We start from the raw sequence: 144,179 nt of genomic DNA, 5'->3' as shown, positions 1-144,179 counted from the left end.
TAAGAATAATGGGTTAACATAAGTTATAAGAGCTAATACAAAGCCTGAGCTAATGGACCAATCAGTTTATAACCTAATATAGGCCTCTCTGTGTGATTTCTTTGGGGCTTGCTGGCTGTGGGACCTGATGGGAGGACAGAAACCCCCAACAAAGCATGCCCTCATGTTACACTTTGTCCCTTTGATATGATTTGGGACATTTTTCCCATAGTCCTCAGACATAGCTAATTGAATTAAGGATAGAATTCTGTATGACAGATGTTATATTCTCTTGATGGATAGTTGGCATTAGAATATGGAAAATGTAGTTAGTATGCAGGGGTGCTGGACCTGGGACACTAGGTAGGAAGTAGATGATTAGAGGCTGACGGTACCAATTTGTGGAAGCCATGATGGATCATGCGATAGCAGGGCTGAGGAAGACCCTCCAAGAGTGAAGTAATCAATTTCTTTGATTGTTCTGTGTTTCATCTGGTTGTTTTTCTACAACAGAATTCTGTATTCCCTTTCGCCTCTGCACACTGAGTACTTTCTCCATTACCACCATTACCCTGAGACAGATGACAGCATAAACTGGAAGTCCATGGGGATTTTGTCAAGTTTTGTAATAAAGGATTGTATAAGGGATGAAATGGATGATCCTTTTCAGGAAGCAATTCCCTGGGTATACACATAGTCTACAAATCAATCTGAGGGCCATCTTAGCTGTGTTTTCCAGGACCAGCACAGAATCTAGCTCACCATAGGCTTTTTCTGAAATATATGGTGAACTGAATTGCCCACGATTGCTACACATACTGTGGGGATATACAAAACAATGTAAATTATGGTTGCTTCACATAAACAGTCTGTAGTGTACTTGAGAAGATTCATGGAGAAGAAGAAGAAGAAGAAGAAGAAGAAGAAGAAGAAGAAGAAGAAGAAGAAGAAGAAGAAGAAGAAGAAGAAGAAGAAGAAGAGGATGAGGAGGAGGAGGAGGAGGAGGAGGAAGGAGAAGAAGAAGACAAGGCACATGGCGATTTGTAGTAGTTTCAAATAACTGAGGAGCAGTGGTCAGTCTTACCCAGAGAAACTTCCTGGAGGAACAGGAAGTCCATTGACATATTGGGAGTTGGGAGGGACTTGGAAAGGCAGAGGGAGGAGAGAAGAAGGAGAAAAAGGCTGAAGCAAAGGGTAGAAAAGTTTTATAGTGCTCATGAATTATAGTTCATGTAATCCGCAGAAAGGCATGGGAAGCCAGAATGATGGAGATTGGGAAGGCAGAATGATGGAGAATGGGAAGGCAGAATGATGGAGAATGGGAAGCCAGAATCACGGAGAATAGGAAGCCAGAATGATGGAGATTGTGAAGGCAGAATGATGGAGAATGGGAAGACAGAATGATGGAGAATGGAAAGACAGAATAATGGAGATTGGGAAGGCAGAATGATGGAGAATGGGAAGCCAGGATGATGGAGAATGGGAAGACAGATAAGACTGACTCTGGAGCTAGATTTTCAGGATTCCAACACTAGCCCCTACCCTCCATTTGCCTTACTAACTTTGTACTATTGATAACCTTTTTTGTGCCTTAGTTTCTGCATTTGTGCAATTGGGATTAATAATCCTGTTTACTTCTTTGGAGTATTGTAAGGATTAAAGAGAATTTAAAAAAATAGTATTTTGTAAGTTTTTGAGCATGTGCTTGATGTTAACTGTTGTCATGGAAACCTAGTGGTAAGATCCACTTAAAAGAGTCATACCATTAATTTTGAGTGGCCACATTGAAAGGGATATCCCTTCGTAGTTAAGAATTCCAGTTGCTGCTGAATTTGAGGAAACCTGGAAGGGATTGGCTTATGGTAGGAAAGAGTATTGAGTGTAGGATTCAGTGGAAGGTCCCAGTGATTGGAGTGGAGCTGGGATGGGGAAACAACTGCCGGGTATTGACGGTTGAACGTGAGAGGGAGAGATTTGCATGGTCTAACAAGGAAGGGGTTAGGTGATGGAATCCAAGATCAGGACTCTGGCTTTCATGGGGTAATGCCATAGAAAGTCAGTGAGAACCTTCAAGTAAAAGGTGTCTATCCTGGTCCAGGCTAACACCACCCATTCCTGGATTTGGCATTCTTCTCTTGACTTCTAGGCTTTACTACTATCATTATTTCAATGAGGTCACTTCTTGGTTCATACAGGCATAGCCTACTGACAGCTCTTAACCCCTCTGGCCACAAGCTGCTCGTTGCTGGATCCATAAGACCTATACAATTGGAACCCAAAGACTGATGGCTTCCTTTCTGACTGCACACCCACCTGTCCTTGCCATTCCATAAGGCTGTGGCTCAGATGGGTCAGACTTATCTCTGGAATGCCCTTATGCCTATTCCTCCTGTAAAACTCTGGCTAGGTAATTCCTTAATCTTTTTTGTCTCTTTGTTCAAATGTCGTCTTATTAATGCCCTCTTCCTCAAACATCTTGAAAAACCCCAACAGCCTCTCTCCATGTTAGCACTCCCTCTTGCCCTCATCCTGCCTGACCTTTACTCCATGGTCCAACCAACACATGACCTATTTGCTCACTGTCTGTTGTTCCCTCCAGCTTGTAAGCCTTAGGAACGCAGATATTTTATTTTGTTTTCTCATGATGTATCTCCAAGACCTAGAACAGTACCGGGCATAGAAAGTGATCAATAAATGTGTTGAATGGATATGTGACCAGAATAATCAGAATTATTGTGTCAAGTGCAGTGCTGTCTCCCTCGCTGTTTCATTTGTTCTTTCCAACAACCCTGTCACATGCCCATCCTTTTATAAACTATGCCACTGAGGTACAGGGACTGAAGTGGAGGAGACCACAGAGCTGGTGGCAGTCAACTGTGTCCGGTTTCTCATTTAGATGGTTATGATTATGAGGAGTCAGTAAGATGCCACAGCCTCTGGCTTCTGAGAATGGAGGAACAGGACACTTAATGACGGCAGGGGTGGGTAGTGTTCCAGGAAGGCTGGTGTTTCAGAGAAAAAAGTGGGGCCAGGAAATAGGAGAATACTCAGGGCAATGACTATCTGAGACTTCCCAAGAATGGGAGTGGACTCTATTCATTGTGAAGCTGGAGCCACAGGGATGTGTGGCCACTGTCCCAGCAGAAGGTGGCAGCTGAATGGTCAGCCTTCCTGCACATAGGGGCTGGAAGGTTGGTGACAAGCCCTGGCAGGAGATTTGCATGCCAGCTCTCTCTACATGTGCAGGGGTGCCATGGAACCGAGTCAGCCTGTGGTCAGGCAGAAGGAGCAAATGAGAAGGCTGACCTTGAGTCTGCATAGAAAGAGGAACTGCCAGAGGGGATAGAGTGGCAAAAGGAGGGGTCAGGAGAGAGGTGGACCTTGGGGGATATCAAGAGAGGCCACATTTTACTCAGCAACTTAAAGGTAGACCCCAGAAAGCTGGTAAGAGAGATTTGGGAGTCACTTGATTTTTCATTTCATAAGGAAACTCATTTATCTCAACAAAGCACTAAAAGGGATTTAATTAGAGGATATTAAAATTTTATTTGAGAATATTTTCTTCTGCTCTTCCCTTTCTTATATATTGAGACTCTTTGGGGAGTTCCCCAAGGCTGAGTCAGGAATCCAAGTGTGGTGTATTTCTGTCTGAGATTTTCTTTGCTTCTTTCATATGGCCCAAGGCATTGAGAGATCCTACACTGAGTGTCATTGACACAGGTAGAATCTGGGCCCTCTTCAGAGTACATGAAGCAAAGGGGAGTCATTAAAATGTGAGTTTCTGGGCCAACATGTAACAGCGATAGCAACTGGTTTTCCCTGCTGACAACAGATTTTAGTGATGTCATAGTAAATACAAGCAGGCATCTTTCTATGGTGTCTTCTTAGCTCCAAGAGGGAAGAAGGGTGGGTAGGAAGGGCAAGAGAGCAGGCCCTCCTCAAAACAGGAAATGTAAGTATATTGAGATACTGACATCCACCCCACAGAGCTGTTCATCAGCCTGAGTTCTCCCTTGGAATTACTGAGAGATGACCGCCAGGTAGGTTAGCTACATTTACATCCCTCTAGTCATGTTAGCCCCTGTGACTCGAGCCAGAGTGGGGCCATTTTCTGGCCTGGAGTTTGTGTGCATAATAGCACATGGCTTGTGTTCTCTTTAGACAATGAAGTGTCATGACCGGAGCCCTGGAGATGGAATCTCTCTCTCACGTTCCCTGTGATAAATCTCAGTTGTGTTGGGCAGCAATGTTGGGCAGAGGACAGGCTGCAGACCTTCCCACATTTTCTGTCACAGCAGAAACTTTACTGGGCTGAAGTTACATCCATGCAACAGATTCCTGGAAGCCAAAAAGGTTCACAGCTCAAAACTGCTGATGTTTGGTGAGATCTTCTAGTCTCTATCACGGTCTCGCCTTGGATCCAGGGGCTCCTCTGAGAGGGAGAATCTGCGACTTCAGGCTGCCCCCTGCCCTGGCGAGGGGCGCCTCAGGAGCAGTCCTCTGAAGCTGGCGCCATTCCCTTGGATCAAGCTGTGTCCTGAGTCACCAAGGCTGACCTTGAACAGAAAGAGGAAGCTTGCATTTGTGTTGGCACACCGTACTCCTCTGCCTTTCTCATTGTTCCCCAAACAGACTTCTTCAAACAGGTTTCCTGAAGGTTCCACATTTGGGATGACCGTGTACTACAGGCCATTTAGATGTCCACCAAGGTCAACACTCCCTTCCTTTCCTGTTTCTTGGCGTCTTCCCTCTTCCTCTTGATCCCGTCTGTTTCCATGGTTTTCTTTTCCTTTCTTCTTTTTTCATTTTACTTGAATGTTCTTTCTTTTGTTTCCCGACATAGGAAATGAGGGTCAGGGAAGAAAGGGAAAGGGAAGAGAGAGAGACTGAGAAAGAGAGTGAAATGTTGTAGTATGATGTTAAGCTCTTTGGACTCTTTTGGTGGGCCCGCCACCCAGCTCCCAAATGAATTACTCATGGAGGCTTATTCTTAGTTATAACAGCCTGGCCTTAGCTTGGCTTGTTGCCGGCCAGCTGTTAGTTAACTTATACTGTTCTGTCTACCCTTCGGCATCTGAGCTTTCCCATTCTCTTCAAATCTTACTCTATAGATTGCAGTGTAGCTAGATGGCTGGTGCCTGATGTCCTTCTTCTCAGGCTACTCCTCCTCCCCTTCTCCCAGTCCTCCCCTTCTATACAGTCTCTCTGTCTACCAGCCCCGCCTGTCCTTTCTCCTGCCTTGCTATTGTTAGGTGTCTAGACAGGCAAAGTACCACAGCTTCACAGAATTAAACAAATGCAATATAAACAAAAGTAACACACCTTAAAATAATATTTCCAACAGAGGAAGGAGGAAGAAAGGAGAGAAAAAGAGCCACCTGTGTTTTCTGGGGCTTCTAGATCTAGGTTTGTTGGTCTAGGGTTTTGTTGTATTGTTGATGTTTCTTCCCCTCCTGGAGCTGCTGGAAGGATCGATGGGGACTCTTTATCTCAGTGCCTGGCACACTGTAAGGGCTCAGTACCTACGAGTTCTTAGTAGTGAACAGTTTTCCCTGAGAATAAACAAGCTCAAATCTAGAATATTCCAGTTGAGTGACCTTCTCCCTGCTACAACCCTCTAAAAAAGTTCTGTTACCTGAGGTTCTTCCAGGATGATCACCTGAACGCAGACAAAACTCAGGGAAAGGCCAGGGCTTTGTGTTGGTATAGTGAGGTAGCTTCCAAATAGTGTTGACACCGTAACTGCCACCCACGCATACACCGATAGAAACGGAAAACAAACTTTCAATAAACAATACTTGCCCTCAAAATTGGGGATTTCCTGGGTGATGGTAGCACACACCTTTAATCCCAGCACTTGGGAGGCAGAGACAGGTGAATCTCTGTGAGTTTGAGGCCAGCCTGGTCTTTAGAGCTAGTTCCAGGACAGGCTCCAAAGGTACAGAGAAACCCTGTCTCAAAAATCAAACAAACAAAAACTTCAGATTTGTGTTGTGCTCCATTCTCTTTCATCAGAAAGGTGCTGATGCCATCCACTCAACTCATCCACGACCCCATGGGTTGTCACTTGCTTTTCCTCCACCCCGTGCTGTCTCCTTGGCTTCCACCCTGACTCCGAACACTTGCCATATTCTTTCTTCTTGTCCCCCAACTTAAAAGCAGAAAATTCAAAAGCACATCTTTCTGAATTTTTATACCCTTCTCCATTTCTTTTTATTTCAGATTTTTAATGTATTTTGATCATGTTTTTCCCTCCCCAACTCCTTACAGACTCCCCTTTATATATTTATTTTTTATTTTTATTCTTGGTGCCTTTGTAGTCAGAAAAGGGCATTGAATCGCTTGGAATCGAATTATAGATGTTTATGAACACCATGTAGTTCATTGAACCCAGGTCCCCTGGAAGAACAACAAATGCTTATTACCACCGAGCCATCTCTCTGGCCCCTTCTATTTCTTTTCTCTACTCCTATACTCTCTCTCCTTCTTTAGTAAGGTATGATCTTTCCTCAGTGCTGTTTCCTGAGTAGTAACAATGAGGATGTTAACAAAGGTCCCATTAATGATGGTAGCTGGGGGGTGGGAGAGATGACTCAATCGTTAAGAGCACTGCCTGCTCTTCCAGAAGACCATTGTTCAATTCCCAGCAACCACATGGCAACTCACAACTCTCTGTAGCTTCAGTTTCAGGAAATCCAACATCCTCACAGACATACATGCAGGCAAAACACCAATGTACGTAAAACAACAACAACGACAAAAAACCCAAAAACCAAAACAATAATACCTAGGTAACATCCTGTGGTGGCCTGAATGAAAATGGCCCTCATAGACTTATTGGAAGTGGCATCATTGGAGGTGTGGCCTTGTTGAGGAAGAGTGACACTGGGGGACAGGGGTGGGCTTTGAGGCTTCAGAAGCTCAAGTCAGGCCCAGTGGCTCACTCTCTCTTCCTGCTGCCTGTGGATCCAGCACCTTGATAGTGCACCAAACCTCTGAACTGTAAGCCAGCGCCAGTTAAATGTTGTCCTTCATAAGAGTTGCCATGGTAATGGTGTCTCTTCACAGCAATAGAAACGCCAACTAAAATGCACCTATTTTGTGTTTACTTTGTGCTCAGCACCTATCTAGAGTGCTTAGAAATGTTGTCGCCTCTCCTTGTTCCTTAGTCAACCATCCAATAAATTCTGGCCTAAACAATTAAGCAGAAATGATAATATTCTGGAGCAATCTGTCACCAATCCTGATGTTAGAACAAGACCTTGATAGTGACCAGGACTGGGCAAATGGAGGCTTTGCATACACTTTAGTTAGAACGCAGGCAGAACTCAAACTGGAAAATGTAAAAGTCTTAGCACAAATTAATGTCTACCCAGACACAATTCCTGGAACATATGCTGTTTGATCCTTATTTTAATGCCTTGTTCAGTTAATTCACCTTGAAATATTTAACACATGGCACCAGTGCTGTTTCCTGATTGGAGAAGCAACGGCGTGCTTGCTGTTAAAATTCTAGAACCTGAAGGCCAATGAAAGAGTGAAAATCAAAGCGAGCCTGAAGCCTGCAGCAGCCATCCACGTTCGGGACAGTTCTCCTCAGCCTACGGCCACTCTTGAAAGAGTAAGAGGATCTGAGAGTGTTGGGAAAGGCAACAGCTGTTAGGGCTGCGTAGCAGCTGCTTTTCCCAGACAGGGCGGGGCAGGGCGGGGCAGGGCGGGGCAGGGCGGGGCAGGGCAGGGCAGGGCGGTGTGTGATGTCTGCCCCAGGCCTCCCTCCACCCTTCTTCTTACACTTGGTCAACTTCATTTCATTGCTGTATTCAAGTCCTTGCGGGTGACTGAGTTTTCTCAGTTAGACACAGTCCTTTGTCCACCGCTTCAGAGGCCACCCTACTTTTTCCGGGTGGTGGTGACAAAGACGAGGGTCCCTCTGACTTTTTGGTGTCCAGCTCTTCATTCCTGCCTTCTAGTACTCCTTTCCTAGGCCACCTAGAATTTCAACAAGCTCTCTATGTTGAAGATTTATTTCTTGAACCTACCTACCCCTAACCTACCCTGTACATTATTTATTCAATGGTGGCCATGTTTCTATGAAGCAGTCAAACAGTTTATTCAGAAAATACCTTGTAGGAGAGATGGCTCAGTCCTTACAGGTGTTTGCTGCTTTTTTAGAAGACTAGGATTCTGCCCCCCAAAACCCATGTTGGATGGCCTACAAATGCCTGCACTCCAGCTCCAGAGATCTAATGCAGTCTTCTGGCCTCTGGGGGATACCGCACACACCCGTGCATGCAGCCTGTGGAGCCTGCATTACAGGACGATGGTTCGCAAGCTGGGAAAGGGGCTGGAGATTTAAACACGTGCGCACACAGAGACAGAGACCCGGGGACACAGGTCATTCTTCAACCAAGAACGCCAACTTTATTGTGCTCCAGGGAAGCTTACATAGGGATCCTTAACTGATATCCACGCTGCAGCTCTTGGGATTTCCAGCTATAGAATCCACCAGAACCCACTCCCCTGCCATCAGGAACTCCTGAGGGTTTCGTGCTCAGAGCAGCTGCAGGCACAGGAAAACAAGTTGTTTACTCTGTTCATTCCAGCAGAGGCAGGCAAAGAAAGTCAAGGGCCAGGGGTCTGCAGCCCCCAACAATGGCCCCCTGACACACAAATATTAAAAAAAGAAAAGAAAAGAACTCTTTCTCCTACTTTCATGATTGCTTAACAGTGAAGACAGCATTCTTGTCCCAGATCATTTCCTCTTGACCCCTTGGTTTCTTTGTAGGACTCTGCATTTGACCCAACCAGATCTGGTATAAATGTTTCCCCATCAAGATGAGATAGAATTTAGTGGCTGCAGAGTGTTTCTTTATTAGGAAAACTCTGAGTTTTCCGACCTTTCTCTGAGGTCAAAGTTCACTGGGGAGGGTTGAGCGCAGTAGGAAGACAAGTTCAGTGGTGGGAAGGAGGGAAGACAAGGAGGTAGTAGTTACAGGGCACCAATAAGAAGGTTCTAGAACTGGTTATTTTAAAAGGCAGAAGTCTAAGAAAACATTCCACACAGTGGTACAATTTTACGACTTTTATGACCTTCTGCAAAGAGTGAGCTTTTGCTGGACCTTTCAGCCAAATTAACAATCCACCTTGAGATCAATTAAGACTTAATCTGTTATCCTACTGTGTGGTCAGTCTGTGTTAAACCTGCCTTAAAGAGGAGACCATAACAACTAGCCTTGTTTGCCTTGGATTTCCCATGCAATCAGTTTTATAACCTAAATGGAATGTGTATCATTAGTCTTATGAGTTCTTCTGTGCCCTTGGCCCAGAGATACGGATCTGTGTGTGTTGTGGTAATCGCTTGCGGAAAGCTGCCAGCAGGCTGCCTCTTCCCTTGTGCAGCAGACAGCCACCGTAAACGCTGGAAGCAATCTGTGGATACGGCTTGATGATGTGTTTGTTACGGTACTGTTCTCTCAGTAAAGTTTCTTCTCTTGTAAAACTCATAAAGAATCCCCTTCCCATGCCATGTTTTCTGCAATATTTGATAAATGTAGAGCAAAGTCCTTTGTTGAGGGCAGACAGACATAGGGACAGTCAGACATGAGACTTTGTTCAGGCTGGCACAGATACATGCAATAGATTACAGATGGCTACTGCATTAAACCACTGCACTAACTTCTCATGCATCATTACTCTCAGTTTTTAAAACATCATTCCAGGACAGCTTCTGGTCAACAACTTGACTTCTTAGGTCTTCTATTTTTTTACTTTTTTTTTTTAACTCATTCAACTTGATGGCCTCTTTAAAATTTGCTTGTGTGCATTTGACCGTCAGCATCCTCCCATCTGGCTCCTGGCCCAACACGTTCAACTCCGTTTTCACTTGACAGGGATGCAACATTTGACACAGCATGGAAGTCGGCTTCATGCTGGACAGAGCCGAGGGCTATCAAGTAAAAAGGAAGACCTTGCTTTTTTTTTTTTTAATATTTATTCTTATTTTATGTACATTGGTGTTTTGCCTGCCTGTATGTCTATGTGAGGATGTCAGATCTCGGAGTTACAGACAGTTGTTTGTTGCCATGTGGGTGCTGGAAATTGAACCCCAGGGCTCTGGAAAGGCAGTCAATGTTCTTAACCACTGAGCCATCTCTCCAGCCCCCTTGCTATAAGCATTCCCAGGCAACACAGCCACAGGTGACTCCCTCACCCCCTTCAGTCTCTGCTTTCCCCAAATGGTCGCATCTCAAACAGAACTGTGTTCCCCTCCATTGGGTTGGACTCCTATTCTTATTTCTTACAGAGGATTTCCTACTTTGTTTGAGGTTATAGACTATAAAAGCCCAGGTGATTTAGAGAGCAGATATGATGTAGCTTGCTGTGGAATATTTCTTCTGTACACTGTGAATATGTATTACTCTCATTGGTTAATAAAAAGCTGACAGGCTAGTGGGCAAACAGGAAGTATGGGTGGGACAGCCAGACACAGAGGACTCTGGGAGGAGGAAGAGTGGAGACAGAAGAGAACCAGTCAGTCTCTGAGCAAACAGAATGTGTAGAAAATGAGGTAAAAAGCCATGAGCCACATGGCAAAGCCTAGATAAAAAATATGGGTTAAAGTGTAAGAGTTAGCTAGTAATAAGCCTAAGTTATCAGCTGAACATTTATAAGTAATATTAAGTTTCTACTTGGTAATTTGGGAAGCAGTTGTCTGTTCTTTGGGAGCAAAAGGTTGGGACAGGGAAATGACACCCACAGTTAACTCTTTAATTTTATAGGGAGAAATACACACCAAAGAGATAGGTAAATATTCCCTAGTGACCTACATAACAAAGTTAGATTAGAAACCAGATCCTGATGCTTATCTGTTCCTCATGGTTTGTGGTGCTGAACTCATCTATGCCTTTGTGATAGGCTTCTCAGAGGAACTGTGGTCATGATGCTATAGTGTGGTCACTTCCTGTGAAGTGAAATATTCTCTCCTTGTCTTAGGGTTTTATTGCTGTGAAGAGACACCATGACCATAGCAACTCTTATAAAGGAAAACATTTAATTGGGGCTGGCTTACAGTTCAGAGGTTTAGTCCATTTTCCTCCTGGGTAAGCATGGTAGTGTTTAGGCAGATAGGGTTCTGGACAGGATCTAAAGGCAGTGGGAAGAGAGAGTGACAGTGGGCTTGGCTTGAGCTTCTGAAACCTCAATGGCCATTCCTGTGACACACTTCCTCCAATGGGGTCACAGCTACTTCAACAAGATCACATCTCCAATTATGTCACTCCCTGTTGAGCCTGTGGGGGACATTTTCATTCAATCCACCTCACTCCTGGTGGGAGTCTCATGAGGATGAGGAAGCTCAGAAAGTTACAAGGCTTACAAGACCCCTTCCCAAGGTTATAATAACAGCAAACATTTGCTAGGAGTAAGGAGAGTTTGGTATAGCTGCCTGAAAGCTGGTCAGGAATCTCTAAAAATGCAACTTTGTGAGTTCTTACCCATGCAGCATGACTTTTGGTGATGCAGCAACCACCAAATCACCAATGCTCCTAACGAATAATCCCCCACTCCCATAAGAAACTCCCATAAGGCCTGATGTGGTGTCACAAGCCTTTAATCCCAGTACTAGGGCAAGAGTGTAGAGTAGATCTTTGTGAGTTTGAGGCAAGTCTGGTCTACAGAGAAAGTCCCAGGACAGTAAAGGCTACAAAGTGAGACCTTGTTTCAAAAGAACCAAAGACAAATAAATAAATAAAAATAAAAAATAAAAGAAATCCCAACTAAGCTCTTAGGGTTTCTATTGCTATGAAAGACACCATGACCATGGCAACTCTAAAAAATATTTAATTGAGGTGGTGGCTGACAGTTCAAAAGTTCAGTCCATTGTCATCCATGGCAGGGAGCACAGTGTGTGCAGGCAGACATGGTGCTGGTTACGTCTTGTTCAGGGGGCAACAGGAAGTGGACTGTAACTCTGGGTGGTTTCTTGAGCATAGATGAGACCTCGAAGCCCACCCCTTGTGACACCTCCTCCAACAAGGACACACCTCCTAAAAGTGCCACTCCCTGTGGGGACCGTTGTCTTTTTAACCACCCCAGTCATCGAACTAGACTTGGGTGGGATAGTTTCCTTGGTGTGTCATTAGTGCCATGTAGGGATAAGCCTCGCCCCTTAGGGGGCGTGTTCGCCTCGGGCTAATGTTTACCAATAAATCTGGCGAGCATGCTTGCAGCACTTCTTTTGCTTTCCTGGTCTCCGCTGAACGGTGGTTCTGTAAGTCTATTTCCCCACTAAAGCTGTATATATTTTTACAAAAAAAAAAAAGTTTGAAAGTTGCTTATTTCTTGTTTGCTTAGGTAATATTGTATCTTTCTGGAGTCTTTGATGGAGTTGAAGAATAGTTAGTTATAGTTATAGTTTTCCTTAGTTATAATAAAGATAAAATAGATTTAAATATTGTAACTGTAATTCTTACTTGATAACTGTTTTGCTATATGTAATTTTGCTATGTTAAAGTTAAAGCCTTCCTTTTTTGTTTAAACAGAAAAAGGGGAAATGATGGAGGAAGGTCATTGGTTAAATAATAAATAAACTGCTTGGCCCTCATAGGTTAGAACATAGGTGGGTGGAGTAAACAGAACAGAATGCTGGGAGGAAGAGGAAGTGAGCTCAGACTCGATACCTCTCCTCTCTGGGGCAGATGCGATGAAGCTCCAACCCAGGATGGACGTAGGCTAGAATCTTCCCAGTAAGCGCACCTTGAGGTGCTACATACATTAATAGAAATGGGCCAAGCAGTGTTTATATGAATACAGTTTGTGTGTTGTTATTTCGGGGCATAAGCTAGCCAGGCGACCAGGAACTGGGGCGGCAGGAACACAGCCAGCAGCTCCTACTACAGTGCCATATCTGGGTTAAACAGATGTTTATGCTTCCCCAGGGAAGGCCACACAACACAATTAGTGCCTGAGGAGGAAGAGAACCAAGAGTGAGGAGCAGTTGCATGCCCCCTATGATGGGTGATAAACATTCAAATAAGGCTGATGTAGCTGAGGGCAGAGCACACACGGAGGCCTATCCGGGATGGCTGCCTTTCCCTGTGTGGCATGGAATTGTGTACTTCTTTGCTATAGTGGAAGTCGTGTGCACTGTGATTTGGATGACAAGCCACGTGAGCCAGGTTGAGTCATCTGAGGGTGGAGCATCTTTGTGGGAATACCAGAGTGGCTGTCTTCCTCTGTGTGGCATGGCATGTCTCCTTGATGCATGTGGTCTGCTGTTTGGGTTTGGAGTTGTGCCCAGTGGCTGATGGACTGGAGAACACACTCCATTTGTTGGAAGCAGTATTGGATAGAGTGGAGTCAGAAGCAGCTGTGGTAGCAGTTGCATGGCCTTTGCTGTGGATACTAAGGCTTACAAGAATGTATAACCGAGGCTCGGCTGCTCAGAAAGAACATATTCTTATAAGTTCTTGTAAAAGGAAGTACAAGAAGAAGACAGATGGATGCCAATCTCTGGCTTATCCTTTTACTTATCAGGAAAAGCAGCAAGGAGAGAGGATAAGATGGAGACCCACATTTGGCTTTTCTTAGAGTTAGGGCTCAAGAGAGAAAGAGAATACAAACTAAGCATGTGCTAAAAGCCCTTTCTGGAACCCCTAAACGGTGATAAAAGCCCTTTCTGGAACCCCCAAACTGCTAAAAGCCTTTTCTGGAACCCCAAACTGGCAAAAGCCCTTTCTGGAACCCCAAAGTGTGCTAAAAGCCCTTTCTGGAACCCCAAACTTTTAGTCTATGAGAGCAATCAGAAAGCAAGGAGTAAGGGGGGGATGCACAGAAATGATAGACAATACCTACAAGCCTGACATTTATCACAGAGGAAGAGAAAAATCCCATGACTCAGCATGCAGGATGGAGGTTTAATAGTGACTCAATGCAGGAAACTGTAACTGGGGCATTGTCTGCCCTGAACTGCTTGAATCAGGAAAGACTTTTAAATAAGGAGTCCCTCAGAGCCTCGTTCACGGGGCAGTGAGGCATAGGAAGGGTGGGAGGAGGCCGAGTGCTGCAGCAGCAGAGAAATTTAGTAACACGACTCCTCCTCCATCCTTGGGACAAAGGCTGCACAACCTGAGGAATATGAGGGAAACAAGACGCCTGGGGACTGGCTCATACGCGTCATCCCGAATACTTGGTTATCACTGGCCGAGAATATCAGGGACTTGAAGACAATAGAGCATGGACTAGTATTGCTGAGGGAGACTGAGCATTTAAGGGAAAGTGTCTGAGGCCCAGTAAACCAGGCTGGACAGGACTTGGTTCACAGGGGAGTTAGGTTGATGCAGTTGGGCCCTTAGTATGTAATGTGATCTTCGTGAAGTAGGAGAGTCTGGGGGATCTGAATGACCAGATGGCTTACAAGTCAGGTTCATAAAGAGGGGATAAGAAGAAGAAAGAGCAGACAGGATTATCTGGGTCACTCAAGAGCGAACGTGAGATCTGTATGGAGCCCACAGATCTGGTGTGAACTGGACAGAAAGGCAAATTCAATGCTTGTGAGACTCTGAGTGACTTTAAACTGTAACAACAGCTTACCAAGGAGAACAGGAAGAGCAAATGACAGAGAAAGATGAAGACGCTAAGTCTGACTCATTGGTGTGTGTGAGCAGTGATCCCTAGAGTACGCTCTGCTCATCATTTACCTGGGGGTGGGGACTGTTCACGCAGCTTAGGGGGTTCCTTTGGGCAACCGGTGTGGCCAATGAAAAGACAGCAGCTGGGCCAGCTGCAGCGCTATCCCAGAGTGGTCAGATCTGGGGGACAGGGAGGTGAGAGTGGAGTCCCAGGTCTGGCAGAGGTGCACAAGCTTTGGGCTTTGGAGGGAAGCAGACGCAGTGTGGCTCAGAGGGGTGGAGAAGGCCGGTGGCCGATAGAGAATGACTGGACTGCAGGCAGGTAAAGTGGAAATCCCTTGTCCTTGGCACCCCTGCCACACACATGGTATCTGTGTCGCTGAACCCAAGATTCTTTGGGGGAAGCAACTGACACAAGTGATGGCATTGGCAAGCTCTCTCTCTCCCTCCCTCCTTCCCCTGTTGACTGAGGTTTCTGTCCTGCCCAGTTCCTCCTGAAGTTGTTGAGTCCCAAAGAAATCACACAGAGGTCTACATTAGTTATAAACTGGTTGGCCCATTAGCTCAGGCTTCTTCTTAACTCTTATATCTTATATTAGCCCATTATTCTTGTCTATGCTAGCCACGTGGCTTGGTCTTGCTTGCTCTGTAGCTGGGTCACGATTGCAGAAAAATGAGCTTTCCTCTTCCCAGAATTCTCTTGTTCTCATTGTCCCACCTCTGCTTCCTGCCTGGTGGTCCTGCTTATACTTTCTGCCTGGCTATTGGCCAATCAACATTTATTAAAATACAATTGACAGGGTACAGACCATTGTCCCATAGCACTCCCCCGCTTCCTCCCTCCCTCCCTCTCCCTCCCTCCTTCCCTCCCTCCCTCCCTCTCTCCCTCCCTCTCTCCCTCCCTCCCTCCCTCCCTCTCTCCCTCCCTCTCTCCCTCCCTCCCTCCCTTCCTCCCTCCTTTTTCCTGTTGACCTGGTTGGCTTTGTTTTTGTGGCGGCCCTCCTGCCTCTACCTCCCAAGTGCCGGAACTGTAGGCATGCACAGTGATATTCGGGTTTTCCACATTCACTTCTGGATCCCAAGTGCTGCCTAGATTCCAAACAAACAAAGCACTGGTGTTGAGTGGAAATTCCTGTTGTCATTTTTGGCAGCCCTCTATCTGCTCGGTATCTTTTGGCAGTGACAGGAATATTTTCCTTTTGGGGACGTGCTTGTCTCTCATTGGTGAACTCTGGTGGGACTATTAATGACTGGAGACGCCTTCTCAGCCCAGCCTCTCTGAAGACACGCTATAGGACTCACCCAAACAGATGCCACCCTGGAACCTGTTCCCACACGGTGACACAGAGACCGAAGAGAGTTCACTCACTCCAGTAGTAACGCCACATGGACTGTGACACTATCCTGTGACATGTGCCTCAGGGCGTCTTCCTTTTGTTCTGCCCTCCTGGCCCTGATTCTCTAGCCTTCTCTGATCTGAGTGAGTTCATAGTCTTCTAGGAAGGTTCTGATTCTTCACGTAAGTCAAAGTAGATTTCATTTCATTTTTTTTCTTTTATTTTTATGGTTTTCTGAGTCAGGTTTCTCTTTGGCTTTGGAGTCTCTTGTAGACCAGGCTGGCCTCAAACTCACATAGATCCACTTACTTTTGCCTCCTGAGTGCTGGGATTAAAGGTGTGCGCCACCACCACCCGGCTCAAAGTAGATTTCTAACGCTGACAGTCAGCAGCTATGCATTTGCTTCTCCCGTTGCTGTGACCAACACCCTGGTGAAACCTGAAGAAAGCAGCTCAGAAAAAGAGGGATTTAGTTACACTCACACATCTGGGAAAAGCACATTGTGGAGAGGAAGGAACCTGAGGCTGCTGGTCACATCGTGTCCACGTAGAGCTTCAATACTCTGGTCAATACTTCCCTGGTTTATCCAGTCTGGGATCCCAGTCATGGCCCCACGCCACCCACATTCAAGGACGGTCTTCTCGCTTCAATTAACCCAACTGAAGAAATGCTTCAGAGGCATGCTCAGTGGCTACCCCAATCCAGATGGTCTCTCACGGGCATGCCCAGTGTCTACCCTAGTCCACATGGTCTCTGACGGGCATGCTCAGTGGCTACCACAGTCCAGATGGTCTCTCACGGGCATGCTTAGTGGTTACCCCAATCCAGTTAATCTCTCATGGGCATGCCCAGTGGTTACCCCAATCCAGATAGTCTCTCACAGGCATGCCCAGTGGTTACCCTAATCCAGATAGTCTCTCACAGGCATGCCCAGTGGTTACCCCAATCCAGTTAATCTCTCATGGGCATGCCCAGTGGTTACCCCAGTCCAGATAGTCTCTCACGGGCATATTCAGTGGCTACCCCAGTCCAGATAGTCTCTCACAGGCATATTCAGTGGCTACCCTAGTCCAGATAGTCTCTCACGGGCATGCCCAGTGGTTACCCAAGCCCAGATGGTCTCTCACGGGCATGCCCAGTGGCTACCCCAGTTCAGATAGTCTCTCATGGGCATGCCCTGATATTTGTGTCTTAGTGATTCTAGATCTATTTAAATTGATAATATTAACAATTATAAACCTTAATTGGCTCGATGGGCAGTCTTACGCAGAGGATGTCAGATGTCAATCAATTCTTTTCATCAAAACTATAGTAAGGAACTTCCAGGAAACATTTACTCCTCACACGGTTCCAAATAAGATACCAGAAATTGTCGTGAGGGCTATTCACATCAACATGAGATAGGGACAGACAGCTGTTTCATTTTGGATGGAAAAGTCAGATGTTTCAGTCTCTCCTAGCAGCTATAACAGCATGTCATAGAGCAGGACACTTATGAATAACAACAATTCATTCCTCAGACTTCTGGAGGCTATAAGTCCCAAGATCAAGGAATTTCCAGACACTGATCTGGTATCTCCCCAGTCTCTGGTCATGGACTGCTATTTTCAGCTCTCTGGGATTGCATTTATCCAGTACCAACACATTCAGGATGGCTCTGTCTCACGAACTTATGCCCTTCCAGAGGTCTCACCTCCAAATCCCACTACACACTGGTGAGCAGGCTTTGATATGCAGGTTTTGACATCATTCTGCTGAGAGTGGTAAATTGACCAAGTTTGTGAAGTTTATCAATGGCAGAGATAGGATTTGCTTCCATGTGGTTTTTCAGTATGTCTATTAGTTCTTCCTAATCCCTTCACACTGTAATACTTCTGTTGGGAATCTAAAGGTATATAATAAGCTAAACATGTTCTTTAGAAAACAAACTACCTTCTATCCAGAAGATTTAGGATATATATGAATATATATGATACTTATATATCATATATATATTTATGATACTTTCAGTCAGTATCATAGGAAGTATATATCTGAGCCATTATAGAGTTCCGAAAGATTTATGGAATATGATGGTGCATGGAGACCATAGAGATTAATCAATTCAGCTTTCTTGTTGCATTGCTAAGAAAATGGAGGCCAACAGATGTCTATACTGCCGAGCAACACTGAAGCCACTATGTACAGATAATGAGGTTTAGATCCAAACCAATTTAACTTCATCACAAGACAGGTGGGGCTGGTAAATTTACACAGCTCAATTAAGCTCTTTGAGCTGAAGGGGGCCTCTAGGTTTCCTATAATAACATATCCATCTGCCTCTCTCAGGTCGAGTTTAGAGAGTTTCAGTGGCTTGTCTGTTTTTACAGTCCACAGAGAAGGAACTTCACCTTCTTTGAGAAACACTGAGCATCGTTCACACTTCAACCTAATGACACTTTTTCATGTAAATGTAGATCATGTAGATGTCTGTTTACAAACGAATCTACTTATAGGCGGATTTCATGTAGATGTCTGTTTACAAACGAATCTACTTACAGGTGGATTTCATGTAGATGTCTGTTTACAAACTAATCTACGTACAGGCGGATTTCATGTAGATGTCTACAAACGAATCTACTTACAGGCGGATTTCATGTAGATGTCTGTTTACAAACTAATCTACTTACAGGTGGATTTCATGTAGATGTCTGTTTACAAACGAAGCTACTTACAGGCGGATTTCATGTAGATGTCTGTTTACAAACTAATCTACTTACAGGCGGTTCAGACTGTTATTTGGAAACCTTACAAGCAAGCTGAAACATTGCAAGGCGAATGAGAAGGGTGCAATATATGACGCTGAACGTATTTTCACAATTAGAAATAATACAAGCCCTAGGCTTCAGAATAAAGAAATTGTGTGAAGATGCTTGGGCGACGGGAATGTTGTCTTTAACTGGGAGAGTTTCCACAACAGAGTGCAAACTTGTTAGGTTCAGCTTGGGTTCTTCCACAGTGGAACTAAACACAGCAAATTTTGTTTTTTTTTTTTTTTTTTTTGGTTTTTTCGAGACAGGGTTTCTCTGTGGTTTTGGAGCCTGTCCTGGAACTAGCTCTTGTAGACCAGGCTGGTCTCGAACTCACAGAGATCCTCCTGCCTCTGCCTCCCGAGTGCTGGGATTAAAGGCGTGCGCCACCACCGCCCGGCTTGTTTTTGTTTTTTAAGACAGGGTTTCTCTGTGTAGCCCTGGATGTTCTGGAACTCAGTCTGTAGACCAGACTGGTCTCGAACTCAGAGATCCTCCTGCTTCTGCCTTCGGAATGCTGGGATTAAAGGTGTGTGCCACTATGCCCTGAAAATATTTGTAGAGAATTTCTTGTGTATGACCTCCTGAGCTAAGACCGTGGAGAACGAAGTTTCCCTCCAGCACTTGTAAGATAGTAATTTCTGGACCCTTATGTGGTGTCTGTTTTTGTCTAGCCCTGGCTGCTGGAGACTTTCCCTATAGACTATGATCATGCCACAACCTTTGCAGTTTGCCTTTTGATTGGATCTGTTTCAACTGAGGGGGTGGAGCTCCAGCAGAAATGCTGAGAGTGGAAGGAACTGTGGTTTTAAGCTCCCCAGCCTGCCTAGGCACAGACTAGGTGACAGCCATGTTGTTTTTAGATATAGGATTCATTGTGAACAGAGGGTGGGGGGGCGCTCTCTTGGAAAACTGCAGTCCTCACAGTTTCTATTGATCAGCTCAGTCCTTGGCCTGAGGACATGGTCCCCAGAGCGCCTTCAGCCTCGTTTTTTCCTTTGCCTGGCACACATCTGGAAACAGCCCTTTCTTTTAACTTCCGTCCATTAAACTTTTCCAGTGTGCGTTCTGCTTCTACTCAGGACCCTTGACAAAGACAACCTGAATCTAATCAGGCCTGTCTTTTAACCAGACACCCACACTAGAAAAACAAATTAAAGAATGCCTTGGGATAAAAACCAGCAGGTCAAGAATTTGGGACATTTTTTCTTTTCTTTTTCTTTCTTTCTTTTTTAATCTTTTAAAGATCATCATCATTTAAAAAAAAAGAAAACTCTTCTAGATTAAAATAAGCTAAGGGGATAAGGACTGGACGCAGGATCTAGAGTCACTATGGAAGCACAGGAAGGTGTTTCCAGAAGGGTTTAACAAAGTGAGGAAGACTCATCCCAAATGAGGATGGCTCTGCCCCATGGGCTGGGGTCCCAGACTGAGTCAAAAGGAGAAAGCTAACGGAGAATCAGCATTCAGTTCTTTGCTTCCTGACTGGAGACACAGTGTGACAATGTGGCTTCATCCTCTGGCAGCTGTAACTTCCTCCTACTGTGGAATGTACCCCCAAACTATGAGGAAAAGGAAACCCCTCCTTTCTTAAGTTGCCTTTGGCAGGAATTTTATTACATCTGCCAGAAAAATAACCAACACACACACACCCACACACCCACACCCCCACCCCCACCCACCCACCCCCACCCACCCTTGTTTGGGAAAACCTAGTTCCTCTCTCTCTTTCTCTCTTTCTCCTCTCATCTCTTCAGCCCCACAATTTTTCTTAAAGACGTACTTATCAATGTCACTGAGGCCCAAGTGTGACTGTACCTTTCTTTGAGATGTCTGGCAAAAGGGCTGGAGAGACTCCTTAGCCACTGAGAGCACTGGCTGCTCTTGCAGAGGCCTGCATTTGAGTACTAGCACCCACATGGCAGCTTAGAACTGTAGCTCTAGTTTGAGGGGCTCCAACATCTTATTTGAGCCCCAAACCAATAAACGTACATGTGGGTAGAACACCCATAGACATAGGATAAAATAAAAACAAATAGCAAAAGATTTATAGTGCTATGTGGCAGAGTTAGCAGGTGTTTAACATAACCTACAGGGATATATCATTTATTGTGTGAGCCTTTCAACTTTTGTGTATTTTGAACATGCTCATACTAAAATCAAATGGTAGAAAACATTAATAAAGACAAGAAATTTCAGACATATCCGGGGATGATTTCTGTTTCCTGAATGTCTGTGGTTTTCCCGCAGACCCTGTTTATTTGTGCATCTCTGGACAGTGGTCACTCAAAACAGAGAAGTAGCCAAGGCCTGGGTTCTGAATTATCTTTTATGACCTATAAAAGCTTGCATGAGTTTTTTTTCATATATTTATGCTTAGCTCTTCATGTCAACCATAGGTATAAGTAACAAAAGGTTTGTTTTCACTAATAGAAGAGAAAGGTCCGTGTTGCTGGACAGGATACAGACAAGGGTGATTTAGCAGTCATCTTGAGTCGAGTTAAGGTTCCTTCCTGAGAGCAAGCCAGTGCAGACAACAGGCGGGTGTAGACAGACGGCAAGCGGTCCAACACTTCACAGTACCCTGCTAACTTTGCAACTTCAACTCAGCCTGCAGGCGGCTCTTCCAGAAAAAGCCCTAGGTACACTTGAGTTCACAGATCACATCCTTGATGGAGAGAAGAGCAGGTTAAGCCTGGATGGAGAAAAATTAATTCTGAGTCAACTGCTTCATGAGCACCAGACTTATATTTATTTAGCTCAATTTAAACAGTATCTGAGCACACAAAAATTAAAGTATTTCTCTTCCTGGATAACATTTAAGTCTTTTTTTTTAAATGCTTTATCATTTAATGGAAGGCAAGATAAAATCTGTTCATATTTCATAGACCTTATTTTTTCTGAATGTTTTTAAGTTGTAATTTTTGGAGAATTTTCATACATGAGTACTATATTACATAGTTTTCCCCTTTCTCTTTCCGTACCTCGGCTCCTCTTGCCATTTCTGTTGTCCTTTATTCTTCAGGTGAGGTTGGGTTACCTTACAGTGAGCAGGAAGGCTGTCTCCCACCTGTGTCTAGTTAGGGGAGCAGGGTAGTCAAACATGAGGTACCCATATATGTCAGGGAACTTGTCATTCCATCCAGTTGACAACCTTTGGCTAAAACATATCTGGGACACAATCAGGCCAAGATGGCAGGAATGGATGGGTAGTCTGTGATGCTTTTAGAAAAATCTTTTCTGGGGCTGGAGTTAAGAGCACTGGCTGCTCTTCTAGCGGGTCTGGGTTTGATTCCCAGCACACCCATGGCAACTCACAACTGTCTGCAACTCCATTTCCAGGGGATTTGACACCCTTACACAGACATGTGAAGAGGGACGCTTAAAAGAAATCCCACACTAGCTCAGAACTGAGCTTAATAGATGGTTATTTATTTAGGAGTAGACTCACAAGTCAGAATCCTCTGCTGGAACGGAGAACAGCAACTGAATCCTGTGGCCGGAAAAGAGGCCTGACGCGCGCTTTACATTGGCATAAACAGTATGAGAGGCCACGCCCCAGTGGGCGGGTAACTTAAAGGCTACTGGCTGTAGGATTTCCTGTGGCAGACACGTGCGCAAGCAAAACACCAGTGCATATAAAATAAAAGATGCGTTTGAGAAAATGTCTTTCTGTCTCTAGATGTTGTCATGCCAAGCTGCCAGTAAACATGCAAGTCAACAGTATAGCATGCTGCAAACCATTTTCCCCAAACCCCAAAGCCTTGACTGGCCTTGTCTATCTACAGTCCTGTGCTGTATATTCTCCCACTATGGCCAAGAACATGGGGTTGACCAGACTCCTGGGCTGAGCTCTTAGCGTCATCCCAGCCTGCCACGGATCAGTTCTGAAGGCAGCACAGCATGGCAGAGCAAGACAGGGAAAGCCAGGTCTCCTTCATCACAACACCTACAAGCTGCAGAACCAATCAAATCTGGAGTCTCTGTAGCTCCGGTTTTCTTGTTTTAAATAAATGCACTTATTTGTTGAAAGTGGGTGGAGTTTGCATGTGGCGAATCTGGACCTGATTTTGCTTATTAGATATCTGTGAGTTCCCGGATAGGGGAGGAGGGAAATCTAAACAAGGACCAACCGGAACCCTGGAAAATGGAAATAACCAACTGCTGGTCAGGAAGAGAAGAGTGGCAATGTGGGCTCCTGAGGTACTGTCTGGGCTGGAAAAGGAAAAGGACTCTGTCCTGTCACCGAGAGGAACAGGATGGTGGCTGAAGGCCAGCCAGGCTGCTGGTGCCCTTGCCAAGAAGGCTGAAGTTCAGGAAAGTGCTCCAGCAGGAACTGGCGCCTGCCTGAACACGGGTCAGGAAGCTAGGCAGAAGCCAAGGCGTGGGGTTATGAGAAGGAGCACAAAAGTTACAGAGAGGGGCTCACGGGAGGAAGAGAAGTGCAGAGCGAGGCAACAGTACATCTCTGGAGGCTTAGATTAGGTAGGGAGTAAGGGCATGGCTTCGGGGATCGTACAAAGCTGAGGTAGAATGGCCCCAGATGTGAGAACGTTGGAGGTTTCCAGCATCTGCCACGGATCCAGCTGAGAAACGGAGGAAGCATTCTTTTCTGGAGAAGCCTTAGCCCGTTTTCTTGGCAGTGTTTGTAGAATTGCTTAGTTTTCTGCTAAACTCTTAACAGAAGCATCATCCCCTCTGGCCACCACATCTGTATTGTAATCTCTGGTCCAGAAATCCCCTGATGCCTGATCCTCTGAGAAGGGTTTGCTCCCCCTTCATTTGAGAAAAGTTACTTGCCTATCCGAGGCTTATCAGTTTGGGTCCAGTGTGGGAGACCTTTCATTTGCAGGGTGACTGCTATTACTCATTTGTCCCGTCTTTATTTTCTTTTCTCAGTCACTTAGTAAGTCATCTGTAGGTCGAGTCTTTGGACTCCTATAATTGGACTGTCTGGAGTAGGTGGCTTCACAAAGAGGGAAAACTGGTGTGGCAGCTGCATTCTCTGGGGGGACCTCAAAGCATTCGTTTCTCTCTGATTCAGCCAGGAAGCCAACGGCAGGAAATCTGTCTTCCTTCAGACTCTGCGACTGCTGATGCTATGAAGAATGATTTCAGTTTGTTCAGTGGGCTGAGTTCTGTGGCAGTCTCAGCATCAGAGTGGTCAGTGATGATGTGAAATAGAAGAAGATATCTCTGAGAGTGAAGTGACCGAGCTTCATTCCTCCTAACAAGGTTCAGCTTGTTTCTCTCGCGCCTTGATTCAGTGTGATGCTCCAGAAAGCAGATGGAGGAAATCCTTTTCTGCAATGCAAAAAGCAACCCCGGGGCTGGAGAGATGAGGTTCTCTGTTCTGGCAGAGGGTTCTGCTTTGGTTCTCAGCATCCGCATCACAGCCACCTGACACTTCAGTTGCAGGGGATCTGACACCCTCTTCTGGCCTCTGTGGGCACTCACAGATATGCTCAGCTCATAAACATGCAAACACATACACACACACACACAATAAAGCACATCATTTTTTTAAAGTACCATCACAAAGTCATAAGATAAACACAAAATTAGAAAACATTCAGTTCACTTAATGAACAAGAGGAGACCTCTGTGTATAGAGTGTTCTCATAGATCAATAAGAAAAAGACCACCAGCCCAATGAAGAATGTGCGAAATAAAACTCATAGAAAAGAGGATGTATTTGTGAAGCATATTAAAAAATAGCTAGCTTTCTAATATTACAGGAATTGAGTTGATACAGGTAGCCATTTTTAATGTTCAACCTTCCTAACACTGCAACCCTTTACTACACTCATGTTGTGGTGACTACCCCAGCCATAAAATTATTTTCGTTGCTGCTTTTTAACTGTAAATTTGCTCCTGCTATGTATCGTAATGTAAATATCTGATATGTGGTCTCTGTGAAAGAGTTGGTTGACCCCCAAAGGGGTTGAGACCCATTATTGTTGGGTAATAAGGAAGTCAGGAGCGCACAAACATAACATTGGTCCCCTCACACATTGCTAGTGGAATAATAACTCTGTATAACTTTATGAAAGGTTATTTTTGGAATTAGCCATCAAAATTGCAAATAATCTTTAATGCTTCACCTTATGAAAGTCAGTGGCAGGAATTTATACTATAGGCTTATTTATATAGAGAGACTGAAATGCGCACAGCGTTACAGTAACAGCAGAGGATGGAAAGCGATGTAAACACTCGTCAACAGGATTAGTAGCTAAATTAGGGCACCCTATACAATGAAGTATGATAGAGTCATAAAATGACAAGACTCATTGAAATAGCATCAAGATATTTTTATTAAGTTAAACAAACAAACAAACAAAAACTAGGGTGCAGAAAATGAAGCAACAAAAGAGTGGAGTATTTCTTTTTCTTTTCTTTTTTTTGAAGTTGAAAAGTAGTGTAATTTTAGCATCCAAGAGAGTAAAACAAACAGCTAATGCATCAGGAGCCCATCAACTGTGAACACACTACAAAAGGTGTTGAGATAACTGTGGGCTTCACTGTGGAATGAGTGCTATTATTTATTGTAACCTATAGGAACCCCCAGAGGGGTGCAGACAGCCACATCTGCTCTCCTTCAGAGGACAGGCATACTATACTTGTCGTGTAAGTCAGCAGCATTGTCACTGGATCCAGCCATCCTCCCTTCCGTGGTAGAGGTTGACTGAACCTCCAGAGTACGCATCTCTGTAGGTGACTTGGTAGGTGGCTCGGCGGGCCAGATCATGAGTAGCCTCGATCCATGACTCCCTAAAAATACATAGAGCCAGAACCCACTGAGAAGGCATTTCCAGAGATCCGGGTCCCTTCACTGTCTACATAGTACAGACTGGGGCCTCTCTTATCCCAGCCACAGATCGTGGTGCCCACGGACAGCACCATGCTTTTGTACTGATACACCATGTTAGCAAGAAGCTTGGAGGCTGCGGCGACAGAGATGCGTTCCTTATTTCTATGCTCATAGATTCAACATTGCCAAGCCAACAACGGTCCCAGAAGCTGCAGTCGGCTGCACTCCCACCCAAGGTGTCCAGAAGGTAAGGGTTGATCACTTTCTTCACTGTCTGGGAGGCAATGTAAGCACCTGCTGTGACCTGGGAATCAGCTGCAACAATGACTCTGTGGCGAAACTTGAAGGCCAGGATGGTGGTTCCATGAAGCATTTCTATCCTTGGCTCCTCTGGGACACCCCAGCTGGGCGCGGCCAGGCTCAGCCCATCACCAGGACTCCCCGGACCCAGGTCCAGCAGATTTGCACCACCTCCAAGTCCAAAAAACCCTGGGCCGCTATAACACGCTAGCCAGTGGCATCTCTAGTAAGGGCAACAGGAAGTAAGAGTGGAATATTTCTATATGCGAACTATTCAAAGAAGATGGCCAAGGGGTTGATGGTGTCTGGATGTAGGGTAGCAGAGTGGGATCTGTGTGTTTCCCTTTACCTCCCCTCAAGAAGTGCATTGCTAATCCAAGTCAGTCAACAATTTTTTAAATAATAAAAATGTTTTGACACATTCTGTCTGAAAAGATACAAATTCATCCTCTCTATGCCCTTACTTGCCCTTTTTTTTCTGCCTGTTTTATTGTTGACTTTAGTGGCTACATTTCTTCTTCAGGCTGCATGTCTTTTTGCTTCTAATCTTGTTTTCCCTTTTGACCATTCTATAGGTGTGCAGTAGCAACCCTTCCGTCTTCATGTGGCCACCCAGATCTCTTCAATGTGTCAGGTTGGAGGTGTTCACCCTTTAATCCCTGACCCAGCACCTCATCCCTAGGAGGAGAAAAGGGTCATAGTTGACAGTTCAGCAGGTGGCTTGTTATCTATTTGTGGGGTATGAGCAGGCATCAGCAACCTATGTCATGCATGTTGACAATGGTGTCTGATGTCATTTTAGGAGCTGGAATTGTGAGGATGTGTGACACAGACATGGAGCAGCAAGAAGAATTGATGAGTTGGCTTCAAATCTTTACAACTTACTGGGCATATGATTTAGGTAAGTTTTCCTAGTGTAGCATCCCTATAAAATGGTGGGTATAATAATAGATGTGTCTTAGTTTCTTCTTGTGGAACTAGATATGGAGTTGGGCACATGGCCACTGACATTTCCTGGTCATTCTTGTTGCTGCGTGTTGGCAAAGGTGAGCAGAAGTCTTGTTTGTGTTACATTTGGCTCTGGGACATGAGACCCTTCCATGGCCCTTGCTTTGACGATGAGTTAGGGTTGAGAGCAGCACCTGCCCATGGAGATGAGAGCAAGATCACTGGTCTAACACAGTAATCCCTGGGAAGCAGCAGGGTCTAAATGACCAGAAAGAGCATAGTGACATGCCTGAGCATCCACCCTCAGGTCCACGAAAGAAGAATGAAGTCTGACCTTGTGTGATTATGGTTGGGTGTCACTGTTGTGGTTGTCCAGTCTTACCAGAGCCTAGAGGGCTTGGGTAATAAAGTATTACTGTGATTTAGATGCGATTCGCTCCCTCAGGGTGTTTGTGATGAGAGCTTGGTTTTCAGTGTGGTGATGTGCGACTCGGTGGAACCTTTAAGAGGTGGAGACTTCTGGAAGGTTACTAGGTCAATGAAGCATATATCCTTGGAAGAGATTAATTGTTCTCACGAAATCTCATGTTCCTCTTTAGCTTCCTGTTTCCCCATGTGATCTTTGCCTCATGCTTATGACAGTGTGATACCATCTGTCATGGGGATTCCCCAGAGCCGAGCCAATGCTAGAACTAAGCATGACATTGAACTTCCCAAGCAATGAGCTAGATAAAGCTTTATAAGCTGCCTAGCCGCAGGTATGCTGTTACAGTAACAGAAAATGGGCTTGCTGTATGCCAACCTTACAATCATTGGTAAACAATTGTAATGGGGGAAGGGTCGCTTGTTCATCCTGGCTACCCAGCCATGAAATAACCACTTAGAAAACCATATTATTTGCAATACTGTTTGGCCAATAGCTTAAGTGTATTTCTGGCTAAACTCATATCCTAAACTAACCTGTCCTGACCAGAGGGACACAAACAGGAGTATGAACCTTGAAGGGAGAGGAATGAAAGGAGCAAGAGACACGAGAAACAGACAGCAAGTCTGTATTCTGATCAAGCTGCCAACTTTATTTTTTCTCAGGAGCATTATATAGCAAAAAGGCAGGGGGAGGGTAGGATATTGGAATGTCAGGTCTGGAGACATCCCTAGCTTATAGGAAGAGATAAGGAAATGCTGAGTGTCTGTAAATGTTTACAAGGGAAGTGCTAATTACTTCTGAGTCCTGGGGCCTGTTAAGTCTGCTGGCATTCTTAACTCACAGGGGAAGATAAGGGTCCGGAACTTGCTCTACAGATGTGAATATCTTACTTAGTTTGTGGCTAAGTCTCTGTATGTCACCACGTGGCTGTGGCTTACAGCAAAAGTTCCCAGTGTCTGTCTCAGGTGGGAGATCCATGGCTTCTCCTAACTCTACCTTCCTCCCCCTGTGATATAGGCCAAGCCAGTTTTCTTTATTTATTAACCAATAAAATCAACACATAGACAGAAGGACCTCCCACACCAAACAATATTACTTTTAGCTCCCATGTAAGAGAAAATTTAAGGATCAAGAGTAAAACTCTAGGATCACTTGATTCAATGGTTAGCGACATCTTCAAAGAATCTGTTTCTCCTTATTCCTTTGCTTTGCTTTTCATGAAATTAGCTTCAACTTAGAGCTTATTCAACCCTAAAGGTGAAAAAATGGCTTGCCACACCTTCCAGGAGGGTGAGGGAGACTTACTTCCATTATCCCCAGAAGACTGATTGGTCTATTTTGTGATCATTGCTTCCTGTAATTACAATTGGAAAAGAGGATAATACTGAGCAGCATTTATCCTGACCCTCGCACAAAAATCAGTGTAGCTCTCACAGATTGTGTATGTGGGGGAGACTGTGATGTTTTAATAAAAATTGAAATTGATATCAGGAAAGCATACCCTATACAGGGGACGAGGGGATTGTTTGAAGGATTAAGTGGAATGAAATAACATAAACGGGCTCTGCACAATGCTGGTAAGTAGCAGGTAGTGATCATCACTCACTTGTTCTTCCTTGTTGGATTTAGTCAGCTGAGCTGTGTTATGGCTCTAGAGATCTCTCCTCTCGATGTCTCAAGGCTTTGCCTTTGCAGGATGAGTAAAACAGTGATGTGGGAGTGTCATATATCAATCTGTTGATTTCATTGGTTAATTAATAAAGAAACGGCTTGGCCTGATAGGTTAGAACATAGGTGGGTGGAGTAAACAGAACAGAATGCTGGGAAGAAGGGAAGTTAGGCAGACGCCATGCCTCCCCTCTCCAGAGCAGATGCAATGAAGCTCCGTCCCAAGACGGACGTAGGCTAGAATCTTCCTGGTAAGTCACCATCTCGTGGTGCTACACACATTAATAGAAATGGGCCAAGCAGTGTTTAAATGAATACAGTTTCTGTGTAATTATTTCGGAGGATAAGCTAGCTGGCGACCAGGAGCCGGGTGACAGGAATGCAGCCCGCAGCTCCTCTCTACAAAACAGGATTGAGATGTGAATACAGAAGTCACCTCTCAATTCAAGATTCGTCTCACCCACAGCAGTTGTTCATGTGTGTGACCCTTACTCTCAGCCTCCAGGAGATTGGATGAAAGAAGGCTGACCCCAGCTTTCCAAAAGCTCACTTCCTTAGTCATAGAGCTCCATGGGCCATTCGCTCTTTAATCATTCAAAGTTTAGTGGTCCAAAGGGGCTGCCTGCAAAGGATTTCATGTTTCCCAGGTAGCTTCACACATGATGTTTGTAGTCAAGAGATGAATTAGGGCTAGCACACTGGTGTTGCTGACTCCTTTCACTTGCTAGAAACTGTAGCAACCAATGAAAAGGCTTTGCACTTGAGCCTGAGCCCTCACGTTACTGTCATTATGATCTTACATAGATGATTTAATTCTTATACATGCAGTTGTGAATGTATGGCACATTTATGTGTTTATGTGTATGTGTGAATATGTGCACTCATGATGTGAGAGGTGATGTAATGGCTTAACAGAGTAAAGCCAAGCTAAAAGAGATATATATAGAAAGTAGGCAGAGTCAAAGAGAGGTCATGTAGCTGCCAAAGGAAAAAAACACGAGCTGCCAGTTAGAACATTGCCAGTAGGCCATGAATCTCGTGGTAAAATATAAAATAATAGAAATGGGTTAATTTAAGATTTAAGAGCTAATAAGCAAGCAATGATTTAAATAATATAATTTCTGTATGTTTATTGCAGGACCATGTGGGACAGATGCTTTCCCCCCAAAATTTGCACACTAATGTGGGCTGACTACAGCCACATAAAACCTGAGAATCTAGATATAAAAAACCCAAAGTTTATCCACATTTTTTATGGCTGGCAGTGTGCTGCAGCTCCCTTAAGAGAGATCTTCCTTAGGCCGGGCGGTGGTGGCGCACGCCTTTAATCCCAGCACTCGGGAGGCAGAGGCAGGCGGATCTCTGTGAGTTTGAGGCCAGCCTGGTCTACAAGAGCTAGTTCCAGGACAGGAACCAAAAGCTACAGAGAAACCCTGTCTCGAAAATCAAAAAAAAAAAGAAAGAGAGAGAGGTCTTCCTCAAGATCTCCTGAGTAAACTGGGAGCATGGGGACTATGGGAGAGGGCTGAAGGGGAAGGGAGAGGCAGGGAGGAAAGCAAAGAAAAATATATAGCTCAATAAAAATCAATTAAAAAAAGAAAAAAGAAAAAGAAAAGAAAAAAAGAGAGGTCTTCCTGATTCAGCGATAGCAGCTCTCCCCCTCCAGGGTTTTGAAACAGCTGCTTCCTGAGGTGAGCTGTCAGCAAACTCTGACTCTTTCGGTAGGTCCCAGTTATGAAGCATTTAAATGGGTTTTGTGAGCATAGTGCTACAACTTGCGATATGGCAGCATAAACCCCTTTGTGTGCCTGAAAATGGGGCAATGTACATGGCTCTCAGAGACAGTGAATATGTCTCCACCATGTTGGACTGGGTGGAACCAACAGGCAGTGCCATGGAGTTAGTCCTAGCCATGCCTACTTAGCATTAAAAAAAAAGAAAAGGTGCTTCTGGTCAGAAAATAATTACGGATACACAATAAAGACAGATTCAGATAAAAAAAAAGACCTCTAAATGCGTCACAGTGTTAAATAAATGTATATAGGCTTGGGAGAAAGAAGAAAAAAGTATAGAGAGTTATAAAAAGAAGTAAATTGTTTTTAAAAATAAAACAAAGTCTTTAAAGAAACAGAGTACAATCATAGATTAAAAGGAGTAAAGAAAAATAAGCCATGTAAAGATGTACTATATACAGAGAGTTTGGATTATGTATATTATTGTGTTTTCTTTGAATTTTTGACTGTAGAGAGATATTTGATTCTGGAGCTTGCTAAGATAAACCAATATAAAGGTATCTTGACTTCAAAATTTGGGTCTAAGAATTTGTTACTTTGTAAAAGAGGTTCTTCTTTTGTTTCTACAGAGGATGAGAACCTGTGGATTGCTTCTAGACTAATGTGGTTTGGTGGACCAAGACACTCCAAAAGGTTACTGTGAACACCCCCAAGATTACTTTGCCCAACAAAAAGCAGGAAGCAGTTTGGAGAGAACTATACCCAAATTCCCAAATATTGTTCATAAATGTTTGTTTACATTTAAATGGGAATATGGTATAGGGATCAACACTTTGCATTGGTGTGGCTCTCAGTCTACTGATACAAATTTTAGGTCAGTTTTGTTATATGTATATTTCTGCTCTTGATTAAGGTATTGTGTTTGTTCAGTTCATTTAAAAATGTAATGTATAATTAAGAAATATAGGTTAATAGATAGTCATCTATAATAGTCAAGCTTGTAATCATGTTAGTTAGGTTTTCTAGATATATAGAGATATATTTCAGTTAGATAGGTATTCTTCAAATCTTTCAAAGACTAACAGACTATGTCATCTAAAATGTTTTAAGAACTTAGGACTTTTCATGACAGTGAGACACATCTGCTCCTGGCAGCACCAATGTGCTTCAAGAGGATGATAGGCATCAAAGAGTCTACTTATGGAGTTTGTTAGCCATTTGAGCAAGAAACTGCTCTTGCCTGGACTGCTTGATGTTATACTGTATGAACTGGACATGTAGGACCCACAGAAAAATGACTGCTGAACTTGCCTAAAGCTGAGACCATCCTTTGGGGTTCCTGCTCATAAAAGAGTCTGCCAGACATTCTGTAGGACACAGAAGAAAACAACAGATGAACTTTATCATTACAAGGCAGAACAGATCTTCAAATTTCCTGCTTCATGGAAAAGTCTGCCAGATACTATTTGGTCTGTAGGCTGAAGATGGATGCCCCAATGATACAGAAGAGCTCTGGGTGACTCTCCAGGTAGTGGGATGTCTCTGTCAATTCTAAAATTTTGAAAGTTGCTTACAATGCACTTCCTGTTTACTTAGGTAATAGTATATCCTTCAACTCTTTGATGGAGTTGAAGACTAGATAGTTATAGTTTTCCTTAGTTGTGATAAAAGACAAAGTAGATATAAATATTTTAACTATAATTCTTGCTTTATATTTTGTATATTATATTTGTATTTTATATAATTTATATAATTATAACTCTTGATTGATATAATTCTGTTTTGTTATATGTAATTTTACTATATTAAAGTTAAAACCTTCCTTTTTATTTAGACAGAAAAGGGGAGATGATGTATGCTGTGAATATGTTTTAGTGTCATTGGTTAATAAAGAAGTTGCTTTCAGCCGATGGCTTAACAGAGTAAAGCCAAGCTGAAAGAGATTTATGGAGAGAGTAGGCAGAGTCAAAGAAATGCCATGTAGCTGCCAGAGGAGAAAGACGTGAACCTCCAGCTGGAACCTTACTGGTAGGTCACAAGCCTCATAGTAAAATATAAAATAATAGAAATAGATTAATTTAAGATGTAAGAGCTAGCCAATAAGAAGCTAGAGCTAATAGGCCAAGCAGTGACCTAAATAATATAGTTTCTGTGTGTTTATTGTGGGACCAGGTGGGACAGAAGCCTCCACCAACTCACAAAGATGTCCACAGGTGTACACGAGTGTGGAGGCCAGGGGTCAGCATCAGGTATTTCTCTTTATGACTTCCCACCTCACTTTTTGAGACAAGGTCTCTTGCTGAGGCCAGAGCACGCTGATTGGCTAGTCTGGATGGCTAGGGAGCTCTGGGGATCCACCTGTCACTGTTGCAACCCCTTCCCCATTACTAGACTTCTTGACCTGTGCAGCCATTTCTAGCTTTCTATGTAGGTGCTGGATATCTGAACTCCTATCCTCACCACTATTCTGTCTTCCCAGCCCCAGGAATTTAATTGTTTATGCATCAAGTTTCTCATCTGTAAATTTGTTCTTGAGTCTGCTACCAAGTGTTTATGGATCTTGTGAATTTCAAGGATATGATATCCTTGAGAGTGCTTTGGCAATGGAAAATAAATCTTAAGTAAAAGGGCTTAGCCAACAGAAGACTACAAGTGGATTGTGTTTCTTTGCATTTAACTTGGGGTGTATGAGAGAAGACTGACCAGGAGTGAACAGGTCACATGGGTGCTTCTTGCTTATGACAGCAGACATAACTGATTGCCCATGTTCACTAGTTACTGGTATTTTGAGGTAGCTAATTCGATCCTTTTAATAAGTCTATAAAAGTTATGGTGCTGGCTTTCCAAATGAAGAAGCTGAGCAGAATGGTTAAGCAGCTGGACCCATGCCATGCACTGGAGAAGTGACTGTCCAGGATTTGACCGTTCTATCCATTCACCCTCAAGGCAATGGAGACAGAAGAGCAGGAGGTTATTCAGTAAAATAGTGACCACCCAGGTTGGAGCGGTTCATGAATCAAGGAAACCTTCACCTGGGAGCTTGTCATCTCTCTCATTTGCCTAGTCATCCTTCTAATCCACACACATTCACGGGGAGCCTCCCGTGTAATGGGAGCTATGCTCGATGTAGAATAAACCAATAAATAAAGCCAAGTCCCCGAAGGGCTCAGGAAATAACTGTACGGCAGAGTGGCTTGTCAGACATCTCGTTTATCCTCAGCTCAGTCCTGTTAGGAAAATTGCTCCTATTGCCTGGCCGCTATTAAGGTTTTAAACATTATTGTTCTGCAGAAACGATCTGCTTACACAGCTTCCTGCTGGAGAATGGCACAGGTCCATAATAGCCAAAGATCGTCTACCCAATGATTTCATTTCAGTGCAACCACACAGTGGCTCTGAAATGGCAATAATTGCCAATGTTCTTGTTGTCTGACTGCCGCTATGGAGACAGTGGGGCTTTAAGAGGCCATTCAGTAAGAGTGCAGACGAACTAATTTTTAATTTTCTCTGAATGACTCTCAAAGTGAACATCAAATTCAGAGCTCATAAAGGACTGAAAGACCTTCTGTGATAAAATGTACATCTTTAACGACAAAGAGAGATGGAGCTATGGAACAATTCTGAAAGCCAAAGGTGGGGTGCCTTCTTAAGTGTTCTGAGTGTGTGTTTAGACAATGAGTGTCATGAGACCTAAAATGAAATCAGTCACTGAAATGATGCTTGCATCTGAATTTAAGCAAAGTGATACCTCTTTACCTTGCCAAGAATTGTGAGAATAACTATCTGAACATCACACTCCTCTATACCAGCGTTGTTTGATCTCAGTTTTTCCCGGGGGATAGGGGATAATGACACATGCTTTGTTAAGAACCTGCTAAAGATCAGACAAACTGTCTGCTTTGTTCGTTTAACACAAGCCAAGACCTTGCAAGTGAAGCTGCAAAGCGCCTCTCTCTCCTCACATACACATTCATCAACTGTTTTCAAAGGCACTGCTCCATACCAGGTGTGCTCCGAGTGCTGAGATACAGCAATGATCAAACATGCAAATCTTGTTGACCCATGGTTATTGCGTGCACTCATGCACACACGTGTGGGCATGCGTGTGCTGGCTAGTGCTGTTAATCTTGGCAGATTCTAGAATCACCATGGGACACGGGCCTTTGGGTATCCCTGTGAAAGGCTGTCTTCTCAGGATAATTAGTGTAGGAAGACCCATCTTAATTACAGGTGGGACCATTCCCGGGACAGGGGACCCCGGTCTGTATGAAAAGGCATTGGGAGCACTAACATGCCCCCATTTGCGGCTCTCTTTCCCCTGAAAATGGATGCAATGTTACCAGCTTCTTCTAGAGTTTGCTATGACTTCCTCATCATAAAGGTCTGTACCTTGAACGGTGGGGGCAAAATAAACATGCTTTTGTCAGGGTACTTTTTCACAGCAACAGGAAAGGGACCAAGTCAGGTGGGGGTGGAACTAAACTAACAGTCATGGCACGCAGTAGTTTGGGGATGGTGCCAGGGCGGGGGGCGGGGAGTAATGGGAATAAGAGGGGTGAGTATATGTTGGTACACATTTGATTATGAGATAGTTTTTTGGGCTAGGAATGTGGTGCGGGTTAATGTCTCTGCTTCAAGTTTTCTTAGGAAATCACATTTGATGTGGAAGAGTTGGTAGGATCCAGGTGGCTTGCTGATGGGCAAAGAGAACTCAGTGCCTTGCTGACTGTTGGCTGGGTGGCTTCCACCAGCGCTAGCCCTGGTGATCTCTATATGGTCACGTGGTGTGATAGCTGGTGTCCCTCAGAGTTAGAAAGTAAGGAAGAAAATGAAAGAATGTACTTAGGATGGAAAACAGGATTCTTGGGATCTCATTTGCAAAGTAGCACACCATTATGGTTGTCTCATTTACTAGAAGCAACCCGCTCCATCTCATATTCATGATGACGTGAGAACCACGAGGGAGGGACTGTTGGGGATCATCTGAGATGGAATCCTGCTATAGTCAGTAAGCTCTTTAATGAGATGACATTTGACCAGATGCCTAAAAGGAAAGAGGAAGTATGAATGTGGCTGCCTGGGAAAAGAGTGTGTGTGGTCAAGGATGCAGCCAGTTCAATGACTCTTAGGAGAGCAGCCCAAGAGTTGGTCAGAGGCAGCACTGGAGGAGTCTGGGTGCACGCAAGTCAGTGTGGGAAGTTTGGATATTTTCTTTCAGTGAGATGTGAGGGCCTTGGGGTGGGGGATTGTTAGTAGAAGCATGGCCCTACTTGGCTTTTGCTTTAAAAGGAGAAGGGATTAGAGGAGTGTAAGTTAGGAGAAGTGGGGGTCTCTTGCAGCAACCCATCTGAGAGATGATAAGGAAAGGTCATAGCTGGAGTAAAGAGGAGTGGGTGGATTTTGGAAATACTTCCTCCAACAGTTAACAGGATGTGTGACGGTTTCTGTGTGGGTCGTACAGATACCAATAAGTCGGCAATGATACTTAGGCTTTGGTCTTGGCAAGTAGAACAGCACAACTGCCCTTTGCTAGCCTGGGAGACCCTGCTGGAGGACAAGCGCCGAGAAGACACGAATGAGAGGTTTTATGTGGGAGTATCCTAATAGATGTTGTTGGCCATGAAGGTCTCCCAAACCTCCTGGCCCCTGGAGATGATAGGTCTGTTCTTTTCTGCCTGCTTCGGTGGCAGGTCATCTGGGTGTCCCTGGAGCACAGACCTCTGTTTAGGAGGATCTGGAGACTGCTCCTTTCCAGCCCCTGGCTTCAGTTCTTGGAACAAAAAATCAGTAGAGAGTGTGGGAGGAATAGAAGCATCAGAAATGTAAGCCTGCATATATGCAGAAGACAGACCTCACAGGGCTTAGGGGGCAGCTGCCCCCTCTCTTTTCTTTCATCTCTCTTATAATATGTAAGGATGGATGCCTATGTCTTCTCTGCTGAAATAGCTGGCATCAAACTATGACATCACCCTCTGGAGTTTTACTGTACCTTGTAACCTCTGGGATCCTGATGTCAATGGAGGTTCTCTCTGCTTAGGGATTTTGCTGTGAACACAGAGTGGGGTAGGGCGGGATCTAATCTCATTAACAATGTTACCAATTCCTATCTTCCCTGTATGAAGCCTGGCTACTGCTTCCTCCCTAGTATACATAAGTGACGAGAGAAATTGGCCATGCTTTTCTTGATGGACTAACAAAGACTGCTGTTGGCCAAGGGTGGCCAACAATAATGGACCAAAGCTATACTCCAGCTACTCTCATGTGTATATGTACATACCAGTTTTGACTAAGGATGTAAAGGATGGAAGAGGCTGAAGAGGATTGTGAAAATGTTGCCTTGTGAGTGTATGGCTAAATACAAATTCTCCAAAATGACTGCAATGGGCCAAAGCTCTATTTGTAACCAGATAATGAGTGAACAAAAATAAACATAAGCTGGAAAACCCAGAAGTTCCCAGACAAACATTAGCAATAGTTCACCATCCTATAATCGTGTCCAGGAAAAACAATGTAAACGAGAGAAAGACTGAAGGGGTTCTTTGTGTGCAGTGAAGACAGAAAGCACTAGAAGTTCCAGAAGTCTGAGGACATAAGCAAGTGCAGGCTGCCCCACAAAGATGTCTTCACGAGAGCTGCAAGCGGCCAGCTGAGCAGCCCCACTGAACTATCCACATTGGGTGTGAGCACTGGGGGCCCAAACATGTAGGCAATGGATGGTAACATCACATGGGAGTCACTGGCGGACAGGTGTGCATCATTGTTTAGAGAAGGTGTGGGTGTTGACTGAAAGTCACTCTGTAATTCACCGTCTTTCTATAACTTTGGGCCATTTTTTTCTCCTGAAACACCTATTCCATCTTTTGGGAAAATTTCCAGAACAATCTGTGATCTCTGAGGTTGATCTTAGTATACCATTTAACAGTATTTGGTGTGCTGTGGGACAATGGTCTTTTACCCTGTCACTTGTATTATTTTTAATAAAATGCTGATTGGCCAGTAGCCAGGCAGGAAGTATAGATGGAGTGACCAGGCAGGAAGTAGAGGCGGGGCAACCAGAACAGGAGAATTCTGGGAAGAGGAAAGGGTCATTCTGCAGTTGTCACCTAGATACATAGGAAGCAAGATGCGAACGTCTCACTGATGGAAGGTACCAAGCCACATGGCTAACACAGACAAGGATTATGGGTTAAGATGTTGAAATTAGTTAATAAGAAGCCTGAGCTAATAGGCCAACCAGTTTATAATTAATGTAGACATTTGTGTAATTCTTTGGATCTGAACAGCTGTGGGACCGGGTGGGACAGAAACCTCTGCCAATGGTAGATAGTTTATACATACACACACGCACACACATACACGCACTTCAAAGAACAGCAACAACGAGCTCTTGCCATATGGGCAAGGTTGTCCTTGAACTCATGATCCTCCTACTTCACTGTCTTGAGTGCTGGGATTATAGGTGACCATTTCAAGTTTTAGTTTGCAATATGAACTGCATGTTTGCTTTATGTTTTCCACAGTTTAGCTCTGAACTCTCTTACAAAGGTGTATGTATTAAAGACTCAGTTCTCAGCCTGTTGGTTTTGGTACATGGTGGGACCTTTAGGAGAGTTTTTCAAGTTGATGTGAGTGTGTACTTGAAGGGGATTGTGGAAATCCAGAACCCCGCCTCTCTTTCTCTTTGTCTATTTCAGAGCGTCTTGCTATGTGGTCCAGGCTGGCCCTAGAACTCTCATTCTTCCTGCCTCGATTTCCTCAGTGCTACAAGTGCCACGCTCAGCTTTTCTCTTCCTCCCGTTTGCTAGTGGGCTGAGACTTCTGCCATGTGCTCCTGCCATGATGGTCTGCTACCCCGTAGGCTGAGGAACAACAAGGCTAATCTGTCATGGACTGGGACATCCAAAACTATGAACCAAGACAAACCTTCTCTCTTTGTAAGTTGATCATCTTGGTCTTTGTTACAGTGAAGGGATGCTGACAGTGTTTGGACCAAGTGCCAGTTGGATGCAAAATGCAAATCCGTGCAAACAATACACCATTTAACATTACATGGGTACCTAACAACCACAGAAAGGCAGGGCTAGGATGCTGGTTCTAACCAGTGGAAAGCTCTGAGATCTTGGAGTGATTTCTTTGCTTGATAATTACTCAGTGTATTTTTATATCAAATGAGTTCAACTGGTTTCTTTTAATAAGCTGAGTAATTAAAAACCACCACCTTGGACAAGCTATGGCACAGAGGGTAAAGTGTAAGACTGACTGCTGCGTTCAGCTCCCAGAGCCTCCGATGGAAGGGAAGTCTGACCCCCTCCAATCTCTCTCTCTCTCTCTCTCTCTCTCTCTCTCTCTCTCTCTCTCTCTCTCTCTCTCTCTGTCTCACACACACACACACACACACACGTGCAGGCGTGCAACAGCAACAATAACAACAAATCCACAATAAAAATAAGGAATAAAAAATGCTTCACAAATTCAGCCAGATATGGTGAGTTACGTTTAATAATTGTGAAACCTAGTTCTTGAAACGCTGACGCAGGGGGAAAAATACAAATTGAAGGCCAACCTGCTCTACCTATCAAGTTCCAGGCTAGCCTGGGCTATGAGTGAGAACATGTCCCACAACTCCGCAAAATGGGCTGGAGAAATGGATTAAGGACACTTAATTGGTCTGACAGAGGCCCTGGGTTCAGTTCCCAGCACCCACACTAGGGCTCACAAGCATTGGTAACTCCAGTTCCAAGGGACCCAGCACCGTCTTCTGATTCTATGAACATTAGGCACACATGTGGTACAAAGATGCACGTGCAGGCAGATCACCCATACAAATGAAAAAAAAATAAAGTCACAAAAACATATACAACCAAACAAAGAAAACCACAAAGTTCTAAAGTTTTTTTGTTGTTGTTTTGTTTTTTGTTTTGTTTTGTTTGTTTGTTTGTTTTGAGTAAGGTTTGGCAGCTATTTCCCAAATGTACTCTGTTCTCTTAAAAGATGTAGTCTTGGCACTGAGCTGACAGCAACGGGTGTGATGAATTCACAGCAGGTAGACCTGCATTTCAGTTTGGCGTTCCTGCCTCTTAGTCCTCAACCGCCTCGCCTTGTCACACTCCCACCCACCACGTTTCCCACTGCCCAAGGAACACACACACACACACACACACACACATGCATACACGCACACACGCATGCCCACACACACGCCCACACGCACGTGTGCGCATGTGCACAAACACCTCTCTCAAATAACACAGTAGACATAAGTTGATTTGCTCTTGAGGGCAGCTCTTAAATATAAAAGGCATAAGCAAAATCCAGGCACTATCGGCTAAATGTATGTTGTCTTTTTTTGTTCTCCCCAAACCTCCTTTTTCAGCTTCTGACCTCTGTAGTCCAGCACTTTCTCTAGATTCTGCACCTACCCAACACCTGATGCTTATTTCCCTCACCTTTGTGCCAGTTTTCAAGCCAGTGAGGGCGCCCCAGTCAAAGGATAGGAACATCTTTTTCTTCTTGGACCCTGCCCTGGCACTAATCTCATATTTACCACATGTTTTCCAAGATACCAGTGGCTAGCCTTTGGTTAACTTCTCTGTGTATCTCCCAGGCCCAGAGTTTCCTTCATTTCCCAGGGACAATACCACAAGGTGGGGATGAGATGATAGGGGACGAGGAGCTTAAAGCAACCCTTCCTGCTTCTCAGGAAGACCCCTCACTCAGCTTGCTGATGCCCGCAGGGGTGTGGAAAGCAGCTGCCTTTCCCATCAAGTCACACCTCAGTTTGGAAGCCTTCATGGTAGTGTCCCAATTTCTTGTGTATTTTTCCATCTCATGCCATTTTTTTTTGGTTGCAAGTAAATTCTTTGCCTGTAACTAACTAAAAAACAGCTGCAAGGAGCCCACATTGTACACTAGCACTCTCTCTCTCTCTCTCTCTCTCTCTCTCTCTCTCTCTCTCTCTCTAATTTATTAGAGAGTTATATTATAGGGTCTCAGAACATAGCCCCAAACTCAACAACCTTCCCCTCTACTTCAGCCTCCTGAGTGCTGGGATTCTAGGCATGTACCAACACACCTGGCTCTAGATGAAATCAATGTTCATCTAGCACCGATGCTGCCTGGCAGAGGGAAGAGGTGAAATGGCTTGGAAGAAGGATCTGGGTGAACTCTGAGCGTTGTCCTCGCTGGTAGGCTGCTGACATGAGTGCCTACTCAAAAGGCTACTGACTACTGAGTGCCCACTTACACGTGGGCGTTCTGTCCATTGTTTCCATATGCATGGCTGTGTTGCCTTCCCAGAGCAGCTCCAGGAGTTAGACACTGGTTATTACTAAGCCCATTTTATAGGGGAAGATGGTAGCCCCAGGGACATTAGTATCTCTTAAAACACATAAGGTAATTGGAGCACCTGAACTTTGGCTTATATTCTTTTTTGAAATATTGTTTTTAGCTCATATTCTTAACTACTCTGCTGCCCTACTCCCCAGATCACTTGCTGTGAATTCTATAGCTGCCATTTTGGAACCAGAAAATGTGAGGTCTTTCTCTGCTCTGCTGTTTAGAGTCAAACTGTGTCATCCCTTTGAGCCTCAGTCTTCTTGTCTGCAAAGGGCTATCACCTCTCTGCCATAGTCAGAAAGTCTGTGTTCCTCTCAGAGCCATCTGGTTGGAGTGTTTATTTCCATGGCAATGGTAGGCCATAAACACCCAGCCCTAGTGAGCAGGATGAACACTCCTGTAACAGGGCCCTGAGAAACCCTCACCTCCTCCTCTGTGTGAAGTTAGACTGAGATGAGAATGTGGGTCTTTATCACAAACAACATCTGCTGGTGCCTCCGTCTTGTATGAGAAACACAGTTCTGTTATTTAGAAGTGACTCATGCTATGATATATTGCTATAGCAGCTCAAGCTGACTGAGAGAGTACTCAATAGTACTGCAGTGAAGACAAAATGTACAAGACAGTGGTCTGGTCCCATTCTGCTTGTGTCTCTGTGGCCATCACATCGACAGCACCAGCTCCAGGCACAGCCCCAACCCTAACCCCACCCCCACCCCCCAGCCCCACCCCCAGCCCCACCCCCAACTCCAACCCCAACCTCACCCTCAGTCTCAGCCCCAGCCCCAGCTCCACCCCCAGCCCCACACTCAACCCCACCCCAGCCCCACCCTCAGCTCTACCCCGGCCTCAGGCCCAGCCTCCACAGCCAGTCGGTTCTCTGAAAGAAAGGGTGTTAAAGACCTTTACTCAGAGCTATTCTGTACCAGCCCGCTCCAGCTGGTGGTAAAGTCTTGGTGGTCCTGAGTGGCCTGCTGCTCTAAATCAGACACCAGCGCCGTGCCATTTGGGTTTTAAACGAAGAGCTGCCCTTTTTGTTTTTTTCTTCAAGGTTTGATTGCTTATTTGTTGCTCTTAAGGACTCTTATTTTTGTCTGGACTCAGACTTGTAGAAGCTCCCAGCGAGGACAGCCTCCGTGTCTTGGCAATCTGTTCCTGGTGTTTTTCTTTGGCTTCCTTCATTTCTTGCCCAAGAGTTTAGCATATTGTGAAGCCTCCTCACTTTTCTTAGTGCGTTGTTTGTTCAGAGCAGCGTGATGGCATCTGCCTGGAGGGCAGAACTAAATCTTGATGCTTTGGTCCTGGGCTTCTTACCTTCGGTGGTTCTCAGCGTGTGGGTTACAACCCCCCTTGAAGGTCCAATGGCTGTTTCACAGGGGTCACCTAAGACCATTAGGAAAAACAGATATTTGCATTATGACTCATAACATTAGTAAAATTATAGTTATGAAGAAGCATGAAAAAATTTTATGGTTTTGGAGGCCACCACAACATGAGGAACCGTATGAGGGTCACAGCTTTTGGAAGGTTGGGAATCTTAAACTTCAAAGGCTTTCTGAATGCTTGCAAAGTTCCTAATCCTACTGGCTCTTTCAGACCCAAACCACTGAGGAACAGTAGTGCCTGTCAGCCCAGGAATAGCCTTCTCTATCTCCTTTTGTCTTTTAACAACCAGGTCGGGCAACCTTGAAGAGGCTTACACATCCCCTTTCCATTTCCCCATCTTCCACTCTTCATCCAGAGCATCAGCAGCTACTGCTGTGGCCATGCAACAACACAGAGATTATTATGAATTATGAAAGCTTGGCCTTTAACTTAGGCTTGCTTCCAACTAACTCTTATAACTTAATTAACTCATATTTTTAAGTCTGGGTTCCGTCACATGGGTTAGTTACCTCTTCTCAGTATGGTGTCTGACTTTCTCCAAGTCTGCTGGCCAAATCCGCACACCTAGATTTCTCCTTCCCTTCCTCTCTCTCCTGGAAATCCCGCCTATCCTCTCCTGCCTAGCTATTGGCCATCCTGCTCTTTGTTAAACCAATCAGAAGGCGCCTTAAGCAGAGACACATATTTACAGTGTACACAAATAATACACATCTCATAGAAAGTACAAAGTTTGCCTTCATGTCCACTCCAATGGGTTTCTGACAGCGGTTGTTGGGAAGGAGATTTGTATGATTTGTAAGGGACATAATTACATATGAATTATCCACACTAATCTCATCCTTGTGCAGTTGCTGTAGGTCCTTCTTAGCACTTGCCTTGTTTCTCTGCAGAGGCAGCCTTCATTGCAGTGATGCACTGGGCCTGGTACCCCTGCCACTGAGTCCCTCTCTGCCCAGGGAGAGCTTCACAGTGTGTGGAGGTCCTTTATGTTGGCCCCCTTACCGTCTCTGAATGACACTGACTATGATCTTCTTAAGAGGGTGCTGTGCTGGTGTGTGTCATTCTGAGGGGTGTAGAGTCCCTGCCTAGGCCACCGATCGTTCATCATCATGATGAACCTGTGTCTGCCCCTGTCCCCTGTATCTTTCACATTGCTTGTATCCTGGACTTGTTTACCGAGTTCTTAGCTGTCAAATGTGCATTTTTACAAGTGTCTGCCTTGGCATAATTTTAGAATAATGTTGTAAGCCTCTGGTAACACAAAGTGACCATGAATATTTGTACACTTCAGATGTGGCAGGAGCTAAAACTTTATTGAAATATAATTCCCATGCCATACATGCCACTCATATAGAAGGTAATTGCCTTACAAGGTTGTATAACCGCCACCATAGTCAGCTCTGGAATGTCACCATACCACCTTCCCCTTCAAATCTTTATTTTCCGCAGTCATCTCTCATTTCTCCTAGCCCCATTCCCCCAGAAATCCATGTTCTGCCTATGATTGCCTACCGAAGTCATCTTCTGCACAGGGATACTGTGTGGCCTTTTGTAACCAACATCTTTCATTTAGCATGAATTTAAGGTTCATCCATAGTCTAACCTGTGTCAGTATTTTATTTTTTCAATGCCAAGTGATTTTCACACTTTTCTACTTGTAACCAAATAATTGATTCAGCTTCTTGTGTTCCTACAAGCTGTCAAGAGACTCAACTTCAGTCTTTTTACTGCTCTGTATGTGTGTTGGGACTCCCAAGCAGAGCTGCAATTTCGGAGAGCCAGGAAGGCATTAGTCTATCCACATGGGATATGACATGCCTCTGTTCCCCTTTATGAGGTTCTTTAATTGTCAACCTTATGCTGTTTTTCTAACTGAAGCTTTAATTTAATTGATCTTAATCAATTAAAAAATCAGGAGTCAAATATTGGGGTAAGAATCTGAAAACTCAGAGAACTTGGAGCAGCCGCCAGTTGCTTCCTAGCTCCCTTCTTCCTCCATCCAAAAGGCTGAGATCCTCTCTCAGCCATCTTCCCACTTCCTGTCCTCTCTCTACAGTTCTCCAAACCTCTATGGTTAGACCTGCCCTCTGACTCCAAGCAAGCTTCATTTGTCACATCACAATCAAAATATCACACAACAGCTAATCTCTGGAATATGGGAACTACTGTGGTTGGGGTACCCAGGGCTAACATTCTACTGGGAATTTTTTTTTTTTTTAAGCTCAGGTATGGTGTCAAAGTCCTCTAATCCCAGCATTTGGAAGACAGAGGTAGGCAGATCTCTGAGTTAAAGGCCAGCCTGCTCTATGAGCAAGTTCCAGGACAGCCAGGGCTACACAGAAAAACTTTGTCTCGAAAACTAGGGTGTGGGGGGGGCAGTTGGGGGTGGGGGGGAGTATGGATGCATGCAAGTATGCATGCATACACTAGAACCTGCAACTTGCTGCCAGTGAGTCCAAGCTGGTTGGTCAGTGAGCCCCAGTAATCCTCCTGTCTTTGGGTCCCCATTACTGGGACTATGAACACACAATGTGTGTCACAATGCCAAGCTTTTATGTGACTGCTGGTGACTGAAGTCAGGTCCTTGGGCGTCTCTCCAGCTGCTAACATGTCACTGCCTGGTGCAGCAGCGGCAGCATCTCTGAGGTCCTGCTATGTCCTTGGGTCTATGAGAGAATACAGAAGACCCTGGATTCTGATTCTTCCATCAACTCAGAATTTATTGTAGAAAAGGGGTATTCCTCCCTCAAGTTGAACTGGAGTCTACTGTTATTTTAGTCTTCTGAAAATAAAAGACAGGGATTTCCATCCCAAATTCTCCAGAGTGAGAACACATTTCAAGAGGAAAAAACAGATGGGGAAATATGTTAATGCAAAAAAAATTATCTTGCCTTGGAGTTCATTTCTCATCATTCAGATCTTGGCCATAGTGTAGAACATTTTCTATCTATCTGTCTGTCTGTCTGTCTGTCTGTCTGTCTACCTATCTATCTATCTATCTATCTATCTATCTATCTATCTATCTATCTATCTATCTATCTATCTATCTACATATTTTAATTCTTTCCTGAATCACAGATATCTGTCACTCTTCTCTGGTGCCTTTAAAATTCTCATTAATGTGTGACTGAGAAGGCAAAATAAATTCTTGCAGACACATTTGCATTTGCTCTTGTGCAATATATTGGTTTTGTTGAAGTATACGGAGGGAATCTGGAGTCACAGGGGTGTTTTAGAAAGGGCATACTTGTTGACTGAGGTTTCTGTCATGCCTGGTTTCCTCAGCTTTTAAGTCCCAAAGAAATCACACAGAGGTCTACATTAATTATAAACTGATTGGCCTAGTATCTCAGGCTTCTTATAACTTATATTAGCCCATAATTCCTGTCTGTGTTAGCCACGTTGTTTGGTACCTTTTTCAGCGAGGCAGTCACATCTTGCTTGCTCTGTGTCTGGCTTCCTCTTTGTCTGGGTGCTACTGCAGACTGAAACTTGGCTCTTCCCAGAGTTCTTATTGCCCCACCTCTACTTCCTGCCTGGTTGCCCCACCTATTGCTTCCTGCCTGGCTACTGGCCAATCAGCATTTATTAAAAATACAAGTGACAGGGTACAAACCATTGTCCCACTCACATTCTGTGTTAATGACCCCATGGTGATTCTGTCTGCTATCCAGACCTCAGCCAGATGTAGTTTCACAAACACAGGTCTTTGTTTGTTTTGTAGTGACAAACTTACCCAGTTTATTTTCAAACCAATGCCTGATAAATTGGAACTAGATTTCTTTAAAACAAAAATAATATTTCATGCTGCGACGTAAATCACAACACAATTATTTTCCCCAGGAACAACTATAATACTTTTTTCTGCAGGAGAAGTTCTTTAGTCACACTTCCCAGATTGTCACACAAGGACGTGGTAAAGAGCCGTACTGGCATGTTGAGATTTAGTGAAATGGATGATTGAATGCTTCATCAGGAACATGCTTTAGTAAGTCTGTATGTAGGAAAATGCTCGGGTTGATGAATACAGTCCCCTTAAACCACTTTCCCTTCTCTGTCTCAGCAGGGTCTTGCTATATAGTCCAGGCAGACCTGAAGTTCATGATCTTCCTGCCTCAGCATCACAGAAGTGTGTTACAGCAGAAATGCTTTCTTTCGTCTTCTCCTTACTTCTCTCTTCCTTTCTGTCACTCACTTATCGTCAACACAACGGTGAAAAATACATTATCCTTCAGTTATAGTTTGGGGTCATTGCCGCTCCTTGAGTTAAGGAGTGGACATTTTGACCTAGTATTGCTTTTTGCTATCAGTAAATGTCCAATACAGTGAGAAAGGCAAATTATGTCTTTAATATTATTGTGAATAATTTTGTTTTCATAGACTTCCTAAAACTGTTCCCAGGACATTGTAGGCCGCCCGCAGGAAGGAAGACAGAGGAAATGAAAGACTCCAGGAGATGAGAGTGACATATTGATAAGACAATGTGTCCTACAAGTGTCCTGGCATGTGCCCATTGTCCTCCTCTTTTGTCCTGACCACCCATGGTGCAACTAGAAGCCTTTGGGAGCCCCTGACACTGAACAGGCATCTTCCTTTGCTCTGCCACCAGCTCCTGTAGATTGTTTCTGCCTTTCTTGCAACTGTAATGATTTGGTAATGAAAACACTAGCATCTGCTTCAGAATGCTGAATAAAGCCTCTAGAAATATGGCTGACCAGAAGTAGATGTGCTCCTGCTTATGGTCTGAAAGCATCTCTTGGTGGGGCTATATTAGTTACCTTGAACATCTTTCCTCTACTTTACTTTCTTTGACTTGAAACTGGAAAGTTGGGGGAAGTTCCTGATGTTTTAGGTTGGCCATGGGAACAGCCTGCAGGGCAGCCTGCCCTAAGCCCTGCCATGGGCAAACTTGTATGGAATCTTTAGAATGAGACTCCCTTCTAAACTCCTGAGGGCTTGTGTGTATAAAAGCATGGCACACGTCAGCCTGAACTGAGTGTCCAATTCATTGCCATGATCCTCCATTGAGGCCAAAGACTCTGTGGAGAGAAAAAACCACTTACTGGGAGAATGAGTAACCAGTGGGACTAAATGTATTTGGAGAGTTCTGAGTCAACCATGCTAGAATAAGCTTTTATTCACATATAAAATAGTTGGTGTTTTGTAGATTTTAGAGGAATTGTTTCAGAACCATAAGCTTTGACAGGCTCCTAATTGTGTCCAAGACTGGTTGTGGTCTTCAGAAGTTTATCTGCTTATTAAAAAACATTATTGACAAAGGGCCTTTAATGAGCCAATGTTGTTCTAGACCTGGGGATGGAGGAGTGAATAAAATAGATGCAGCCCGTGTATTCATGAAGATTCTAGTCTAAAAGAAAAAAATGACAAAATTGTAAGCAATAGCTAATTTTACATAGAAGAATGTGCGAAGGAAACAGCACAGCGTGCTGAGACCATGACAAACGAGAAGGAGCCAGGAGGCTGGGGAGCAGATGATCTGATTCAGAGATGCAGGAAGCCCAGGGACAAGGTGGAAACGCTTGCAGCACCGGTTTTGAAGAACAGAGTGAGGGTGACGTGGATGATTGCAGTGAACTGATGGTGAGATCGGAAGCTTTGGGACTTCGAAGCCATGTGCGGTATCTTTGTCTCATTGGGATACTGTGGCAAAATAATCATGAACGAGGTGGCTTAAGCTACAGGCTTTTATTTTTCTTAGTTCTCGAGGCTGGAGGCTCAAAAAGAGTCTCTGATGAGAACTTTCTTCCTGGCTTATAAATGGAGGCCACTGTATACACACATGGTAGACAGAGGGAGAGGTTAGGGGCCAGGTAGAGGGACAGGGAAGGGAGAGGGGAGGGGTGGAGGAGAGAAAAAATTAACATTTAATGATTTCTTTCTTCTACCTTCTTCTTCCTTCTTCCTCCTCCTACTCCTTCCTCTTTCTTCTTTTTTTTTCTTCTTTCCACTCCTCCTTTTTATTATTCTGTTTGAGATAGTGTTTCTTACAACCAATGCTGGCCTCAAATTCCCTGTGTAGTCAAGTGTGACCTTGAACTTCTAATCTTCTTGACTCTACATCTCAAGTGCCAGGATTACTTGTGCACACCACCACCCCTGGGTTTGGTGTCTCTTGGACTCTTCATTCATCCCCTAACTGAGACCTAATTAATTATTAACCCAAATGCCCATCTCCAAATAGGCCCATCCTGGAGTTTCAAATTCTGGGGACAAAACATTCAGTCTGTAGCAGCCGGACATCTGGATTATATCTTAAAGAAGACAGGAAACAACCGGAAGGGTTACAGCAGGGCATAACACAACATGGCGTGAGTTTTGACATGACTCTGCAAGTGTTGTGTGGGATTGGTTGGAGGGGGAAATGACAGCAACGAGGTACAATTGAGAGGCAATGGCAGTGGGCTGGGATAGGAGGACAGATATGAAGAGAAGAAACATTTGAAGGTGTAGTTTAGCGGTACAATAAAAATTAAGGCATTGGAGATGAGACTCATCTCGCCTCTGTTCCAGAATGAACAACAAAAGCAGAGGCTAAATTATCTATGATGAGAGAGGGATACATGTGATATGGATGGAGGGCAGGCAGTCATCAGACACTCTTCAACCGAGAAAATCAAAACTGTTGTTTTGTATGTTGTGCCATGAGCAACGGTGTTCAGCTGTGAAGAACCAGAACCTAGCAAACCATATCATGAGCAAGCAAGCTATTTGATTAATCATTTTCTGCTCAAAAATCTTTCCAAAGGTAGTCCTAGCTAGGATGGCAGCCTATGGATGGCGCCGAGATCCCAAGAGTTTCACTTCTCCTTGGCTCTTCTTCCTGTGTCTTTCACTTTCTTTAATGTGATATGAATGCAACCTCAACAGCATCAGCACTCAAGGTTAAAGATGGGATAGGAGAAGAAGGGAAGGGAAATGTATGTGTCAGGAAAGTAGAAGCTTTGCCAGAAACTCTAAAAGCACATGGACCAGAATTACGTGTGTACAATGCTGGAACCAAGGAGGCTTGGGTTTTGGTTGGACACATTGGCCCACTAGACAAAGCTGGGGAAGAGTTGAGTGGACATTGTGGATCCAGGCAACCAGCAGTGTCTTCAAGGAAGCATTCAGTTTCCTGGTGAACATCCCAATAGCAAGTCATTCGAGGTTAGAAAGACAGGCATCAAGTTTGGAGGAAGAGTAGAAGCAAGACCAGAGCTTGGCTGTGCTCATCACTGCCGCAGAACGCCTGGCAAGAACAGTGTAAAGAAGTGTGGTGGCTCATCTTCACTGTCAACTCGACAGGATTCAGAATCGCCATGGAAACAAACCTCTGGGCATAGACAGCAAGGAGTAGGTTAACTCAGGCGAAATGTAGGCAGCACAGTTCCACAGGTGGAGGTCCTGGACTGAGTAAAGGGTGCGGCCAAGTCAAGCATGAGCATGTGCCACTCTCTGCTTCCTGACTGTGACTGCAATGTGCCCTGCAGCTTCCTGCTCCTGCCGCTGTGCCATCCCCAGTGTTATAGACTGTACCTTCCAATTCTGGGCCCAAATAAACCCTTGCTTTCTTAAGTTGCGTCTGCAGTGACAAGAACCACATTAACCAATTAACCCAGCCTAGGAACTCCTTTACACACATACCAAGTGGTACGTCTTCCAGGTCATTCTAGATCCTGTCAAGTAGACTATATTAACCATCATAAAAAGTTATTAGCATGTAGCTACATTAAAATCCAAGAGAAAACATGATGTAAATTAGGGAGAGAGTACAGTTTGAAACTTGTCAAACTTTTGGATTTATTACTGTTACTTGCCTCAATTAATTTTATTACCTCAATAAAGTTTTAATATATTCTTTTCCTATGTCAGAAACTGTTTTGAACTCTCAAGGCTCTCAAAGATGTCTCTTTTTTCCCAAGAGGCTTAAAGATAAAAAGAAAGCAGATAAGTTTTACACGGTGTTTTTTTTCCTAAATAACATGAACTAAAAACTCATTCTTTTTTTTTATTATTATTAATTTTACTTACCAACCCGAGTTCCTCCTCCCTCCTATCTTCCCACTCTCCCCCACCTATCCCCCAATCCACTTCTCAGAAAGGGTACGTTCTCCCATGGGCAATCACCAAAGCCTGGCACACTAAGTTGAGGCAGGACCAAGCCCCTCCTCCGTGCATCAAGGCTGAGCAAGGCATCTCACCATAGGGAATAGGCTCCAACAAGCTAGCTCATATACCAGGGATAGATCCTGGTACCACTACCAGGGGTTCCACAAACAGACAAAGCTACACAACTGTCACCCTTATGCAGAGGGCCTAGTTAGGCCCCATGCAGGCTCCCCAGCTGTCCGTCTAGAGTCCGTGAGCGCCTACAAACTTGAATTAGCCGACTCTGTCATGATCTTGACCTCCTCTGCTCATGTACTCCCTTTTCCCTCTCTTCGACTGGACTCCCGGAGCTCAGCCTGCTGCGTGGTGTGGATCTCTGCATTTGCCTCCATCAGTTCACTCATTATTCTTCTTTCATTTCTGTTGCTGTCACAGACACCCCCAGCAAAAGCTCCTTCGGGGAGGAGAGGTTTGCTTTCACTTACAACTCCAGATCACAACCCATCACTGAAGGAAGTCAAGGCAAGAGCTCTGAAGGCAGGATCGCCTGCCATCCCATGCAGCATTGCCTTCAACCAAGGAATTCATTTCACAGCCAGGAAGTACAGGAATGGAGAATTCCTAGGGATTGTGCTACCCACAGTGGGCTGAGCCCTCCTATATCAATTAACAGTCAAGGCACTCCCCCACAGCCAAGCCCACTGGTCAATCAGTTAGAGGTAATTCCTGAATTTAGTTTCTTCTCTCAGGTGTGTCTTCGGTTATGTGAAGTTGACATTTAAAACAGATGGGACACTCATTTCCAAAGACTGTTTGGAATGAATCTGAATTATTGTGATGGCTTCACAGCAGATTCGCTTTTTAGAGGATTTAAATGATTCACTATTAGCCCTGCACCTGCCTATGTATGTGTTTATGCACATTTTGATTTGGAAGTTTAGTAAAAAAAAGTCCAAGTTTTAAAATATAGTTAAATAATAATCTTAGTAGTAAGCTGGCCATTAAAATTAATGGAATGCATTATGGAATGTTAAATTAACCTTGGTATTTTGAGCAAAAGGAGCTGAAGTCTCTTGTTATGTGACTCTGGTTTAGATTAAGGCTGAAGCCTCCTTCCCAGACTTACTTTCTACCTGTAATTTTACTTGGGAGTCTAAAGGATGCTCAATGTTGTTGGAGAAGGCCACTTGTTTTGTTTTTGGCTGCTCAGCCCCGAAATAATCACACAGAAACTATATTATTTACATCACTGGTTGGCCCATTAGCTCTAGCTTTTTATTGGCTCTTACATTTTAATTTAACCCATTTTTAGTAATCTGTGTATTGCCACAAGGCTGTGGCTTACCAGGTAAAGTTTTAGCATCTGTGTCTGGTGGGCTACATGGATTCTCTTTCACTCTGCCTCCTTTCTTCCAGCATTCAGTTTAGTTTTCCCCACCTACCCAAGTTCTGCCCTATCAATAGGCCAAGGCAGTTTATTAACCAATGGTATCCACAGCATACGGAGGGGGAATCCCACTTCACAATGTTATCATGTTCCAAACTAAGTCCTTCATCTTCCCCACCTCCAGTTCCTTCCCCTGAATCATGTTTTTCTGGATTCTATTTATCATGAGTGACACTTATTCTTTTGACTTATGCAAGAACTCAAGATGCTGTTCTAGAGAATTCTGTCTCATTCACTTTGCTTTTTATCAACAACACCTAGTGGATTCTCTTTTTGAATCTATTCTGCTTCCTTTGTGCTGGATCATCACCACCTCAATTCCATTCTCAGACCTGCTCCTTAAAAACCCAGCGCTATGCTGGAATGAGAGAGTCAGGTCTTATTCAGATGAAGACCTGGCCAACTCTCTTCCAGTGTTTCAATGCCAATGATGTCCTGTACTTGAATCTATTTCAAGATTCTTTGGCTGAGCTGACATACACAGGACTCTTTATTCAGGAACGCACAGAGCCTATACTATGCAAATGTGTCCATGTAAAGCGTTAAGAGGGGTGATAGTCAAGACATTTCTAAACACAAGTCACAGGGAAGCTATTATTTTGAGGAATGTTATATCTCTAAACGTGCTTTATAAGACTTGGTTTGTGAAGTTTGATCTATAGAAAGGAATTGGTTTTTCACACCATAACCTATCAGGCCTCCTATGACCTGGTCCTCACCTTCCTCAGAAGCCTCAGATGACCTTTTCCCACTGTGAACTTCACATCTCAAAACAGAAAGCCACATCCTGTTCCTTTGTGTGCAGTGTGCAGTGTGCCCCTCCCCATGATTCTGCTCAAGCTGTTTTCTCTGTAATACCCCTCTCCATTTGTCTAACCATGCTCATTACTCAGCTCGGGACTCAAGGACCTGAATTCCATGTTGAGCTAAATGCGTGTCTTCGGAGGTCCAGTTACAATGGCACAAAAATGACCATGATCTGTATATGTGTCTTTTCATCCTACTTTACCTGGGGAAAAAGTTCCAGTGACTCTATTGGTGGTTGTAGTCATGGTAGTGATGGTGGTGGTAAACACTAACTACAGCAGAGGAAGCAGGCACGGCTGTGGGAGGCCGAGGAACCTGTTGGATGTTCATGCAGTAGGTGATGAACATGACTTTGAATTCAGACAGCTCACTCCTAAGGCTGCCCCTGTACACCCAACACCAGCACGACATCTGGTAACGGACACTTGGTAAGTGCCCACTGATCTAAACTCAGTGCACGGTCCCTGCATTTCCAAGTTCTAACATTAAGGAAGCTGAGCATGATTTAGTAAAGAGAATCATTTGTTGTTAAATTTTACTTCTGGCAAAACTGGTAATTTAGAAAATGAAAGTACTGAGGGATAACCGGGTCATTTACCAGATTACCATCAACACACTTGTACTCTTTGGCAAGTGCTCCAGAGGGGGGCAATCCTTGCTTCACATTTGTGTTAGCCTCTGCAGAATACAAACAGGCTGGTGTTTTATGAGGACCCTCTATCTTGCCACCTATCTTTTCATTCAAAGCCCAGTGGGAATCTCTCATTGGAAGCAAATATGAGAAATTTTCTTCCTCAGAGATACGTTCATATACAAAAAGGTATGGGTTTGCGAGTGATGCTAGCAGTTCATTAAAATGTTGTGTGAGCTGAGCGCTGCTTCTGGGCCTTCCGAGGCTGTTTTTCACAGTTACACATGAGTTTATGAGAGTTTCTGTTCTTTAAAATGTTGCTAGGTGGCTTGGGAATAATTGAAGTGTCTTCAAGTAGGTCTCTAAATTGGTATTTTTAATTAAAATAAGTTCAAATTTATTATTTTCGTTATGGTCTGTGAAGATATCACAAAAGTCATCATGACCTGATTATACTTTTGAATTATAAATGAGAGATGTGGGGTTATGACCTCCATAAGCCTTTTCTTTGCTTCTTAATTAAAATTCTCAGGCGAAAGAAAACTCTGAAAACAGAGTACTGACTTATAAATGATAGAAAGATGGTAACTTCCATGGTATGCATGAAAGGAATTCGTTTTAGAGTCTATTTTGTAGTAGATCAAATAATCCATTGTTTAGAATAAAGACCCGCATAACTTTCTATTCCAAATTACACAATGGGAATTCTTGCAAGCGCCTGGATGCTTGCTTGCTTGTTTAATGATGAGCTGTGTCACTTGGCACCAATTATTTAATCCCCTGTATTACATTCATCTTAAAGGGAAAAGTTCACTAGTTCCTAGTTTTTCCCTGACGTAATTAATGAGCTACTTATCCTCTCACGTCTGTGCAGCACACAGCCTGGGATTGTCCTTGTTCCTCATTGCAGCCACAGTCTTTCTTCACTGTGACCTTCTGGGCTTTCATAACACCCTTGGGAGACAGTTCCGGACATCACCCATGTCAGCAAGTCCGGTTATGGGTTAATCTGTGACCACTTGTTTGAATGAAGTTTTTGGAAGAACACCCGCAGAAGTGTTTTCTTCCTTCTTGAGCATCTACTGTGTGAGTGACAGACGTGGGCAATACTGTGCTCCTGGGAAGGAAAAGAAAAACATTTTTTTTTAAAGCCCACTATGATTAAACCTTAAAGTAGAATTTGGAATGCTCACCAAAAACGGGTTACATAACATCCACCAACTCACAGTATTTTCTGTTTCAGTTTAATAGTAAATTACAGAAGTACAAGAGGATGTACCCCAAGCTCAGGCAGGAAATCTGGATGAGGTTTACAAGGCAACCTTTCCTTTTCCCTTCCTCTCCAGAACATTTTTAGATCCTGGTCTCTGAACCCAAGGTGATTGGTCTGGCTTCTTGCCCTCCCTCCTTTTGGGCCAAATGTCTATATGGTGAGCCAATTTTACTTTCCATTTAAGCTGTGTGAAGGAGCCATCTAGTTCTGAATCAAGCTCCTGTAAACTCATGGTTGGAAGAGGTTCGAGAAATTAGTGGGTGCGCATCTCATCGGCTGACCATTCTGGGCCATCTCGTTGACTTTGGTTGTGGAGGAGAAGTGACTTGTTGAGGTTCCCTGTGAACGCGTAGGTATGAAGTGCTCATGTGTGGATCACGTGGAGCTTTAAAGGGGCGGAAGTCTGTGGTTTAGGTGAGCCACTGGCCATGCCTGACCCTTTACTGACCTTTGCAATACCAAATGAGGAAGCTAAGCTTTGAGGGTTGCAGGCTCTCCCAGAGCAAAGCACAACCTTGCAACAGCTTTCTGCCCAAGGGACAAATGCTAAGTTCTGCTTGGGAATGTTTGGAGGGGCTTTTTATTTCCTGATCCAGGGATTGGAAGCTGTGGGCAGGGTTCTCTCTTCTTCATTTAGTCTTGGACATAGCTATGCCACCTGTAGCTACTAAACTCATCTTGCAACTTTGAGACAATAGAGTCATCTAAAAATAGTAGCACACACAAACTGTGTGTGGTAGCTTATGCCTGTAATCCCAGTACTTAAAAGATCAAGGCAGGAGGATCCCAAATTGCAGGTCCAGCTGAGCTACATAATGAGACACTAGTCTTAAACAAAACCCTTCACATCAAACAATGGATAATCACAGAAGACCACCTTTCCCACACCACGGAGTCCCATCCTCTTCAGGATCGCCTCCCTCCTTGTGTCATACATGGAAAGCAAATCCCTGCTCTGGTAGCTTCATTGCATTACCACAAATTATTTGGTTCTCTCTCATCAAGAAGTATAAGCTCAAGTCTCTTTTCTGAACTCCATGGAAACTGGAAGTTGGAGAAACCATGTGGGGCTATGAGACAGGAAGAGGTGGTAGAGGAGCCCCAGCTATACCAGTATCCACCCTTCTGAGACTTGCCAGGGAGAACGGCCAAACTGGAGGGTGCTAGCCTGCAGAGCAGTGAGGTGCCCTCACTGATGCAAAGGAAACGGAAAAGGCTCTTCTTCTAAGACCTTTCCAAATTGTAGACACATGAGAAAAATAAATGGTATTTCAAGCTGGTGAGTTTCAATGATCGTTTGTTATACAATAAAAGACCTGAACCTCCTACTTTTTATGCTACGGCTTCTTGGATGTTTTTGTTATTTGCAATCTGAAGCATCCCTACCTGGATCATTTAGCAAAAATTAAAAGAAATAGGTTCACTGGCCCACTTGGGTGCTGTGTGATGTCTGTCTATGCTGACCTTCTTATCATGATTGAAGGAGCCAATATTTGTTACAAGACACCCCAAGACCAAGTTCTCAGCACAAAGAAGATTTATTTGCCCCAGAGGGATACAGGGCAGTGAATAAGAGACAAAGACAGGATATAGAGGACTAAGGAGAAGACAACAGGAACAAGGGAGAGGAGGAAGGATTACCTCTGGATAGAGAGGAGACAGATGTGGCAAATAGGAAATTGGCAGTTTATTAAGTAAAAGGGGAAATCCCATATTTAATTTTGATTGGACAGGTTAACTAGGGCAGCCAAAGCGGGCTTTTGATTGCTAGACTTCAATACTTTTAGGTGGACCTTGGTAGTCAGCCTCAGAGGAGGAAGTAGCCAAATAAGGGAACAGACCTTGAGGGCTAGCTTTAGGGAAAGTAATCTGTCATCTTTTAGGCAAGGGAGAAGGAATGGGGAGAAGGGCAACTCCTGCTGGGCTGCGTTTGCCATGCTCAGGCCAGCTAACCTCCTTTCACTGGTTATGTTAATTAGCTTTGCCATAGACCGATATTACAATTTCTCACTCAAGATGATACTGATTTAATTACATCAATGTTTTATTTATGATAGGTCTGGAGTGCCAAGTACACAATGATCCTTAATCTTGTCACTCAAAAGGCAGAGGCAAGCAGATCTCTGCTTTCAAAGCCAGGTTGGTCTACAAAGTGAATTCTAGGCTAGCCAGGGAGCATGATGAGATCTGCCCAAATATAAAAATAAAATGAAAATAAAAGTCAAGGCAGGGTTTCATGAACACCATACTCTTTCTGGCCCCTTTGGTATTTCAGTAATAGCTAACTGTAGTTATCACCAGTAGGCAAAGCTTGGGAGTCTGCTTCTTCTGACCTACCTTGGGGTTTGCTGTTTTCTTCATAAAACCCTCCTAGCGTTTGATGGCTTTGTTCTTTCCTTGACATTTTCAGCTTTTTAAATAGATGAATATTTAATGTCACATTCCACAGGCCAGATTCTGTGAAGCCAGATATCATGAGTTCTCACTTTTTAAAGAGCTGATGGTCACTCACAACTGGAAGACTTTATCTAAAGCCTCTGCATATGATGTTAATAATAGAATTTATTGATAAGCCTACCATTCATATACTAACAAGTCTATTTGAGATTAAATAATATTGATACTCTTCCATGGAAGCTGCGGTGTACATGAGCAATTCTTTCAAATAATATAATGCTGCTTACTTACAGAAATTAATAAAGCAGCCGGCTGTGCAATACAGTTTGGGCAATTCTCCCGTTGTGCTGAAGTTTTAAGAATGAACAGAATGGTGACTCCTAAGAGATGGTTTCATCAAGACCAACTACATTTTATGGTGTCTGTTCACTCAATGTCCACAGTTAAATCCGTACCGGGTAGGGGAATGTGTCTGATGATATGGGGAGAGGCGGGCGTGGAGGCCAGGTTGAGAGGGAGAGGGCTTTTGCAAAGATGTGTTGAACAAATGCTATCACATGAAGAAGCCTTTGGGATTAGAAAACAGCCAGGCAGGGAATGTCAGTCTCTCTTGCATCTGCCTGTCTGATTTTCTGTCTTTTAAGATCCCACTTATGTTCCTGGGTGGGCTGGAAAATCTGAGTGCACTAATTTTTAATAGAAACCCTGCATGGTAGTTTAAAGAGCCAGGCAACACCTTATTTATTTACTTGGTCACAAGCAGGAAGGTGCCATATGCAATAGCTGAGCTGGTATCTCACTGAGACACCAATGCGGGGCAGATGTTCCTTGCTGGGCCTCAGATGAGGCTGCTTCCAGCACGATTTCCTCCAGTGAACAGGAAACACAAAGAAACAGAAGAGACAATTGCTTTTCCACAGCAGCCCCGAGAGCTGAAAAAAAAAAAAACAAACAAACAACAAAAAAAACAAGCACTGTCTCTCATCCCACCCATCTTTTTTTTTTTTTTAGGAAACTGAATTATGGATGCATGAGACAATGCTTTGTATCAATGCTATCTTATATTTTTATTTTTTTGCAGCCTGTGGAAATAAGGTTCCTGCATCTCCATCTCGCTGTTAGAGACCCCTTGGGATTGGTATCATGCTTCGTTTTGGCACTAAGCCCCTTTCAGCTCCTGAGGAGAGGAAAATGTATACGCCAGTCATGTGAGCTTGTAGTGGCGGTGGAAGAAGGGATGGGATGTAACTAAGATCAGAAACGACAGATGCAGGTGCCTTGTGCTACCTGCCTAGGGTGACCCTATTCTTGAGTCTCCGTATCTGTCCACTGCCACTTGAGACCATCTCGTAATTAGAGAACATCATAGACTCTGGATCCTACTTGGAGACATCCTTTGGATTAGAGCCCTTACCCTTAGTCTGAACCGTTTAGAGAAGGATCCGTCTGTTCTAGCTACTTGGATGCCATTGGACCCTTCATCTGGCAGTGATCGCAAAATGAATCCAACCATGATTCCCACGAGAAAACCAAGGCCGAAGCACTACACAACCTCACCCTCAACTGTGGCTAGCCTTCTCCAAACACAGCAGCGACTGTCTCTGTGCGATGTCTGTGCACTGCTGTGCTCTCCCAATCTCCCACTGTCAATGTGCTGCTCCTTCCTGTTCACAGGGTCCCCTTTCGACACCCATTCCCTCTACCCTCTGAGTTTCCGGCAAGTGTAGGCCTCTGCCGAGCATCAGCTCTCGCTGGGAATGTCTTTTCCCTTTGTCCTTGCAAACGCCAGCTTCCTCTATTGGTTTTTCACAGTGCTGTTAGAAGCCACACAGAGCTGGGTGACAAGGGAGAGTAAATATGGGAACGGCAAACGTTTCCTGTAACCATCTTAACTGTGGGTGACGGAAGGTGGGACTCAAAAATAAGTTTGGAAAGAGTAAAACTTTCCAAATGAGCAACAACGAAAAATTAATTCTATATTAAGTGCATAGTGAACCCAAGTTGCTTTTGGTAGCACTCCCCCAAGTGGAAGAACTTAACTGCAGAGCAACCTTGGCCTTGAACACACAACACTCAGGCAGTAGTGTGTGACGTCACCCTGGAAGCACCAAGTGCTGCCTGAAATATCTCGGCTCAAATCCGAGACTGTTTTGTGATATGAATTGCAGCTTTTTACTGCCCATAAAACGTTTTCTGCTCTTATAGAGGCATATCGGTTTAATTATGGTAAACAGAGACCCAGGGTTTTTCTGCCGTCAGTCCTTAGCTTGTAAGGTAGTGTATCTCTGGATTGTTTGGAGCACAATGGTACAATGTTTGATTTTTAAAATCGCTGTATGACTTGCTAACCTGAATTTTATTTTAAAAGTGTTAAACAAAAAATTTGGCTTCGGAATTTTGACAGATTTCCAACAATTTTGAAACGACCCTAAACATACTCCTGTCATTTTTTTATTATGTATTTATGGGAAGTGACAGCATTCTCAGTACCGGTGGAAGAAAAACATTGATCAACCCAGAAAAACATCGCCAAGGCTCTGCGGCCAGTATTTAATTATTTATGTAAAAGTGAAGAAACACATCCATCTCATTAGCATGCACATTTGCTTTCGACTTTAATAAATGGTAATATTAGATGTGTACCGAAGAATTCTTCCCACTGTCTTGGACCATCAAGATAGCTTATAAGGTAAAGGTGCTTGCTCTACAATCATGGCGACTGGAGTTCAATCCTCAGACCCCACCTGCAGGTAGATGGAGAGAACCAGCTCCACAGAATTGTCCTCTGAGCGCCATCACACAGTGTGGTCCGTGGGGCCAGTCACACACACACACACACACACTCGGAAACAAAAAAGAAACGTCTTTATGATTACTATCAGTAAATGTTTGATATACGATAATGTGTGTATATGCATAGTATAAAAGTTTCTCAGAAAAAGAGGTCACAAATAGAAAAAGTTTAAGTCACCCCAATAGCAGACACCTCTGTGGACTGTACGGTTGTTTTGACTTGGGCCGGACACCGTAGTGCAAATGTCAACCACAGATAATGAATGAGTACTTCAATGAATGTGTTTAAACAATACTTTATGCACACTGAAATGTGAATTTCGTGCAATTTTTTTGCATGCCATCAAAGAGTATTGTTTTATTGGAAAATGTTTAGCAATTTAAAAATTCAAAAACCATTTTTATCTTTTAGGCCATTCAAAAGTAAGGGGTGGACTGGATTTGCTTGTGGGTTGTGGTTTGTGGACTCCTGGTCTAAACTGGCGCTCTCTAACTTTACTAAATGTGTGCAATCCCAACGGTCCTGTTAGGATGTCAGCTGGGTGTGGTGGCGCGTGTCTGTTATCCTTGCACTTGGAGGCTCATGGGAGAGTGTGAGTTCAGGGTCATCCTGCATGCAACCCCCCAAAGAATATCCAAATCAAAGAGATTCAGGCTAACTAACTAACGTGGGTATATGGGCTGGAGAGCAGAGCACTTGCATTTTGAGCATGCGTCCAGCATGCTGGGTGGCTGTTCCTGCCAGTTATGAGTAGCAAGCACCACACAGGTGACTGGCACAGGAAAATGCTCTGCTGTAACTCACATGAGGAAAGCCAGGCTGTGGAAGAGTAGATTTGAAAGCCAAACAAACTCTCTTCCCAGAAATGTGAATCAGGGCATGTGTCTTAACCCTTTCCAGTTTCTGTCTGCTCAGCTGTAAAACAAGGTAATCATCTCTACTCAGATGGTGATGCTGGAACTTAACACAGCTACGTGAGCCTTAGCACGTGCTCACCCTGAGTGCTGAGTTTTAAATTAAAAAGTGAGGCATGAACTTACGTATAACAAATTAAGGTGAGCTTTCATTTTGAAGGAATCAGGGAATTTCCTTCTGTTCTTCCTTAGATTGTATTTGCAAGGGTTGTGCCCGTTTATTCGTTCAGGGACTATTTGCTGAGCTCTCTGCTTCAGTCAGGTAGCCCGCTTCTCCACACAGGCTAAACTGAAGGAAATGGAAGGTGGGGTGGAAACAGCAAAACCCTGGCTCAGCATAGAACAAGAGGATCAGAGTGCTGGGGCCTTCACCCTGCTGTGAGGAGAGGCCAGGGGGTTGTCACAGAGAAGCGGGGGTCTAAGCTGGCCTTCCAGTCAGGAATGTGGATCTGTCTGGTGGAGGAAAAGGGGGTGGCTTGCAACAGCCGTGGAAAGCCCAGGAAAGGCCAAGAACCTGGACCCTCAGAGTGTGTAGCTGTGTGAACCTAGACCCTCAGGGTGTGTTGGACAAGGTTCCAAGCAGTCAGGCAGATGGGTATCAGCCCTTCCTAGGAAATGGCTCAACAATAACTGTAAATAATGTCATCATGGGCTCAGATATGGTGCCAGAAAACCTGGGACCGTTTCTCACTTGTATATGGAGCCTTCCAGCTGGGCCTGGGAATGCCACAGACTTTATAATCTTGATATTCAGGAGAATGAGACAAAGAGGGTCACACATTCAAGGCCAGCCTAGTCAACAATTCAAAAGTACAAAGAGGGTTGGGCATATAGCTCAGCTAGAGAGCATTGCCCTTAGGATCTATCTGACTCTAAGGGTCTAATGAGAGAGAGAGAGAGAGAGAGAGAGAGAGAGAGAGAGAGAGAGAGAGAGAACATCTCTGTATCTCTATTCGGCTCATCTACTGCCCACTTAGTGTCTATTACCAGAGGGAAATTGTGAGGATGAACTGCTCAGGCTACTGAGATAAACCCTAGAATTTTCCATGGAGTGTTCACGTTCTAGTACAAGCAATAGGTGCCCCATCACTAAAGCTCAGGGTGAAGGCAGGCATCTACAGTCCTGTGGAACTCTATAGGAAGGCTGGCTGAACAGTGCTAAGGATTTTACATCCTGGGATAGAAAATCTGAAAGAGGTCCATGGTGGTGCTGACCTAGTGCCTAGAAGGTCCTAGCTGAAGGGCTCCTGGAAGTGTATCTCTTCTGTCCTCATGGCCTTGCCACTGAATGACATGTGTGTTGGGGATGTAATCAGCCGCCAGAGACTTGGAGAAGAGGTGTACCTCCTCTGTGGTCTGATGTAGGATTCTCCTCTGTATGCTGTGAATAACATTAGTTAATAAAGAAACTGACTTGGGCCTGTGCAGGGAATAGAGGTAGGCGGGGAAAAGTAAACTGAACGCTGGGAGAAAGGAGACAGTCAGGGAGAAGCCATGTAGCTCCGTCAGAGACAGCACCAGAAAGACAGCCAGTAAGCCACAGCCACATAGTGATACACAGATTAGTAGAAATGGGTTAAATTAAGATGTAAGAGTTAGCCAATAATAAGCTAGAGCTAATAGGCCAAGCAGTGTTTTAAATAATATAGTTTCTGTGTGATTATTTCGGGGCTGAACAGCCGGGAACCAACAAGCGGGCTCCTTTCAACAGTGGTCTCCACAGTGCATGCTGACCCCAGGCCTCTCCTGTCTGTACATTCCTTCACACTCAATGGTGTGGGATGGATTTTTCCATGTCTCATCTTATATTGTTGCTGTTATTATCATTATTTTATGTGGTGTTTTCTTGCCTGTATGTCTATGTACCCTGTCCCTTTCTGACACCCACAGAGGTCAGAAGAGGGTGTTGAATTCCCTGGAACCAGAGTTACAGGTGATTGTGAGCCTCTCTGTGGGTACTGGGGACAGAACCTGGGTCCTCTGCAAAAGCAGCAAGTGCTACTGTCCTCATCCTCTGTCCCATGACCCCACTGAGCCCCCGCTGAAGTGCTTGGTCCCAGCAGAGGTGTAAACCCCAAGGCTTGGTGTTGATGAGAGGATGTGGAGGGGGTGTGGTGGTAAGCTGTCCCTGCCCTAGCCTGGAGCCTGGGTTGGGGTGAGCAGAGAGGAGGGGGCATGGTGGTAAGCTGTTCCTGCCCTAGCCTGGAGCCTGGGTTGGGGTGAGCAGAGAGGAGGGGGCATGGTGGTAAGTTGTCCCTGCCCTAGCCTGGAGCCTGGGTTGGGGTGAGCAGAGAGGAGGGGGCGTGGTGGTAAGCTGTCCCTGCCCTAGCCTGGAGCCTGGGTTGGGGTGAGCAGAGAGGAGGGGGTGTGGTGGTAAACTGTCCCTGCCCTAGCCTGGAGCCTGGGTTGGGGTGAGCAGAGAGGAGGGGGTGTGGTGGTAAGCTGTCCCTGTCCTAGCCTGGAGCCTGGGTTGGGGTGAGCAGAGAGGAGGGGGTGTGGTGGTAAGCTGTCCCTGCCCTAGCCTTGAGCCTGGGTTGGGGTGAACAGAGAGGAGGGGGCGTGGTAGTAAGCTGTCCCTGCCCTAGCCTGGAGCCTGGGTTGGAGATCAGCAGATAGCCGCCTGCTCACAGAAGCAAACCTTATTTGTTGTTTTCTGTTCCTGTGAGAGGCAAGGATCTCAAGGCAATGCTCTTTGGAGCCCCAGGTGAGGAAGTGTTACTCAGAGTGAACCCAAACACCATTAATCACTTCCAGAACTCCTGCTCCAGCTTCCTGAACCCCGGCGAGAGGGACATTTTCTTCATAGAAAAGTTTGTTATCTCGACTGTCACAGGGATCTAGATATCTTCTCCCAGGAAGGAAAGTAGAATACTCACAGGCTTGAACATGCTGAATTTATTAGTTCTGCCAAGACTAGAGGAGGCAGGGAGAGAAAAAAAAAAGTCAAGAACTTAGGCAGTTTGTGGGTGAACACAGCAAGTGCCCTTGGGTGCTGCCAAATGTGGGAGAAAAGATTGTTGGTCTCCTTGGGTAGTTTGGGAGTCTGGTGAGTTACATTTGGAGATGTGCATATATTCACATGAAATTAATGCTAAAAGTCCCACTTTGATCAAAAGATGTGGTGGTCACAGGCTGAGCACCATGTTCAGTGCACACGCAATAGAGCAAACCTGCAGTCACTTTTCCATGTTTTCTAAATGCCCACACCAGTAAATAGCAGAACAGCTCACAGTTCCCCTCACAAACAGAAGAGCATGTTTATGTATTTAAATTTGTTTTTGTTTTATTGTGGTTTTGTGAGTGTGCGGGTTTGTGTGTGTCTGAGTATGTGTGTTGTGGGTACATGTGCAAGTATATGCATAAGTGTGTGTGTCTGGCATCTTCCTCAGTTGCTCTCTGCCTTGAGTCTTTGGCCTGTGGAAAACACATCTTAGTGCAGAGGCTGTGGGCGGCCTTGGGGCCTGTGGGGTCAGCCTGTGGGTGTGATTTCTCTTTCAGTTACAGGCTCAGCAGAGACTCCCAGACGGGCTTGGGTAGCTTTCAGGCAGAGCACTGTAAAGTTCATCTTCCTTAGTACATGTTTGGTTTTTTTTTTTTTTTTTGTCCTATTATGAAAATAACACTGGCTTGTTAAAGATGGGAAACTAGGAATTACATAAAGGTGACATTTGCCTGTTACCCAGACCCAGAATCATCACTCTCTCCTGGGCCTTTGGCTTTCTAACTTGCCACCTCCCAGGCCAGTTGCAGAGGTGGGAGAGCGCTCCCTAAAACAGTCTCACAGGTTTTAAAGGCTTCCTGTTATCTTTGGTGTCCAAATGCAGTCAACCCCGCTTGGCTCTTCAGTTTCCTGTGCCTCTGAGCCTCATCCCATCTCTCCTGTGCCAAATGGAATTTCCTTTGATTCTTCACACAGGCTGCAGCTTCTCATCTTTCTTGGCAGAACGCTCTCTGCCTTGGTCTGACCTTTCCGTCTCACGGTGTGTACCCCCATCTCCATTTTCCGTCACACTGCTTCAGTATCTAGATATTTCTTTCCCCAAAAAAGTCACTGACTCTCGCCTGTGTTTTCCCCAAGCAATCTGAGTTTGGAGATCCTCCTGGGTGCCTTGAAAATCCACAGATTTCTCCCACCGTGAGATGCATCATACAGTATCTTAGCGGCTCTTGGACAAGACACCTCTCTCTCCATCTTCAGCACTCAGCCCTTTGGTTCATGTCACACCGATTACAAAATGTTTGTCATTCATCTTAGAGTGAACCCTTGTTTTTCTGCCCCATCCTCACTCCCTCTGAAGGTGGCTTCTCAGCTCCTGTTTGTGGCTCTCACCCTGCCAGGGTGTACAACCTTGAGGGAGATGGTTAATCACTCAGAGCAACTGTTTCCTCCTTTGAGAGGTCAAGGCAGCACTGAGATTGCAATGTTGATTCTATGCCAAATGCTTTAGGGGTCCAGGGCACCGCCTCCCACAACTCCCAGTCTTAGATCAACACACTCGTACGTGTGCATACACACACATATATGCCCACACAAGCACACACATCTCCAGGCAAACATCCCCTGACACCATCTTCTCGCTCACTCTGACTGTCTCCTGGCTCTATGATTCCTTGGTCTTCCCTTTAGCTCCTTTGTCTTTACATGCCTTTCTCCTTAATTCCATCCTTAGTTCCTTCCTTCCTCCTTCCCTCCTTTCCTTCCTTCTTTCCTTTCTTCTTCCCTTGGTTCCTTACTCCCACTTCTTCCTTCTTTGTTTTTTTCCCCCTCTTTCATGGAATCATTTATTCCACAGTTACCCAACACTCACCAGCCCAGGGATAACGACATACAGACGCTCTACAGTTCCTGCCTTTGTGGACCCATCATTCATGCAGAGAAGAGAGATTAGAACAAAAAAACAAATCCAGATGTTATAAACTGTCATAATGGATCTTTTAATGAGAGAGAAAGACCCCAGCGAAGATCTTTGGACAGAGTGACTGCTCCGTTCCCATTCCCATTAGCTCCTCCCATGCCTGACAGACAAGCCTGTTCTTTCCTGATGTCTTTGGCTATCCTGATGTCTCCCCACACTGGAAGGTGAGCTCCTCCAGGTCAGCACTTTGCTCCTTCTATTGTGCTCTGCTGCCTGGCCCGAGAAGTTCAGCAAGGAAGTGTTTGCTGCCTGAGTGTATGAGGGAAGGCCTTGGGAGGTGCTTGTGTGTGTGTGTGTGTGTGTGTGTGTGTGTGTGTGTAGTGAGAAGAGCATGGACCTGAGGTCCAGGCAGAGGAGAAGGGGTGCAGCATTTCCCCAAGTGTGGGAATGAACAAAAAGAAGCTGAAGTGACAGGCGCGAGATGACCAGGTGATGTTTGCCAGGCATTTTGAGTCACAGGAGGAGTTTGGATTTCATGATGAACCACAGGAAACTTTGTCGTTCTTTTAAGTTTTTGTCGTTGCTGTAAAGCTTTGCATTGATTGGGCGTGGGAGTGTGGCTGAGGAGGAGGGTAGGAGAGGGATCTGCTGCACACGGAGTTCTTGATTCGTCTTCGTCCTGTGACCCACGTTCTCTCATTTCGGTTCAGGGATCGAGCCCCTCCGAAGCCTGTTGTTTTAGGACCTTATGCATATCGGGTAGCATTGCTCTTGGTTGCCCACCGGAGCTTGGCAGTAAGACCCTGCTGTTGAAGACACCACACACATTAGTCACAGGTCATGGAGAGACCAATTTGGTGCTGGCTAGGAAGCTTCCTTCCTGTTTGCCAGCTTTCAAAGTCCTGGGAGATGCTGTGAAGGCTGCTGAGGGAAGAAGTCAGGAACAGAGTTATCCAGCTATGCACCCTGTTAAATGCAGTTATGATCAGCACAGGGAGATCGGACCATGAGTGCAATAGTGGCTTGAATGTTGTGGGAGTAACCAACTGCTTTCTGCTTGGAGTTGAGGCCCATTCTTATTTATTTATTTGTTTTGGTTTTGCGAGACAGGGTTTCTGTGTGTAACAGCCCTAGTTGTCCTGGAACTAGCTCTGTAGTTCAGGCTGGTTTTGAACTCACAGAGATCTGCCTGTCTCTGCCTCCTGAGTGCTGGGATCAAAGGTGTACACCACCACCACCCAGCAAATTTAAGGCCTATTTTATAGAAGGAAACACGTGCCTGGTATTAAGAATCCATGGTTGAGGAGCTCATAGGCCCCAGGGGTGAATCTATTACTATTTTTCTGCTAAATGATCATCAAATGATCCTCTAGATTCATATCTCCCTATTGTTAGATTAACATACTTCTCGGGTTTCATCAAAGAAGTCTGTCTGCGCAGCGGATTGATGGTTAATATGAAAACTCACAACTGGTTAAAATGCAGACAATAAGTCTGGAGTACTCTGCCACAAAAAAAGTCACATCTGTACCCCTCCCCCACAGAGGCTCAGGGACCACTGTGGAAGAAGGGGCAGAAAGCAAGCATTGCGGACAGCGCCCCTCTGTGGTGCTTCCCTGGTCCTGCGCGCAGCTTCCTCCAGCTGGTCGTTTAGGGACTCACTCCTGAAACAGAGCTGCTGTTTCAGAACCATAATAGATTCAAGTCAGACTTGGAAAACTGGGATCTTGACCTCAAATGTGAAGTCAGGAATTTCCATTTGACTTGTTGATATGGATTTGGTACAGGCTGGATTACTTTTCTTGGATCGGTCCTGGATCTAGGGGAGAGGCTTATTGTGGGGACTCTGCCTCTGAGAAGCAGCAGAGAACCCTCCCAAAGGAGCTATTGGGAGCACTGACTGCTGGATAGGTGCATGGTCGGGTCCAGGACCTTTGAGACACAGGGGTCAGCTCTGGGAGTTCCCTTCCTTCCGGTTTCTGACCCTGGCAGTTTCAGTGCCCCTGAAAGTGACCACAGCTTCCTCTCACTCCACAGCTGCCTCTGCTGGGTTCTCTTTCGGTGTGGACAGCTTCCTTCTTCTTTCCCAGCCTGAACTCTCCCGTTGGCCTTATCCCCACTCGTCAGGATGCTAACATTTGTAAACTTGGTTTCGACAACTTAATATCTGATTCGGAGGAGCCCATTTCCTTGCACCTGATTCTGGGTCCTGAGAAAACTGGGAAATTCACAGGATCCATAGAGCCAGAAGGTGTATAACACAGGAGTGCTGGCTGCCTTCATGTCTACTTGACACAAACTAGAATCATTTGGCAAGAAGCAACACGGACTGAGAAAATGTCCCCTACTAAAATGGCCCGTGGACAAGCCTACCGGGAATTTTCTTGATTGATGATAGATGGGGAAAGGCCACATGGGCTGTGGTCCTGGGTGCTACAAGAAACCAGGCTGAAAAGCCATGAAAGCAAGCCAGTAAGCAGTTCTCCTCCATGGCCTCTGCACCAGCTCCTGCCTCTGGGTTCCTGCTCTGACTCCTCTGGATGACGGACAGTGACATGGAACTGTAAGCTGAAGTAAACCCTTTCCTCCACAAGTGGAGTTTAGTCACGGTGTTTTATCACAGCGATAGAAATCCAAATGAAGACAGCAGGACAAAACTAAGAGTGAAGATGGCAGGCAGCAACCCAGGAAGCTGATGGATCCATCCCCTCTTCCTGAGCCAGTGAGCCTGGTCTTACATAGCTTCCATTGCTGTGGTAAAGCAACAGCAAACTAAATCTGCACGCGTTTAATAGAACCTGGATTGCTGCTGAGCTGCCTGGCAATTTGTCTGACGCCATACTAGTTCTTTGATTCAATCAAACGACACTTTGTATTTCTCCAGTGTCTACGGTTAGGACCAGTATAGACACTCCTGGTATTGCTGGCTCTGTTCACTGGATGCAGTGAACTCTACAACAACTGTGATCATGAAGAGGGAAATGGGGAGAGTCCATCCATGGAATAAGAGGAAGGGTCAGTGCTGTGTTCCCGTGCTGGTGTTTCAGTTCATCATTCTTTCCAGAACACCAGGCACTGTTCCTTGGTTACTCCCACTGAGCAGAAGGAAGGCCTTCGAGTCTGCCCTGAACAAGAAGAGTGGCCATGTATTCATGACGCAAAGTGGAATGGAGCGCTCTGAACCCAGGGACTAGAGGGCTTATGACTAGGTAGTGATGTCATAGGCAAGAGGAGAAGGGGCTTCCTCTCTGTGTTACAGAAAGAACCATCAACACGGTCAGATGTTACCTTAATTTTAAAGTATTACCTGGATATACTGGGAATATGGGGTATCACCGCTTATTTCCATCATTAAACTGCCAAGGACTGATTTTCCCATTGTTTTCAATGGCATCTGTGCTGGATAGTTTTATGTCAACTTGTCACAAGCTAAAGTCACCTGAGAGGAGGGAACGTCAGTTAAAAAAATGCCTCCATTAGACTGGGCTGTAGGTAGGCCCAGACCCCTAGGCTGCTGGTCTTGCATTCTATCAGAAAGCAGGCTGAACAAGCCGTAGGCAGCAAGCCAGTAAGCAGCACCCCTCCATGGCTTTTGCATCAGCTCCTGCCTGCAGGTTCCTGCCCTGTTTGAGTCCTGTCCTGACTTCCTTTGATGATGAACAGTGACGTGGAAGTGTGAGCCAAAGAAACCCTTTCCTCCCCACCTTGCTTTTGGCCATGAGATGTTTCATCGCAGCACTAGGAAGCCTAAGATAGCAGCAGCACCACGGAGCATCCTGTGGAGAAGCAGATGGAGTGGCAGAGGGAACGTGTGTTCTCGTTGAGGTTGTTGCGTGGACACTTCCTTTTTCCTGAACGCTGAACCGTGTGACCACAAAGTGCTATTGCCAGTTGAGAGATCTGTTCTTTGTGGTCTTGAAAGTCCCTCACAAAAGCTACTTCAGAATCGGCCAGAGAGAGGTTGATGGTTCATGGTAGTCATGGAAACTAGCAAACATGTTTGGCCTCTGAAAGCCCTGCCCCTGAAGACTTGTTATGAAACTTGGGGATCTCATCTATTTCACCATTATTTATGTTCAAAGTTGTCAACAGTAACAAATTCCTCTTTACCTGTGGCCTTCTATGCCCAGGTTCTGAGCTAATCTGCTCCTCCTGCAGCCCCCCACCCCCTGCACCGTGGTGTGTGGTTCTAACCTCTCTCAGAGCCCGCACACCTTTATAGGAATCACAAGGAGTGTGGCAACGAAGTGACCGTCACTCTGGAGTGTGACTTTAAACTTCATTCCATTACTAGGGGGATAAAAATACCATTATGTTTACTTAAAAGATAATACAATGCCTTTGCAACCCTTACATAGAATGGTTGCTGTAGAAGACAGTAAGTGTTAGTTCTAACTGAATGATAGCGGCTTTGTCTCTGGCAAAAAGGGTCTGAGACTGCATTCCAGCTCAGTGAACTGGGATGAGGCAGCAGTGGCTTTAGAAAGTGCTACATATTCTAGACAGAGTCAGGGAACCCTCGCCGAAGACAGTGTGTGTGTGTGTGTGTGTGTGTGTGTGTGTGTGTGTGTGTGTAAAGGATGTGGGAGCCAGAGGGGTTGAGGAAACTAGGAGAATATGATATGGCCCACAGACTAACTAAACAGGGCTCATGAGCTAGGTCCTCTGCATATATATACTTGTGTTGTTGGGCGTTCTTGTGGGACTCCTAGCAGTGGGAACAGGGGTGGGGCTGGGGACTGGAGTGAAGAGTGTCTGTTTTTTTTTTTTTAACCTGGGCTTGGGACCCTTTTCCCTCTCCTGGATTGCCTCTTGCAGCCTTGACATGAGGATTTGTGGCCAGCCTTATGGTAGCTTGCTATGCCGTGTTCAGTGGCTGTCCCCGGGAGAAGGGAGACACAAGAGTGGATACGGGGGAGAGGGGAGGTTGGGGAGGGACTGGGAGGAGTAGAGGGAAGAGAAACTGCGATTGGGATGTAATGTATAAGAGAATAACGAATAATAAATAAATCATATACTGTGTATTGCTTCCTTGACTTGGGATATTCCTTCATCGTTCCCTGCACTGGCTTTTGAAAGTTTGGAATTTACTCTTCCCTCTAGCTTATTGGATATTATTGAATATAAGACAAACTTCTTATATTCCAGGCTAAAATCTATATTTTAATTCTTTAAAAACATTTCAATATTTTACTGGCAGAAATGAGATGTATTTATTCTTAGACATTTGACAAACCACAGAGAAGAATCTGATGTAAAAGAAGGATAGTCCATCATCTCATCGCTCCTGCTTAACTTTGCACAGTGGTCAGGGGTTTCAAGCCTTTTGATCTATTTGTTTATCTTATTTTTAAAATGATTACTAGTTGCTGTGTACAATGGACTGTTGATGGATGCTGTGGATTCTGAAGAATCATTCCGGAAGTGCATGAGGAAGCCAAGTGGGGAGAGGTTGCCGCACAGGTGGATTTGGTGTATATTCTGAATGTGGGGACCATGGGACTTGTTAACGGATGGCTACAAGTTCTGAGGGAAAGAAGCTAGGAAAAGATAGCATCCTAGCTTCTGGTCCCAAGTCTGATTGTAAGCAACCAGGCACTCCATCCTCCAATCTGCCCTCAGGGACCGAGCAATAGCAGGACACATCAATATCAGTCCCCAAGATGTGATGCATCCCCACAGGTACCACAGTCTTGTGTGCTCCCTATGCGCATGCACTGTGTGCCCTTATTAAATGCTAGTGCCCTCTCTCCCTGCTTGTTTTCCCCTCCACCCTCTCTCAGAGGCAGCCTCTGGATCCCACTCCCCTCCAATAAACCTCTCCTCCATACTGTACAACACACTTCCCCATGACCTGTTGACAAAATCTCTTCCTTTCTCATCTCCCCCAGTTCTCTTTCTGGAAATCCCGCCTGTCCTCTCCTGCCTAACTATTGGCCATTCAGCTCATTACTAAACCAATCAGAAGGTGTCTTGGTAGAGATGCTTCTTCACGGTGTGCTGGGAACTGAAGCTTGAGCCTTGCATATGTCAGACAAGTGATCTGTTGAGCTGTTCCCATGTTTTTGTTTTGAGGCACTCTCTCGCTGTGTACTTGAACTTGTAAGTCTTGAACTCAGGCTGTAGCCCAGTCCTTCTGAGCAGCTAGGGTTACAGGTTCAAGGCTGGCTTCTTTTTAATGTCCTTCTGAGGTATTTTGAATGACACTCAAGTATTCTATCTGTGTTAGTGTGACCTGGAGAATCACATTCTCTAGATGTGCCTACTGTTTCTTTAGGCTAAATTCCTAAAGTGGCTTTACTGTCACATAAGAAAACTTTTAAGGCTTTTGATATATTTTCGTTGTTGTTGTTGTTGGTTTTTGGAGACAGAATTTCTTTGTGTAACAGTCCTGGCTATCCTAGAACTCCCTCTGTAGACCAGGCTGGCCTCAAACTCCCAGAGATCTGCCTGTCTCTGCCTCCCAAGTGCTGGGATTAAAGGCGTGCGCCACCACCACCACCTGACTGTGATAAATGTTTTTAAATTGCCTAAGAAGTTTTAGCAAGGTGATAACCTCCACCAACCATTAATTGAAAGTGTGTGCTCTGGTTATCACTGTCGCCATTAAAAATCATGTGTATATGGAGGAGGGCAAGGGAGATGCTATCTAGTTATATCCATGGGCATGACTTGATTAACAAAAGCTGATCATGTTGTAACGTTCCTTGTGTGCACTGTGGGTGGTCAGTAGTTAACTCCTACACCTGACATGTTTCCAATACGAAAACATGAGCGTAAACTTTGGTCAAGTCAGTTACTCAGGTGCAGGGCTGGCGAGGAGGAGGAAAACATGTTCTGAGCCAGTCTCTTGGGTGAAGGTGGAGTAGATCTTTGTCACCCCACGTGGTGTGGTTCTCACAACTCAATGCCTCCTCCCACCCAGCTGACTTCCTGTGCCACCCAGCCTAGGAAAGGGCGTGCTCACGGAGAAGCCAAGCCACCCAGTTCACATACTAGGGGTGGAGGGCGTGTTGCCTTGTGAACCACTGTCCACATTGCCCAATAGAACAACAAAGAGGGGCAGCAAGCCCCACATGCTGTGTCCTCTCCTCCCAGGGTGGGGCCATTTCAGCTGCTGAGCATCCTTCATACAGTCTTGCTGGGCATCAGCCCAGCAGAAGGGGGAAGACCATGTTGTGAAACCATAGGAAGACGCAGCATCTCTGTTGTGTTGGTCTGCGGCCTGTCAAGGGCAGTTGCGTCATGGTGGTGGGCAGTGATGTGGAAATCCCAGATGCCTAGGAGATAGGAATCTTAAGAATGTGTGGGACATAAAGATTGGCTCCCAAATGGGGAGTGTGGCCATCTTTTCTACAGCATTTCTTAGTTCACAACTTTTGGTGGGAACCAGAAACACTGAAAATGCAATCTGGAGTTATCTGGACAGTGGAGACATCTGAGACAGTTTCTATGAGAACCAAGAATGATTCCTGAGAAGCCAAGATGCTGAGGTGATCCAGGTTCCAAATTTCAGGAAACCATTCTGTGAAAAGTAAAACAAAAATGAAAAAAGTTCAGTAGAAGCTGCACCGTTGCACAGTTTGTTGGTGGTGGGTTTTTGTTTCATTTTTGATGTTATTTTGAGACAGGGTCTTAACATGTAGCTTGAACTGGTCTGGAGCTCACTATGTAGATCAAGCTGGCCTTGAATTCCAAGACCTTCCTGCCTCTGCCTTCTCTGCTGGGTGTAAAGGCCTCCACCACCGTACCTAGTGTTCTTTTTACATTAGAAAACATCGTACTGTTGGATAAATTTGTTCTGTATATGGAGGGAGAGCTCAGCCATGTGAAGTAAAAGTTAGTTTTTTTCCCAACCGCTCATGGCACTACCACACTCTAATAATTTAGTGTGTATTTTCTAGAGATTTTATTATGCAATTGAAAATATTTGTAATTATAATTTATAATGATAAACTATTATGGATGTGATATAGGTAATTATAGTATTTATAATTGTAGAACAGAGATGATATTCAATAAATTCAAACATACTCTTGTTTTTATTTACTTGTTCTTTTTACATTATTTATTATGTGTGAGAGAGAGTGTGTGCCACAGCTCATGTGTAGAGTGTGTGCGACAGCTCATGTATAGTGTGTGCCACAGCTCATGTTTAGTGTGTATCACAGCTTATGTATAGCGTGTGTGTCACAGCTCATGGGTAGAGTATGCCACAGCTGATGTGTAGTGGTCAGAGGACAAATTGTAGGAATCAGTCCTCTGCTTCTACCATATGGGTTGTGATGATCTAACTCAGGCTATGTCTGTGGCAAGCACCTTTACCTGCTAAGCCATCTCTCTGCTTTCAAGCATGAGTTTTAAAATGCAAGAGGCAATACATTGGAAATTCTACAGCTTGTTTTTAATATTTTTCTCTTTGCAAGTAGTTTTGTTTTACCATTCCTTAATAAAGACCAAAGACCAAACCGAAACAAAAAACAACCACCACCTTCAAACAAAACAACAAAATCCCCCAACCACTCAAACAAACTAATCAGAAAAACAAAACAAAATGAAAACCCCCAAATCCTTGTTCAAGTCCAAAATATCAGATAGATTCGCTCATCTTTTTTCCCCCTCTCTGTGTATCAGCTTGGCCTTGGCATCATTTGAGGTGCTGGTAGTGAAGGAAAACAATCCGTGCCCTCGTACAATGGGGCATTGTAGTGGGAAAAGGTGGGCAGTAACCATGTATGACACACAGCAAGTCTGGCTGGCAGGGCAGGATGGATAGAAATAGCCCCATTGAAAAAGTAGCGTTTGAGCTGAGACCTGGACGGGATAGAGGAGGTGAGTAGCATCACATGACTATCTGAGGGAGGATACCCTAAGAATGGGTGTAAAAGCCCAATCACCCTGAAGAAGAGGAGGGAGGTTGAAAGGAAAAGTATAGGCTCAGGAGCCCCCAAGATCAAGTTCTCAGCACAAAGGAGATTTATTTGCCCCAGAGGGACAGAGGGCATGGAATAAGAGACAAAGACGGGAGCTAGAGGCCAAGGGAGAAGGGGAAAGAAGCAAGGGAAAGTGGGCAGGGATATTTGTCCCAAAGGGGCAAAGGACCGCCTCTGGATAGAGAGGAGACGGATGTGGAACTTAGGAGAGTGACAGTTTATAAAGGTCAAAAGGGAAACCCTTGCTAGAATGAGGTGCCTACTTTTAGTTGGGCACGTTAACTGTATGAGTCAAAGGGGGCCTCTGATTGCTGGACTTCAATACTTTGGTAGCTGAACCTTGGTAGTCAGCCTTAGGAGGAGGAAGTGGCCAAAAAAGGGAACAGACCTTGGTGGTAGCTTTAGGGATGTAATCTAAGGGTTTTTATCAAGGAAGTTAGACTGGGAGAGGAGGGCAAGGCCGCAGGAGCCGTGTTTGTCATGCTCCTGCTGGCCAGAGCCCCTTCAGAAGTGCCCTGCTTAGAGATGAAAGGAACTGAGTGTGGTGGGGAGTAGGGAGAGCAAGGGGTCAGAGGAGATGGTGGGCAAGATCTGTAGGCTCTGTGGGACACCTGGCGACATGGAGAGGATTCCCTGAGGGGTTTGTTGGTGGTTTGCCATTTAACCCGAGGGCTCTGCGTTCTGTTGAGAATAGACTCTAGGAGGTGAGCAAAGGAGGCGAAACCAGTGAAGAGGTCGTCATGGTAACCACACAGGGAAGTAGTGGTGGAACTGGGCAGGGTGTTGCAGTGGGGCAGTGACGTGGCTGGATTCTGGGCACGTTTCCTATGACAAGAAAGAAGAGACAAGAGGATCTGCTAATGGGCCGGATGCTGGGTGTGGGACAAAGAATAAAGTTGAAGCACCCTTATTAACGTGAAGCAATGCAGGGAGGTCATCACTGAGAGATTTATTAGTCAATATGAGAAACACAAGAGAAGATGGATGACCACCAGTACCACAGCTAGAGGACCAGCACGGGCTCCTTGTCCACCAGGTATACCTCTGGTCCTTCTCAGTCCAAACCTTGAGCAGCCTCTGGAGGCAGAAGAAAGGAGATTACAATTTCCTGCTATGCCAGATTTGATGGTCCATGACAAGCAAGACATGGCAATGAAAGCCTTGTAAATAGTCTGTAAAGTGGAGGCAGGAGATGCCTGGCAGGGTAACTGAATGAAGTGTGTATGACAGGTGTCCAGCACCACGCACAAGCACTTTATAAATGTCACTCCCTTTCCACCTCCACTTTTGAATTTTTCAGCTTTTAATCTCTTGCCTTCTTTGATTCTACCTTTTGAGTGGTTATGTATTCCACCTCTTCAACAAGATAATAAACTCTTACGGGTTAAAAGCCACCTCTTCTATTTCTTGGCATGCTCTAAAGAATTTATCATGATTCCTTGAATGTGGGAGATGATTAATAAATGCTTCCTGATGCACTGATGGATTCCCTGGCAAGATTAAAGCTGAAGGGCGTCTTAGCCCCTGGAGTTGGGCATACAGCAATGAGCTTCAGAGAGGAAAACACATCTCAGTGTTTACAGCGGAAGGTCATTGCTTAGTGAGACACACTGCTGATGAATGGGGATGCTGGACCACTCTGCTGCCTGGCTGCAGAGTCTACTCACCAGCTTTGGAAATGGTTGCTCATCCAGATGGTGAGATCCTGATAACCTCTCCACTAACTATCAAGTTCATTTAGCCAAGTATTTTAACAGGCTATCACCATGACACGTGGGCTGCTTGATTGATTGTACAGCTGTTATTGTGTATGTACAAGAGGAATTAGGAGTAATTAATGGCTGGGGATCGGTAGAAGTTTTATATTGGAGAGAATGATTTAATTTTCTTCCTAAGGGAACTGGTAAGTGTAAAGATTTCACATAGTTATTATAAAATATAGAAATGAACAAACCTTGCAATTTCTTGCTTTATGTAAAGGTTTGATTTTTAACTTCTGTTTACTTATTGAAAAGGCAATGCTTGCACTGGTAACTCAAATAGTGCGAAAGAGTAAATCATGGTTATGTTCCGGAGTCTACTGCGATTGCCAGTATCTCAGGTGTTTTTCTAGAGATGTCTGTTTTCTTCTCTCTCTCTCTCTCTCTCTCTCTCTCTCTCTCTCTCTCTCTCTCTCTCTCTCTCTCTCTCTTCTCTGCCTCTGTATCTCTCTCTGTGTGCACATGTACGTATGTATCCATAAGCCGAAAGTTGTTTTAGAATCTAAGCATTGCCTGTCTACCTGCTATATCTATGTGACTCACCTGTAGTATAATTAATAAAAATCCAGAGACAGAAATTGGGGTTCAACCTGAAGGTCAGAAAACCAAAGCAGCCAGCCATTGGCTCTTACCTCTACCTCAGTCTGAAAAGGCAACCCAGCCTCCAGGAACTTCTGAATGAGGCTGTGCCTGAGAGCTGTCCTCTCCAGTCTTACAATCCTCTCTAGGGCTGGGATTAAAAGTGCACCACTACCATCTGGTCTCTATGGTAAACTAGTGTGGTTTCTTGGATTAAAAGTGCCTGGTCTGTAAGGCTGTTCAATGCATCTGCTTTACTCTCTAGACTTCAGGCAAGCTTTATTTATTTATTAACACATAAATGAAATATCACCCCTTTATGTCTGGTGAGTAACCCAAGCCTAGAAGCTCCAAATCATTGCCTGACAATTATTGGATTGATTGAGTAGATCTATTTTAGTCCCTGACTAATTAGAATTGTTTTATCAGTCTTAAGATGATTGCATTAGCCTCATATGTTTTTATTGTAAATTAACAGAACACATACAAGTTGACATGTCTAGGGAGAGTAGAGACCTAAGCTAATGTTACTGTATTCGTACATTGACTTAAAGCCATGGACACAGAAACTGTTTGAATATTTGCACAGCTTGGAGGAGCACTTTGGAAAACATGTCACCTGGACATGTCAGTAAGCAGCTAAGAAGATGAACATGCCAGAAGGTACATGCAAGCTAATGGAAGTTGGTGCTCTATAGAGGTTAGCTACTGTTAAAATAGTCCCTTTGAACTCATAAGGCACATATTACTGTGCCTGCTACAAATCTATGATTACCAACATTGTGCCTATGTCCTCTTTCCACCAGAACCTCCATGTGTCTTCACATACATTACCTCATTTAAAGGCATTGCTGGGTAGATATTGTCATTACCTGTGGGTTGCGGACCCTTTGGGGTTGAACAGCCTTTTCACAGGGGTTACCTAAAACTATCAGAAATATCAAATATTCACATTGCAATTCTTATTTTAATTGATTTTTATTGAGCTCTACATTTTGCTCTGCTGCCCTCCCTAACTCTCCCCTCCCCCACTCAGCCCTCTCCCAAGGTCCCCATGCTCCCAATTAACTCAGATCTTGTCTTTTTATACTTCCTATGTAGATTATATCTATGTAAGTCTCTCATAGTGTCCTCATTGTTGTCTAAGTTCTCTGGGATTGTGGATTGTAGGATGGTTTTCTTTGCTTTATGTTTAAAAACTACCTATGGGTGAGCACATATGATAATTGTCTTTCTGTGTCTGGGTTACCTCACTCAAAATAATGTTTTCTAGCTCCATCCATTTTCCTGCAAATTCAAGATGTTGTTGTTTTTTTTCTGCTGTGTAGTACTCCATTGTGTAAATGTACCACATTTTTCTTATCCATTCTTCAATCGAGAGGCATTTAGGTTGTTTCCAGGTTCTGGCTATGACAAACAAAGCTGCTATGAACATAGTTAAGCACATGTCCTTGTGTAATGATAGAGTATCCTTTGGATACATAACCAAACGTGGTATTACTAGGTCTTGAGGAAAGTTATTTCCTAATTTTCTGAGAAATTGCCACACTGATATCCAAAGGGGCTGTACTAGCTTGCACTCCCACCAGTAATGCAGGAGTGTTCCCTTTTCCCCACAACCTCTCCAGCATAAGTTGTCATCAGTGTTTTTGATCTTGGCCATTCTTACAGGTGTAAGATGGAATCTCAGAGTTGTTTTGAATTACATTTCTCTGATGACTAAGGATGTTGAACATTTCCTTAAGTGTCTTTCAGCCATTTTAGATTCCTCTGTTGAGAGTTCTCTGTTTAGGTCTGTACTCCATTTTTTTTTTTATTGGATTATGTGTTCTTTTGGTGACCAATTTCTTACGTTCTTTGTATATTTTGTCTGGCGTGGGGTTAGTGAAGATCTTTTCCCATTCTGTAGGCTGCAGTTTTGTCTTGTTGACCATGTCCTTTGCTTTACAGAAGCTTTTCAGTTTCAGGAGGTCCCATTTATTGTTTCTCTCAGTGTCTGTGCTGCTGGGGTTATATTTAGGAAGTGGTCTCCTGTGCCAATGCGTTCAAGTGTATTTCCCACTTTCTCTTCTATAAGGTTCAGTGTGGCTGGATTTATCAGATTGCAATTCTTAACAGTAGCAAAATTACAGTTATGAAGTAGCAACGAGAATAACTTTAGGGTTGGCGGTCACCACAACAAGAGGAACTTACTGTGTTAAAGGGTTTCAGCATTAGGAAGGACGAGAACCACCATAGATCATGAAAATGAAGCACAAACGCTGCCCTAACGTGCTTACATTCTCAAAGCTAATCAAACGGTGCAGTGGGGTTGAGGACCATCGGGACCAGGGGTCATCCTTTTGATGGGCCACAGTCCACTCCACTTTGGTCAGAAGAGGACTGTCCCTACTATCATCTTTCCTATCTGTTTACCACATTTAGCTCCAAATAGTCTTTCATTTATAAACAAATAGAATTCACTTTAAAAATAAATGATATTTTGTTAGCATTGTGGCTTTTCCAAGTGTATGTGTCAGATATTACAATTAGTTAAAATAGAGAAGAGAAGGTATCAAAATGATTTGCATTACCAGGAGGAGTGGCCAGCAACTGCATTAAAAGGGGTGCTATCCTTTTGTATGTAACTGTATGTTTGTTTTTTAAAAATGTGTTCTTAGCCAGGTGTGATGGTTCACCTATAATCCCAGCACTTTGGTGACTGAACCAGGAAGATTGCCATAAATTTGAGGGCAGTTTGGGATACCCAGGGAGTTTTGGGCCATTGTGGGTTACAGTCAGGCCTTGTCACAAGAAACAAAACACACAAACTCGTCCTTCTATTTACTCATCCCCTATATTTTATTTCTTTAAGTAAAGGGGCATCTGAGAAATGCCCAGACATTTGGGTGTTTTTGCATGCACACATGTATGCCATGTGTGTGCACATGTTTGCATGTGGGGTGTGCACTTGTGTGCAGTTATGTGGAGACAAGAGGTTCGAAGTGAAAGTTTTCCTTGACCACCTCCCACCCTGTTTGTTAAAGCAGAGACTCTCACTGAACCCCGAGCTCACAGATACGGCCAATAAGTTAGCCATCTTGCTCCAGGGATCCCCAGAGACACTAAGACTATAGGCAGGGTACCACGTCCACCCAGTGTTGATTGGGGTGCTGTGGATCCAAAGCGTGATCCTTATTTTGCTTTTCAAAGACTCCCCAAGTCCTTCCTTTTAGAGTTTTTTGGTCAGCAGTACCAAGTGCCTGCATTTCTTTAAATTTCATCACCAGAGACTTACAGCAGACAAACCAAGGCCACATTTACTGTTTTCAGGTTCTCTTTTAATTGTCTCTCCAGTCACTCTAGATTCTCACTTTAAAATGCTCTGAGCCCAGCATAGATACCCCGGGAACTCACTTTCCCTGGGTGCTGTCCCAGTGGCATGGGGAGTACAGTCGCTGCCCCATTGTGTATAGCTCTTTCCCACAACATTGTGATGAAGCTGGCTTCGAGCCCACACTTCGTATGTCTCAGAATCTGGAGGACAGTGGCCAAGGAGAAGACTATGCAGCATCAGGCCTAGGCCGCTCAGTTTGGGTGGAGGTTAGTTCAGGGTGCTCAAGGAGGAACTGCTTTACTTTGTTTTACTTCTTGGTTAAAAAAAGAATACCTTGTTTTGCAAGAAAGAAGAAGGAGGAGGAAGGAAGGAAAAGAAAGGTGTTAAGAGTTTTGCGAGCTTTGGTGGGTCACCAATTCAGTGTTTTCAAGTTCAACAACCCATTCTGGCCCTATACTTCCTGAATGTGCCACCATAATCTACCCCTACCCACCCCATATCTTATATGTCTTTGTTTTTGTCAAATAAGGTGTTGCTGTGTATCCCTGACTGGCTTGGATCTTATTGTGTAGCCTGGGATTTTATCTTGAACTCAGCAATCTTTCTGCCACAGCACTACGGCAGTGGTTCTTAAACCCGTGGTCCATTTGGGGGGGCTTGAATGATCCTTTCATGGGGCACATATCAGATATCTTGTGTATCATATGTTAACATTATGAATCATAACAGTAGCAAAATTACAGTTATGAAGTAGCAATGAAAACCTTTTTATGGTTGGGGGGTCACTACAACACGAGGAACTGTATTAAAGGGTTGCCACATTAAGAAAGTTGAGAACCGCTGCTCTAAGGGTTGAGGTTACAGGTGTCCTTCACCGTGCTTGGACCCCAACCCATTTTGTAGGATGACTAAAAGTATGGAGCTTTAGGCAAAGAGAACCGTGGGGTTTTGGAGAAACCCATGTGGGGCTCAATCCACAGAATCTTAACACAGAGGTCCTAAAAGAAAGTAGCACCGATGTTTAAAAGAGACACCAAGGTCAGTACAGATTTTTTTTTTTTTTGGGTCTGGGTACCATTTTTATCTTTCAAATATAATAGACCCTAGCTAGGTACCCTTCTTACCGTATTTCAGCTAACACCAGTGTCACATCTGGTGTGTATCCTAGGATGTATTTAGCTGTCCTTTGATGACACCAGAGATCTACTTTTGCCTTGGGGAGTATTATAGGGGACATTTATTTTGATTAGCAAAGTGATTGTTGATTATAGGCCCTGAGAGGAGAAGACAAAGGCCTCCTGATGGGACTCTCCAATGTGCCTTTGAGACACACACTGAGTTTGTCACTCTAGAGAGGAGCATTTGCTGGGGTCAGGGCAGGATGTAGGGTGGCATTGGTGTGGCTTTCCTTGATGTCCTTTATCTTCAACAGGAAGAAACTGAAAACCTTCAGTAGTCTCCATCTGGCCCCGCTGACGCTGCTTTGATGGAAAGGTGGCTGCAGGTTCCCCAGCTGACTTCTCTGCCAGTGTCAAAGTTAAATAGTGTTTGGGGCACGCCACCTAGTGGTGACAGCTTCTGGTTTATTACTCACTGGAATAAAATAAATCAATCTCCTTGAAAGTCACAGGAGAGAGGGAGGGAGGAAAGGAGGGAGAGGGAGAGAGAGAGGGAGAGAGCCATTAGGCCGTCCTTTAACTTTTGCGTAAGCCAGTGTGTAAATCAACCGTTCTATGATCTGAGATAGAAAGGGCAGGGTGGTTCAATGCCTCCTGAGCTTGGAAGCCCATCGATTCTCCCATGAACTTAGCCCGTGGCCGGGAATCCTTCAGTTCCAGCTGCACATGCTCTGCTCTGAGAGGACAGGCTCCTTCCCAAGGAGTCCCAGCTCTGACTTGAAGCTTGTCCTCTCTCTGATCTCAACCTCCCTCCCCATCCTCACTCTGTGCACTCACTCTCTGTGTGCTCGGGGCTCTGCATCCTCTGCCAGATTTATTCAGTCAAGACTCACCAGACCGTACTTTTTATTATCATAGCTGTCTTTAAATTTTTATATTTATTTTCTGACCCCAAGTAGGAAAAGAAAGATTCATGTTTCATGCAGAATATGGAAACTAGAGAATCTCCATCCTCTTCCCTTTATACAGCCCAAAGTGACAGATAATCATGGTTAATATTTTGCCAAAATCCCAGCAGATCTTTTTCCTATAGTTATGAATATGCATAGCTTAAAAACGAGCAACACGGATGTAAAATACTTTCCACTAAATAAAAGATCAGAAGCATTTTGTCATGTCAATGAAGAGTCTTCTATCCAATGATTTTAATAAATGACCTCATAGGACATACCAGTAACTAAGTTGCTATTAACTTCTAAGAAAGTGAAGCTGGCAGGCGATGTTCAATTCATGTTCATGTTCAGTTGATATTTTATTGAGCATGTATGGTGCACTGTACTCCTTCCTGTTCAAGGCAGTCTTCACATGCACTAGCAACTTGACGAGCACAGGTCCCTGTGAAGTGGGTATTTGCAGTAACATTTTACAGAACCAAAGTTGAGGGTCTGGGCTGAACAACCTTTCCCAAGGTTGATGGGCTTGTACTGAGGAAAAAGCAATGGGAATTGTATCCTTGAATCTGAAGACCCTCAGCTACTTCCCAAAGTCCTCACCAATGCTGGACTTGAACAAATATTCTGAATACTCTTCTTCAGTGTCCTCAAGATGGGAACAGAGGGAACTGCCTAGCTAGTATCAAAAGTTTCTGATCTAGAGTGGGAACCGTGGAATAGGGTGTGACCTGAGGGAGGGTCTTGTTGATTTTCACAGCCTCAGCAAGGATTCTTGCTGAACACTTGATGTATATTAATGCTTGATGTATATTACCTACTTTTATCCACACACGAACACTAAGAAAACCATACTAACTAATGTAAACCATTTTACAGATGGGGAAAATTAAGGTTAGAGAAGTAGGTGGTGCCAGGCCACCTTGCTGGCAGATGGGAGGCAGACTTAAGCCCAGCGTGTCGAATTCCAGCGCACCCTCGGACTTCTTCACAGCTGTTACTGTCCTGCTGGGGACTGTCTAGTGACAGTCACAGGTCCTCGCCCTGGCTGCGAGGGTGCAGTGAGACAGGAGGATGGAAAGAGGTGATGAGAGACACTAACGTGACACGTCGCCCAGGAAGAGTGGAGCCCCGAACAGTGCCATGTCTGATAAAAACAGCACACGGGGAAGCAGACCCACAGGTCTGATGTGAAAAGCTCGGAAAGCAGTGCTGAGCTGTTGAGTAAATGAAATGAGTTTTGCTTTTTTTTTCTTTCATGTAAGCAAAGGAGAAGCAGAAGTCACTTTGTTAGAAACAAGGGTTATTTTTCTTCTCGTGCCACAACAGAGAATGATAATACATTTTCAAATAGAATTTGCTCACAAAGCTCATCTTCTCATGAGCACCAATAAAGCAATGTTTATGTAGCTTATCCTACAGGCTTATACTTCCAGAATGAAACACAGTCTTTTGAACATAATGTCTATTTAGATTGGTCCCATTTTGGTTTTTAAATCTTCAATAAAATGAACAGTGCTCCACACTTCCTGAGAGTTATGAGTATGAATGCATAAACACCAGGAGCTGGGGAAGAATGGAAGGTCAGCGTTAGAAGAGAGCGCTCTCATACCCTCCTCCCTGTTCTGAAGTCCATGCTCTGATGGGGACAGACTAGTCATCACCACGGAAACCAAAGCCTATGCCACCTATGGCCTATGCCACCTCTTTCTCTGGGTCCTTCTTTCTCTGGGTCCTTCTTTCCCTCCAGACAGCCTGGAGGGCTGCCACCAAGGTGAGCAAATCTTACTCTAACCATCTTTAGGTTTCTTTAGTGCCTGAGTGATACTTTTCCCCACTAGGCATTTCCACGAACATGTCCCTAACCCTGTGTCCCCACATATATCCTCCATCTTCCCCTTCCCTCATCCTCGTGGCTGCAGTTCTGAACTGCATAGCTTGTTGTCCTATGATTTTCTCCTACCCGGTTCCTCTTTCCACCTTTGCATATGGGTCCATTCTTTGCTGCTTCAACATGCTGTTCCTCATCTGTATTAATACCCACATGGAGAAGCCAAGCCAACTTTATTGCCAGCTCACTGCTACTAGTGACCCAGATTTCAGTGTCTGTGTTTCAGTTATGAAGAGACTGGGTAAGTGCCTCGTTCTAGGTTCCCTAAGATATATGGCATCAAATTACGAGTTCCAGCTTCTAATCTATGGACATTCAGATGGATGTGATACCGAGTTTCATTTTAATGCTTGCTTGCTTACTTGTTTGTTGAGACAGGGCCCCCTAAGTAGCCCAGGCTGGCCTTGACTTTACCAACTCCCTGCCTGGGCATCTTGAGTGCTAAGATTAGAGGCGTGTCTACCACACCTCTAGGTTATTTCTAGGCGAAACACGTTGTGTATGAATTGAATTTGAAGAAGTGATTTCTCTTCTTTGTTCTCTTGAGAGATTATTCAGCGTGTAAAGACAGCATGTCCTTTAGAGGGCGGTTAATCTGGAGCTGCGGGGCATTAGAATTAGCTAATGAGTATTTTAAGTGAATTTCCCCGTGTTTTATCAAGTAGTGTTCAGCTAATTCGTGAAGACCTGTCCTGCAGCGAAGGAAAACAGTTACCCTGCATGAGGACACCTGGAACTGGTTTCCTGGTAGCTGCTAGTGCTCAGTATGTTGGCGTTGAATTGTCTACACCCTTTCCCTGCACACTCCTGAGTCACTTAGCAAGAGAAGTGGGCCAGGATGGGATGTAATGTTTTTTTTCCCCATCCTTCAAATAATCCCCTTGTAAAAACCCTTGCTGTCACTTTAACTTCTCTCTCCTAGCAGGAGGCTCTGGAGTTAAGTGCCCATCTCCTCACAAGACTTAGAGCGTTCAAGAAGAAGAAAGAGGCCTTAGGAGCTACCCCGAAGCCTCTTCAACAAAGAAAGAGCTTCAAGCGAGGCTATGAAGTGGGTGTCTGAGGACAAGAGCCCTTGTCTTTAGGAGGTCTGTGCTCGGGGTGGTTCAAGCTGGATGTTAAGCCCCAGCAGGAGCCAATCTAGAGACTGCCTTCAGCTCAGGGGCCTGGGGCTTCTGTCAGCACCACCTTTTGTCTTGGTAGCTGCTTTGGACCTGGAAGTGGACGAAGCCTTTAGGCTGGCATCTGTCTCTAAGTGTGCTGCGAGGGCGTCCTTATACACTGTCTTTCTCTCTTTGCCAAGTGCAGATCACCCCTCTAGTGGTTAGTACTGCAAATGCCCATCTGGAGCCTGTGTAGTTACAGATGACCCACACAGGCCAGGTGAAGCTTCATTCAGTCCTCGAGGTTCTATAGCAAGCAAAGAAAGAGGAGTTGAGTTCAAAGTTATAGCTAGCTGGGTGTTGCGGCATTTCACCTGTAATCTTAGTTCCCCAGAGGTCAAGGCAGGAGAATTGCTTTGAGCTTGAGTCCAGACTGCGGCATAGAGAGAACCTGTCTCAAACAAAAGAAAACAAAGCAAGACCAAATGACACCCAAATTAACCAAACAACTGAATTATAGTAAACTATCTACTTTGGTGGCCTCTGTGATCTTATTTTAACGAACGAAGGACAGAGGAGAGGCCATGGCTATCAGGCCTGGCAGTAGTTCAGCTTCCTTTAGCTTTGCCTAGATCTCCCTTCTGCTTCTCTCACTGATGTGAACCCTGCAAACTTCCAAGCCAGCCTGCCATCAGGAATCTACATGGAAAAATAAAGATTTCTCTATTCTTTGTTTATGCTTGTGAACTCGTTATTGCTTTTGGCATAATGCCTAAATGGTTTCCACTCCTTCCAAGTAATAAAGGTTAAGAAAGGAAGCCAGAGGCTAGGGAGATGGTTCTGTTATGGGTGCTTGCTGTAAACCATGTTCAACCGAGTTCAGATCCCAGCACCCAGGTAACAAGTCGTGTGTGATCTCGTGTGCCTGTAACCACAGCACTGGGAGAGGGGTGGAAAAGAAAGATCGCGGGGGCTTGCTGGATGTGAAGCTAGCCAGAAAACAAGAGCTCCAGTTTCAGAGAGACCTTGCCTCAAAGGAGATGAAGAGCGATGAAGGGGGACACCTGACAACCTCCACAAGTGTACGCAGATGCATGCACTCACACGCGATATGCACACACACACACATGCGCACACACACAAGACAGACATACACACAGAAAAAGAGACAGACAGACAGACACATCCAGAGAGGAGGGAAAGAGAAGGGACACAGACACACACAGAACAGAGGAGGAGAGAGTGGGAGGACAGACAGAGAGTGAGAGAGAGATAAACTCACAAGAGACAGGCATGTGCACTTGCACACACACAGACACACAAGAATGAGAGAGAGAGAGAGAGACAGAGAGAGAGAGAGACAGAGAGACAGAGAGACAGAGAGGGAAAGAGGGAGGGAGGGAGAGAGAGAGAGAGGAAGTTACTTAAACAAGGATGCTTTACAAATTGGTCTGAATAAAGTACCAGAAACAAGCGGGATAAATCCCAGCTCCATTCGGATCACGGTGATGCTACACATGTGGCCTCTCACCTGCAATGCCAAGAATGCAGTCCTTATTGTAACACTGTCACTGTATTTCTGCAGATGCTTCCACATAATTCCATGATTACTTTTGCAGATATAGTGCTTGGGGCTTGATAAATAGATTTTATAGCTTATTTACTAAGCAGACATTTGACAGTCTAAGGAGTTTGTCTCAGCTTGGCGGAGACTCCAGGCTGAGAATAAAGTAAGTGTTTTCTTTCTTTAAAAAATAGAATACCTTTTAATTATTCTTTGAAAATTTCGTAAATCTAAGCAATACAAATACCAAGAGATGCACACACTTAGGCTATTGCTCTGCGATTCTGTATTTTCTTGCAAATACAATACACATGCAGTAGCCAAATGCTTGATAGGATTTAAAAAAAGACATCAACATAGCTGTGGTCAGTGCAACAGGACGGCCTACAGCAGGTGGCAGGCCAGGGGGCAATGCCAACAAAGTCAGGAATGGCCCCCAAAAGGCTGTGTCCTAGTCTGCAGGTTTGATGACTCAATGTGAAATATTTCCTAGTTCATTGTAGACTTCAGCTTCCTCAGAAACATCTCTTGACCATGATGGTGTTTTGTGGGCTGTAGTAATCACAGTACCTAGCACCTATAGTTCGCCAACTACAATTTAACTATTTTACTTACATTAGGTAAATGCATTCTTAGACATATCACAAGGTAGGCACTGTTTATATGTGTGCATTTGTGTGTGTGTGCTAATGTGGGTACATGTGCACATTTTGGGGTGCAGAGGTCAACTTTGGGTGTCTTCTTCAATCACCTTTACCTTACTGTTTTAGAGTCCGAGTCACTCACTGAACATGGGGTTCGTTAATTTGGCTGGGCTGGCTGGCAACGAGTTTTTAGGGTTCTGCCTGTTTCTGTTCTCTTACCCATTATTGGGGTCACAAATCCATGCCACAGCACCTGGCTCTTACACAGTGAGTAGGGACTTGAGTTCAAGCCCTCACACCTGTGTGGCAGGCGCCGTATTGGCTGAGCATCTCCCCAGCCCACAGTTACTATTTCTATGCCCAGGTTACAAATGAGAAGATAGGCAGGTGGGCACTATTGACCTTTCCCAGGATCACACAGAGAGCATAGCAGAACCAGATTCTAAGCCAGGAAGTTGGCTCTAGTATGTGGTTCTTCACTACTAAAGCACATGGCTCAGTAAAGACTGTTCTGGCTGCGTATTAGCGGGGGAAGAGGACCAGAACCCAGAGTCATGATCAAACAAGGGAGTGAATGCCCCAGCTGACCTGCTTCTCAGCAGGAATCCACATGAAAATGAAGATTTTTCCACTCTTTGTTTACGTGGAGGATGAATTGCTCCTTCCCATGTGAGTAAATGATTCGCACTCCTGTCAGGTTATGAAGCTTAAGGAAGGAAGTTACCTAAGAGGGAAAGTTTGGGGTCTTATATGTTTAACCTGAATAAAAGACACGAAATAGGGTGGGAAAATACCAGTTCAATTCAGGTCATATTTGAGTGCTCTGGAAGGCCTTGCTGCTTCTAATTAATACTTTCAGTGAAAGGGAAGCTCGTGGGTTTCTTTTAAGCTTATTTATTTATTTATTTATAACTTTTATTTATTTTCCATATCAACCACAGTTCCCCCTTCCACCTCTCCTCCGGCTCTCCCCAACTCCCCCAACCCACTTCCTATCCACTCCTTGAAAGGGTAAGGCCTCCCATAGGGAGTCAACAAAGCCTGACACATTGAGGTTGAGTCCAGACCAAGCTTCTCCCTCCATCAAGGCTGGAGCAAGGCATCCCACCATAGGGAATGGGCTCCAAAAAGTCAGCTCATGCACCAGGGATGTATCCTGGTCCTACTGTCAGGGGCCCCTCAAACAGACCAAGCTACACAACTGTCGCCCACATGCAGAGGGCCTATTTGGGTCCCATGCAGGCTCCCTAGCTGTAGGTCTAGAGTCTGTAAGTTCCCATGAAGCCCATGGGTTCTTTCATGGGTTGGCAGCGGTGAACTTACAGAAATAAGACCGCCTTGTGCTCTTCTTCCCATCTTTTGGCTTGCTGCTCATTGCGAGCTAAGTTTCAGTGAACCAGATGGTCTCATTGAGAGAAGCGACAATCACCTATTAGCTCACCCCCTAGGGAAGAAGCAGGTGACAGGATTCAGGCAGGAACGGGAGCCCGAGAACAAAAGACGGTGTCATTACTTGGAGCCACAGAGCTGCTTCGGTTCCAGCAGCTCCGATTCCCAGGCAGGTTGCTCACGAGGACAATTCTGCCCGCTCCATTTCCTTAAGAGGTTCTGCACCGACAGAGGGGCTGCTCTATATGTTATTGCTTTCTGAGGTTTGTTTAGCCTCCTTGAGCTATGCCTGCCCTATAAAATCTGAGAATGCAAACACGCAGTGCCGTATGGTAATTTAACGAAACGATACTCCCAGCGCAGTCCTCTGGGACCAGTGAGAGTGTTGATTACACCTTGGTTCCTGACTGTCTTGGGGAGCAAACACTTGGGCATTCATATACCTGGGAGGGCTGTAATGATAACATGTAATGATTACAGGCTTCAGGGTTGACTCTTATGAGAGAGAACTCACCCGTGTCAGGCCAGAGGTAGACAGCCTTTTCTGTTTTTCCAAGGGAAATAAAAGATACGATAAGTGGAAACTTTACTGTGTGAAAGTAGTCCCAAAGAAATCAGGGCATGATGGCCATCTTTACAGCAGCTAAATGGCAGTCAGTGGGAGAAAGAGACAGCTGGAATGACGGTCCTCAGGACTAAGACACAGGTGACAGGGAGTCTCGGTGTGCTGAGCCAGCTGCCTATGCACCACAGCCGTCCAGGCTTATATCATGAAATAAATGATTGGTAGTAATATTTGACAAGGTTCATTATGCTAAGTGTATAAATCAAGCTTCTGGACTTGAATACCAGTGATGCTTTCTGTTCTGGGGGCTGCAGAGTCGAAGGAGCTTGATAAAATGTGCTCGAAGGAGTCCATCTGTTAGCTATTATCATGTTTCTTTTGAACATACTGTACGAGCCCCGCACAGGTAGAGAGAGTCTATCTGAGAGATTAAAAACCATGGTTACGTTAGCACACATCTGTCTCTGGGGAACCCTGCTTTTCTTTTGTAGTGTGCATCTGCTTCCTGCGGCTGCTCTGCTTAGCCTGATGTCTGCCTTTGGAGTGTGTGGTGTCCTGTGTCTCTTCTGGGAGTGCTGGAGGATGTAGACGCTGTGGAGACAGAAGAAATGCTAGAGGCAAGTCTACAATGTCCCTTCTCACAGAAAGTTTGCTGGTGGTAGATAAAATATAGGTCGCTTCTGTAAAAATCATCCCATTTGCCTTTTAAAATGAACTCCGCAGCCTTCGCCCGTATGGAATCCATCTGAACTTACAAAAACGTTCAAATACTAATGACTTGGGAATAATACTTCTTAAAGTAGCGATGTTTCTTAATTTCTAATTCCATTTTAAAAGAAATACTATAGCTACCAAAGACAACCCCTCTGAAGACTTTGAAACTAGATTCCCCAAACCTCCATGAAGCTAGAAGGAAACAGAAGGCTAGCGAATCACAGGGATGAACTATTCTGTCATTTTCCTGTGACCCAACCTCTCTTTCACAGCAGGAGACATGCTTGGGCTCTGCCCAGCACACGCCGCCTCCCATGTGCCTTTTAGGGCAGGGCAGCTGCCAGTTAAAAGGGTCACTTATTTCATGGTATCCTGAGAGTAATCGCCGTTACTTTATCTACAGAGCAGGGAGAGGTTACTGGTTATCCTTCCTTGCCCAGTTTTCTTTTGATTTATTTAGGCTCAGAGGTCTTCCCAGTGTGTTTTCACGCTGCAGCCTTTCGGGACTCCATCTGGCCTCACCTGCCATAGCTCAGTCTGCAAGGATCACTTGCGGGTGGTGGTTAATAGTAGACAACCTACTTGACCTCTCTGGGCCTTGGTTTCCTTAGTCGTAAAATGTGATGGCAGTGTTTTTACTTCATGGAATTATTGTGAGATCAAAGCAGGTTAATAGATGTAAAATTCCTTAGAACAGAATTCAGTATGTGGTGTACTGGAACATTATCATTGGTACCATCAAAGGATTCTGAGTCTTTCCCAATATTTTTAACTTAAAATTTTATTACTATTTTATGTGTATGGGTGTTTTGCCTACACGGATGTCTGTCCACCGTGCAGGTGCTTGCTGCTCAGGAAGCCGGAAGAGAGCATCAGATCCCCTGGACTGGAGTTACAGGCGGTTGTGAACTGCTATATGGGTGCTGGGAATTGAACCCAGTCCTCTGGAAGAGCAGCCAGGGCTCTTAACCTCTGAGCTCCCCCTCTAGGTGCAGCAGTGGAGGCTGAGGGGTGCTGTGAAGTGCAGGACCATATGGCAGCGTACAGTCGTAACCCCATAGCGAAACTCAGGGCAGTGACCTGTAACCTGGGCAGAGGTTGATTTCAGGTAACACAGTCACAGGAAGAATGAACCCAGTGGGCTTCTGTACCTTAGGGGCAACAGAGGTGGAGGTGAACCGAAGACCAGGTAGGCTGAGATGGAGGAAGACAGTGAGGAGGGTGATTCAGATACAGACACGTGAAAGAACAGGCAAGTCAGAAAGTGAGAATAGTGGGGGGCTGTGGGGGGCAGGGCAGTGAACTGGGACTATTATTGTTGTTGTTATTATTATTACTACTACTTGTTGTGGGAATTCATTCCATCAATAGATTTGGGGTACCGGCCTTAGGGCGTGGCTTCTTGTCTGTGGAAGTGACCTCATAAGAAAAGAGGAGTGCAGTCGCGCTCTCTCGTGGCGGCGGAGGTCAGACTGCTTCTCCTCCCTACAACTGCACCTAAATACTGTGGCTTAAACAGAGGCCTCACATGTACTACTGAGCTACATCCCCAGACCTTTACAAATATTTTACTTTTTATTCTGAGATGGTGTCAAATTAAGTTGGCAAGGCAGGCCTCGGATTTGCCCAGGTAAGCCTTGAACTTGAGATACTTCTGTGACAGCCTCTAGAGTGATTGGGAACACAGGCTTTGCCTGGAGGATTCCCCACCTCCTGAGGGAAGGAAAGGATAGTTATCGGCCTCTGAAGGTTTCCTGTGTTGGGAGTGGAGGTCTGAGCCTGGAGCCCGCCTGTCTGCCCGCCTCGCGTCTCTCACTCCACCAGTGCTGTTCCTGCTATCGTAGGAGACTGGGAAGCTCTCCGCCAAGCAGACGGATGAAAAATGAAATAAAAAACAGTGACAGTTCAAAGGGAAAACCTACAAAACCCAGCAGGAAAGATCAAGGCCTATCTGCCAACAGACTGGATAATGGACTTGAATTAGGGGCCAGGTCAAAGGTCACTCTGCAGTTCAGTTCTGTGGGCTTGAGAATTAGAGACAATGGGGAATGGGCTGAGAATTGACTCAGGAAGGGAGCAAATGAGACCTTGCTCTTGGAGAAACTGAGTCTGTGGCAGCAGCATGACCTCTAACGACAGTGAACTGTTAGTATTTACTGTGCCCTTTTCCACGAGTGCTTTTCATCCTCTTGGGACTTGTAGGTGACAGGTCTTGCTGCTGCCTCTACTCTGCAAAGGACAAGAAGCTCAACACAGCTGCAAGATTTCACAGACGGCTGACGCAAGCCATCTGAATCCAGACCTGACGCTGTCCCTTCGCTTTCTCACCAGCTCTCAGGACGGCCCGACCCTGGCAGGGAGAGTGGCACCAAAGGATATGTAAGGTAACTCTGTGCCCACAGGGGTCATGGCAGCTGCAGGATGGAGGAGCTGTTTGAAGAGGGAGGTGCAGACAGGAGAGACGCTGCGAGAAGGCAGATGTTGGGAATGATGCCGAGCCCAGGAAGCGGAAGGAGGAGGGAAGTCCGAGCTGAGGACAGAAACTTTCTCCAGGAAGGCAGGGACCAGTGGCTGTTTAGTCATCAAAATGAAGAAGGAACAGCTGGGTGGCTAAATGAAGTTTCTTTGCTGCTTCTTCCACTACCTAACCAGGACAGACCTAGGGCTGGGTCCAGCATGGTTCAGGGATGGCCCTGCCTTGAACTCTCTCTGTAGCTGAGGATCTCCTGTCTCAGTCTTCCAGGTGCTGGGATTGCAGGCGTGTCCCACCATTGTGCCAAGCGTCTGCTGCGGTTTGGAATTGAGCCCAGGGCTTCCTGCACGCTGGGTGAGCACTCTACACTTTGTCGCCAGCACGCATGTTCTCATTCCTGAACAAGCCAATGATGCTGTCACCTCAGGACCCTACATGGCGATTCACTTCTCCAGTACGTGTTTGCTGACTGCTTAGTATGCAGCCAGGACTGTTTATAGGCAGTTGCAAATAAAATGGACCAAAAAAAATGTGGCCTTTCTGTTTTTGTAAATCATCCCCCTCTCAGCATCTCTCACTCCTGTTTAGACATCACTTTATTAGAGAGGCCTTTTGGGAGAACCTTGTTAAAACACCGATCCTTGCTGCTCACCTCACCGTCCCGCATTTGCTTTGCTTGGGTTATTTTATGTGGTAGAACAGCAGTTCTCAACCTGGGGGTCGAATGACCGTTTCACCCAAGACCACCAGAAAGCACAGGTATTTACATTATGATTCATAACAGTAGCAAAAGTACAGTCATGAACTGGCAACAAAAATAATTTTATGCTTGGGGGTCAGCACAACACCAGGCACCGTATTAAAGGGCCGCAGCATCAGGAGGGGTGAGCACCGCTGTAGACAGCGGTCTGACACATCCTGCTGTTTCTTTTTCTTTTCTCTAGTCCCAACACAAGACAAACTCTGTAGAAGAGAGCTGATTTTTGTCTCTGCTGTAGTTCCAGAACATAGTAGTTCCAGCACATAGTAGGGATTTCAAATACAGAAGGAATAAATTAGAGCATGTATTCAGTGAACACTTTTAATTTGAAAACTTAGGTCTTTATTCTAGAATGATTGCTCATGTTGTATGTTGTTCTTTGGTCATTTCCTTCTCATCCTGTTTTCTTTCCAAACTCCTATCATGGCCTCAGATTCTGGACATTCTCAAGGGCCTGCTGATGTTTAGTAAGCCCACCCATTTTTTTTTTTAAATAAACTCTTGCTATCTTTTCCTGGGCTGGACCCAAACTCCTGGACTCAAACAATTTCCCTGCTTTAGTCTCTCAAGAAGTTGGGCCTGCAGGCATATACCAATGCATTGGACATTTAAAAACTTGTACCTGCTGATTGTCAATTCTGCTGACATGTCTTTAGTTTCTAAGAGTGCTTTTGTGTTCTACCCTGTATCAGAACAATCAATTTACAAGCTAGACCGAGCAGGATAAAATGGACCCAGGATGCTCTGTTCTTTCCCAGCTCTCTGCTAAATCCCATTCCTGGCTATGAAACTCACTACCTCATCTAATGCTCAGACATGTTAGTTAGTCTTAGAAAATAAGAAATGTTGGTCACCTTTAGGGACATGGCAGTGATTTCTAAAGTCCCCAGACAGCATGGAGCTGTAATCCAGGCCCCTCTTTCCTTCCCCTGACTCATCCTGACAGCCATGCCCACTCAGGGCTCAGGCTCATGAAGATGGGAGACATACATAGAGCAGGCCTGTCTTCTCTACACCTTTGCCCCCACTTTTCTGTCTACTGTCTAAACCAAGGCTTCTCAAACTTTTGCACTCATGACTTCTTTTTGACTGAGAAATTTTTACATGACCCTGGGTATGGAAATTTTACATAACCCTAGGTATGGGAATGGAAGTATACAAATCAAATAATTTTTGGTATGCACAAATCTTGCTGTTCATTAAAAAGTAAAGTAAGTTTGCATCCTAATGAGACAGATGTCATGTTTATTTTCTTTACACACAGAACTAAACCTTGGCTGAGTGCTGGATGCTGCAGGGCATAGAGCATCTTCAGTGTTTTCAGCGTTGATTGATGTCCTAATCCTGTATCACCAGTGCAGAGAACATCACTTTGCACAGAAGAGAATTACAAAGTGACAGCATGCTTAGGGCCGTTTTGGAACGGTTGGAAATTCTGTCCTAATTCCAAGCCAAAATTTACCTAACTTTAAAACAAATGAAATTCAAATCAGTAACTGAAACTAAAAAAAAATTTAAAATCTAACACTGTGATACAGTTCAATCCAAAGACCCTAATATGTGGAGGAGAGTAGGCAGGCTAATAAAAGTCTGCTTTCTGTCATCAAACAATTATGTTCACACAAGAGCAGAAGCTGTCTATGGACAGGTAAAGCCCTGCCGCTCATAACATAGAATAGCGCTGACCCTGAGCCAAGGCTTTTCGGGCACCAACACACACAGTGTGGCAAAGCGCACATGCCGTGCATTCGGAACGGAGGGCACAGTTGGGCCAGCTCCTCCGGAAACACCTTAAGGCCATCATTCTTTGATTTGGGGTTACCTTTTGATCGTTGCTTGTCCCCAAATCTTTTATTTGTTCTCAAATTATCATGATTTCCACCTTCAGTCAGGTGCCCACGGCTTACGAAGCTGGGTTCCAGATGCGAGCTTCCACATTCAGTAATGAGCCTGACCTAAATTAGGGTTTCTGTGGCTGCGAAGAAACACCATGACCAAAAGGCAAGCTGGGGAGGAAAGGGTTTATTTGCCTTACCCGTCACCACTGAAGGAAGTCAGGACAGGAACTCAAGCAGGTCAGGATCCCAGAGCCAGGAGCTGGTACAGTGGCCATGGAGGGGTGCTGCTTACTGGCTTGCTCAGCCTGCTTTCTCATAGAACCCAGGACCGTCTGCTCAGGATGGCACCAGCCACCATGAACTGGGCTCTCTCACATTGATCACTGAAAGAACAAATGCCTTACAGTTGGATCTCATGGAAGCATTTTCTCTGATCACTCTAGCTTATGTACCGTACAGTGCCCCTCCCCCTCTGCAGTATTTAAGGAGCTGGTAAGATGCATTTCCAGGGCTAGACTCGAGCCAGAGGGGTTACTGAAAAGGAGGCCTTTTGTGGCTCCTCCAGCGTGTGCACAGTTGCAGACCTTGTCCCAGGAGGGATGCTTTGGAGGTCGGCCCATGGAGGACCTCTGACTGCAGCTGTGGGCAGGGCTGTACCTCAGGACGGTACCTGCTCCCATGTCTGGACTGCTGCCAATGCACTCTGGGTCATAGTTCCCTATTCTGCAAGCCGGGCTCAAATGCGAGTCCAGGCCCTCTCCCACTGTCCAGTTTGGCACACACAGAAACACAATTTCGCTCTTTTGCGGGGGTAAGAGTTCCTAACACCCCTCTCTGTTGTCTTCAGTAAGCCCTGCTGGTCTGCCTTCCTGCAGAACTAGTCGGTGACGACTCCGTTTCTAAAGTCCAAGGCCACAGCTCAGGCTTTCCTGGAGGGAAGCAGACATGGCCGAGCTAGGCCTAGGTCCCACAGGAAGCACGTGCAGAATGTGTCATCTCAGCCTGAGAGCTGTGTCTCTTAGAGTGCCATGGAAAAGTCAGAACGAATGTCTCTAATGCTCACAGAAACATGGTCATAATGTCAAAAGAAATATGACCCGCAATCAGAATTTGTATCAGTTTTGAAGAGTTGTTACAGGCATGATCCTGAGCATCAGACAGGTTTGGGTTGGAGGACTAGTGTGTAATAATTTGGGGCAAGTTATTTAATATATGAGACTTTTTTCTGTCAGAAAAAAGAAAAAAGAGAGAAAGTTACTGGGAATGCCTGCCTTCTAAGTACAATGGTCTGTGTGCTGTGTGGTCAGCGCCTCCAGTTTCTGTCCTGTCTGAGGCTGGAACTACCTTTCCCAGAACCCCTTTTACATTTGATTCTGGATTTGAGTTTGTTATTTCAATTTGGAGTCTGTGACTTGTGCAAGATTTGGAAGGCGGAAGTAAAGGGAGATGCTGTTCTTGGGACACTAGTTTCCGAGGCTCATCAGTTAGGGTTTCCAAGGGCCTAGGAGCTCATAGCCCTTCCTGTTTTCTCACTGAATAGTAAAGGCAGGGTTCTCTGATTCCACCCATGAGCTGGTTTCTCCATCCATGGTCCGGGCTTCAGGCTGAAGTCTCCCATGGCTTTTTCTCTTGTCTTCCATTGTCACCTTTCTGGACTTTTCCTCCTAAAATATCTCCCACATGCCTATGTAAGCTTGCATTTCTGTATGAAGCCATAATTCCTATGTCCCCTTCCCCGATTATGATACAGCACCAACTGTCTCAAGACATGGGGCAATTACTTCATAAATAGCAATAAGTATAAAAGCAATTCGTCAGAATAAATTTGATGCTAACATCAAATTGTGAGGTTCAACTCTAGTTTATTTTCTTATTTTTATTTTATTAAAAATTTAAATTTATCTTACATATCAAATACAGTTTCTCTCCCTCCACCTCCTTTCTACCACCCCCTTCCACTCCTCAGAAAGGGCAGGCAGGGCCTCTCATGGAGACTCAGCAAAGCCTGGCACAGTAAGCTGAGGCAGGCCAAGTCCCTCCCTCCTGCATCGAGGTTGAGCAAAGCATAGGGAATGGGCTCCGAAGAGCCAAGAACAGATCCTGGTCCCACTGCCAGGGGCCCAACACACAGACCAAGCTACACAGCTGTCGCCCACAAGCAGAGGGATCAGTTCAGTTCCATACAGGCTCCCCAACTGTCAGTCTAGAGTTGGTGAGCTCCCACGAGCTTGGGCTAGCTGTCTCTGCGGGTTTCCCTATCATGATCCACCACCTCGCTCTCTTCAGCGGGACTCCTGGAGCGCGGCCCAGTGAACTGAACATATATTTTATATGTACAGTGGTTGGTTATTGAGCTGTGTGCTCACTAGGTGAAAGTGATGGTGACTGCTTTATAAATTACTGCCAGTGGAATTAACTTTAGGGAACCCGTACTATTTTTCTTGGTTCACTAATATCAGCAATTTTCCTTTGTACTGTGTTTTTGTTCACCCCTACGGGATGGCTCTTCTGATCCAATTCCTTTTCCACTTGTTCCCTTTGGATTTTAAAGCCTCACTTCCCACCCTTCTTTTGCCTATGGAAACATAAACAGAATGCCCTGCTTTTCCATGGATCTGCCATGCTTAGTTTGAATGGTGCCAACATCTCTCAATTCTCTGGAAGTACCAGGCTGTGGACTAGCTGTCCCAGATCTAGGAGCAGTAAAGAGCTACAGGGTAAATCCAGGGAAGGGAAAAAACGGGATTCAGAGCTAGTGCTTGGTCCCTGGGGGCTTGACCTCATGCTAAGGGAACATAGACAAGGACAGGGGCTCCTTCTCAGTCCTGCTGGGTCTGGGAATTGGGACTAGGCAACACTTGATTGATGTTTCTGTTACAAGAGGAAAAGCGACCAGTGCTGGTAAGAATCCTCCACTCCTGCATGTGGCAGGATGCAGACGGCATCGAGATTAGTTCTCAACAGAAGCAGAGGTTTTTCATTTTGGTCAGTGGCAGTGATTCTCCTTTGGGGTTGAAGGACCCTTTTGCAGGGGTCACATATCAGATATTCGGTATATCATATAGTTAGGTTATAATTTGTAGCAGTAGCAAAATTACAGTTATGAAGTAGCAATGAAAATAATTTTAGTGTTGAGGGGATCACCACAACATGAAGAACTGTATTAAAGGATCTCAGCATCATGAAGGTTGAGGACCACTGGTCTATGGCTTCAAATATGCGTTACTTGTTAAGAATACTGGCTTCTCCACCGGGATACACTGCGGATGACACACTGTCCACGTCCTACTTCATGGAAGGGTGTGCTGTACTACTTCTGGGAGGATTCGCTGCTGTCAGCCTCTGTGAAGTATTTCCTCCTCCTAAGAGAGGAGAGACACTTTGTCCAAAGCTTCCCAAGGAACAAGTCTGTCAAGCCTCCTTAGTTCAGGGCCCTTCCTCTGGCTGCCTGAGGCTGGGATCAGGCCTAGTTTGTAGCTTGCTTTTGTCTCCCTCTTTCTCCTCCTTTGCCCTCCCTTCCACAGGGTTGATCCCAAGGCTCTAGATGGTCAGCATTCAGCTTACCACCTGCTTCTCTGAGAACGCGGTCCACAGCAGACCCTGACTGATGCCTCTGCTTCCCCAGTGGCTCCGCTTCCAATGGCTTTGACTTTTCTACTTTGCACTTGATTTATTAACTTATCATCATTTTGTGGAGTTTCGAGAGGGACTCGAGAGAAGAAACAATCATTAGGTGGAAAGAATCATTAGGAGAACTGAAGGACCACATCACAGAACACTCGTGAAAGCCGCACTTGGGGTGTAGTACAACCAGAAAGCTAACTGAGAAGCCATTGCCACAAGCCCTAGCTTCACTACTGTTGCCTGCTCCAGCGCCACACCATGCCCACTGCTGATATGGCTTACACCATCAGATGCCTGCGTTCTGCTTCTCTTCATTACTCAGTGTGTGTGAGCCCTCCTGATTAGCAGGCTGTGAGTTATACCTGCGAATCTGCAGCACCGTTGTCTAAGGTCAAAGGTCAAAGGGAGGTTTAGTTTCCCAGATACTGCAGGTGTAACAGATTTGGACTTAGTCGTTTTCACTGTTTGCCGCTTCTACCGTTAGCTAAGATGAACACACCTTCTAAAACTTATTCCATAGCCGGTGCTCAATGATACTGGAAGAATTTCTTTGACTTCATAGGTGCGATGTTTTACAGCTGGGTGTTGTCCTGTCTGTACTGTCCCGCACCATTGACTTCATATTGAGAGACTGGAGGCTGAGCAACACAGGATTGAGATTTCCCGAACTCACTGCTCTAGACTCATAAATCTGTTAGGATCACCAACCATGAGAAAACAAAGGAGAAAAAAAAACTACTTTTATGTCTGAAAAATTCTTGATCACTTTCTGACACTTGCCGGAGCATTACCAGTAGGGAGAGATATGGTCTCAGACAGAGCAAGGAAGCAAGCTGGCCTTGAGTGAATACACATGAACTATGTGACAAAGAAATATTTCAAAGTTTATGTTAGCCTAAGGATAGAAATTAAGGGGATTGGTGGATTGCACCCTGTGATAATGCCTTAAGAGATTACCTCTGGGGGCTGGAGGGGTGGCTCAGTGGCTAAGTGTGTTCACGACTCACAGAGGGAATGGGTTGGGTTCCCAGCACCTACATGGTAACTAGTAGTGCCTGTAACTCCACTTCCAGAGGACCCAGCGCCCTCTTCTGTCCTCCTCAGCACTGCATGCACACGGTGCAGATGTACAAGTTACCAAAACACTCATACCTCTAAAATAAAAATAATAAACCATTAAAAAACAGACTAACAGAAGGAATGGCATCTGGGCCCTAGACCCACAAGTATGTGGGGAAACCAGAAGAGGGGATGGGGAGGTGGGAGAGGATCTGGGAGGAGTTGGGAAGAGGAGTGAGATTCAAGTGGTGGATATGCTCAAAATACATTGTATAAAATTCTCAAATGATTAATTAAAACATTGTGCGTATGCACACACACACAAACATACACACACACACAAATTGGTTTTATGTGGTCAGAGAATGAATGCTTCCAAATCCACAGTTAGTAATTCTGGAAAAAAGTTTATGCTCCCATGGGTGTTTGTAAAGAGACGGTGACTTAAGACAATGAGTAATTATGGAGAAAAAGGAAGCTAATTCTTAGCAAAATCATCAACAATAAATGAAAGGAATTTGCACCCCCAAGTTTTGTTCCCTGTCTGTTCAGCTGAGGCACATTTTTATTTTATTATGTCTACTCATGGTGGTTTCTGCCCTACTAAGAATTACTTTTCTTGGCCTTGGCCTTGTACGGTAAGGAGTCCCTCAGACTCACCAAGAGGGAAAAGTGCTTGTCAAGAGAGCCTGGAGTTCCAACAAAAGTCCCCCAAAGTTGCCCCACTGGTACAAAAGCCACACACACACTGTCAACAAAGGCATCGTATGGTTAAAACTTAGAGGACAAATTAGTAAATCCTAATCATAGAGGCGTTTATTCAGTTCTGACTAACATTACTGTCAAGTGTCAGCTACTTTGCCTCCGGACGGAGAGCGCTGACTCAATCATCCAGTTTCTTTCCCAGTAATGCGTTCAGAAGTTCATTGGTGTGAGAAAGGTGAAAACTCAGTTAATACCTACAGAAAAATGCCGAGGAGGGCATGAGTCAGAGCCATTTCTTTTCGGAAGATGCGGAACTCAAATTTTACTGAGGGAAATCCCAGGATATCGCAGGGCTGAAGAATGGGGTGCAGGAACGCCTAGAGCGCCAGTCACTTCATAAGGTGTTTAAGAAAAGGTTGCATGTTTGCAAACACAGGAGGCTGCTCGCTCTGTCAATGAATTTCCAAACCGGCTTCACTGGTTTCTCAAGTAGCAAAGAAGGGGGATGGGATATTGAGATACAGACAGCAATTTTCATTTTGGGGAGCAAACGTTAGTTACATCTTCCCCAGGAAGGTCTGGCCCTGACTCGCCACTCAGGGCAGAACAAAGGCGGAGTGAAAGGCCCTGGATCAGGTGTCTCTGGGGTGGCATTTAAAAGCAGCTTCTTTGTCCTGCCTATTCTTTAGTCTCCTCTAGATGGAACTTTCTGGCAGTAGATTTAAAAGCATCCTTAGCAAATCCAGGTGCTCACACGCAGCCCCTGCTGCGTTTCATTTTACTTCCTGCACTCTTTGAGTAAGCATCCTTCCCCGTGCGCGATTGTGATGGGTGTGACAGCAGGGCTGTGTCTTACCCATCCACCTGGCACCATTTCCCGCCCCTAGCCTTGTGGTATTTTACTTGTGTAGAATTTTGTTTTGTTAAATAAAGCAAATATATTTAGAAGCAAATGCAAATTCCCTAATATTTCTGCTGCTCCCATGAGAGGAAGGCCATTTGTAAGGCCCTTGGCTCCTGCGTTTAACTGAAAGGCAGACAAGTCATTTCAAGGGCCATTAAAGTTGCCTTAAAAGGATTTTTTTTGTTACTGTATAGAAATTATGTGTAGTATATGCAAATTAGATGACCCTAGAGAGGGCCTGTTGAAGAAGTTAATTTATATAAGGAAAACAGTCCCAAAGGCAACTATTAGTTTTGCCTCCAAAAGCTGCCCTCTGACCTCTACGCACACGCCACAGCACACATGTGCTACTCCCTCCATAAAAATAATTTGCATATCCTTGTAAGTGGGTTGAACAAAATACTTCTCTCTAGTGTTGCGAATGGGATTAGAGTCACCCTGTGAATGTCCCTGTACCATAGCAGATGACACAGCTTATCTTCTTATGATCTTCCTGTGTCCCAACTGTTGGCAGATCATATGCATACCCAGCTTTTCCTTTTACCTTGGAGAGTCTTGAATGCTAACTCATGGAAATGTCTTTCTCTTTAAGGGTTACATGGTGTGTGTGTGTGTGTGTGTGTACACGCGCTAGTCACCTGTCAGTTCCTGTTATCTCACTTCAGACCCTGCAAACCACAAGGCCAGCATCCCACTAGGTTTGCTAAGAAAGAGCCCCAGAGAGAGGCTGGAATGGAACTGTTGTCCCTCTCCGCTGTACAAGTGACCTCATGCCCCATGGTGGCAGTCCACCATAGGCTCCAGTTTCCCCATTTTCTCTTGCCTCCTTTGGCCTTGCCTCATGGTGTTCCCCTCAGAGCACTGGCACCACCTGGGCAGTGACACTTTCTCAGAGGCCTGGGCAGTCCAGAGGCTTCTCCTGTAAACTTCTGCTCTCTTCTTCCTTTGTGCTCCCAGCCCAGGGTATGAGCTGCTTTCCAGGGCTACTATTCTCTGTTCTTTCTGCTTTAAAAGTTCTTGGCCGGACAAGTGATAGCATGTGCCTTTAATCCCAGCACTTGGGAGGCAGAGGCAGAGGCAGAGGCAGAGGCAGAGGCAGAGGCAGAGGCAGAGGCAGAGGCAGAGGCAGAGGCAGAGGCAGAGGCAGAGGCAGAGGCAGAGGCAGGTGGATCTCTGTGAGTTCGAGGCCAGCCTGGTCTACAAGGGCTAGTTCCAGGACAGGCTCCAAAGCTACAGAGAAACCCTGCTTTAAAGAAAAAAAAAAGGTTCTCAGTAAGAAAGAAACAAAAGCCCAGGAATGTCTCTTTGCAGAAATGCCTAGGCGCTTTCTGTTTTCCTGGATGGACACTAACAGATACAGGATTCAACGCCAGAAGGCCCAACACGCTCAGGGTTGCTGCAGCAGAGACAGAAGTGGCAGAGCTCTTGTGTGTCCGCTGAAAAGCCTTCTCTTTCTCTGGCCTTAGATGAACCACGGCATATTTAACTTGTCCTCTTTGAAGGACGGTTAGACCGTGCTTTACCGTATGCGTTACTCTTCTCAGCGCTGTAAGCCGTCCACTCTCTACTGGCCACACCTCTTTGTTGTTGACAGAAGCAACTTAAAGGAGGAAGAATTTAACAAGGGATGCACAGTTCACTAAGGGATGTAGTCTGTCACGGCAGGAAGACATGGCGGTGGAAACACGAGGCAGCTGCTCACATTTTGTTCACATGCAGGAAGCAAAGAGAAATGAATGCTGATGACCATACCTTCGCCCCTCCACTCCTCCTTGCGTTCCTGACATTCCAGCTATGGGACGCTGCTTGCTGCCCTTTCTCTGGAAACACTTTCAGAGATACAGGTGCACTTCCGAGGTGGTTCCCCACCCAGTAGAGTAAACAAAGTAACCATCATATCTATCTTTTATTATCAGTAACAAGAAGAGGAACTGATTCATCAAAAGGATTGTCAAATTGTTCTCATCTGGGGTTATAGTAATTCTGCTTGTAGGAGAAACAGTCACACGGGGATGCGGGAAGCAGGTATGGTACGCTGGTCCCATCTATTGTGAGCGGTTGTGAGAGGCTCCTAAAGGAAGAGAGAAGCATAACATAAAATCTGTTTTAAGAGGAACTGCTTTCTGGCCTCATCTCCCGTCAACTTCATTCTGAGACCTTTGGAAATAAGAAAGATCAAAACAAAGCAACAGCTGTTTAAGATGCTTCACCATTCTCTTACTGGGGGAAAGAAAGAAAAGAGGGGTCGTCTATCCATAGCCAGACTGGACAGCTTGAACAGTAGCTTTGTCTAGTGGAGACTTAGCACCCAGCTAATGCAGTTGTAGCCGGCAGTAACAGTACAGTGCTTCTTTAGACGCGTGGCTATTGGAGAGGCCGTGCTGCTGCGTGTACCGTGTACAGCTCTAAGTCCCTGTGAAGCAGTGCCTGTCGAGTCCTGAAAAGCATGCGTGGAACTTTGGAAGCCACCCCGCTCTTGTGTTTTTTTGTAGTGGCAAAGATGGCAAGAGCTAGTCACACAGACTGTACTGTTCATTCGCAGAATTCCACTTCTTCTATTCTATATCTTTGATTCGTTTCTGGGGCGTTGATTTTTGCTTAATGGTAGCACAATAAAAAAATTCTTCTTGAGTCCTTGTAATACACCTCTAGCAGACTTGGCCTCAAGTCATTTTTCCCACCGACCATTTGGTTCCCTGCCTGGCAGAGCTTTAGCAGGATCCTCATTGTCCTTGTTTAAGCAGACAGGCCGCGTTCTTTCAGTTCTGCGTGCTGACTTCCGCCTGGCATTGTGTGGTGACAAAGCTTTGTGTGCAATCAGAATGGGGTCTTCCCTACCCTGTAGTCTGAGCGCTTTCCTGCAGGGGAGTTTTGTTTCAAGTTCCACTGGGCCTCACTCGTGCCGTTCTTAATTCACACGGCTGAGGGTTGTCATCACCAATTAACATTAATGAAAGGCCTCCTGGATGTGTGACTGCTCGGGGACTTATTTAATATGCTCTTTGTTTTGTACAGCAGGTGGCTTTTTCAAATGAATTTTTAAGTGTCTCAGGGATGATGAAGATGAACGAAGACATCAGTTAGGGATCAGAAAGGCAAGTCCACAGGAAATGCTTAAAGGAGAGTATGAAGGGTTCATGTGATCACCCCAACATTTAAAAGAGGTTTTTTTGTTTTGTTTTGTTTTTTGTTTTTGTTCTTTCAGTCAACAAATGACAGAAGTAACAGGTACATCCTTATTCCTGGAAGAACCCTGGCAGCCTTCTAGCCAGACTTCTGCCTTGATCATCTGGTTTCCTTGCAGTTTTTAAGGGCAAGTCTGAAATGCCCCCCCCCATCTTTTCTAATCATTCCAATCCCAGGGAAGACTTCTCTGCTTCAAACTTTTTATTCATGCTTCCTATCTGGGAAGTGAACCTGGGACACATTATACTATTATTGAATAAATCTATGTGTATCTTTCCCTAGAATGCCCGAGCAATTTCTTTCTTGACTTTTAGAGTGAGCAATTTTAAGAATATTTAGGATGATAGGCAAAATAACCTATTTAAGTCAGAAGGACATTCATTCATCATTCATTCATTCATTCATTCATTCATTCATTCATTCATTCATTCATTCATTCATATTCAGGGTTTCTCTGTGTAGTCTTGACCATACTGGAAACGTCAACCAGGCCGGCTCCGTACTCAGAGTTCACCCTGTCACACCTTTAATTACAGCACCCTCAAGGCAGAGGCAGGAGGATCTCTGTGAGTTTGAAGCCAGCCTAGTCTATAGATAGAATTTTATTTTTAAAAATGGATGAGAGAAAAAACAAGGCTGAAGGACTGGTAGTTGCGACTCACAAACATAATGCCCCCCCCAGGCCTGATATGAATCTTTTTATTTTTATTTTTTTCTTTCTTTCTTTCTTTTTTTTTTTTTGGAAGAACACCATCGAAAGACGACAGTGCTGGTTTCGTGGTCTTAATAAAATTTATTTGAATCTGCCTACGTCGTGTGCAGTTTTGGACCTATCCTTTTCGACCTGAGGCTAGTGTAACGCGGCTGTCGCTAGGAACTGGTTTTCAGCCAGGTCCTCCTGGACAATTTCCTTTCAGGAAAAAGAAACTTGGGTTCTGTCGTGCATTCTGGAACGCCAGGCGCGCGTTTACGGTCTGTGATGCCAGACGCCTGGAACCAGCGAGGTGGCGGAATTCGGCCTGCACAAGGCAGGCACCCACCCGGGTACTCGAGCAGTGCAAGCACTGGGCCCGCAGCCTCCTCCCGGACCCGGCTCCCGTGGGCCCCGCCCACCGCAGTTCCCGCATCCTTATTGGCTGGTTCTCCGCCCGCCATTCCTTCCCCCGCAGCAGGCCGGGGTGCGGGGCGGTGCCCTTGCGAGCGCTGGTTGGTCTAATCGTAATGACGGTAAGGGCTGCCATTGGTCTGCAGGCTCCCAAACGGGCCGAGCAAACCCGAGCGGGGGGCGGGAGGGCGGCGAAGAGTGCGCCGGCGCGTCGTCGGGGACGCCGGCTCCGGGATCTTGCTAGGGAACCGGTGTTGTCGCCCCGCCCCTCGTGGCTTTAGGTCCCGTTAACTGTCGGCGGGGCTGGCGCCGCAGCGCAGGGCGACATGCCGGTGCGCTTCAAGGTGAGCTCGGGGGCTCGGCGTCTGGTGGCGGGGTGCGCGCTTCGGCCTCACGGAGGCTCCTGGCTTGGAGTCTGTGCAGGGGCCGAGGATGCTCCGACCCGTGGTCCAGCGCGGAGGTGCGGGTGTGGGAGAGTTCTATGGGGTCCTCATGGGGTCATTCTGGGGGCGCCAGGAGCGGAGACGGAAGGACGGCACTTGACAGTGGGACGAAAGGCTGCTTTCAGTGTAGGACACCCGTGGTCCCTCTGATGTTTGCATTCAGCACCCCCTTTCCAACAAACCTTAAAGTGTGTGTGCCTTCTAATTGGGAAACGGGCCCTCAGTGAGAGGAGAGCGTGGGTGGGTACGCAGCTGGCCTTGTAGGTTTGTTTTAGGGGTTGCTAACATTTCCAGGTAGCTGTCTGTGTCGGGCACCCTTCCACGCAACAGGTGGCTATAGTGTTCCAGAAATCCCCACTAATTCTTCAAGGCTTATCGGTGGAGTGGGAGGGGAGATTTGTTTTTCTGCAGTTGTCTCTTATTAAAGGAATTAGGTGGAATCCATAATATTATGCACTCGGTGGGAATTTACAATGCATCTCTAGTGATGATGAGCTCACACTTTGGAATTAGAGAACCAGCTAAGGGCAGCCTCTCTGAGCGTCAGACTCCTGCTCCCATCTGCTTCAGGGTGGTTGTGAGGATTAAAGGGCTACTTAGCCGTGGCTGGGTAAATATTAGCCATTATTAAGGAGCTTGACTGGGTCTAATGATTATTCTTAGGCGGTTCAACACTCTTTGGAGGTTGAGATTTTCTTTGTTTTTCCTTTCTGATGCTGGCTTTTAAAACACTGTTCATTACACGGTGCTCAAATTGTCCTCTGCACTTGGCGTTGCAGGGGCTGAGTGAATACCAGAGAAACTTTCTATGGAAGAAGTCATATTTGTCAGAGTCCTACAACCCCTCAGTGGGGCGGAAGTACTCAGGGGCCGGACTTAGATCGGATCAGTTAGGTAAGTGGAGCAAAACAGTAGCTGAATAAACCTTGGGTTTTGTTTACAAAACAATTAAGATCCAGTTGTCTTGACTGACTCATTCATGTAGTTGGCAAATATTTATTGATGTTATACTGTGACCCCAAACTCCTTTATGTACACAGAAAAAGAAACTCAATAAACAAGGCATTTCAGGTTGTATATAAAATAGCATGATAGCAAACAGGTTGGAGAGTAGAGATGAAGGGAATACACTTGAGATTTGCCGTTCTTTAAAGGTACTTCTGGGGGTGTTTGGACTTGAGCCAGAAAATTGAGAGGGGCCAGCATGGGGAGGAAGACTTCCAAAGTTTTGAGGAGCGGAAGCATAGGTAGAGCAGCTTACCCAGGTTCAGGTAGCATCAGAGCCGTGACTTGCACTCGTCTGTTTTGGCCAGTGCCCATGAGTTCAGAGCTGTGTTCTTATTGATATGCTTCCTCTCCAGACCTGAGAGAATTCGAGCCCTGGGTCAGGGATTCCGAGAGCACAGTGAAAGGGCAGCCTGGCCATTGCAGCTGCTGTCTCTCTCACTGGAGTATAACATCTCTGAGCACAGCCCTCTTATCTCCGGTTTGTCAGTGGAAACACAGGGCTTTGGAACACTTGGTTTCCTATTAGAATACTTTTTATTATGCTTGTATGTGTGCAGGTACACGCATGTGCATATTTCTGCAGAGGCCAGAGGAGCATCCTGGGTGTCATTCCTCAGGAAGATCACCCACTTCATTTTGAAATAGGTCTCTCATTTGCCTGGAGCTCACCAATTAGATTAGCTTTACTGGCCTACGTGGCTGTTTTTACATGGGGCCTGGGGGTCAAACTCAGGTTCTCATGCTGAGGAGGCAATGTCAGCCCTAAAACTCATTTTCAAATCGATGAATCAATCTGAATTTGAATATGCAATAACTATAACCTTGAGCAAGTCAAGCCTTGCCAAATGGGCCCTAGGAAGCCACATTGCACATGGTTGTTAGGTAGGGCCAAAGGAGGCATTGCTTGGTGAGGGCTTGATGTACATAGATCAGTACTTAGTGTCCTATAGGTGGTGTGTGATAGTGACTGACGGGTAAGCCCTCAAATGTGAGGCATCTGAAGCCAGGGAAGGCATGACTTACAGTGGGGGCTCCAAGCCGTGAAGGCAGTAAAATAAGGGATGTGTTTAAATTAGGTTTGGAGAACAGAAGGAAGTGTGGATAGCTCCCTAGGGCTCCTCACGGCATAAAGATTCTTAGCTCAGGGCCTGACTTCAGATCCTGGTTCTCAGGCAGCACACTGGAAAACTTCTCTGCTCCTGTGTTCTGTACTTTGCAGGGTTTGTCAGATCAAGAATGCAAACTAGGGCTGGAGAGATGGCTCAGAGGTTAAGAGCACTGGCAGCTCTTCCAGAGGTCCTGAGTTCGATTCCCAGCAACCACATGGTGGCTCACAACCATCTGTAATGAGATCTAGCGCCCTCTTCTGGCAAGCAGGAATACATGTAGGCAGAACACCATATACATAATAAATAATAAAATTAAAATAAAAGAATAATAAAAAAAATTAAAAAAGAAGAATGCAAACTAAACTGGTCTTCAAGTCTAATCATCTTCACTGAAGGCCAGAGGGTCTGACTGGACACTGGACAATTGGTTAACTTGATCCATTGCCTTTTAGCTGCGATCAGCAGCATTCAGGGGACCAGTGATGAGAAGAGACCATGTGAGTGAAGCCGCCTCGGAGCGGGGTACATTTTGAAGGAAGTAATGGTTTAGGGGAGGGAGGCTCGTAGGAATTTTAGGTAAGCACAAAGAATTGCACAAGGATTTCAGGCTACTCAGAAATGGAAGTAGGAGGCTACCAAGGAGCCACGGGCTTACCTAGGACTGTGGTCTGTTCTCAATACAGTGCAGCCCTCACTACCAGGGGTGTTTGTTTGCTGGAGCTGGGAAGACAGAGGGCAGCTGATGAGAGACTGGTCCTCTTTGCTTGTCACTAAAACCCTCCCCTCTGTTCCAGCAGAAGTCTAAAGCAGTGGTCTTCCATTTTTGTTCTGATTTATTTTCATACTTCCTATAATAATTAGAGGGCCTGGAAGAAATGGCTCTGAGGTTAAGAGCACTGCTGCTCCTGCAGAGGACCCAGGTTTAGTCTCTGGCACCTGCGTGGCAGCTCACAATTATCTGGCCCCTGAGGGCACCAGTTATGCATACACACTATACATACACACAGGCAAAATACTCAGGTATGTCCAATAAGAATTAAAAGAAAAATTAGAGGGAAACAGAGTGTAGTTCAGTGGCAGAGCTCATGCCTAACCTTGGGATTGGTCCCTGCTGGTCCCCCAAAGTTAGGAAGATCTTATTAACCTTTCTCCCATTCTAAAATTGATCTTTAATTTTCCCAAGCTCTTCAATTGCCCCTAAGGATGTGTCTGTGCTTTAGAGCTGCCAGCTCGGCTGAGTTCAGTTTGTAGAAAATATAATTTGCAAAGCCACCCTCATTGGCGAACTGACTTACCAAATCGAGCAGTTTCCTATGCGAAGAGCTAATTGTGTGCTGTGGTTCAAGGTTACGGTGCAAACGTGCGTGGCTTCCCATGCCATCTCCACACTTGAACTGTGGGGCGGCCGGGAAAGCATGGAATCAGCTGCAGCTCCTTCGTTGTTTCTAGCCTTTGATTTTCTGTGAGACAGTGTCCCTTAGCGGGCGGGCCTTGTGCTCTCTTGTCCCTTTGTTTTCCTAGCCCTGGGTTCCTGGAATATGTTGCGGTGACCACAGGTCATGTCGGGCTGCTGGAGATGTGTTCCTGTGTCCTGTAGAGCGAAAGTGGGACCACGGTAGGCTGCAGCGGTTAGAAACACAGATGGCACACGCGGAATTTGGGATCTAGAAAACGCCCCTTTCTGATCACCCCACCCCCTCCAGATGTTTCTTTGTGTCTGTCCAGTGACATCTTGACCAGGGAGCCCATGAGCCTGGGACCCTTGCTTCAGTGCAGAGCTGCTCAGAGAGAGGCTTGGGAAGATTGGGTTTACCTCACGCCAGCTTTCCTGCCGCCTTCCCTTCCCTTCTGCTCTGGTCTTACTCGTCCTTAGGCGTAGCAGCCCTCCTTCTTTTTAAAGAAGGGCCCAGCCCGAACTAGGGCATTAGCTCAGTGCTACAGACTCAACCTCCCTCAGTAGAGGCTGAGGTCCGGTTTGGTCTGTGTGCCTGCTGGACAGTGATGTGGAGAAACTGTGTCTTAGCTCTTGTTAAAGGGTCACTCTTGAATTCTCAGGAAATCAAGGCAAAGGAGAACCAGGATCTTGTGTGGTGACATCTCATCCTGCTCTGGTCTGTTGTGCACAGGAGAAGCTTTGTGAAAGTTCTGGATCTCACAGACCAGAGCTTATTGTTCTAAGTAGCACAGGAAAGTAATCAGAAACGGAGGCAGCATTCCTGACCTGCCGGGTCTCTCACCTTGTGATGCCCGTGGCTTGTGCCAGGAGATTTCGGACATTGTGACCTCAGTGTTCAATTTTAATACTATTTTAAGGCAGAATAAAAATTTAATGTTAAACTATACCTAGTTAGTTTTTTTAAAGTCCTGTAATCTGGAGGTGTGTGTGTGTGTATGTGTGTGTGTGTGTGTGTGTGAGAGAGAGAGAGAGACGGGGCATGTGTGGAAGTCACACAACAGCTTGTGGGAGTAGGTTGTCCTTTCTACCTGGGGATTGAACCCAGGTTGTCAAGCTTGGTGGCAGTGCCATCTTGCTCTCTCTCATTAAGCTCTGTCTCTCCCCCTTGCAGGTTTTATTAAAAGCGCTTCCCGACTGTGAGCTTTGGTAGTAGCCGCTTTTATGTGCTATGTTTTGTAGGGATCACGAAAGAGCCAAGTTTTATTTCAAAAAGGAGGGTTCCTTACCATGACCCTCAGATTACAAAGTCCCTGGAGTGGAACGGAGCCATCACAGAGGATGCTATGGTTGTCCCACCTGAGCCCCAGACCCTCCCAACACAAAATCCACAGGAGACAGAGCCAAAGGAAGATGCTAACCAAGAAAGAGCTCTCTCGTTAGAGGCTTCCAGGGTTCCCAAGAGAACTCGATCTCATTCTGCAGACTCCAGAGCTGAAGGGGCTTCAGATGCTGTGGGAAAGCACCGGGATGTAGCAAGAAACCACGTCCTGGATCCCAAAGAAGCAGAGTTGGAACCTTCTACGAAACCTCCTGCAGAGCGTGTAGATCCCAGGGTAGGAATGTCCATCAAATTTCCTTAGAAAAGTGTGACAGGTTTTATTGGTTTCATCATCATTTATTACTACTACATTGTGTATTTGAAATTTTTTTTCTTGATATTTTCTTGTGTCTCTGGCCTAGATGCACCAGGCTGCTGAAAGTTACTAAGAATGGCTCTATTCTTAATACTCGCTATTTTGTACTATGTACTGGTTGTACTAAGACGTTGCCTTCCCGAGATGAACAGCTGCCTCTGGATTCTATTCTCCAGAGAGACTGGCACCAGAGTCCTGAGGGATGAGGTCAAATTGAGGCAGAAGGGGAACAGGCTGTTTCTTTGCTGGGGTGCTCAGCTGACTTCTGCCTACCCTTGTTTCTCTTTCTTACTGTGACCAGCAAGGGAACAAACAGCATCTCAGTTGACAGGAGGGAGAGGAAGGAGCCGTCTGGCCTGCTCCCCAGGTGCTCTGATGTCACAGCTGGCCTGTAGCAGGCACATAAGTGGAGGCTGCAGGGGTGTGTGTGGGCGTCTCACTGCCTCCCACAGCCAGTTCTGTTGCTCTTGCCCGCATTTATTACTTCAGCCACTGATTGGAACCCAGGAACCATTTAGGAGTGCTGGAGGAGCTTCTGTGACTTGTTGAGAAAGCCAGGGGATGTAGGGGGACCGTGGAAGGTGATGTGTGAGCTTGGTGGGCAAAGGGAAGGGTGGCCGCAGAAGTTGGGGATAGGGCAAGGGGCTGTGATGTTTTTGATACTAGAGTTGTGAATGATTAGACGGAAGGAACTGAGCAGTGCTGTTTTTTAGATGTATAATACTCTTGACACTATTATTAAGAGAGGAATTTTAAATGTTTTGACAGTTAAATGTGATTAGAAGTTAAAAGTTTGCTGTACTGTGTGCATGTAGTTGGCAATACCGTAAGGAACACCTAAAACTTAAGGGGATGAATTTCATGTTACATGCTTCATAGCACACTTTAAAAAGGAACAGATTTTAATAGCTTTGCCTGGGTTTTCTTCTCCCCAACAGTTGGATAGGCGTCTTCATAAGAAAGCTGGATTGGCTGTTGTTCCGTCATACAATGCCTTGAGAAATTCTGAATACCAGAGGCAGTTTGTTTGGAAGACCCGTAAAGAGACTGCTCCTGTGTTTCCAGCCAATCAGGTAGTAGAGCAGCTGTGATATGTTTCTGAACATGCTAGCCTGGTTTAGTGATGCAGACTCATGTGGACCTAAGAGCTGAGAGAAAGTTGGGACTGACCTAGGCCTGGGTCTAGGTTCTGAAAGACAGAGTGAGGGTTTTGCTGGACTCTTGCTTTCCCTTATGATTTATATAATAATATTCAGGCCTGTGCTACTGATGGTCGCTGTGGCCTGACCCGCTAAGCAGGAGACAGAACAGCGAGAATGCCAGGGGTGGCAAGTGTTCCCACACCAAAAGGGCTTTTTAGGTCATTTACCTTTTGAATCATTAAATTAGGTATATTCTAAACTGTTGTTTATTTGACTAATGTTTTTGTATGATATGTATTTTTTAAGAAAGATAGCTGTTTTGAGTAGTGAATAAATGCAAAGAGCATTAACAGTAGCCCTTGGTGCGGTTGTTCCCTTGAATCAGCTGAATGATGACAGGAATCGAGTTTAGCTGTATTTGTTTGTCATTATATTTAGATTCTTAGATTTCATTATATTCTTGTGCAATTTTAGTATTTTATTACCTTGCTAATAAACATTCTGTTAGTTGCTGCTGTCTTCTGGAGACTTCGTAGCCTCTGAATTCTTACTTATGTTTCTCACTTTCAGCCCCCTGACATGGCAGCTTCATCTTTTCCCCGATCTTTGTGTTTTTCTTTATAAGTCCGTGTGCCCTTCCACACCCTCCATTCATTCTGCCTGGATTTCAGTTCTCATTGTCCGCTCTGTACCCGAGCACGGCGAGGGCTTAACCTCTGTGATTTCACACTGGCATCTGCGCACCTCTGGCCATGTGAACATTGTTTACTTGTTATATGTTTTAGGGCCGTGTAGGTACGAGCCAGGGTCGCTCTCTTTCTAGGACCTAATAACTAAGACCACCATTTCTTCTTGCTTTCATGTGTTCTTAGATCGTAAGTGTCCCTAAAAAATACCTGTGACTTGAAAATGGAGTTTTTTTTTGTTTGTTTTTGTAGAGCATTTGACCTATAGCTAGAGCTGACTCAAATCCAAGATCTCTTCACAAATTTTACGTGCCACTGAAAGCATTTTGCAGAAATGATTTTTCCATAGGATCAGAAGGACAGCGTGAAACAAACCGCCAGTGGTGTCTCATCAGCGATCCGATTGCTTTCATTAGCGAGGCTTTCAAAGGGTTTCTTTGGGAAGCAAATGCTCTTTGTAAGTTCAAAGTTTTGAGGTCTGGCGGAGCTCGCTGGTAGCTTTCAGGGCTCCGCTAAAGGAGCTGTCTACTTTTAATCAGGTGCCTTATCTTAATAAGGTCGTCATGTTAATATTGAAGAGAGTTGGAATAGTTTTGGCTGAAAAGCCCTGAGGTTGTGTTGTACTGAGATGTTTGGATTGGGTCTACGTAAAGAAGTGCTCTTCAGTGTTGCAAAGCCGCAGTGGTGTGAGTCCTACCTGGCCTCCTGGGATTTCATTGTCATTGGAGGTAGTATACTAGTGCATGGAAACCATATTGAATATTATGGATGAAAAAATGTTTAGAAGAGAAATACAGTGATTGTTGGACGCTCTCTCTTGCCGTAATGAAAATGCTAAATCTAAGCACGCAAAGAGCAAGGAAAAAAAAATCCCAGATTGAACAAATCAGGCACCATTTTATGTTGTTTCAGTAAAAGTGAAATTCTTTTCTTTTAATTGATTTTATTGAGCTCTACATTTTTCTCTGCTCTCTTCCCTGCCTCTTCCCTCCCCTTCAACCTTCTCCCATGGTCCCCATGCTCCCAATTTACTCAGGAGATCATGTCTTTTTCTACTTCCCATGTAGATTAGATCCATTTATGTCTCTCTTAGAGTCCTCATTTTTGTCCAGGATCTCTGGGATTGTGATTTGTAGGCTGGTTTTCTTTGCTTTATGTCTAAAAACCACTTATGAGTGAGTACCTATGTTAATTGTCTTTCTGGGTCTGGGTTACCTCACTCAATATGATGTTTTCTAGCTCCATCCATTTGCTTGCAGATTTCAAGATGTCGTTATTTTTTCTGCTGTGTAGTACTCCATTGTGTAAATGTACCACATTTTCCTTATCCGTTCTTCAGTACAGGGACATTTAGGTTGTTTCCAGGTTCTGCCTATGACAAACAAAGCTGCTATGAACATAGTTGAGCACATGTCCTTGTGGCATGATTGAGCATCCTTTGGATATATACCCAAAAGTGGTATTACTGGGTCTTGAGGAAGGTTGTTTCCTAATTTTCTGAGAAATCACCACACTGACATCTAAAGGGGCTGTACCAGCTTGCACTCCCACCAGTGTAAAAAGGGAAATTCTGACAAGGAGAAACATAATCTGTAGAGCTGACAAGAGTTACTTTAATAAAGCTCATGTCTGTTCATATTATGAAAATATACTTAGTTCATGATCTCACTGGTGGGAGGAAGCGGGGAACTCTGGGAAGAGAAAATCAGACAAGGAGTGTGGTTTATTTTTGCTTAAGTAATATTTTGATCGTAATTTGACTATTCAAAACATAGTGATAAGTATAGAAATTTGACCTTTGGCTACTAAGGACACATGTGAAATGAAATTGCAGTCATATACAATTTTGCTTTTTTGTGTATTATAAATAATTCAACTTTTTATGAGTTTTTAAGAGCAATTAAACAGCTAAGTTCTGTGTCACTTAATAACTAACCAAAAACTGAACTATTTTTTTTTGTCTGTTTTAAGGTTTTCCGTAATAAAAGCCAAATTGTTCCCCAATTCAAAGGGAACACAGTCGTCCATGAGACTGAATACAGGCGGAATTTCAAGGGTTTGTCTCCAGTGAAGGAACCAAAGCTAAGGGAGGGTTTGAAGGGGAACAGTGGCCTTAAGACATTGTCTCCAGAGAAGAAGGTATCTGCCAGCTCCTCACCGAATTCCCTGTCGTCTGCTACCATTAACTCATTTGTTTGTTAAATGCCAGATGTTCATTGACTGCTTACGGACCCAGGTCCTGTGTGTGTGCTGAGATGCAGCTGCAGACTCAGCAAGGCTCAGCAGCGCTTAGGCTGCTGGGAGAAAAATACATAGGTAACTAAAACTGATAGAGAATGGCCTTACTTAGCAGTGCCACAGGTGAGTCTTCCGTGTCTAATGTCACATGGTTCGCCTTGCAGAGAGCTCCAGGGCAGCCGGAGTGATGGAAAGGTGTATTTCACGGTAGTGCCCATCAAACACAGCACACATTTATCTTAAGACAAGCCTTTTATTATGCTAAATTATAGTTAGTATAATTCATATCATTTACTTCAGTGAATTTGCATTCACTGGGTTTGTGTGTGAACTTACAGGTATTCTAAGTTATGGGTGGCATCAGGATAAAATCATTGCAGATGATAGGAAAATGAAATATAGAATATTGTTTTCAGTCTCCTGTAGTAATGTTACCTGATACTTTGTGGTTTTTAAAAATAGAAAGTATATGACTGAAAGTAAAAGGAAAAAATAGAAAGTATATGACACGCTTTCTTTTCATGACATTCCTGGGGATGGAAAGTTATTCTATTAAGCACTGTGGTAACTTAATTAGCAAAACTTTAATAACTATAACACTGGAATGTGAATTTAAGGATTAATTCAAAGTCTCTGTTCAGTATGTCGTAGCTTAATATTTAGATGGCATTTGTTAGTCTTTAAATTACAAAAACAAAACAACAAAACCCTAGTCAGGGGTCTAAACTCATTGGTTTCAAAACTTGTTGACTTTTCTTGTTTTCCTTAGTAGCTAAAACATCTAAAAGCAAAAATGTATTTGGATTTGCAAGCCTACCTTTATAACATCTGGTGTTTTTACTTTAATGTATGACATCTCTAAGCATAAATGCTGAAATTATTTCCATTTCAATATAACAAGGCAGACGAGCCTTTAGAATTAGAAGTAGAGATGACATCAGAAGACACAGACCAGCCTAAAAGGAAGCTTTCTTCGTGGAGACACCAAAGGCTTGGGTATGTGTTTGATAAGGCGACAGTCATTTTTGGGTGGTCAGCACGCTGAAATACTTACTTCCGTTCTGTCTTTCTTAGCAAGGTGAATTCTGAATATAGAGCCAAGTTTCTGAGCCCAGCTCAGTATTTATATAAAGCTGGAGCTTGGACACGCATGAAGGAGAACGTGCCAAACCAGGTGAGCCTACCCAGCGACAGTAACAGCACACCAGATTCCACCATCCTAACTGTAGGTAGTAACTGGCAGCTTATCAGTGATAATTATTATCAAAGTCATTTTTTACCATCAACTATCTGATGGTTTAATCAGTTCAGCTTACATTGTTGATTTGTTTCTCATGACATTCAGACCTCCAGTCTCTCAACTGAAGGTCATTGTCCAATCAGTGATGTACATGATAGGAAGGCTGCTGACAGTTTGTGCCATTGCTGCTCGAAGGGAAGGGTGGGTGCAGCCTGAGCTCATTCAGTTTCAAGTGGGGTGCCCTGACATAGGGGAGGAACTGGGGACCTAAATAGGCCGGAGGAAAGGGCAGTTATTTCCCAGTACAGAGAGCTGAGGCTTCAAGGACAAATAGCAGAATGTTTAAATAATTAGTATCTTAAAACTGCATCCTGACAGGTTTTGACCTTTTCCATGTGCACAAGCTAAATTAAAACATTTTTGGTTAGATTATAACAGACATTATTCCCCATCTGCCCTTCCAAAGAGGATGCATTGGATGGAGAATGCGTTTGTTTAGCTCAGTGCTGAAGACCATGGCTGCAATTGTGTATCAGCCTCTGGGGGCAGCTGTTGGCCCTGTTGAGCTGCTTCCCTTCCCAGACGAATGTCCTGCCATTCCTGCCTCAGCATTCTGTTTCAGGAGGTTTCTGGATCTATTGCAGCCACTCTGAGTATTGTCTGCCTGAGCCTAGTTCAGGCCACATGGGACAGAAGAGTCGGGCCAGCTCCCATTTCATCTTGGCCGTTTGCCCGTTCACTCTGCTGAAATCAAATAAAACAGCTGAGCATCCAAAGCAGGAAAGGATGGACCCAGCTCCTGTATGGCTTCTTAGCATTCTAGGAGTTAGCACAGAGAATATCTGGGGAAGTGGGCAGGGCAGGAGAAATTGGGGAGCACAGAGCAGTGTGGCTGCTGAGGGCTTGTGGACAGGGCCTGAGGCCATGAGAAAGTCTTGTGTTAGGAAGATTCCCGGCTAGTGTGTGACTCCTTTAAGTTGGTATTTAGTCCTCAACTCTAAATGTTCAGTGGATTGAGAGGGCTTTAGAGATGTTGAGGTCAAGTGAAATTCCTTATATTGCCCCAATGGAGGAGAATGCTGTGTTGTAATTTAAGGTCTCTTTTCTTGGTTTTACCTAATATGATATCTTGATGCTGTAACCTTTTGTGAGTTGTATTAACTGTTACTGGAAGTTATAGGTATATAAATTAGGAGTGAAGTTTGTATTAACCTCTTTTATCAAAAAACTAACAGAATAACAATTCTCTATGGAATCAGTGATCAGTTTTTATTAACCAGGTTCCAGACATTTAATACTGGGCTGTATTTTGCTAAAATGCTAGATTTTTTTTCTGGACTGTTTTTTGTGGTACCTGACTATCAAGTACTCTTTATTTCCTTCCTTCCTGGCATGCTATGGTGTGTATTCTATGTATGTGTGGTGTATGCACTGCGCATACACGGCTGTGCTGTGGAAGCCAGAGCTCACTGATGGGCTAAACTGGCTGCCATTGAGTCCTTTACTGACCGGTGTTGGCAGGCACTATAGGCACGGAACCGCCACTCCAGCCTGCAATCCTTACAGTAACTCAGCTTCTGGCTCATAATCTTCTAGTTTACATACAGTCTTCTTATCTTTTCAAAATGCTGCTCTTTTGGAATCTGTTTTTGCAAATCTACTGGGTGTTCTATCCTAAGTCTCATATGCTTATTCGTGGTTTGGATGTGGTTGTCTGTTCCATAGCTGTGTAGTAAGTACCACCATTGCACTGATGTTTGATACCATTCTTAAAAGAACATTATATATTTTCTTTAATAATGGAATCTGTTTTAAGTTAATTTGTTTTTGGAAAAGAGTATGACCTTGGATTCACAGCAATCCTCCTGCCTCAGTGTCTCCCATGGAAGGCAGTACAGGCATCTGTCACAGTGGTTAGCTGGCAAGTAAATCTTTTTGACTACTTATTGATTGACTTTTGAGGACATGTAGGCCTTTGATTTTAGATAAAGATTCACATTTTAGAGCTCCTGTAATTCAGCAGATGCTATATAAGAACCATCTATGAGATTGGTCCTCATTGGGGGGCAAGATTTTTGAGAAAAAAGTTGTTCTTTTCTCTCAGTTTTTCTGAATTTGATTTTTCTGCATGTAAATTTTAAATGATTAGTTCAATTTGGGAAAAATAGTTTGGTAATGAAAATATTCTACTTACAGTGTTTAGATGGTGTGTGTGTGTGTGTGTAGGCCAGAAGAGGGCATTGTATACCCTGGAACTGGAGTTCTAAGTGGTTATAAGCCACTTGATGTGGGTTCTGTACTGAACTCTAGTACTGTGTAAGAGCAGCAAATGACTTAACTTCTGAGCCATCTCTCTACCCACTGCTTAAAGTGTTTATGTCCTGTCATTGAATAGCATTGCTATATAGATTGTTTAGTTGGGAATAATAATAACCCAGTCATTAGTTTTAGGGGTTATTTCTGGAGTCCACATTCAGTTTTTCCCTCGTGTCTGTAGAACATCTTACTGTGAGAGATGCTGGCCTCTTCACTTTTCATCTGAGTTTAGGATTTAGACATTTAAATGTAAGACACTGACATTATTACGAAGGATGGCAGATGAAGATTTGTGAGATAGAAGTGAATGGTTGTACTGGATCTCCATAAATGCCTGCTCTCCATCCTTCTGAATAATTGGTATCCAAAGAAGTTCACTGTATGCAGAGGGCTCTTCATCCACCCTCTTAGGCGTCCTTGTGAATAGGCTGCAGCCTTCTTGACTGCTCAGCTCTCAGGTCTGTGCTGATTGGAGCCCCCGTTGAACCCGCCCTTCAGTGTACACCTCACTTGTTTATTAGGGTGCAGACTGTGCCAGTGTTAGGGTGATCGTGTAGATGCAGGCCCGCGTCCTTGGTCACTGTGAGCCCACTGACTCCGAGAGTTCTTGGCTCTGGTCGCTCTCTCCCTCTGCTGCCCAGTCCACACTCTGGACAGCTGCAGAGTTCCTGCCTCGGCACCGCACAGCCCCTCCCTGCCGCACGTTCACAGGTTCCTGGAGAGAGACCCTGAGCACGCAGGGGAGTGATCCTAAGGCTTGCGGTGTTACATCTGATACATGGGCACTTCACAGCAGGTTTCCTCCTTGCTTGGAATGCCCTGTGAGCTGCTCAGCACATTTAAACCAGACGACTTAGTTCTGCCGTTGGTGTACAAACCGCTAGTGCTGATTCCCCTTGAAGTATAGGAGTTGGTAGAACTGATATATACATAGTTTATTTTTGGTGCTGAAGAAAAGTAGGATTTTAGCTTCTTCCTCAGGATATTTTCAAGTTCTCCTGCATAAGAGCGGTCTGCTGGGGTCGCGTGGTCCCTTATGCTATTGCAGGTACTCTCTGTGATGGCTCTTCCCCTAGACATGTAGTGCTCTCCTTGTTACCAGCTGTCTTCTGAGGAGCCATGGGGAGTTTCCCCAATGGCTTTTGCATCACAGATTTCATTGTTTGCTTTTCTCTTTTGCCTTTAAGTGAAGCAAGCAGTTTTAGCATGAAGTCCTGCAGCAGTACAAGAGTCTCAACCTTTATGGTAGAAAATGAGCAAATTTTAGGGCTGGAGAGAAGGCTCAGCAGGGGAAGGGCTTGCTGCCAGCCCTGACCTGATAGCCTGAGTTTGGTTCTGGGGTTCCACATGGTAGAGAGAGCTGAGTCCCTAAGGTCAGTTGTCCTCTGACCACACACACACACACAAGCACACACACATGCTCACACGCACACATGCACACACGCATGCACATGCACGCACACACGCATGCCCGCATGCATATACTACTACTACTAAAGAATGAGGCAGTGGTGATAAAGGCATAATCAGTTTTTCTTCCCCTGAAGGTTAAAACATGACACTGTTAACAGTCATACCTAAAATAAATTGTCAAGGGATAAAGGATTTTACAGAAATATGGGAATTCTGTGCTTAAAATTACAGAATTATTAATGGCAATAAAAATTGTTAAATGTAATAAACAAGATTTTTAAAGCTGGATTTTAACGGTTTAGCTTTTTGTGTTATGGTTTCTACACAGTATATTTGCATTTAGAGCAGCCAGCAGGTGGCAGTGTGATGGGTAGGATAAAAGGCTTCCCAATAGGAAGTTAGGGTTCTTTTCATAGGAAAGTAACTTATTTGCGGGTTAGGGAATGCGAAGTATTCATCATAATTTTTAAAAAATAATCTTGCTACTACTTATGAATAGACAACCATTATTTGGTAGGGATTTTTACTCAAATATATATTTAATTAGTGCTTTTTTTTTTTTTAAGTTGAGATTTTGCTGACTCCAAGGAAAACTGAGTGGTTTGGAGAGGGAACCTCAGAACTTTCAGTGGATCTTCTGTCGCAGGAGCAGCTGCGTAGAAAGCTGGGGGAGTAGCCAGGCGGGGAGTCATGACATGTCAGCACTCTTCCAGAGGTGGGGAGCTAGGGACAGCAATCAGTTACCTGTTACAGCACCATCACAGCTGGAGACTAGGGATAGCAATCAGTTACCCGTTACAGCACCGTCACAGCCAGAGATGGGGAGCAAGAAATGTGGCTGATCCTTGAGGCAGTATTGAGATGTCTTGGTTACTGAGTTAAATGTTACTAAGAATACAGGAAATAGTGATTGACAAGTTTATATATATTTAGAAGTACAAATAATAAGGTACAGCATCTCACTGACCCCCCTTAATACTTATTTATGGCGTTAACCTGTCATTAAGTATGTCTCTGTATTCCTCCCCTAGGGTTCTCTAAATGCCATGTGGTATGCAGAGGTTGGTTGCTTTTGAGTTCTTAAAAACTATAATAATGCATAGAATACTTGTACAGTTTCATTTGCAATAAAAAGTATGTTTCAGTATTTTTCTTAGCTGCCACAAATGTCTCCTTGCCTACTAGTCTGAAGTAAAGTAACTGCATTGTGCTTTAACTTAATTGTCGTAATTTCTGCTTCAAGCATAGTCTGAGGAGTTCTGTGGCTTTATTCTTGCCTTCCTTTCTCATTGGCTTTGATATGTGCTTGCCAACATTTGTAAGAGCGTTGACAGTAACAGGCGGCATCTGCACTCTTTGGTGTAGGTTAAGGAACTCCGGGAAAAGGCTGAGTCTTACAGGAAGCGAGTTCAGGGAACACATTTTTCTCGGGATCATCTGAACCAGATTCTGTCCAATAGCAACTGCTGTTGGGACGTCTCCTCAACCACGAGCTCAGAAGGAAGCATTAGTAGCAACATCCGAGCACTGGATCTTGCCGGGTGAGGTGTTCTTTGTGGATGGTGGGAAGAGTGTGTTGTAGTTTATGTACATCGTAGAATGACCCAGGGAAAATGACCTGCTACCCACGGTCTGCCTTCCAGTCAAATGCATCTCTATTGTTTAAAACTTATTCTCTATTATACTTGCTCTTTATGTTTCTGTATAAATAGTACATTATTATGGAATGCTGAATTTCACAATATTCTGTGACAACCACAGAATTAGAATGACTATAGGTTAGATGTGAAAGGACTTTAAGAAGTTAAAAAATGCAACCATAAAAACTCATGAGAGTATAAGCTAGTGACTAATATGTATTATTATATATACATGGCCTCTATTTGTAGAGAATTCTCTGCTGTTTTGAATTTTAAAGTGAACGTATTTTAACTGTAAGAAATTATACATTGATTTGTAGCAAATAAGATAGTTTTAAGTTAGAGCATACTAGTATAGTCCCATATACTAAATTTATGTATAAATTTCCTTATGTGACCCTGCTTTAAAAGTTCACAAAAGGCCGGGTGGTGGTAGTTGCATGCCTTTAATCCTAGCAATTGGGAGGCAGAGATAGGTGGGTCTCAGTGAGTTCGAGGTCAGCCTGGTCTACAGAGTGAGTTTCAGGATAGCCAGGACTACCCAGAGAAACCCTGTCTCAAAAAACAACAAAACAAAAACAAAAGTTCATAAAAATACTGTCTTTAATAATGTTTTGGAAAAATGAATCTAATATATAAAAATTCAAATCTGCATACTTGTTCACATGTATTTTGTACATGGATATGAATTTAGTTACAACAAATTAGCCTAGTTGGGGTGTTAGTCTTTTTCATGGTGAGGGTAAATAATGGCTTTGTCACCAGAAGTGCAAGCATACATGTGTGAAGGTAGGCAGACGTAACTTCCACTTATTATATTCCACAATAACTTCAATACCCAGACAAGGCCTTGTGGAAAACAAATGAAGGAAGGTTATGAACTCACTAGACAGGATAAACCGAAGCACTCGAACTCACACTAAGGTTATGAACTCACTAGACAGTATAAACTGAAACACTCGAACGCACACTAAGGTTATGAACTCACTAGACAGTATAAACTGAAACACTCGAACTCACACTAAGGTTATGAACTCACTAGACAGTATAAACCGAAGCACTCGAACGCACACTAAGGTTATGAACTCACTAGACAGTATAAACCGAAGCACTCGAACTCACACTAAGGTTATGAACTCACTAGACAGTATAAACCGAAGCACTCGAACTCACACTAAGGTTATGAACTCACTAGACAGTATAAACCGAAGCACTCGAACGCACACTAAGGTTATGAACTCACTAGACAGGATAAACCGAAACACTCGAACTCACACTAAGGTTATGAACTCACTAGACAGTATAAACCGAAACACTCGAACTCACACTAAGGTTATGAACTCACTAGACAGTATAAACCGAAACACTCGAACTCACACTAAGGTTATGAACTCACTAGACAGTATAAACCGAAACACTCGAACTCACACTAAGGTTATGAACTCACTAGACAGTATAAACTGAAGCACTCGAACTCACACTAAGGTTATGAACTCACTAGACAGTATAAACCGAAGCACTCGAACTCACACTAAGGTTATGAACTCACTAGACAGTATAAACCGAAGCACTCGAACTCACACTAAGGTTATGAACTCACTAGACAGTATAAACCGAAACACTCGAACTCACACTAAGGTTATGAACTCACTAGACAGTATAAACCGAAGCACTCGAACTCACACTAAGGTTATGAACTCACTAGACAGTATAAACCGAAGCACTCGAACTCACACTAAGGTTATGAACTCACTAGACAGTATAAACTGAAACACTCGAACTCACACTAAGGTTATGAACTCACTAGACAGTATAAACCGAAACACTCGAACTCACACTAAGGTTATGAACTCACTAGACAGTATAAACCGAAACACTCAAACGCACACTTACAGCGAAACTTTCTTGTTGTGCAGCAACCTTACAGGCCACAAGACTCCCCAGAAACATCCTTCTCCCAAACTAGAGGAAAGAAAAGTTGCCATGGGAGAGCAGTCCCCAAAAAATACCACTGGGAAGCTGGCCATGCCAGAGGCGGCCACCTTGCCTGTCAGGAGGAAGCTGGCTTGGGATGCGGAGAGCACCAACGAAGACACGCAGGAACAGCCCACGGGAGACGGGGAGGAGGAAAGGGGGAGAGACAAGCAGATCTATGTGGGCGAGCCTGAGAAACTGGACACACAGGACAAGTCTAACGCAGATAGAACGAAAGAAGGGTAAGACCCAAACTTCTCAACATAGTGGACATTCTAGCACATGACTGATGTGTGTTTGCTTCGTCACAAGGTATAGGGCTTTGCCCCTGCAGCTGTATGACTAATAAAGAAAAGGGTTTTGCTTTGACCCAGTGAAGTAGGCACTGCCACGTGGTATATGCTGTGCAGTGGCTCCGACTGGTGCTCATGGAGCACGGAAGCAGTGGGCTCCTTCAGGAGATCACAGATGTTCTCAGTGACACCCTGGTGGGGAGGACTTACAAGATTTGTAATGTGTCTGGAAGGATGGTTTCGTGGATCAAGCTGGTGTTTACTAATTTCTGATGGTTCTGTCAAGAAGGGGAGGCTACTGGTTTGTAGTGTTTTAAAGTGGTTTCTAAAAACCACTAATAACAGAGGCTGTATGTGTAGACCGCTTGGGGGCGCTCTTCGCTCTTGCTAATGGTCCGTCTTGGCTGTAGTCAAACCCTTTGTTCACTCCTGGGTGTTGCAGGAGTGTGGAACTTGGTACTGACTAGAGGGAAGATGACTTAGCCATGGATTGCTGACTTACAGTGATCGCCCCTCCTTTCTAGTACTCATCCCTTTAACTACAAATGGATTAAGAATTTTTAAAAAGATTGTTTTTAGGGCAGGGGCTTCCCTTAATAGTTGAGGCTGGCTTGGAACTCATGACTCTCCATGCCCTCCTCCTAACACTGGGATTGTAGGAGACGTCTCTTAGACAGTTCATGCTTTATTACGATCTACATAACTGATGACGTAGTTTTGATCGTAGTTTTCTGGAAGAGAGGCTTCCTAATAGATTGTTTTACCTTTCAGGTCGGAGTCATCTTCTGTTTCCTCAGGAAAGGCGGGAAGGCTTCCCACTCCGAAACTGAGAGAACTCGGCATCCAGCGGACCCACCATGACCTCACGACCCCGGCTGTTGGTAATGGTCAAACCTGCCATCCACAGTCTGCCTGTTTAGAATGTAGCTCAGTGTGACTGACGCTTGGTTTCTGTGGGTTTTCCAGGTGGGGCTGTCTTAGTGTCGCCATCTAAAGGGAAGCCTTCAGCCCCAGAGCAGAGGAAGAGAGCATCCTCTCAGGATGGCGTAGACGCTCCGAAGAGGGACCTTCCTAAGGTAGACACTTGTGTTTCAGAGGAAAGCCTCTCTTCTTGGGTTCACATGGTCTCTTGTAATAGGTGACGTCTAGACCGAGACCTCAGAAAATCCCGCCTACTGAATGTAGAAATATTACTTTTAACTTTTTGGTAGGGCAAGGCAAAGGCACTGGGGTTTATTGATTGATGTATTTGGTCTTGACATTGTATTGTTCTCACATAATTTTAGTAATGACTCATTGGGAAGGAAGGAGGAAAATGCGGTCTGTTGTCTGGTAGTTGTGTTCCGATCATGTTTCAGGCACTGCTGAGCACTGGAGATAAAAACTAGACAGAATTCCCAGGTTTCATTGAGGTTACTGTCCAGTGGAGGGCGGGGCCACAATCACGAGAGTGAAGGTAAAACACACGGGTAGGCATCAGTGATTTGAGAGGAATGAGGCAGGGGGATGAGCAGGAAGTGGTCCAGCAGGTTCTTACCGGGAGGGAGGTGTTGAAGCGGAATCTTAGGAATGAGCAGGAAGTTGTCCAGGAGGTTCTTACCGGGAGGGAGGTGTTGAAGCGGAGTCTGAGGAAGGAAGACTGACCCTGAGCATGGCTGAGACGACATCACAGATGACAGAAATGAAAGTCTGCGGTGAGAGGACACCTAGTTCATTGATACCAGCCCTGCATTCTTGTCGCCCTGGAGCAGAGAATAGCCTCCAGGGTGATGCGTCCTGAGACAGGAAGCTGCGCCAAGTTGTGTAGGGCTTTGTAGGTCATAGGAAAGGCATCCATGTTGTTTTCAGTGACATAGCGTTGGGTGGCAGAGGAGGGGCACGCTCTCCGTTCCAGAGAGGATGGACGCAGGGACCGGGCACGCGTGAGAAGCAGCCCATCACCAGACTCAGGAAGGCACGATGGTGCCTGGAGTGTGGTGAAGACCAGTTCTGGGTGCACTCTGAAGACGTCTGCAAGAGTCGTTGAAAGCTGGGATACGGCATGGGAGGAAGAGAAGAATCGGGATGAATGGGAAATTCTTGGCCTGAGCAAGAGGAGCGGAGTTGCTTTTTAAACTGAGATAGGAAAGATGGATAGGAAAAGATTTGTCAGAAAATAGCAGGAGTTCTCTGTAGGATGTATAAGATTTGAGAAGCTTATGAGCTGTATGAACAGACATGCTGATGGTAGCCAACTATGTTTTTGAAAAGTGGGCTAAGGAGAAATACTGGATGCTCTGTGTTTCACACACATACACATGTATATCTATATGCATATCCATATACATGCATATGTATATACACATACATATACACATATGTACATTAACACATATACATGTACATAAGCATATATACAAACACACACATACACATGTGTACATGCACACATATATACACACAACAGATATATATTATATAATATGCATGCACATATGTTGTGTATAACACGCATGTTTTATATGTGTGTTATAAAACATATAAAACATGTCTATATATTTTACAGGTATTTAGAGACTTAGGTGATTGAGGGGATAGGTATCGACAGTGAAGAGTAGGTGTAGACATGTCTGAGCCACAGGTTTTTGACATTAGGAAGTTGAGAAGTAACCAGGAAAAGCAAACAACCAGTGAGACAGTGATAGTCAGCTTTGTCCTGGAGGTCACAGGAAAGGAACATGAAGAAGACTGGGCTGTAGGTTGGAGGCAGAGGATTAGTCCAGCATGCACAGGTCCTGATGCAGTCTCTAGTACTGCTATTGAGGGAGTGTTTATCCTGGCCTGGAGAGATGGCTCAGTGACTAAACTGCTTGCTGTCTTCCAGAGCACCTGAATGTGGGCCCCAACACCCGCATCAAGTGCCTGGCAACAGCTGGGAGCACCATCCCCTGGGGATCCAGTGCTGTCATCTGGCCTCTGCATTCACAAGTACACCCAAATGTGTATGCAGGCACACACAAATAAAAGTAAGAAAAACGAGAGTTAGTGCAGCTAAGTCGGGATGAGATTTAGACGTAAGTTAGAATCTTGTAAAAGCCTAAATGCAAGAGATTAAATAGAAAAGAAAGGGGAGAGTTAGAGAAAACCATTGCGGGTCGGTCTGTCTATCTGTCTATCTATCTATCTATCTATCTATCTATCTATCTATCTATCTATCTATCTATCTCCCTACCTACCTACCTATCATCTATGTATGTATGTATATGTCTATTATCTGTCTGTCTGTATTTGGTAGTTGCAGGAGTTGATCCCAGGGCTGTGGGCATGATTAGCAAATGCTGTACTGTTGACTACATTCCCAGCCTCCAGAGACAATTCTTTCCAGTGCTGTCTCCAAGAAAGCAAAGAAGGAGCAAGTGGGCACACAGTGACTCCAAAATGGGAAAGACAACAGAGTGCTCACCCATGCCTCATCTATGGGGGGAGGGCAAAATTGTTAAGTTGTTGAGTAGAAGAAAGGTTTTAGGTGCCTGGAGAGCAGCCGGGCGGTGTCAGGCACACCCCAGCCCCTTTGCGTTACAGAGGGAGGAGCAGCCGGGCAGAGAGCCGATGAGCACAAAAAGCTGTGAGAGGGAGCATTGAGAAAGAAAGTCTTCTGAACATGTCTTGGGGTGTGGGGAAAATGTCCTTGCCGAGAATGAGTTTGAGAAAGAGCCAGTTGATCTTTTAGACCGAGGAGAGGAGGCATTAAAGTGTCAAGTCAGAGAGTGAGAGAGGGATCCAGGGAAACTGTGTGGCGCAGGGCACTGTTAGGGCCGTTAGGGCTAGTGGTCACACATTCAACGGAAAACAGCTTGCATTGCTGTGTCTTTTCTCCTGATGTGTTTCGTTACAGCAATGTAGTAAGTTGGTTTAACTGGACTTATGATATGTTTTGCTAAGAGCAGGACAGAATGAGAAAGGAGATATTGAGGGCAGCGATGGCAGTGATTGACTGTGGGAGTCGAATAGGCTAGGGAGGAGCACTGCTCAGAGTGGATGGGAGAAGATCGGTGGAGGGAAGGGCTTCTCAGATTGCAGTAGCACCGGGGATTAACAGGACTTGGTTAACGTTGCCCCTTAGTGGAGTTCCATCTGCACCTGTGTAAGGGCACACCCACACGTAAAAGGTAGCGAGTACGGTGAGGAACTGATAACGGAGAGGTAGTTTCCCGGGAATGTCGGGCGTCACGTAGAGTGAGAGGCTGAAGTGTAATGGAAGCCCTTTTGAGGAGATGCTGAAAATTGTGTGGCTTGGCTTCTGGTCAGCTCCAGAGGGCAGGGTGGAGTTTTGAGGGCGTGAGGAGAGGTCTGGGATGGGTTGGGAGCATCCTAGGTATCTCTGCTTAGACAGACCCGGCTCATGTGTGACGTGGGTGCTGTTGTTGCAACAGACCCCACCATGTGTGACGTGGGTGCTGTCAGAGCGACAGACCCAGCTCATGTGTGACGTGGGTGCTGTCGGAGCGACAGACCCAGCTCATGTGTGACGTGGGTGCTGTCGGAGCGACAGACCCTGGCTGTTTCCTGCTGCTCATTTGCACATCAGCCCCCAGAAGAGAATGCAGCAGTAGGGATTCGGGGGTGGAGAAGAACAAGGTGGGTTGCCACTTGTCTCAGGTGCCCTCTGTCTGCCGGAAGTCCATGCTGGTGTCTAGCTGAGGCAGCTGGGCACAGAACCTGTCTGGCCTCTGGGACTGATCTGTAGGTGTATTTGCATGTATTTTTCTCATTGGTTGTGAAATTAGTTTTTTCAGTGAAGAGTGGACTAACACTATTTTAACGTTTTAGTGCCAGTCTCTCCCTCACGGGGCACTCAGTACAATTCATGTTTGTACCATCAACTGGATAGAAAGCCGCCATGTGAATTCCTGCCACCCACATGCCAGGGTTGCCCAGGAAGTGGATTTGGCTCTTTTATCGCCTGGGTAGAGGAATCATGGAGCTTGGTACATACAGTGTCTTATTGATTTCTTGTAAGACCTACTGTTGCATAGGAAATTACAGTCGCAGCCTTGAAAATGGTTCTTTATTCAGTTATCCCTGAGGAGAACATGATTTTTACAGTAGGGATTAGGGGACGTTGTTCACTATGGACCTTACATTGTATACCTTACGCTGTGGGTTATTAGGGCCGCAGCAGCCTGAGTGTGTGAGTGTTAACTGATTGAGTCTTCAGACTGACAAGGCCATTGTGTTCTCTTAGGGACTGGAGTTAGTGTCATGGCTCCCTCCTGCTTGAGTAGAATTTGAGTTTAGTTGATTTGTCCCATGGTTTTAACTCCTAAATAATGCTGTCTCACAAAACTTGACAGTTTCATGGTTTTGGTTTGTTCATTAAGAAATGTTTTCTTGTTTATTTTGTTCTTTAGGTTTTTTTGAGACAGGGTTTTGCTACATAGACCAGGCTGGTCTTGAACTCACTATGTTTAATGACTCTCTTACTAGGGCGACAGAATATCTAATCCATTTCCTCCTTTTTTAAAAAATTCAGTTTTAAATTTATATTTTTTATGTCTATGGTTGTTTTCACTGCATGTATGTCTGTATGCTGTGGGCATGCCTAGTGCCCCTAGGGTCCAAAGAAGGCATTAGGTCTCCCTCTTACCGGAGTTACAGATGGCTGTGACCCTACATGGGGTGCTGGGAATAGAACCAGGGTTCTCTGCAAGAGCAGCCAGTGCCTTTAACTGCTGAACCAACTCTCCAGCCCCCATTTCCTGTTTCTTTAGCACACACCGACAGTCCTGCCTCAGCCTCCTGAGTGAGTTGTAGGGACTATAGGTGTGCATCACCTTTGCCTCTGGTCCTGTAGATGGTGTTAGGAAGCAGGTGTGCAGCAGCTCGCTTTATCTTGCGGATGTTACCTTACCCATGTATGCACGTGCTGGATGCCGTGGCTCTGATGTTAACAGTAGGCCTTGGAGAACCTACAGCCTTGGGAGGAACTCCCATCAATCAGTCAGACAAAGTAAAACTGTAAAATCAAAAACTAGCAGGTCTTCCAAGCTGGATTATTTAGTGCTTTTCCCTAAGGCATTAGCCCAGTGGAGGACTTCTTGAGGCCGGGGATATAGCTCTGTGGCGGGGCTCTTGCTTAGCACAGGGAAATTTCTTTGAAGTCAGGGGTGTTCTTAGAAGTCATAATTCACCTGCAATAGATGCATCGGATCTCTAACCTGGTTAAAAGGACAGAAGAGAGGAGCATGGTACGTGGCTTGTACAAAATTCCCAGGCAGGAAAGAGCACCTTTTTGTTGTGCTTGGGAAGCAGCCCTCCAGGTTCCCTGCCAGCAGCTCTCTCCTCAGTCAGCCTGGCCGAAGCGGTACACACTCCACGCACAACCCACCCCTCGGAGGGCACTTGCAGATTATTCACAGCGTTTCTTCCTGCTGGCCCAGGGTGTGGCAAGGATCATGGCATATCACAAACTAGCGAAGAAAGTAGTGAGACGTTCCCATTATCTCAGAAGCGTGAGGGCCACTGAACCATCTAGGTAGGCGTTCTGCCACTGAGGGGCATACTTTGCCTTGAAGTAGTTTTGGTGTGGTTTGTGTGTCTACAGTGGACGGAAAGACCAGTGTCCAGAAAGGAGACGCTGGTATCGGGGACCAGTGCAGGATGCACAGGTAGACATGGGGACATTGGGGCACTGTCAAGGAAGGTGTCATGTCATATCTGAATGGGTCGGATAGTCAGGGAGGAAACTGAGTTGCCTGTGGTTTTCTGTCTGTCCAACAGGACTGAGGGGAGGATAGATACTGAGTTAAAACTTCTAAGCTTATTTTGGAGAGGAACATAAGGAATTTTATCTTTGTCTACTTCCTTTCGTATTTAACGGTTCCTCCTGTGTGCCAGGCACTGTCCTAACATCTGGGGACATCTGGGGACACAGCTTCCTGACTTTGTGAAAGAAATAGACTAAGGATCTTTTTAAGGAAGTGGTTTCAGGTAGGAAGAGGTGCTGTGAATTAAACTCGGTGACCTCTGAGGGATGGGCGAGGCTTTGTGGTTGGGGCACTTGGGTGGGTGCATGGGGTGGGTGAGACCCGACTGAGGGGGAGGTGCTGGCAGGGAACCTGGCAGGGTGTACCAAGGCAGAGCACAAGGTATGGCCTTGTTTGCTCCTGGGCTGAGTTGTTGAGTTTCTTCTGTTTTTATTCACATTGTTAGTTACATGTAAATAGCATAATGTGCTCTATTCTGGTGTTCTTACACACGTGCTCCTCGCTGCCTCCGCTTCTTCACCTCCATTCCCACTAATCCCCTCCTCCCATCGAATCCTCCTTCCTTCTCTCTACTTCCTTCCCTTTCTCTTACCACCACCCCTGTGTTTTTATTTTTGGTGTGACCCCACCCCCCACTGGTTAGCGTTTCTTACAGAATCCCAAGTGTGTTGTTACTCACAAGAGCACTGACTGCCACACCCACTATTAGTCACTCTGCTCACAGTCTCTCCCTTCCCAGAGACCATAGCTGTCTAAAGACACTCCAGGAGAGGGAGCCCCTCCACACAGCTTCCATTTTGTACCCTATGTCCCTGAGGAACAGTACTGAGTTTTAGAGGGGAGGTGAGAGGCGGGCCTAGAGAGAAAAGAGATAGGAAGTGGGGTGACAGGGTGGGTAGGGGAGGCGTTTGGATGTTTGTCCTAAAGGCACTGGGGAGCCCTGGAGAGCTGTAGTGGATCTCACTCACAGGGTAAATCAAGTCACTGGCTGCTGTGGCGAGAGTGGGAACAGTGGGCCAGTGAAGAGGCCCGAGGCTCACAAACACATCGGTCAGTCTCGTGAAGCCCGGGGATGCCGTCAGTTAAAGTGTTTTGTAGCTTTCATTCAGCTTTTTTTAGCAGTGGTAAAACCAAGGTGACAGAGTTGTGAGCCACAGAGGAAGGAAAGACTTCACCTTTAGTGTGACTTGTAACTCCCTAAGTGTACGGAGTAAGGGGAGGTCAGTGGGAGATCAGTGGTCTTCTACCCGGGAGGAAGCTATCCACTTGAAGTCATGGAAAATGCATAAATGTCCCATCCATGGGCTCAGATGAGGGGAGGAGGAGCGTTCGGGGTGACTAGGTCTGTGCCTGTGTTTGCAATCTGTGGAACTCTGGGCTAAGCTGCGCTGTCACTGTGGAAATCCGGTCACAGTAAGAGAAGGATTGCCTCCATGCCCGCTGTCTATAGTGTATAAATAATTGCTATCCTACAGGCAGGGTTTCATAACTTATTTTTTTTTTGTTTTTTTATGTGCTAGTTTTATTTCAGATTGTATACATCTTTTTCTGATTACTTTTTTCTTACTTAGCTGCACTGCAAACATATTTTTGCACCATTAAGCATCATTTATTTTAATCTATAATTAAAAATTCTAGAGCCAGATACTATTACCCAAATATAGTTTTCAGATGTATATCATTTCATTTTTATTTCTAATTAATATAAAGAAACCCATCTGTCAGCTACATTTTGGTTTAGAACACTATTATCCTCTCATGTCATTATTTCCCAAGTATTTTTTTTAAATATTTATTTATTTGTTATGTATACAATATTCTGGCTGTGTGTATGACTGCAGGTCAGAAGAGGCCACCAGACCTCATTACAGATGGTTGTGAGCCACCATGTGGTTGCCGGGAATTGAACTCAGGACCTTTGGAAGAACAGGCAAAGTTCTTAACCACTGAGCCATCTCCCCAGCCCCTTCCCAAGTATTAATATAGCATTAATGCAGGCACAATTGTTTTTGTTTTGTTCTTTGAGACAGGGTTTCTCTGTAGCTTTGGAGCTGTTCCAGAACTTGCTTTGTAGACCAGAGCAGACACAATTTAAAGTTTATGTTGTGTCTTTCTGGGCTCTCATAAAGGGTGAGCCCCAGTAAGTCTGTAGAAGGTTCCTGTCTTTCTACGTCTGTGTCATTTCTGTAATATTGTGTTCAGTTCACTTCTACAGTTTGGTAAATGAACAGTTAGTACTTCAGTGCTTTTATTTTGTGATTTAGTCTCACATCTATCTGAATTACCGGTGAATGTCTTCTTCTGCTTCGTGATGAAGCTTGCCTCTTCCTGCTTCTAAGGAGGGACAATTGGAGCGTGATAATAATTCACCATTACTCTGTCTTCCCGCGTTTGTCTTTTCAATGCGTTGTTAATGTATATTTTGTCTTTCAGTCAGCAGGTTTGTTTCTCTATGCTGGTGGTTATGCACGTAGCCTTCTCTCTATGGACTCTGTGTCCCTCTCCCCCATCTTCTGTAACTTGTGACCGTTCTGTGTTTGAACGCTGGCCCCCTTTTTTACTTTTACACACACATGTGCATCTTTTTTTAAATTTAATTTCTTTTTGTCATCTAGACAGGAAACCACCGTGCTATGTCTCTGCTGACTTCTCCTGCTGCTGGCATCAAGACAGTTGATCCCCTGCCTTTGCGGGAAGACTGGGAAGCCAAAGTTCCAGAATATCAGACAAACACCCCTGGGCAGCATTCCACCCCGGGTTTCCTACCTTACTGGCATCCTTCCAGCAGGATCCAAGGCCGTCTGCGAGACCCTCAATTTCAGCAGAATGGTGAGTATTTTAGCTTTAATTTCTTGTCTTTTTAAGATAAAAGTGTTAAATGACAGCAAAATGCTGTAGGAGAACCGCACAACAGAATTCTGTCGTTTATCTGTTTTTCATTTCTTTTTTTTTTATATAGTTTATAATGGCTCCTGCACTGTCTCTCTCTCCTTTTTCCTTCCCTCTCTCCCTCCTTTCAGCAAGGCCTCAGGAGGTAGCCCAGGCTAATGGATTTCTGTGAACGGCAGATCTCCTTCCTGGATACCGGCCTGTGCTGCTGTAGCCAGCTCCACACTCCAGTGTCATAAAGTGAGAGGAGTCGCTCATGTTCTCCCAGGGCACGTAGATCTGGTTGCTCTGCTGTTTGAGCCTCCTTCCGTCACAGTTGGGAATCCTGCGGTCTCCATTCTGGAGCTGTCGTGTGTGGTGTTTTCTTTCTGGTGGCCTCGGGATGGTCTGTTCATACCCCATGCTACTGATACTTTACAGCCAGCATCCCCTAAGCAGGTGGCCCCTGAAGACCTTTCAGCCTGGTCAGTTCCTCGCTGCTCTGCCTCTCTGCTGTCCCTGTTCTCTGGCTCCAGGGCATCTGGCCACAGCAGCACTGATGACCCCTTAGACAAATCTTTAGTCCACTCTTGGGAGACGCGGTCATCAGCTGTGTAAGTGTAAAGACATTGTGATATAGCTGTTGCATAGCAAGCTTTTCAGAGTCCTGTGTGTGCCTCCTCCAGCCCCTGCCTGCTCCATCCCAAACCCCACATCACTGGTGACTGACAGACAAGCGGACAGACACATGATCTCTGCTTCTTAGTTTCTCTACTCTCCCCACTTAAGACTTAAATTATGTACTGGCCTCCTCTGACTCTTTCCAATCTCTTAATGTGGTTGTTGTTTCCTTGTCTTTCATTTTTTTTACCCCTGTGGGCTTCTGCTCTCTCTCTCTAAATGTGTGTATTGAATTTTTCATCTCTTACTAGAGGCCTATGTTTCTTTGAAGTTACACCAATGTTATCATTGTGAAGAATTAGGAGCTTATTCACAGTTTATGTACTTGCTAAACACATTAAAATTACCCATTGGCCTTTTGATGTAGTAGTTTCTATCAATATACAAAATTAATTGATAAGTATGTCTCTAGAACAGTGGTTTTCAACCTGTGAGTCATGACCCCTGTGGAGTCATGATCTTTTCATAGGGGTCACATATTAGATATCCTGCATATCAGATATTTATATCATAATTCCTAACAGCAAAATTATAGTTACGAAGTAGCAACAAAAAGATTTTGTGGTTGGGGTCATGACGTGAAGAACTGTATTAGGGTTACAGTGTTAAGAAGGTTGAGACCCACTGCTGAAGAAGCTGGGAAGTGCATGATAGAGAGGAGCAGCATCTAGTGAAGGTCTCCTTCTCCATCATCTCCTGGCAGACAGGTGAGAAGGAAGGACAGACCGTCCCTGGTACTGCCTTAGGTCACACCTTCTCAGGTGTCCTAATGCTATCGCAACAGCACTTCAGTTTCACATGAATTTTGGAGGGGGCAAATATTGAAACAGTTGAGTTAACATGTGATGTCTGGTGGCTAAAGAATGATGCCTTCTGCCTTTCTTTCTTTAAGTGGGGAAGCCAAGGATGAACAGTTTGCAGTTACCGTCACCTGAAGCCTTTAATGACGAAGGTATTTCAATACTTACCATCAGCACCAGCTCTTTTGTCAGGCGGTCTGTAGCATATGATCTCACATTTGGCTGGCACTGCAAGGACCGCAGAGGACTCCTGTAGACATTTTTATATTAGGTCTTTGAGACCTTATTTATGACAGGGATGGAATTATTCCTAGCTTACACAGGAGCCATGTGAGGCTGTGTGCTGAGGAGTCTCCCCAGCAAATGTGTGCCTCCCCTCAGCAGAGGCCATGGCTCTGCCTGCTTCCATCTGCCTGTCTCAGAAATTTGGCCCGATGTTAATCCGTATTTTTTTCAAATGCCTACATATTCTTATCATTTTTAATCCCAAAATATGTGTAATTAATAAAAATAGACCCCCTTTCCTCTTGTATACTCCTGTATACTCCTCCTTTTTCATCCTTTGAAGGAGGAGTTTGGATCTTGAGGTGACCGTTCACAATAACTGTTGTCCCGTCCTGAGCCCTTACTGTAATCTGTAAAGTGCCGATAAGTTCCTGAAGGTTTTAACTTTGAGTTGGGAAATAAATTTGAACTTAATGCTCTTTACACTGGCAGCTAAGTATATTAGAAGTTTTTTTTTTCTCTTTTAGCAAGTTTGCAACTCCTTATTCAGTGAGCACAAGTTGTGTTTTGGGTCTAGTTCTGCCTTTGTCTTGTTGATGAAGACGAGTGTTTGTAAACGTGATGGATTTGTTCACTCAGAATGTGGGATTTCAGTGCCTAGAGGTGGTAGCTTATTGCCAAATAATTTTTATCTCCATTTAGTGAGACTTTCAAAAAGTGACATAATGCCATGTTAAAATAGAGCATTTAATAAGACTTATTTTATTATTTTTGATAATGTATGTGAGCGTGTGCATTTGCATATAGGTACCCTTAAGGCCAGAGGTGTGGCGATCGCTTGGAATTGGAGCTGCGTGTGGTCGTGAGCCGCCTGATGTGGGTGCTAGGGATTGAACTCAGGACCTCTAGAAAAGCAGTGTGTGCTCTTAGCCACCGAGCCATCTTCCGGCCCTGGCAGTCTGCTTTCTTAGTTGAAAGTCTTTTCAGTACGAATAGCCATTCTTTTGAAAGCAGGATAAGACATCTCAGGATGAGTTCTTTCCCAGTAATACCGAAATCATAAGCTGTGTGTAGCTAACGACACTATAGGATTTCTAGGATGTGAAAAGGTTTCTGCTCACATCGTCATGTTTGACCTGTGATCACCGTAGGAGACTGCCATGAACTATGATGAGTTAAACTCTCCATTTACCAGTTCCCTTGTTTTCTGATAGATCCAGCGTTGCTATTGATGCGGTAGTTTTGATTTCTGTTACTAGTACATTATTGTTCTGAGGCGATTTCCATCGGGAATGTAATCCTGGGATTCTCTCGTTACAGATGCAGACAGACTGTCTGAGATTTCTGCCCGCTCTGCCGCTTCCAGTCTCCAGGCCTTTCAGACTCTAGCGCGGGCTCAGAAAAGAAAGGAGAATTTCTGGGGCAAAACATAAACCTGCTCTTCTTATCTGGAGATGTACCAGCATCATCTTTCCTTCCTGCTCACTGTGCTAGGATGTTCAGAGTGTTTTATTTCCTTCTGCTACTTCCAACTTACATTATTTGATTTTTAAGTAGCTCATCATACCCAGAAAATTTGAATGCAGGAGTATCTAAATTTAACCCTTTGAGAATTCTTTCCTGTTTATCTGAATACGAAGACATGGATTATGTAGTTTCTCACATATTCTGCCTTTTATGTCAGGTGTCGGGGGTGCCTGGTGGAAGTGTGAATATCACCTGTCCAGAGAATATTCTAAAGGGATAAAATTAAGTCACAATCAAGATCTCCCAGATTATATTCCCTCTCAGAATGCTTTTAGCATTTGTATAGCCGTAGACGTCATGAAGGGAGTCTGCCATTCCTTTGACTTTGACTTCAGCGTTTTTATTAGCACTTTCTGTACACAGTGGGAGAATCATACTTTGAAATCCGGCTGTATATATTTTTCTTATTTATGTAACAAAATTTTCTGAGAGAATATGTATATTTTTGATCCTTTGTGTATTCTGTTTGTACAATAACTGACATACATTTGAATAATGTCTAGATTTTGAGGAATTATTTGTGTAATGGAGAATTAAAACTTTGTAGACATTTAAAAATGAAAATTAATTGTGCTTGGCTTCTCCAAAATGTTATCATGTGGAATAAATGCCTGTTAGAAGCATCTCCTAGAATTGGTTAACCAAAGATTACACTATGTTTGCAGCTGTCAAATGCAGTGGGACAGTCTGCAGTTTTTTTTTTTTTTTGTACAAATACAGGATTTTAAAAGCATATTCATTAAAAACAATTTCTCAACAATTTTGTGATTCTATTTTTTACTTCTAGGACATTTAACATTTAACTGTTTACAAATCAGTATAGATTTAAGTTTCTGATAAGAATGGGCTTTATAAACATGTTATTCAAATCTCTAAAATAGTATGTCTTTTTTCATTTATTGTTTTCTCCATTTATTTACCAAGAGAGGGTCTCTCTAGTTTCTAAGGCTGGCCTCAAACTTAAAATCCTCCTGTGAAAGCTTCCTCAGTGTTGGAATGACAGGCAGGTGCCATCTTGCAGTCACATCCCCCAAATGACGTGTTTGGAAGTTCGGAGCCCATCTGATAGCACTGTTGGGAGATGATGGAGACTCCAGCAGGTCGGGCCTAGCTGAAGAATCAGCTCCCCGAGCTTTGCCTCTGAAGGGTGTATTTTGTCCCAGGCATCAGCCTTTGCCGACCTGTGCAGATCTGGGTGGGAGACCTTGTAGAATGAGGCTGCCTACGGTCTAATACTGCAGACAACGCCAGCTTCGTATTCTTGTATACATGGATGTAACTAACAAAGAAAGCAATGGTCCAAGGAAGGTAGTTTGAGTTCAGAAAAACATGTAAATAAATGCCAGAAAGCACATACTAAATATGAACAGAACAGCCCTTTCCCAGAATAGAGCAACTTAAACAGACTTGCCTGGCACGCACTATAGGTTATATCTGGGAAGCAGGAAAGCAAGGCAGAGGCCATACCCAGATCCAGGGTACACTGGGGTCCGCACCCAGCACATCCCTGTACCAGATTGGGTCCTATAGCTATGTTCTGACATCCAACAAGAATAAACGTGTCTTAGAAATCAAATGTAAATGTTTAACACGGCATGAAATCACATCCAAGAACAAACCTGGCGACAAAATGCGCCTGAGGTAAAGAGCTGCCCTTCTCCTGGAGCCTCTCTCACAGTTCAGCCCTGGGCATTGTTCGTCGTGTGTCGTTCTTTTGACCGTGTTCTGACACCCAGGTGCTGGCTTTCATAGTCTGAGCTTCCTGGCTGCCGGGAGATGAGTTCTTGGCTCCATCAGGTCTGCATTTCCGTGATGCTGTCTCGCTGTTGGGCCAAAGCAGAGGAGACAGCCTACCACGGGCTGTAACTGAGTCAAAACCAGGGTTTTCTCCTTTTTGTCACAGTGGCAAAGTTGACAATAGAGTAGTGTAGATAAAATATTCAGAATTATCAATGCCCGTGGATTAGAAATAAAGTTGTTTGGTTTGATGAAAACTACTTTGTAGATGAGTGGTTTACACTGAATTGTCAGCGATCTTATGTTGTTAGAAAACTATAAAGAACTATAAGCGTGTGAATATTTGCCTCCATTCCACTGACTTCTGAAAGAACTGGCCATGAAAATTTCCTGAGCCACTAAATACAGAAGGAATAAGGACTTCGAATCTGGCACAACTTGGCTTCAGTGCACAGATTATATCTGTGCAGCTGGTTTCTGAGGCTTGTGGGCTCTTAGTTTGAAACTCACTGTCGCTGGAAGCTCAAAGGTGTTTTCTTCCTCAAAGATTGCTTCATTTTGTTGGTTCCCAGTGGCTGGGAGCAAATCTGTAGTCAGTACAGACTAATATTTGGTTACATCCATTACAGTTATCTGGCCTCAGTCTATGAGCTATCAGGTTAGGGATGGTTCTCACAAGCCTAGCATGACTCTGTGATGCTTTGGATCTGCAGTATATCACTAGCTCCCTCGATCTTAAAAACTTCTTCTGCAGTCCCAGGGAGAGAAGTTTTGGAATCATTATTGTTTCAGCACTAGAGTAGGTGCTTGAAGGACACACATTTGAATTGACTGTGTACTCTTAATAAGAGGCAATGAAGTTTCCTAGTACTGAGAAGGAGCTGTGGATGGGAATTCATTTTCAATCGATCTTATTTAGGTCTACTTTAATAAACTGATACTGTTATGTCTTGCAGAGTTTGGACAGGTAAACACACCTGAAAACAGTGCAGCCATCAAGATGTATTTCTAACCTGTGTGCCCTAATTTTCCTTTTGTCAAGTCTGTTCAATGGCAGGTACAATGTTAGTCTGGTTTTCTCTTGTATTCTTGAGATCATTCATGTTTTGGTGTGCATTTTTTTCTAATTTATTCACCTTCTGGCAAACTTTGGGTTTCTTGCAGTTTGAGGCTAGACCAAATACATTTGCTCTTCACATCTTGAGCCCCTGGTGGAGCTGTGCTTTCCACTGTCTTCAGAACCACTCAGTGAACTCTGCCTTATTTGTTGTTAGTAGATCTCCCTCCATCCCTGAGACAGGGTCTCTCTATGTAGTCATGGCTGACCTGGAACTCATAGACTCACCCCGGCCTTTGCCTTGGACTAGATACATGGTAAGACGATGTCTGGACTGAGTCTGAATTTGTTGAAGCATATGTGTTAGAGGAACAGGATAGTCAAATGGGTATTATACCTTGGTGACTTGGCATTTTTGTCTAAATTGGCATTTCCTGAGCCATACTTAGGAGTGAACATTTAAGTCACTGTGTAGGGTTTTCCCCCAGAGCTCCCACTCCTCCCCTGCCCCACTCCCAGCCCCACGTTCACTCTAGGAGCTGGCACTCTCCATGGTTCTCTTGTTGAGAACCCAGTACAGGCACACACATGTGCGTCTTACCTCTGGTTTCCTATGGAATCTGAATTCCAAGTTAAAGACATTTGAGGAATGATTAAGAACCTGATAAATATGTTTGGTATGTTGTTAGGAAAGGTTATGTAATTTAAGCAGAATCATGTTCACTTTATAGAGAAAACAAGTTTAATGACTTGGTCCAAGAGCCCATTGGCTCGTGAGTTATGTCTAGATCTTCTTACTTGAACTCCACCTACGCTCCCTTCTCTGAAGCGTTCGTGCTCAGATGTAATACCTGCTATGAATCAACTACTTCTGGTTGATTCATTCGGGAGTTAACTTTTCTCTTCGTCTTCTTGGAAGGTAAAATACCTTCCTGTTTTGAGTCAAGAAAACAAGACAATGTGGGCAGGGAATTATGAAATAGATGGACTCCACCAGAATGGAAGCAAGTTAACACACAAAGCCAGCTGTCCTATAGGGCGGTGTCCAGGCTGGCCTTCTCCTGTGCACCTTTGCTGTGGCTGTGTATAATTGCAGTAGACAGCATAGTTTCAAAAGCTATTGATCCTTCTGAATGTTTACCAAAGGAACAAACAGTCTAAATGGTGGCTGATCATAGAAGTGTTCATATTGGATCTGGGAATATGTTTAGCATGCTTTTACATGTGCTGGGCCATAGTCTGAAGGTATTTAGGAACTAGTGTTTGTCAGGCTACCGTAATATAAATGTTCTACTTCCCAAAAGTATTTGCAGGGAACAGCACAGTCCCAGCTATTGGACATTAGAGTTCTGCCTGTGGTGCCTCCTAGCTTGCCCCTCCAGTTGACCTTGCAGTGCAAAGCAGGCAGTGGGCGCTTCAGCTTCATGCTGATGAGCTTTCGTGGCAGCACCGACCTTGACCAAGGCTAGAGACACCTTTTTTCCTATGTTGAACGTAAGCACACAAAGACCCATCCGCCACTCTCACTTTCAGAGTCAAGTTTCCTTAGTCCCATTTTGTATTTCTTTCTACTCTGATGCTTCCAAGCAAGGGGCAGCTCCCCAGTCCCAAGAGCTCTGGCACAGCAGGTGAAAACAAGCAATTGACCTTGAGGTGGCATTTTCTTTCTGCCAAGGGCTCATTCACTAGTCTAATTCATTTTATGATACCCCAGACTCTGTCAGAGCATTTCCTTGGAAACAGTGAGAAATAAGGACTTAGGGAGACACTAAACTACCTTTGAGGTCCTGATGCCAATAGGTATAGTGTTAGTGGAGGAATTCGCATCAAGTTAAACAATGAAATGCTCAGATGACGCTGTGAAATTTCAGCATATATTCTATGTCTGATAGTAGGTTAGAGCGAGCTACAGACCCATTGTTAAGTCTCTGTAAATCTGTGATAGTTGCTAAAGCACTAATAGTTTGAGACTGCTCACATCAGCAAGCTGTGTAAATCATCCTTTCTATTTCCCTCCCAGAGAAGCAGTGTAGGTGCTCCCCACTGCGTGTTCTGACCATGGCTACTACTCCTGTGTCGTTTGCCTGATGGAAAACATCAACTTCAGGAAATAAGCAGCAGCTGTAATGTTTATCACACCACACACCCCTTGGTGTATACAAAGAAATGCTTTAGTTTTCTTTCTTGGGTGAAATCCATCTAGAATTTCCAATGGCCACCAGTGGATTTCCAGAAGGACATTCACGGTAATCCTATGAACCAGCCCAGAGATGACCCCGAAATTCTGTGTGTATAATCAGAGGAGTGGTTCTCATCCTTCCTAAGTCTGTGATTCTCATTTTGTGCTGACTCGCAACTATAAACTTATTTTCATTGCTACTTCATAACTATAATGTTGTTAGTTACAAATCGTAAACATCTGTGCTTTCTGATGCCCCCCCCCCATGGTGTCATCCGACCCATGTGAGAGGGTCACTCCCCCCTTCCCGTACAGAGGTCACAATTCGCAGGTGGAGAATCACTATTCTAGATGATTTTGAGGCTACGATCCTTTGGGAACAACTGGCTTTGGGTTTATAACTCCTCCTTGAATAAGTCTATTAAACTTTGTGCCTGGGTTCTTCCTTCTGCCAATGAGCTCAAGTTCAGTCTTCAGGTCGAATGGTGTGTGGTGTTAAAGGAGTTTTACATATGCTGTTCAAATGTTCAGCTCAAAGTATTTTATTGGCCAATATTTGTTAAAGCAGTAGAAGGAAAGGAGCTCATTTCAGAGACAGTCAGGATTGATCTAGCAAGCAGGAGCCACAGCGCCCTGAAACGAAACTGTGGCGCATCTCAAGCACAGAGCTGTCTCTCCTGACCTACATTCAGCTCTCACGGAGAGGCAGTTTTAGGTAGAGATGCTGAAATGATTTGTCTATTTCCGTTATGCGGTAAAGAAAAAAAAAGTTTCTGACTGCAGTGTTGTGACTCAGCGATTGTAGAAGGCAGAATGGATTACCTAGTGTGTACAAGCCAGGTTAGTGTAACCATGAATTGGAGATGGTATCAGGCCTGAGTCAGGAAATGCCGACATACAGGAGCCCTGCTGATAACTGATAAAAGGAAAGATTGTCAAGCCTGGTCCATGAATGAGTGTGTCTAATATCAAAGGCTTCCTATATGCGCTGCAAGATACTTCGAAGAGGAATACAACAAAAACTAAACCCTGTGATTCCAAGAAGAAAATAAAAACTACCCCCAGTGCCGTATGTTATGGGAAGATGTTGACGAGTGGCTGCTCTCAGACTGCAGTGAGAGTCTGGGTTCGGGCCCTTTCTACACTCAGGAAAATCGCCCACAATGACTACCTTAGCGTGTGATGTTCCCATTAAAATGTATTCGGGTCAAAGCAGATGACGGGAAAATCAACACGAAATTGAAAATAGGTTGCGCAACAATGCTGTCTGGTTCCATGAAGGACCCATCATCCTAGAGAGTTTGCCTTGTAATTGTGCAAAGATGGAACAGCCAAAATGTAGGAGTAGAAAATGTATACTCTGGAGGAACGACATTCAAATTGACTTCTGTGACTGTGGCTGAGACTTGCTATATACCTCGCTGCATGTTCTAAGAACACACCAGCTTCTATGATTAGTCAAAATCCAAGTATGGAGACCAAGGAAAGTATTGTCCATATTTATTTTGTAATTTGGAACAGTTCAAAGCACAAAGCAGTAGAGAGAATTCCCACTTACATAACTCATAGTAATGAGGGCGCTAAAACGGCAATGACAAATTTTGATTGAGAAAGCTTTTAGAAAGACTAGATAGCATCCTCAGACGGATTTAGTGGAGGGCTTTATTCACTCACACACTCAAACTACATGCAAAAATTCCACACATTTCCAACGTGTCCAACAGTTAAAGCACAGCGACAAGTTGAGGGTTTACTGTCCAGTCTGTCAATGAAGAAAGACTACTTTCCACTTACCCATCATGGGAGTTCAGTGACAGGAAATTTGCATTTACTCCCTGTCCCTGAAAGTCACTGGAATCAGCAAGCCTTACTTTTTCCTGTGTCACATTCCCCTTGTTAAATGGCTTGTTACCTGCTATGACAAAAAGTCCATCTAAGCCACAGTCATGTATGCATGGTTTGGGTGCGTGAGAATGTGTTTGCGCGTGTGTTAGTGACTCTCCACACATGCTCCTTTGGTC

The 144,179-nt window shown here is 44.7% G+C and overlaps 1 protein-coding gene and 1 pseudogene across 6 annotated transcripts; one reads left to right on the top strand and one right to left on the bottom strand.

The window, feature by feature from the left end:
- Positions 1–25,331: 25,331 nt before the first annotated feature.
- Positions 25,332–105,796, bottom strand: LOC130866220 (proteasome subunit beta type-5-like; annotated as a pseudogene).
- Positions 105,797–105,942: 146 nt separating this feature from the next.
- Positions 105,943–137,913, top strand: Mdm1 (Mdm1 nuclear protein). Of its 6 annotated transcripts, none has more exons than XM_057758009.1 (15): positions 105,943–106,090; positions 106,969–107,083; positions 111,185–111,315; positions 112,335–112,469; positions 115,196–115,363; positions 116,364–116,458; positions 116,537–116,636; positions 121,463–121,492; positions 121,797–121,972; positions 123,988–124,287; positions 125,110–125,219; positions 125,305–125,414; positions 133,700–133,913; positions 135,526–135,585; positions 136,979–137,913. In XM_057758009.1, the coding sequence occupies exons 1-15, from the start codon at positions 106,073–106,075 to the stop codon at positions 137,089–137,091; spliced, it is 1,875 nt and encodes a 624-aa protein (XP_057613992.1). In that variant the 5' UTR covers positions 105,943–106,072; the 3' UTR covers positions 137,092–137,913. The 6 variants fall into 6 exon arrangements, with proteins under 6 accessions (XP_057613992.1, XP_057613987.1, XP_057613988.1 ...); XM_057758004.1 differs by having other exon boundaries at positions 110,942–111,315; XM_057758005.1 differs by lacking the exon at positions 121,463–121,492 and having other exon boundaries at positions 110,942–111,315.
- Positions 137,914–144,179: the final 6,266 nt, after the last annotated feature.

The sequence above is a fragment of the Chionomys nivalis genome, chromosome 25 (genome assembly GCF_950005125.1).
Source record: "Chionomys nivalis chromosome 25, mChiNiv1.1, whole genome shotgun sequence".
In the NCBI taxonomy this organism is placed as follows: Eukaryota; Metazoa; Chordata; class Mammalia; order Rodentia; family Cricetidae; genus Chionomys; species Chionomys nivalis.
The sequence above is the reverse complement of the archived record's forward strand: the minus strand, read 5'-3'. Positions and strand labels throughout refer to the sequence as shown.

Coding starts and splice junctions, on each gene's coding strand:
- Mdm1 (XM_057758004.1), top strand. Junction 111,316..112,334: donor CAGAGCGTGTAGATCCCAGG/GTAGGAATGTCC, acceptor TCTCCCCAACAG/TTGGATAGGCGTCTTCATAA. Junction 115,364..116,363: donor CATTGTCTCCAGAGAAGAAG/GTATCTGCCAGC, acceptor CAATATAACAAG/GCAGACGAGCCTTTAGAATT.